Here is a 121,896-nt window from a genome sequence, read left to right as displayed (position 1 = left end):
AACAGATAAGTTTTTCTCAAGTTATTGTGCTAATTTACACACACATCAAAAATTAAATATACATGTATGAATTTGAGCGTGTGGTGTTTTGGCCTCTGGGGACATCAAAACGAAAAAGAAAATTGGTACCAGATCCAGGTCTTCCCACGAGACCTCTGGTAATAATTCGATTCCCCATATGGGAAATTCGATAAAAACATCTCAACAGAATCGTTACTGTAACCATCTATACTCTAAATTTGATTTGCTGTTCGAGCATTATAATAGGCACAATATCATCCATTTGGCAAGTTCATTGGTCTGCCTGACAAAAAAGTTTTTTGTTTCTTTAATAATTCATTTCTAAGAAAGATATAAGTTATGATCAGATCTTTTTGATCAGAAGGCAATAATTGAAAAAACATATTCAAGTCAAATAATAAGAAATTAATCCAAGGATGAATAAAGTAATAAAACAATGATTACAAACCCTTTAAGAAACGCAATGCCTTTTGTATAAAATTCAGTCTGGAAATATTTTAATAGTCAATGGTTCCCGCGGCGGCCGCTAGATAGACTATCGCGAGCGTGCGGCCAAGTCAGGTGACTGAGAGAGAGAGAGAGCGAGACAAAAAATCTGCTTAGAAAGAGAGAGGGATAGAGTAGCTCGGCGGCCGCACGAAGCTCATTTCGGGCTGACTATTCTCCGTAAGCGTTTTGCTTCTTAAAGGGTTTGTATTCATTGTTAATAACCAATGTGAAAACTCAATAATTGAAAACTGGTATGCTTTGTTAATAATAATTTAATATGAAACAAGATACATTACAATAACCATATAACTAAAATATGCATTTACATGGGCATACTGTACAACAAAATGTCAATGTACATTGGGTATTGGACGGAATCTGTTATTGCACATAATAAAGAGTCAAATCATTCTATTTAAACCTATTTTCTTATTGGTAGCAGAAAAGTTGTTTGAAAAAATGACATGTTAAAAAAAAACAATCACTTTAAGACAAGATTTATTTACATTTTCATAGAGCGATTTATTAGTTAAATTTGACTTTATTTTATCATTACAACTAATGCTAATAAGTTAATTGTACAAAAATAGACTTTTAAACAAAGCTCTAATCAATCAATTATATAAAAAATCTCTTGATATAAATCCAGCTATAAAAAAGATGAATGAAATATTGTTTTACAATTACATACTGGTTATATTGCTTTACAATACATTTAACTACAAACCTTTCTTTTATTAGCTAAAAAATATAGATTAAAATATCAAAGAGTGTCATGAATTCAAACCAATAAAATTAAAATTACAAATTAAGTAGTGATGTATCAAACAATATCAAGAGTTTGTTTGCATTTTCTAGTAATTCCAGATCACGTAAACTTGAGTAACATTTTAAGTTTAACACAACTTTAGCTGAGTTAATATTGTATTACACTTGCATAAATTATCTTAATCTTCGTTTATTGTATGTTGAATCATAATTTCAATGGAATTTATCGCATTATAAACTCAGTGCTTGATTTGTGGCGGAACAGCGTTCACACCGCATCTTTACACGGAGGTACCTCTTTCAGAAAGATAAAATATTGGCATCAGGAAACAAAATTCATAAATAAGTTTGACTTTATTGAAATGTTTCTTTTTTTCCTGATACTTAAACACAGGTAAACAATTTTTTGAGAGTGGATATGAGGGTCATAATTCTTGGTAGGTTACAGTCCCGGCACCTTATTTTTAACAAATCAAGCACTGTAAACTTATAATTACCTAATTAATTAACTGGACAAAATAAAAAAAATAAAAACAAAAAAGAAACCTTTTATAAATATCAGTCTTGTAACAAGTTGAAAACGTTTCAACACTTTTATGAAGAAACCCTACTTTGTTACTCATAACTTGCATTTTCAAATATAACATTTTTTTCATAAAAGATAAATGTAAATATTTACATCAAGAACCATAATCCATGAATCATACAGAATATAGTAATCCTTTGTCTTTTTAAAATAATAATGATTCATACTCTATGAATATATTAAAATATAATTCAATATTTCCTAAATATAATTTTAGACAATCGTTCTGACAAGTTTCACTTTTATCTGTGCCAGACTAGAGGGATTTCACAAACATAGCTTTAAAACAGTTTTTGAGTTGGCACCCGTGATTCTTACTTGGGCCTTTGTTTGTTCATGTTGGTAAGCATGAGTGAGATGTAGGAAGTTAGCAGGTCATCCATTTTGTATCCAAGGGACGTTTCACATAACAGCTTCGACCCTCGGACCAGGTTACCGATTGTCATATGGAAATACGTGTTGCCAGACGACCAGTTGGAGATACGAGTAAACGGGTGCGTAACAAGAATGTCCTGCAATTTAAAATGTATTAATAACATTCACAAACAACAAAATTGCTACAGTAAAATGATTAATTATTTATAGTATAATTTAGAGTAGGTAAACAGCGTAAGGAACTACTAATCCATCAAAATAGTTTTTTGTGTCGTCCTGATGCTACTAAAATTTAATAGTACAGATTACTGATGAATTGTACTTTACCAGCCTAAGCCTACTTTGCCAGATATGTTTCACGCACAGGCCTGATCTGTATGTGGACAGGGCAAATGAAAGGTTCAAGCTTCAACCTCGTAAAAATTACTTTTATTGTCTTACAACTCACAACCCAATTCTTGATGAAGTAAATTTTGGTAACAGACTAGTTTGATGTACTAAAATATTAAAAAAATATATATAAAAGCAAAGACATTTTTAACAAAACTTAAAATAAAATGAAGAAAAAACTAAATGTTTACCGGTACTTGTAAATTATTTTGATTTGCTGTTTTTAATATTCCATAAATGAATGGTTGCATTGTAAATCCATATCCAAAAACAAAGCTGGCCAATTTGAGCAAAAATCATAATAGAAAAAATCAAATAATTGAATATGCTATACAAATATTTAAACAAATTTGTTATTCAGACATATAAATAACAAATACTACACTAGTAAGTAAAATACTCAAGAACTGAGAGTAGTATTTCTTTTTAGTTGAACTAGCTAAGGCCAAATACGAATGAGTAACAACGTATTATTGTAGTTTCCCCTGTAATTTTGTAACTGCACTACTACAGAAATACACTATTTAAGCTGTGTTTACACGGAGCCAGTTGTCAGGCAGACTACTGCCTCAGGTAACTTGAAATACACTAGCGGCAGATAACCTGCCCCGTAACTTGCCTGCTCTATTGGCCTCAGGTAAACTCGTAAAGGTAGCTTTACTAAAAAAAATATTCTAAATCATGTTTGACCAGCGTCAATTTTATTCACAGTTTTGTTTTCTAAATTCAATTCACTCTTCCCTACCTTAGTCTGAGGATGGATCAGGCTCACTCCATGTTTGTTGATAGCTATCAAAAGCATCTCAGGGTAGTTTGGTTCTGTCGTCTGCTTCACCTCAAAAAATGCCGAACCAAATGTTGGCCATCGGTAGATTATCTTCAGGAAAGTGATCTTAGCATCTTCAGGGCTCATTCCTGCAAAAGTATATCCAATTTGTGAGGATAATGAGGAGATGTTTAACATAATTTCTGGGTTTTTGTATTAATGAACATGTCTTAGATTATAATCTAAATTAATTTTCAGTGCCCCATTCTACACAAGTACCAAAATTAAAAACCCTTTCCCACGATTATTTGGGCAAATATAAAGAAATTGATAGAACATAAGCATTGTGCTAATTAATCATGTTTTAGGTAAACATTTTTCACATTCAATGTACCAATAAGTGTTACTGAATGAAATTGAGATAAAAGTTATTATTTAATACTGAATTGTAAATTATTGGTTCCATATAACTTTGGAAATTGAGTTTTTTTCCAAATTGAACACCGGCCAAAATGTCCCTCAATCATCACTACCCTGAAAACGTCTCATTTTTGAAAGCCACACAATTTTTTTAAAATCATGACATCTTTTAGAAGACTAAAATTTGAATAAAAATTGAAAACTACTTTCATACTCCACGTTTTACAACAACCTTTGTTTTTCATTACAAATACACTGTTTCACATTTTCTGTAAACAATACATAAAAACCAAATTCTTACCTGCATCTTGGTTGTAAGCTGCAACAATAGCTCGTTTCCAGTCAGCAGAACTTTGCACCTTCAACAAATCACCTGGCACCAGCTCTCTCAGCATTTGTCTGCGGAAATGCAGCTTTTTGTAATTAAAGTCTGATTACTATTAAATATTTATACAACTACTAAAAGACAGTTTAAAGGTCTTGAGAATCTGAATCAGCCTAACCTACTTGGTTTAACTGAAAAGTTGACAGCTCATTCCAGGTTTTTCAAAGTTGTAAATTTACTGTTCATTCATGATTTAAAAGTTGTTATTGTTTGAGCGGGGATCTTAATTCAAAGGCAAGGTAATCAAAACCAGTATACTTACGGAATAGCCTGCAATTCTTGTTTACTCTCTCCAAACCTCACACGATATACAAGTGCAGCTAGACGTGCCGCTTCTTCTTTAGTGCACTTGTGATATCCTGTCAAACAAAATTAGAAATCAGTTAATGAGGCAATAATATACAATCAATTTAAATTAAATAAATACCACAGCTTCAATAAAGGACCTTTGGCATCTTAAAAAAAATAGTTTAATTGATTCTCCAGGAAAACTAAGATAATATTTATCACTCAATAGCCTTCACAGTGTAATTTAATAAATCATTAATTATTGTTTCACATTTAAAAATTACAAAAGCTGAGTAAATGGTTTTAACGATTATCGAACAATCTAAAGGTCGCTGGCTAGATCCTAAGATGCTGATACCATTGTCCAGGTATCGGTGGTATCTAGAATCGACACATTCCTAGTTAGAGTGTTAATAAAATAGAACGGATCATATCCTCTTGCTTGAACAACTCTGTATCAATAATTGTCCAGTGAGAAGTTACTCTCTAGATTGTATTGCATGTACCTCTGAGTAGCTTAGGAAGCTCTTGGTGGAAGTGGAAGATGAGGTCAGAGTTACGATCCTTCCCAGGGACAGTGTTGGTCCAAAGTTTCTTCATGAAGAACACTTGGTAGGTGAACTGAGGTGTGGCTCCTGCAAGGGATATGGTAGTTAAGAAAGATAAACAAACATTATTGTAGTTTTATTTACGTAAAAAATACTACAATATTGAGAGAAGAATATTCACAAAAAACATTATAAAAGTTGCTGATATAATTAATCTTATGTTGGATTTTATGACTTTATGTTGGTAACTTCCTTATATGTGTTGAATTGGATTTGTACTTCCCAAAATTGTAGCTTAAGATGTAATGGGTCTAAATGGTGTTCTTAGTTAAATACATACTTTTAACGTATGAAGTACTTAATGTAAGAAATTTGGAATAATTTGCCACGGCAAAAGTATAAAAGCCTAAATAACAACACAATGCAGTCATAATAAATGAATTGGAAAAACCCATCTAACTAGTGTTGTTCAAAGGTTTATTGCGGACATTTTCCTTCATGATGGTAAAAAACAATACACAACGTTTCAGAATCTATAATCTGATCTCGTCCTCAGGTGAAAAAAAATTAACTAACACATTACAATTAACACACAAAAAGTCCAACCTAAGTTGGAATACACTACAGAGAGTAGCAGCCAAAAAATATGCACTGTATAACAGTGAAGTCATGATAAAACGAAAAAACAACCAATCACAAAACACTATAGTCTATAAAAGGTGTAGAATAAACACTAAAACAGCTCAAACAAAGGAACACCAATCGCACAGTTTGCAATGACTTTACCAATGAGACCAATGAAACGTTGTGTATTGTTTTTTACCATCGTGATTGAAAATGTTCGCAAAAAACCTTTGAACAACATTAACTCACCATCACCAACAATGAACTTCAAACAAAGCATCTAAATAGCTTCAAGCCTATTTGTTAAATGTTTCCTAATTAAAAACTAAAATACAGCATGGATTGGAAAATTAAGAACATATTTTTTTTTACAAAGAGCAAGTAATTGACGTTTAGACCAAAAACTTCAAGAGAAAAACTGACACACTTGAACAGACAAACATATTACTAACCATCTCTTGACGGCCTGGCCTTTTTGATCCAGTCAGTAAGATGGCGGACAAAGTCAAAGAAGAAATCTCCCTCTGGGACTGAGATAACTTTGTCTGCAATCTTGACAAAGAGACTGAAACCTTCACAAGACCTCAATCCTAATCTCTGGGCGATGTTGGCACAGAAGTCCTTAGCTCTTGTTGATGAGTCCACCTCGAAAGCCTTGAAAGGGTAAATTTACTGGTAAGTTGCATAAAAACTTCAATGCCTGTACTAAATTTGTAAGTCTGTCATGTGATCTTAAATGATTAAATAGGTTTACGAGTTCAATTTACAAATAAACTATAGGTAAACATGAATTTTCACATACATTTTCCAAGAAGATTATATGAAAATCAAAACCGTAATTAAATTTAGTTAACATTATTCAATCAGTGATTCAAATGCTTATGCTAATCAGAATTTTATTTTTTATATTTAGGAAAAGTTATCAAATTTACCCTAATTCGTCAAATTTAACCACAAGATTACTTTTCAGGAAAAATCCCACTTTTGAAATAATTCTTTTTTGGTTTTCTCAAAATATATAGATTTTTTGTCATAGTAAATCAACATTTGGTCGGCTATGCCAACACTGGTTTTTTTTAGTATTTCATGTTACTTAATGTGACTGAAAAAAACATAAAACACAGACGTTGAAGCCTCTAACTCTATTTCACTATGACATAAGTATCTGGTTACAGAAGGAGTCAGAAAGAAAAGTAGATAAAGTAGTACAAGGGCCGAGAAGAGAGTCAATCACTGTAATAATGGCAATATGTTTAACCAATCAAAAAACTGGTTAACCTTGTTGAATTGCAGAGCAAAAACTGTATTGTATTTCTTTACAGAATAAGAAACTAATAATGTGTCAAAACTGAAACCTACCTCATCAGTGTCATCAGGGAAGTAGACTTTGTGGAAGATCTGCGTAGTCTTGTGTTGTATTGCCTCCACCTCTACCTGGTGAGGTGGATACTTGCGCTGACCGTTACGCAGTGTCTTCTGCAGCCTCTGCAGCGAGTCTTGCGAGATCGGATGTCTTCTGGTCCTCAGGAACAGGGTCAACTCCTGGGAAGGATAAAGTGTAAAGTCAGCGATAACAACAGAAGTCACCCAGGTCATCAGCTCTGGATGGTTTGTCTTGAGCAAAATTTACTGATCATGGTATCTCGAATAGCATTGGGCTACAAAGTTTAGGCTGTTTGAGGGAAAGTTCTCCCACTACTTTTTCACTGAATATATGTCGCAGCAGATTATCGTTTTGGCAAACCTCAGCTGTTGAGCTATTTTAAAGGGAAACACTTAAAAATGGTTTTCTTTATCGATAGACCACAAATATCCAAATGATGGCCATAAACCAGACGAGGATTGTTTAACACGTTTCCTCCCAGGAGTCAATACTCTATGAATAGTCTCTACCCAGTAGTAAATGTGTACACGGATTATTTACTTTCAAAATGAAATGAATACAAAAAGATGATTGTGGCGTCTTTTACAAGAGAAGTTAACAAGAGGTGTGTTGTGTAGTGGTTACCTTGAGAAGATTCTGACTACAAGCGAACAGTCCGGTAGCCAACCACATCAACTCCCAGCCTCTCTCCTCACTCATGCGGTTGCGATTGTCTGTCAGCTGACGCATCAGCTGGCAGAAGATCTCATCTCGCAAGATCTCCTAAACAACAATCAGAAGTAATTATTAACTACCAATTGTCAAATTCAAATTATAAAAATATTGTACGAGTAAATAATGTATTTCATCCTGGTAATCTTCACTTTATTGGTCCCGATTTGTTAAATTTTGGATGTAGGTGATTCATATACTGAAAAAATACAGTATATCTGTAATGGAATTGTTTTGTGTGTATTTTAGTATAGGTACGACCAGTGGAAGAAAGAATGAGACAGTGCCTGCCAGCTTTTTTAAACTTTCTTAGATATCTATAGTATTTTTTAAATCTGAACTAACTTAATTTCTTTTAGAAGAGATTGCTAAATCAATTTTCAAACAGTGGCGACCTATTAAAGATCTTTGCTTTATACAGTTTTGCTTCATAAGGTCCTTTGACGGAATACGTCTAATCATATAGAGAAAGGTCTATACATTTTTTTTTAGTTTTTAGACATTTAACAATATCTTGATTCTTGCAGGAAAGACTCAGGATACTCAAGTACAAGTTTGAAGTTCAGTTAATAGTAACAGTTAGAACAATGAGTAGAAATGCTAATGACAAACTACTCACATGTTTCAGAGGTCCGTCAAATATCTGGTCCGTGTACTCATTACTGGCTCGACGCTTGGCGGGAAGGTCTCCGCAGTATTTGAGGATCGCAGTGAACGCAAAACATGCCTCCTCAGCCAGTTCTTCCTTCCCTTGCAGCTTGCGGAGTAACGGCTGCTTCATCGGCTCACGGGAGTGTCGCCACAGATCGTCCACCATCCCTCGTCTTACTGAGGTCAGTGTCAGGGCCTTGGACATTGTGCGTTTTGGAGGTAGTCTGTAGACAAATGAAAAAAGAGCAGAGTAGAATTTAATTAAAATTTTTGATCATCCAAAATAAATCTTTACAAATACAATCCCAATGGTTGGAGTTGTGTCGCAAAATATATTATTGTAAAACCAATAACAATAATTGTTAAATAAAAAACCCAAAGTAACAATATAAATTTAAGTTACGTTACAGCAATTGCTGTCTTAAATAGTTCCAATACATAAATTACTTATCAAAGCGCAATATAGATCTTGTAGCTGACTCATCAAACGTTAGTTTGCCTCACTATTTTTCTTATTCTCTGACTAACCACTACACTGGTTCACTGAGTGATTGATCTTATATTTTACAATCAATTAACCGTTTGCGTTTTGACTAGATACCTGAAGTGATCAATTGCGTATTCAGCGAGTGTGTGAGGTTTCTCTCTCGGCTCCGTGCCATTCATGTGAGGAGTGTAAAGTTTACGTCCCTGGTCAGCCCCTTCCAGAGAAAACAATGCCTGCCAACAACAATAACAACTTGTTAAAACAAATATATCATACAAGATTTTACAACACTAACATAAACATCTAACAATTAATAGTACTAAAGACCTTCTATGTTGTTTAACAACACCTACTACTGTATTCTATTTGTTAGAGATTTAAGATAATGAGGTGTGATAATAAAAGAATAAACAAAAAAAAAGAAGAAGAAGAATATAAGTGAAATACAACCATATCAATAATATTTTCACAATAAGAGACAAAAATGTAGATATATGGTAGAGGCTAATAATAATCAGCCCAATTAGTTTATACATATAACTTAACCTGCTTTGACTTTAGGAAAACCATTCTCTGAAATGAGTGAAATAAAACTGATTCATTTAAACAGCTGAGGTAAGCCACCCACCAATATGTCGTTGTGAGGTTTGCTGACTGTGGGCAGGACGTAGACAGTTTCCGCGGGGAAGTCGCCTCTCTCGCCCGTACGTTCACATCGGCCCACGCACCAGCCGCTGTTCATCACTGTCTCGCCCGTGCTGTCGTCCTCCAACACTATTAGGTCACCCTTGCGGAAACTCAGGAATGAAGAACCTTCACCTAAACATCGTATTTGTGTTTACGAAGGCCTTTGTAATCAGGCCAAAGGGTAAGAAGGGTTCAAAATGATATTGTTAACCTTATTGTGTGTTTTCTAACCAGGCAATCATCATGTTTTTGAGCAAGATTTTAAATTGATTTAGTGGAAAATTTCTACTGGAAATTCTGATTATCCTACTTGCAGCAAGGTTGGATAGACAAGCAAATGTTATAAGATATAAATAGATAAAAACCCATTAAAAAAATGCTGAAAATCATGAAATTACTAAATTTTCTCCATTGTTAAACTTATAACCGTCATCACAAATAATATCCACACTGACCTGGAGCCTTGTAGTCCTGCAGGGCAATCACAAAGCTGGACCGTTTCTTCAGTCCCTCCAGGAAGTAGACCACAAGATCCCGGATGTCCTCTGCGTTGGGACTCTGGAATGTGAACTCCTCTCCTCGCACCGTAGACAGGGTGAAAGTCTGGGTAAATACCTTGTTGGTTCTGAAATTTGATGTAAATCATACAAAATTATCTTTAATCAATCAATGGTATTCAAACAACTTCAGATTTATAAAAGTAATATCTAATAAACAATTCTAATAAAATAGAATCTAATAAAATAGAAACTGCAACCCTCTTTTCAATGATTATTGAAGCTGTTTCAATAATTTAATTACTTTGGTGGTTTCAAAATAATTTCAGGAGCAACTAGTAACGGCTCTTAAATTTGAGTGATTTGTAGACTGCTCAAGAACATGGTTTATTATCTTAAGAAAAAGAGTGTATAAGTTATAATAAAATTTACTTGAAAACAAGGCACTAAATGAACTAAAACAATGTTTTAAGGACCTGATGCTGGCACCAAAAGGAAATTGAATGGAGAATAATTTGGATCCTAGTAAGAACTTACTTATGACTAGCAACAGTTGTAATTTCTGGGAAGGAGAGTTCCAGCAGGACCTGTTCTTGGTCATCCACTACATACACTCCGGTCCAGTTCACTGCAATGATCACGTCGTTCTTTGGTAGATTTGGGCCTGCAACCACAATATATGATTAATCCAATTTGCAAATGCCTAATTTAATATGAGTATAAGGGTTGAAATACACCTTAGTCATTTTTACTACTTTTAGATTGAATTTCCTGATGAAGCAATACGTTGCAAATTCTAGCAGTTGTTATGGATTTTAGGATTTATGAAATATGATTTTCAATAACCATTAAATCACCTCTATAGTGGCTAATTCAAAACTAACAGAATATTCCTTACCTGAGTTTCTGTAAGCTTCGTAAAAACGAGAGAACAGTAAAGGCCATTTGAACTTTGCGTATCCGACTACATCTTCTTTGATCCTTAGGGCAGGAATCTTCTCCTTGACGTAATAGCTCTAAACATAGCATGCAACACAATGAAAACATGCAAAACACAACACAGCGATAAAATAACTAAAATATAACAAAACAAAAATATATAACTGATGAAAAAATTGGAAGCAATTAAAGGAATTAGAGAAATACATACTCACCAATATTATAAAACAGATGCTAGTTTAGTAAACAAAAACTGTATGAATTTCAAGCGTACATAATTATTTTAAAAACATCAAATAATAATGTATTTAATATTTATTTACAATACCTTTTTGTAAGCCTGGACTATGAGGGCTGCCCACCGATCTATCGACTTCTCGGCATTTGTTAAACAGTAATCAGGAATGTAGTTGGGTAGAAGGTTCAACAACCTGTCCATGTTCAAGTCAGCTGCAAACTCTATGAAATATTGTTGAGCTGCAATCATCGCCAAATCTTCCTCCTGTAATTGGTTTTTATATTTTAATAAATTGTGTGGTCAATAAATTAGTCAAATGTTTTATAATTTATTTTTCTCTATTGTTTAGGTGAAGTGGTAGAACATTATGGCTATGGTATATGTGTAACTATAGAATAATGTAAATTTAAAGAAGCAAATTTTATCAAACTGTGCTCTCCCACATTGCAAACACAAAGCTATAAGTATAACTGCAATAAGCATTTTTTATACTTATATGCCAACCCCGTACGAAAGATGGGTACTCAGCTAGTTTGTTTCCCCAAGTTATCTTACCTTGTCACACCTATACTCCCCGAACTTGACTCCTCGGACAACTTGTTGGTAGATGAGGTTGGTAGCCACCTGGTCCTCCGTAGGGTCGTGCCATGGAGCAAATATCTCCTTGCGGAAGAACAGCCTCCACGGAGCATTGCGCTCCTGAGCTCCTTGCTCTTTGGCGTATTGTTCACACTGAGAGATGGCGTCCATAACATGGTCTCCTCCGCTGCCAAGTGATGACACCTGTGGACAGACCAAATGGTTGTGACATTTTTTAACTAATTATTTTTTCACTTTTTATTTGTTTTTTGTATTTCTTCACCACTGGAATGTTTTCAAACATATATTTATGAGGTTTTTATAGTATTATTAGTCTAGTCCAATGAAACAAAATTGTATCTTGGTCCAGAGTTGACTCCATTTTGCTTACACGAGCAACTTCAAAATTAGAAAGTTGATTCAACCAACTTGCAGATAAGGGAGTACTTCACTGTGCTTACAAGGGTGGATTACTCTGACCCCTAACTACCTCTGAGACTCTATGTTCTTGCTACTTATAATCAACCTGTGTCTTACCATGGAATACGATAGAAGGTATAAACATAAACTAAGAAAATTATATATTTATCTAAGCTAAAGAAGAAGAATTCAAAATTAAAGGTAAATTTTCAGGGTCTAAATATTTTTAGGATCGCTAGTATATGAACTAGTATTTAACTCATTTGAAAAACATGGATTGTGCGCTCTGTACTGCACAGTAAACCTGTAATGGAGTAGGCCTAAAACATTCTCTTCTCATGTATAATGGAGTAAAGCCTTTTCTTCTCAAGTATAATGGAGTAAAGCCTCCTCTTCTATTGTATAATGGAGTGTAGCCTTCTCAAGCACAGTAAAATTAATAAAACACAATTACATTACCTTGTCAAACAAGGCGATATAGAGGGAGAAGCCGAACTGGTCCTTGAGCCCGATCTTGTCGCTGAGTTGGTTGCAGAGTTCCCTCGCTGTGGTGGCCGAGTCAGCCAGGAGAGTCTTGGTGTTGCCATCCATGAATGTGATTGGCAACATGATGGGCTTCTTGGACTTTGTGGCCTGGAAACAACCATAGATAAGTGATTTTGAAATTAAAATCTTAAAAATACTTTTTAGTAGATGAATATTTATAGGAGATGATTACAGTGGTGAAGTTGTGAATTTTCCAGTTCAGAAACGCTCACCATCGTCTCGGAAAAACAACGAGTTGCCTATTGGGTTCGTAGGATTTTTTTGAAAAAATAGATAAGAAACACTATACTCACAAGTTTCCACCCATTACACCACTGCATGGTCAAAGCATCAAAATCCTAAGACTTTTGTTAAGTGAGTATGTCTTTCAACAATAAATTGAAAATAAGTTTACATATTTTAATTTATAACAAACCACATAAAAGTTGATGACTGCAGGTTATTTACTGCTTTTAGAGGAGTTCTTTTTAAAAGGAAAACCAAGCTGCTGGATAGAATACAGCTTACAGTCCTACATCCTACCTAAGAAAATTAGAGTTCCATAAATTATGAAACTGTCTCCATTTTGATAAAATTGCTGACATGCCATAAAATCATGAAAATATTTACTGGCTAAAATAGTTCTTAGTTCTGAGTAATAGATACACAAATAAAATATCTCAAAACCTTGAAACAAGCCAGATTTTTTCTTAAATCTACTCTCTGAAGAAGTCCAACATGAGGACAAAAGAAAAAATATCAGTGTTTTGTTTAGTGGCTGTTTTTTGTGTACTAAAAGCCCCTGGAACCTAATTTTCTTTAGTTAGCTATAAGCTCAACTTTATCCCTTTTCAAAATAATTCTAGAGATATTGGTGTATCATTAAAGCAGGAAACCCACTGGTCCGACACTCTCCGACACGTCACCTTCCGTCAAGGCTCCGACACCTTCCGACAAAATTACTTTGCATTATTTTAAATGGACTGTAACCCACTAGTCAGACACGACACCTTCCGATCCGACACGTCACGACAACATTGCTCTCTGGGGCATTCTTGTCGGATGTCGGATCCGTCATTTCTCCACTCTGCGTGCACCAGGCCTAGATTTACTGTCTAGCTTTGTGTGTGATCACAATGTGGAACGGATATGGAACATGTGATCAAAAGAGTGTGATGTTTTTGTACAATTATTGGTTACGGAGAAAATTCAAAGAATTTTTATTTTAAAATTCCCATGATGTTCTTATGGAGAATATTATAAAATATTGTAAGTTTGCTTTCTGATGGATATATTTTGATCACATTTGGTAAATTTCTTTATTTTATACTAAGTTATTAATACTTTACTAAAAACCACACTTTTTTACCCTCCCTGTAGCAGAAATCCTAGGTACTCATAAAACCTAATGTTAATTAAATACACTTAATTGAAAATCAATTCAGGTAAATAGAAAATTTGCTTAGTCGACAGGTTTGTTGCGACGGGGGTATTATTGTTTACATTTTTTACTGTACTTTTTGCTAATTTCCCTGTAGTACAGAAAATGTTACCGGAATTATCAAGGTGGGTCTAGGAAGGTCCTTGACCATTGTAATCTCTCATACTAACAGAGATCGTCATAAATGTTATGGACATTTTTCATTATTTGCTCCCTAACTATTGCTTGTGAACAGTATGTGATCACATGTTCCATCGCAACTGACACTGTTAGAGTGGTGGTGTATTTCTCGTCGGAGGCCTACTGTCGGAGCCCGTCGGACCAATGGGTTAATGCCTTAAAATTGCGGAAGGCGTCGGAAGGTGTTGGAGACTTGACGGAAGGTGTCGTGTCGGAGAGCGTCGGACTAGTGGGTTTCCTGCTTTAAGTTACACATCACCACACTGAAATGTAGAAAATAATAAACGACTAAGGATTAATTAACTAAGTGTATAAAATTTGCAGTACCTGAAGTTCTAGCCAACTAGGGGGCTGGTTACGTGTTCCGTTGTTGAATGTACGTTTCAGTCTGTCTTCACAGTAGGGAGCATAGCCTGGTGGACCTTCACGAATGAAGGCACGAAGGTAGTTGACAAACTTCTCAGACGGAGCGAAACACCCCACACATAATGACAGCAGGATCCAACCTCTAGCATGGGACGACTTGGACGGATTGTTGGTCAGTTGTTTGCAGATTTGGCAGTAAATTTCATCCCTGTTGAAAATAATAACAATATTTACTACGTACACTTACAGATATAATATGATGTGAACAAAATGTGATAGTTTTGAAATGCAAATTTACAATTAAACCTGGGAAATAATTTTTTTAAATATCACTGTTCTCCTAATGTTTTGTCCTGAAGAATATAAAGACAATGAAACTTCTAGTTGTGATTCTAGACAGTTACAGATTGCAATACATCACTAACTTCAATTTCAGCTAAAAAAATAAATCAAAGGCATGTTGAATATGTATTTTCTTGTATTCCCAACCTGAGTTCAGCCCGCAGTATTCCGTGGCCGATGATGAAGTGTAGTTTCTCCAGGTTGGACGTAGGTCTAGCCTCAAGCCACGATTGATAGCTGTCCGCCGTGTACTCGTCCTCTTGTAGCTTCCTTCTCACATCATCTCCCAGCTTGGTTTTGCGTTTCAGTGTCAAAGACACCAGTTTATGCCTGATTGAGCGAGGTTTCTGCTTCAGAAAGGTCTCCTGAAACAAAATATTTTGTTAATTTATTGAAGCTGACAAGTCAGAGTATCAAAGTCAATTAATTGAAATCCCTGTAGACTATTATTGTATAGAGACAATAATTATTTTAACTTAAAATTTAGTTTGAAACTGTTTATTCTTGGGTTTTGTGTATTAAAAGAGGTTCATCAAAGTTACTTCTACTGAGTTGTGGAAGAGGATTATTTTATTATTACAAACTGACAAACACATAGGCACGCTAAGTTGTTAATATTTGAAAATAAGACTTGGCTTTTCAAAAGTTTGCTGGCCACAAGTTTGAACTGCTTTTTTGAAAAATTGTAAAGATAGGCTACCACTTGCGAATCCACAAAACCACAAATGAACCAGTATAAAACGGATGAAAATACGACACAAAATTACTCACAGGATCCATCCCCATCATCTGGGCCTCTTGGAACTCCTTGCTGCGGATGAAGTTTCTGCCGAGTGTGGCCGTGACCTTTGACATGACAGAGGTCGTATCTCGCTCCATCGTGTGATACCTCGGCTCCGGGAGGTCGCCACAGAACCTCAGGATTGTCACCCATAGAGCTTGAGCAGCCTGTAGACACAATAGGGTAGGTTCAGTCAATATGACTTGTTTTGATGATAGGATTATATTGCCCACCTTCACTTCTGGGACACTAAGCTTAAGAAGACCCTTTTACACATTACTTCAGGCGTGGCCTATAGGGTCGTGGTATTGTCAAACAGCTGGTAATTTTGGCAGGATTTAATGGTTAAGTGACACTTTCAATTAATTGACTGGTTTTAAGGAAGGTGTAGACTCTAGGTCCAGTATCCAGGCACATCAAACATAACTTATTGTGCATGCCCCACTTGCTCACTAGCTGGGTAAGCCAGCTGAAAGAGCTTTTGCCTTATGTTATCGTCTGATCCATCTCCTTTTGCATGAGACCAAATCAAGAAAGCAATCAAATCTACACCTCCAAAATGAATACTGGAATACACCACTGATATTCTTGTCATGCAATATATATATTGCTATTGTTTACCAGTTGGTCGCCCTGCGTGTGTAGTGGCAGCAGTGGATGCTTCAGCGGCTTGCGGCTGTACTGGTGAGTGATGTTGCCTTGGAAGTAAGTTGCGGCAAACTTCTGGAACTTGAACTCACTCAGATCCTCCTCGTCTTCCGACTGGGTCTGCATCGCCATGATCAACTCATTGGGGTCCTGCTTGTCAGTAGGCAGGTCCTGGAATGAAATTGTCAGTTATAAAATTGTATTGACAACCAAAATATTATTGGAGCTATTGATATTGGAGTCAAATCTCCTCGGAAGAAGTAAAGTAGGCAGGAATAAGATGAAACCTTATAAGGGATTAGGAGAGAGCTAACCTAGTCAAGTGAAGTGGAATAGAATGTTCTAAACTTGTTTGATTGTTCTTTGTAGGTGAGTCTATTATTAGGTATTCAAAATTAAAATAGCTTGAGTAAAGATACCACTTATTTTTTTACAACACATAGACAAGTTGAAATGAGAACATTAAAATCAGCGCAGATTAGGATATATATTGTTGTACTCAATTCAAATCTATACAGGCTTTTCTTCATAACTTCAAAGCACAAGACTGTATATGGAATGCAAACTTAAAGATAAATAAAAATAATAAATTTTTATAATCAGTCAAAGTCCAAGTAACAAATAATTTCAAACTATAAATTTTAAAATATTTTGAAATAAATACTAGAAAGTATTTATAAATTATATGCAATTTTAAAACTAGGAGAATATTTCTTTATATTTTTCATATTCAATTGTACCCTATTCACTTGCTAAAAAATCATCTCATTTGTAGTAGAAAACCAACCTGTTTAGACGACACCATTGGTAAACAAGTTTTTATCCAAACCAACTTGAACAAAACTGAACGCTCTTTCATTTTATTAGATTTTTTCAGTGAAAAAAATACACATGATAATATCTCGTGTAAGAACACAAGTTAAAATAGTAACACTATGAAAATGACACAACACTTTAACAAAGAATTATAACATAATTCATACGGAATATTTTGTAGCCGACTTCATATAGTGAAGGTCCGAGTAACACTGCGAGGTCTGTATGATTAGAAGCTACCAGAGCATGAAATGTATGCAAGGCTACATACAGCACATCTCTAAGAGATGATTAGCTAAATTATTGCCACTGACCATAGCGGAGGGCGTCATGCAAAACCTACACATGCAAATCAAGGTCATAAGAAGCTTAATGAGAGTATTTTTATCAGATTTTAGATGGTATGATACTAAGTGTAATAATAACTTGTTATTTGTAAAAAAGTGTGTTAATAGTTTATTGTTTTTAACACATTCTTCAGTCTAACTTTTTTCAGATAGGCTAGCCAAACCTTCTCTAAGAAAAAAGAAGAAAAAAACTTGATAGTACCGATACCAAAATCTTAAAAAAAAAATGTTAATGTTACAACTATTTTCAAATAAATAGTAAAGTCTTACCTTAGCAATCCTTATTATGGTGGTCCGATATTAATTTCAAACCCGTAGGTTCATCATCAGTCGGAAGTTTAGGTAGACCAAATTTTTGTTATAAAATCCACCCGATGGGTTTCGTAGAAATGTTGACATTTAACACGAAGACACACATTACAGTTGACATAAATAATATTCGTAGTTTAGGGATAAAAACCATGGTTTTATAAAACAGTGGGATAACCTCTCATATAAAACCATGGTTTTTATCCCTAAACTACGAATATTATTTATGTCAACTGTAATGTGTGTCTTCGTGTTAAATGTCAACATTTCTACGAAACCCATCGGGTGGATTTTATAACAAAAATTTGGTCTACCTAAACTTCCGACTGATGATGAACCTACGGGTTTGAAATTAATATCGGACCACCATAATAAGGATTGCTAAGGTAAGACTTTACTATTTATTTGATTATATAAGCAATCCAGAGGCTGAAATGATAGACAACTATTTTATACAGGGTTAGGCAAAAGTCTGGACAAAATTTTTAAATATAAAGCCCCACCAAGTGACACATCATTTTGAAGGCAATCAGTTAAAAATAATATTGGCAAAAACCAGACTGCAGAATATTGGTTTTCCTACTGCAATGCGTTAAAAAGTTAACTAGGGGTGTCCAGACTTAATCTTGCTTGGCCATCTCAAATTTTAAAATGGCTGCCATTTTGGTTAAGGGTGGGATATTAACATCCAGTTCACACCACTTAGTTCCTCTTGATAAACCCTTTAAAATGAAGGGTCACTCAATAGGTGATTACATTTGAATGTTTGGGGTTGCCCCCTAAGTACCCCATTTCGGGGGTTGGGGAAAAGTTGTGACTTTGATGAAAAAGTGTAGTTTTTTTATGTTGTAAACATGTGCCGAGTTCTTACTGAAACACGTTAAAATGTTAACTGGGGGAGTCCAGACTTATGCCTAACTCTGATGTATTTAGAACAGTATTCAGACAGAAAATAACCAGATACTTGGAATTATTTAAACAAATTTAAATATTTGAAGATTTATTAAGTTTTTTCATCACAAGATAAGGTAAATTAAATTTACATTGAATCAAAACCAAATTGTCAAATTGTATAACCTCACACACACAAACACTCACATTGAATACAGATGTTTCCCTGGCTGGTAGAGGTGCCTCGCTGCTAGAATCTGGCAAAAAATCAAACATGGCTTCCACCAGTTTGCTGTCATCTACGGGTTCATCTTGTTTCTTGGCCGCATCATTTATTATATTCTTCTTCATTTCCATCCTCCTCCTTTCTTCTATTTCTATTTCATGTTCTTTTCTCTCCAACTCTTCGAGCCTTTCCTACAAGGAGAAATAAAATAAATACAATATGTCTACAAACTAAATATAACAAAATATATATTTAGAAATTAGTTTGAATAAAAAAAACATAACTGTAATAGTCTAAATGTAATTTTGTTTGATTTTTTTTATAAGAGAAAAATGCATAAGTAGTAAAAACTTCTTAAAAAAAGGAAGATAATGAATTCTAATTATTACTTTCATTAATGTGCTAGTAAGCGATTAAATACAATTTATTAACTTAATAGCTTTGATAGTTAGTTAACATAACATGATCATTGCTCTTCAATTGTCCCTGAGGTGTGTACAAAAGTTATAAGAGTAACAAAGAAAAAAAAGGTTAAATTTATTGTACTTGAGGGTTTGTGTAATAAGTTGTAACCAATTCATCTTTAAATGTTGTTAATTCAGGGTTTTTACCCTGTAATTCTTCTCTGCTATTTCCTTGGCTCTCTTGTTGCCTTGTTGACTGAGCTCTCTCTCTTCAATCTTCTTAAGTTTCAAAGCTTCTAGTTGTGTACGGTACTCAAACTGAAAAGATGACAAAGCAGATAACAACCAAATAGTGATCAGATGAAATTATAAAGCTACATGACCTAAAAAGCCTTAAAAATATGTAAAGCCAAAAGTGCTCAAAATTAATTACTTTAAAGAATAAACTCAAACACTTTACACATCACTAATTAAATTAATGTTGATCTACTTATCGAGTTTTCCTCTGGAATAATTATTATTTTTACTGAAACTTTCTAAAAAATGTTAACGTGGATAGGTTTTACTGTGCCAGAGCATTACAACCAGTACGGTATATCATTTGTATAGTAAGCTATTACTATTTTCATTACCCTAGTTTAAATTTTGTATGTTGACATAACAAGACTGTATGGACAAATAAATTGTTGATGTTTTGTAAAGAAAATTGTGACTTTTAAGGAGCTTAAAGACACTTTTTTAAGCTTTCTATACTATTTTTTCAATGAGAGCGAGCCTGCCAAATAAGTCCTGAAAAAACATTTTGTTTGTCCGCCTTAAAAAAATACCCCTTCCTCAAAATATGAGGCAAATGCACAAGCATACCTTGAGTTTGTTAAACTTGCGCTGAGCGATGATTCTCCTGACATGGCTCTGTATCTTGACTATGGCCCACATCTTTTGTTGGTACATCCGCCGCACTAGGTAGCCCCTAGACCTTGCCTGCAGACCTACAATGTGGCCTCGTAGGTGTCTGAACCTGTAAAGAGTGTGTCAATTAGGATTCGAGTGAGATAGAAAACTCCCCCACTCTTCTTCTAATCTGAACATGTATAAAATGAGCTATACCGGAATTTATTTTTAGATATTCTACAAGCTCGCGCCACTCATCCTTCACTCATATTTGGGTTAAAATACGCACCTAGTGGCATCCCCATCTTAAATAATAATTGTTATAATTGATAAATAAATTGTTAAATAATTGATTTAATTCATTGAGTTGATTGATAACTATACAAAATAACAAAAGCGAAGTGGTGGTGGAGGGGACTAATGTGCATTTGGCTTTCCACTATAAATTATTCTATATAAACAACAGAGATCAACACCTCACACAAGAGTGTTAAATTTCCTCGTAAATGGATTCAACTTATCAAGAATGTCCAATTAGTATGTAAATATTATTCTGTTTGGAGATAAGTATTATTCTAGTAAACTGTCCTTACATTCATTATCTGTTCTTAATGAACAACATTTTTATTTTTAACTTTAGAATTTTGACATAGTTGAAGATTACAAAATAAAAGATACAGCTGAATGGAATGAAAAGCGAGAAGTCTGACCAGTTAAGAGAGTTCTTGAACATCAAACTACAAAAGTCATTCTCAACATACAGGTCATGGCAACCGTCAGTATCTACCTACACAGTTTTGTTTCCATAGAAACAGTGTTTTTTATTATTCAATCATTGAAACAAGAAGTTAGGAGGACAGTAAATGTTTTATAATAAATGAAAAAAGAATGAAATATAAAATCAAAGAAGAAAATGAGAAATGTTCTGGGAGTTCAACACAAAGAATAGTTGAACAACGAAGAGGTGACAAAAACAAAATGAGTTTGTTTTGGAAAAATATTGAAGGATCCTTAGGAGGTGAAGTAAACAAAATGGATGGATAAACCACCTGAAGAAGGATAAGAGAACTTCAAGAAACTATCAAGAACAAGGAATAAAGTGAGCTAATTGAAGACAAAAAGAAGCGAAATCCAAAGAACATCAAGAGTTGCAGAAGAAGATGAAACACCATCAGAAGCAGAAGAACAAGACGTAATTTTTACTTCTAATGTAGTAGGCTATAGTTGGTGATCTCTATATAGTAAGTATCTTGTTATGTAATTGTATAAATTTGACCGAGTGATGTCATTTCACATTCGGAAGGTCTGATTATCGGACCAGCCATTCCGAGGTAAGTTTGTATGGTTTCTTACCTCACTTAAGGCAAATGCCGGAATGGTTCCCTCAAGGGCCATACCCCGCCAGGCAGAATAGAATGGACTGTCCTAATTCTGCTTGGTTCATAAAATTCCCAGTAGGTAAAGGAATTTGAAATACAGTTATAAATTTAAATATTACATATTTTTTGTGTTACTATTATTTGAAGAACTACTTAATTCCTCGGGAAACAACATTATCTTCCTATTTATACCTTTGAATCCTTTGGAGTAAACAAATTACAAAAATACTAATTTGATGATATTTTGTATCAAACATATTATCACTGGACTCATTCCCACATAATAGTCAGCATATCAATATGAACGATCTAGCAAAACACCTGCTCTGATGTGCTTTCAGAATCTATCCCTCCTGTCAATTTATATCGGCAAACAATGCACTATTTGATTAAAGATGGTGATAGATAAGTAGCCTAAGGTTTTTAGATCTGTATCACAGTTAAGTTTTCCTACCCTTATTGACACAACCCACAACCCTCTTCCACTTCCAACCAAATATGACCTATCTGACATCTAGCCAACTTTCAGTTACAATTGAATCAGGAGAAAGCAGTTTCCAAACAGAAACAAATACTTAACTTTTTAGAATAACGACGAGTATAATGACAATTACTGAGTCAAATGAATTTACCTGTGGCTGAGCACTCGTGATCTTATCAAAGCCTGTAGTCTCATGTAGCCCACCCTCATCCTCTGATACCTGCGTCGCTGGGCCCAGCCTAGCCAGTACTTCTGGATGACCATCACAGCTGCTCTCATGCGGAGGTATCTAGCAAATTACAGATACTTTACTTACACATATTTCAATCCAATTATAAATTACTGATAGAGTCAGGAGCCGATACATTGAATAGCTTTTCTAGTAGATACTTTGCAGTATGATTCTTTTGTGGGTCATATATTGAATTCTAAACACAAAAACGAAACATTGATCCTGTTAGAGGAATAATAATGAAAGGATTTGGATGGATTGGACTTTGAGGAGGCCAAATGACACCGACGAGCATGAGATTGGAACCTCCAGGGAAGCTGGAGATGAAGGCTTCAAGTGAACTGAAGAGGATCAGGAAGAAGTTATGACCAAGGTAGAGAAACAGAATGTGACACAGAAAAGAGTGCATTAGAGGTCATTTACAGCCCTTAGTTCACTGGGATGAAAGGAAATTAGTCAAGTAATTATCAATTTAACAACCAATAATGGTTGTGATGGGTCAAAACATCAAAAGGTTTACACTTTGTTCTCTTTTCGAAATCTTTTCCTTCAGCCTTCTGTTAGCTTAGACAAACCATTTAAAATACTTGCCCAGTAAATAGGCCAATTTACTAAAAGATTTGTCCAGATGGTAATGTTGTCATCATCATGTCGAGTTAACATTTCTAACACTGAACAACCTTAGTAGGGATTACAAAATTAGCTGTTAGTGTTGAGTTGACACATTTATGAACCACTATTCCCCTTTGTATCCGAGGACTAGCTAATAATCCGTACCTCCTACGGTAGACCCATCCCCGGATACTGCGCTGTAGGATAATGATGTTCCTGGTTAGGACCCGGTCCCTCTCCTGCTCCAGGAAAAGATCGTGAGCATCCTTCAGGAACACCTTGGTGTTACCCAGCTGGTAGTCTGATCTACCCAGAACTTGAGCACAGATCTTGGCTGTGGCCGAGCGACACTCCGTCTGTAAAATATGTGAGATCATTAAAGGTGTTGAACATCTGCAAGTATTGGTGTAAGAAATGTGTAATCATGGGTTCAATGCAATGATATTTGACGAAGACTATAAAACTCAAAAAAATAACAAGCGTTCAATACCAACCTTGGATCCACCGAATCTAAAAAAAAAAATGAATCAAGATTTGATCAGAAGGATTCTAAAATCTCATCTTTATTTTACACTCGATTACAAGAGATAAGCACAATGTTGCTGCTATTCTAGTGTAAACATTTTTGAAAAACAAATTAACATTCAGATTTTAATGTAAAAAATTTGGGTTTGATTATTAATAGTTGAGTTGAACAACTTAAGATTTTAATTTTCTCGTTGGTGGGTACTAGTTCTGACAACAGGGTAATTTCTAGCAACCACTAGACTTTTTTTTAGGTTTAACAAACTATGTAAAAAGTGGCGATACTCCTAATGAGATTGCAAATATGATCTTTGAATGAATTAGGATCCATGATACACATGATACGGCTTAGATAAGTCGAGTCGTTATTATTGAACTAAATGGATTCTAGAATCATAAACATAGACAGCTCTTCATTCCACTTGATTATAAATAGCATTTAGTTGAAACAATGAATATTTACCTTATGAGCAGGAGGAATTCCTGGTATGAGAAACCTGTATCTCTCCACAAATTCCCGAAAAGTGTGACGGATTGGATATCCTGCTCTCCTGATCCGGATGGTCTCCATCATGCCAGAATACCGTAGTTGACGACAACACAGTCCCCGATCAAACATCTGGTAAGGTAATATTGTTGAGAATTTTTTATTATGAAAACAACTAAGTGACAAAGAACAAATTACACTGTTTGATGTAAGGACTAGTTTTCTCAAATAGTTGTTTGTACCTAGATAGTAGCCTTGAAACACATTGGAGTTTGGATGCAACAGAAAATACAAAAGGATTGTTCTGCAGCTTTTAAAATACTCTGACAGGTAATAATTAGTTACGGTATTTATTATTTCAACCATCCAATGGCAAATAAATCATGTAGTTAAAATGTGACAAGTATGTATGTACTTACTTTAAATTAGCACAACAAAATTAAAATTAGACAAACATAATTTCTAACAAGTTTTTAAATAAATGTATAACTTACCATTGGTTTTTTGAACTCATTAGGCTTGATACATCTGATGAAGAAAGGCTGACAGGAACTGAGAGTTTTCATAAGAGCATCGAGTGACTTCTTGAACTGTGTGGAGAGCGTCGGCGCTCGCTTGCGGGTCTCCGAGCCCATACCAATGTCTTCTGCAAACAACAGCTTGAGGAACTTGTTGTTGGACAGAGTAACCAGCTGTAGCAGGTCTGCACTGAATGTATCTCTGTTCTTCTCCAGGAATCCTGAAACAAGGATGAAGTTGTCGTGATTCAGTGAAAAAATGAATAATAATTTGATTTTTTACTTAAATACCCATAGTTTTAAATTAGATTAACACACTTATATAGCTAAAAACAAGAATGAATCTCTCTTGCCAGGTACATTTTGTTCAGGTTGCTATCATTCTGCTCAGTTTTAAAACACATAAAAATATAGTATTGAGACGTACCTTATGTGGGACATTAATTGTTAGGTTTCATCTGGGCTGATTTAAGCCTTCGAAAAAATGAGAACATTTTAATTGGTTTGAATTAGCTTTTGCTAAGTGATCCAAAATCCTTAAATAGGTTATACCTGTTTTGTTAAACTCTATTTGGAATCTTTATCAAATAAAAATAGTTTTTACTTCCTTCATTTAAAAGTTTGTGAGGTTTTTGAAGACAGCGAGTCACACAATGCCACTCATACACAGACACATGATATGTAAAACACTACAAAACATTTTAGGCTAAATTTAGTGTTAACTTATTTCATTAAATCATCAAGTGTCAGTTTCACACTCGTAACTTGTGGTTTTAGAAACTTGTTCATTACTTTTTTGTATCAACTTCTAATGCTTGGCCGACTTTTAAAGTCTGGACAAGGGTCAGTCCAGTCTTGAGATGTATGAACAAATGAGAGCCTACTGAATATATACAAAAATAAAAGTAAAATGCAAAGGATGTTGCAAGCCTGAAAAGAAGACAATTTCTAAATTACAAACTTATGAAGATTACTGATTAAGCCATTTATGAACATTTCAAATACAGTACCTCTTGTATCATAGAAGACAACTCCAGCAAAGTGGTTAAGTCCAAACGATGTGTTGATGTCAGACTTTGGCTTGAGGTAGTTGCGGTGACTGCCGTGCTGCTTGTGCAGTTTGGCCAACATCGTCTGGTCTGTGCCCTGTTGATACCAACAAACACGTTAAGGCAGAAAAAAATATTAAACATCTAAACACAATATAATTTTACTTTACCATACCACCAGCACCGTTATTGGACATAACCTCCGGTATAGTCCTAAATTAAATTGTAGGACAATACTTAGGGATGAATATATTATTGTCATTAATGAATCAAAAAACAGTTATAAACTATTCTCATTGTAAATGTTGTCTCTTGTTTTTACCAAAGAGCATGATTTTTTCGTTGATCTGACTAATAAAGTATATATTCGTATACAGTAGACTCCCTCTTATCCGGACACCTTTTAACCGGACATCGGTTGAACTACACTAGGCGGAAATGACATCTCTTTAACCGGACAATTTTTATCAGCACATTAGTTTAACCGGACTTGATCGACAGGAAGTAGGCGGTACCAAAACAAATGTTCTCGTGGGAAAGATTTGAGACGAGTGATCGCGTGTCTAAATACAATGCTCTCCTAAATTTAAGTCAAATAATTATTAACAATTAAATACAGTATGCATTTAAACGGTCCGTTTTAACAAGTTTTTGGGGACGTTGGTTTAACCGAAAAAAAAAAAAAAAAAACTGTTACCCGGACTGGCTTCAGTCCCGAGGAGTCCGGATAAGAGGGTGTCTACTGTAATAACAAAAATTAATCTACCTGTTTAACTTGATCTTCCTGTTACATAATTCACAACAATTTTTGAAAATCAAGTTAGGTCCGATTTTTGTAAGCTCATTAATATAGATGTTTTCTTGTGTATTTAACATTTAATTGAAAATCAAAATACAAGACTGCGTCAAAGTACGAGACTGATTTGCTTACCTTAGGAAACTTGCTCTCTTCGTCTATCAGAGCCATGATATTGAGCTGCTTGATTGCTATTAGATCCAAGGCATCTTGGTTGTCCACAAACTCTATGTGTTGCCAGTTTATATTCTCCACATTGTACTCTTCTTGCTCCAGCTTGAAAATGTGTTGAACAAAAAACTGCTGCAGATTCTCATTGGCGTAGTTTATGCAGAATTGTTCAAAACTGAAAACAAGTCGCATTTTTAGTAAATAACATTTTTTCTTCTTTCAAGTAATGATGCAAAATATATAATGCGATGAAAAATAGTTAATAGTCATGGTGTAGTCTGGTATACTCTAGCATTGCAAGGTTCTAACTGCAGATAATTACTGGATGAATTAAAAACACTTGGCACTGTTTGCCGGTAAACCAATTTACAGTCTAAATAATTTATCATAGCATTTGTCAGAGTATAACACTATAAAATGGGTTTGGTTGGAGTGTAAACTGTTACATACTTATAACTTTAAATAAATCTTGTTAATTACACAGATCTTACACAAGTTTAAAGACGTTACAAACAATTTCTGTTATTTTGAAGAAGGCTTAACCAAATAATAAAAAAAATACAATGAAAGAGTCAGGTTTTTTACAATATCAAACATAAAACTGGAGAAATGAGTTTTCTAAGGGCTAAGAATGAGACCATGGAAGAACAAGTAAAAAAGTAAAAGAGGGTAGATAAATGATGTGAGGAGGTAAGCGAAGAAGAAGAGAGGAGTGAACTAAGGAGGAATGGAGGAAGATATGGAGGCTTATTACAAATACATAGAAACATTATTTAAATACGTAGAAGATATGAATGTATACATTACAAATCATTTCCTAAGTTTTATTTCCATGTACGATATAAAAAATATCAATAACAAATTACAAAGTATCCTGGATGATTTAATTGGTTAAGATGGTTCCACCCGCCAGCTGTTTACCACGCAAACATGGTCCTACAAAAAAGAACCTCCTGGCATTATTAATGTATCGAATCGAGTTGAAATAAACTGTAAAATATTCACAAAGATGAACTGGCTGAACTGAAACTTTGTAATTATTGTTTCTTTTACTTATAGTCTTTTTCACAAACGATTTTAACTTCTAAACAATTGTTAAACATCATTTTTTCTCCCCCCCACTGCAAGCTCTGATATGTTAAGAGCACAACAAGCACACAATCATTGGAAACAAATTAGTTTAAGAATGTTGAGAGCTTGTACCGTAGAGGCATGTTCAGGAACATTAGCATGTTTAGGGGCCATCTTGAATTGACCAGGTGGAACTCTCTTAAAACAATGATATTTAATTGATTGCTGGTAAAATGGGGTTTGTTCTGAAGGATAAAAAAAATGTCAATAATTAAAATAAATTTTAGAAAGTAACCTGTTTGTTGTGAAGTTTTCAAAGCCAAAGATGTCCAAGACGCCGATTGCACTACGAGAGATGCCTTTAGGTCTGTAGATGGCGTTGTTGATCTTGCTGACAATGTAGACAAACAGTCTGCCGTAGATACCTTTGACAAACGCATCCCTTACGTCCACCGATTGTTCTCTGGATAATGTTGACACCTAGAAGAAGAATATGATTGGTTTGAGGAGAACACTGGAACACTGAACTACGACATGACAAGTCTAGGGCTAGGGTGAAAAGAAGTGTACAATGAATGACATGGAAGCTATTTACTGACACAGGTACAGCTGATTCTTAGTAAAAGTTTAAACGTGATAAGTTTTTATGTGGCCATAAATGTAAAAGACTTAGCTTAATACCCCAAATTTAAAGCTAGAGCTAATTATTTATGGGTAGTGACAAAGAGAACCCATTATTTGTGTGCAATTATCTGAATTATACTAAATGAAAAATATCTTCTATAGTCTAAGCTCGAAACCCTACTACACTGCTTGAATGAAATTTAAAAAATCATCTTTGCCCCAATACACATGTTAATGTCCCACACAGGGTACAAGCTACAGCAATGACCTCTCGGTCGTCAGCCGGGTTGGCACGCCTAAAACTAAGGTAACAATACTACGGTAATTAAGAAACAAAAGTAAAATGTAAACATCAAAAGTAAACATCATAACTTAACCTGAACAATATAAACATGATTTATAATTGAGAAAATTAAAGGAACCACAAGTTTGTATAAGTGAACAAACGTATCAATTGGTCAATTGGTGTTGAGATACATCAATTGGTTTTTGCTAGTGTTATGATAGTAATTTGGAAGGTTAGGTTTGTAAGAAAAGGCCAGCCAACTTCGTAAATTTTTTTTTATGAATTTTTATAATATCGACCTATTTAGCGATGAAGTGAAATGTGGTTTTAACTTTCTCCTATATTGCAAAGTGAACACAACTTATTTCCTGCTGACCAAGGTTTACCATTTAAATGGAGCAACTCTGTTTTTGAATTTATTATCCAAGAAATCAAGCTGGCATTAGCGTTTTTAGTAAGGTAAATTCTATCACCACTATCGCCACCATGTTCATAGCTGACTGTAGTGTATGGACTTGCGTGCCCGCCCGATACACTCTCCTATCCATGAAGTCACTTTGCTTCTCCACCACCATCAAACATCTTTATTTTACGGTAACCGGATCTGCTCTAAAATCTACATTAATCCCAACCCTCTCATCAAGCATCTTGTAGGTAAAATATACAACTTGATCAGTCACTCCACACTGATGATCTGAACTATAAATAGGCTACATTGTACTGTGATTACTTACCACAGTTTCGCCTGAGGCAAAGATGGTTTTCCTGGTAAGTGCGTCAACCAGAGGTTGCTTGGGAACGGACAACAAGTTGGCCACTCTCAACACATTGCTCATGTCTGGGATCTCCGTTGCATCTAAGTTGTCTGTGACAAACAATAGGAGTCTTAGTTTATTAATACAGGGTGGCGCAGATGGATCGGGTGGTTTTAAAATATTTGTCAAACTGCCAATTTTAAAGGTATTGGATTGAAATAAAGTGTAAAACGTGTAGTTACAATGGAAGTTTATTGAAAAAAAAATTAGTTAAGTTTTTAAAAATTATATCCATCAAATGCCTTCCTTCTCGAGCGACGCATTCTTGGAGTCGGACCTAGAGGTTCCGCATTGCTCGCTCAAGCACATCACCAGGAATTGATGTGATTTCGTTGTGAATTGCAGCCTTCAACTCCTGAAGCAAGGGTCTACATGAACAAACCCTGGACCATTCAGGAGTTGAAGGCTGCAATTTACAACGAAATCACATCAATTCCTGGTGATGTTGTAGCGGACCGCTACAATAGCGCAAGTCACGTGACCACGATGCGCGCGCAGTCGACCCAATGTGCTTGAGCAAGAAATGCGGAACCTCGAAGACCGACTCCAAGAATGCGTCGCTCGAGAAGGAAGGCATTTAATTGATATAATTTTTAAAAACTAACTTAACTAATTTTTTGTCAATAAACTTCCATTGTAACTACACGTTTTACACTTTATTTCAATCCAATACCTTTAAAATTGACAGTTTGACAAGTATTTTAAAACCACCCAATCCATCTGCGCCACCCTGTATTACAGAATATACAATGTATAAATTACATGTACATGTATATACACACTAGGTAAAAACAAGTTTGTTAACAACATAAAAATATGAAAAAAATAGAAGAGGCCGTTTTGACTAGACGCATTTGATATCAATAAATATTTTGACATCTGCTTGGCTTGCAAAAGCATGCCAGGCAATTTTTAGTTGCTACCAATACATTATTGCAACTTTCTTACCTTCTTTGATTTAAATAATCCAAAAACAATGCACATAGCACAGCACTCTATGAAAATCATTGACTTGGGGTAAAGGTGGGTTTTCCCTGAACTGTTTTATTACAAAATCTTTTAATACTTCTATATCACGTAAATAATTAGGCTTGTCTGTAAATTAACGTCTCCAATAAGCTATTGTCGCGGCAGAGCAAGGTTATTCAAATCTGAGACCAGCACCTTGTTTTCTACTTTATATACTTGATCCAAGCTGACTCCCAATTCTATGCCACAGTTAGTCTTCGATGGCCAAAAACGTTGAGTAGAAAAATTGTTACATAACGTTCTTGTCAAGTATGAGGATTTCTGTGTGCTATCGGAGATATCGTCAGTTGACAGATATGAAGTATAGCGTTTGGACGTATAAAATTTGTGCATGGAGTGGAAAGAATTCTGAGGTAGTCATTATAATTTTCAAGATAATTATGCTATTATTCATTGTGTAGGACAGCTGAGTTTGTTCAACTCACTTGTTTGAGATAGTGACCAGAGCTAGAAGGATATAGCTTGTGAATCATAGCGTGACTGCAAACAAGATTTCCAAACTGATAGGGGAGGAGATAGGTGTCTCTTGGAGACTATCGGTGGACTACTGTATACCCTGGTAGCTTCAGACACCATGATCGGTAAGCAAAGTTTCCTCAACTTTAATCACTATCACAACTTAGGTCACATTTTCAACTGGCAATTTATATCAATACGGATTGACTCCCTTCCGACAGAAGGCTAGGAAGTGATTCGATATTCTTTGACATTGCTTTTTGGCTGATATGACGACTAATTGTCGACTGGGGCGAAGTCTATATTAGTGGATAAAGTTCTCAGATTCATAGCTTGCTTCAACACGATAGAAGCACGAAGTAGACATAAAATCACAGGATTATTTCAAACGTACGAGTAAAATACTTAGAATACAAAGTGTTTTACATTTCAAACGCACATCTAGGCAGTTGTACACTCTTACCTATGATAGCAGCCTTGTGTTTGATGTTGCCAATGTGTAGCAGGGACGCCAGCAGTTTCAGTATGTCCCAGATCTCCTGGTCCGAGAACAGCAGCACCTTCATGGCAGACCTGATGTCTGCAAACTCTGCTGCATCGTCCCTACCTTCACATGTGATGCTTCCACCCTGAAACATCACAAAGATGTTAGTAACAAGACCAGGTTTGGACCTGACACTGTCAAAACCTTCTGTGCATCCCATTCCGTAATCCTACTGTTTTGTTTTTGTTCAGCTGGATTCGCGGATTCATGTTAGTAAATAATATTTCAATGTTTCAATGTAATGTCTTGTTTTCAATTATTTCAATGTTTTTTGGACGTGTTTTTTGACAGTCAGATTCCAAAATGAAGCAATAGAGTGTTAAAACTAGTCATCTGTAACAGTAAATATGGAGGATGAACAAGACCAATGTATGTAACCCCATTATAGTTCACTAGCGTCACATTTTCCTCGTCCGGGACTGACGAGAACCTTTTCTAAGAAGGAGTTGGGAATTGTGGGAGAGCCCCTCACGTCGATTTAAGAAAAACTTTAAATTTATCTTATAACTTTTTATTTATAAAATTAAATTTTAAATTATAAAATATTTTTCCAATTCTTATTATAAAATTAAACTGTCATAACCTAACCTAACCAAACAAACTTGCTGATAATAAATATAAAAAAGATATAAGATAAAAATGAAATAGTTCTGTTCAAAAAATTAAACTATATGCCTCAAACAAAAGATGTACAGTTAAAAAGTATTCACATTCTAAGCAAAATCTTTGACAAAAAGTCAGTGTCCCAGGCGGGATTCGAACTGGAGACCTCCAAACACCAGTCCGAGACGCTATCAACTTCGCCACAAACACCGATGGAGTCATATTGTAATGGTGTTCCCTCAAGAAAAGATTGACATCACGTCCCCCACTCCTTCTCGGAGAAGACTCTCCCCACACGCAGATCTACAGTCTTTGTGGGGATTTTTTTCCTTTGTACTTTGCTTTACAGCCACGATTGTAATTTTTGTCATTTGTAATTTTGGAAATAAATATATTCTTATTCTTATTCTTATTCTTATTCTTCTCTAAAGAGGTTCTCATCCGTTCGTGATGAGGAAAACGAGGCGCTATAATTATTAGTTCGGCTTCAGGATGTGACAGAAATCAAATGAAAATCTGCTTTTACACTCTAGGAGAAACAAATTACTACAAAGGGTTGTCCTAGTCGTCACTTAAATATTACAAACATTTATGGATCTTCAGTTTTGTGAACAGTTATGAAAAATGAAATAAAAATAATACTGACCCCTGTTAGATACTTGTAGTGTGATGCATCGCCCAGTTCCAGTTTTTGTTTTTCCTCCTTGTTGAGGCCAGCCAGCATACAGTAGAAGACATGGTAGTTCCTCTCATCTTTAGATTGGCTAACAATCCTTGACTTCTCCAGCAAGTATTGTTCAATCTTGGCTCCCTCTATCACTCCGCCAGAGTTGAAGTGGATGTCTATATACTTGCCAAACCTGGACGAGTTGTCATTCCTTATTGTTTTGGCGTTTCCAAAGGCTGGAAAAACACAAGTATTTTTACTCTTCAGAAGTTAAAATTTCCTAAAGAAAAACTAAAAGAGTGAATCAATATGACTTTAGTTATGTGATGGGAAAAATATGGAGATGTGTCAATTGCTTCCAATCATTCAAAGTCGCTAATATTAGACTGGCTGGGTGGCTGAGTGGTTATAGTGCTCGCTTCAAAAGGTTGCTGGATCAATCCTGAGAAAAGTCTTTTGATTGTTCAAAACTGGACCCAGCGACCCAGCTATCCCTGATCATTGTGCATTAAATTAATGATGATGGCTAATGAAACAGCTGATCTTAGTCAGTAACAAACAAAGCTACACATATCATCTCACTCTATTCTACACTCATTCTTCGCTCTAAGTTGAACTACTCGCCTAGGTGGCGTCCCCATCTCAATTGATGATGAAAATAAATTAAACAACATGCGAATAGCGGATATGAAACACCAGAACAAACAATGTACGGTTGAGATAATGATTATGGAATTATTACTTTGAGTGGCTAAATTGCAGCACTTAAATGCGAGGGCTTCTCATGATCTCCATGTTAAGAATATCAGAAATTCAAAACATTTATTCATGAACAAAAAAATGATTAAACAATCTATTGTTCAAACGTTATGGCTAATAATCCGAGGTGAAGGGTTAAAATTAAATTACATTTCTTTTTCTTATATGAATGCAAGGGGTAGTACTGGCTGGTATTCATTAGCATTTGCCTCAAGCTGCTTGAATGCTCGAATCACTGTGGGATACGATAATTTTTTTTTAAGAAAAGAAACAACACATATTTTTTCTATACATTCACAGCTAATACACTAAGAAACATTGCCTGGGAGTAGGTATTTATATTTGGATGCAAAATTGTAACAGTTATAGCTAGCTATTCATTACCTTCCAATATGGGGTTGGCCTCAAGTATCTGCTGCTCTATCCATGAATGTTTGCCACTGATGGCTGCTAAGTATTGCAATATAAGTTTGGTACTCTCAGTCTTACCAGCGCCACTCTCACCACTGAAATATCAAACAAAATACAAATCAGTAATTGTAATTTGATATTGGTACTGATATATGGCAGCTTCTAAAACCATTGATCAAGAATAATAAGGATACTGTTTAGTTTTTCTTGTCCACAATATATTTTAACACGACCAATTCACAGTCCATTAATCATACTTTTAAATGGAAGGTTTTACGGACCCATTGATGTCACAAAGTGTTACTAGGAATAGTTACAGAGAACCGGCAATGAGAATAAAGAGCTTATGATGGTGGTATATGCCTTGTAGTCTTTCACGATAGGACTAGTTTTGCTATGATGATTGACACACATTACGTAACTGTAAACATGTTCAAAGAGAAAAAAAGATGGATGCTGCAAACAAGCGTGAGCAAAGTAAAGAGAATTCAGGGCCAACTGTAGACTGTAATTAAACCCATTGAAAATTGAAACTGTTAACATTCTTTCTGAACATATTGCAGAACTATGCCATCAACAAAGCTAACTAGGCAGTAATAAACATGATGGATAGCCTCTGGATCATTAAAATTAGCAGAATATGGTTTATGTTACCTTGCCTGAATGATCCTATGTAGTTGTCAAACACGACAGCTGTTTCGTGCTACAATGAGCACATCTTCAAAGTGAAGAAACACAAAATCAAATCATTTCGCCCGCGGTTGAGCACGTCAAAAAACACATAAAGTATATGAAGTATTGTATTATGTGTTTTTGTGTGAACTTCATATACTTTATGTGTTTTTTGACGTGCTCAACCGCGGGCGAAATGATTTGATTTTGTGTTTCCTCACTTTGAAGATGTGCTCATTGTAGCACGAAACAGCTGTCGTGTTTGACAACTACATAGGATCATTCAGGCAAGGTAACATAAACCATATTCTAGTAATAAACATCTCTAAAATGTATATAAATCCATGTGATTCTAGGCACCTGATCACAATGCATTGGTCTTGCCGGAACCTCTTCATATGAGTGTAGCTGTTGTCTCCGATGGCAAATATGTGCGGAGGAAGTTCACCAATCTTTCGGTCTTTGTACAGCTTGATCTGCTCTGCTGTGTAGATCGGCAAAATCTGATATGGGTTCACAGCTACCAGTATCGAGCCAGTGTAAGTCTGAAACAAAATGTTGTGGTTAGTCATCAAGGTTAACATTAACATATTAAAGGTCTCTCTGTATCTATTCCAAATAAAAACCACCTCTGAACTACAGAGATACTGAAGTTGCCAATAATGCTCAGCAGATTTGTGAGTATGGTTTACAAATAGTGACCATAAGATTGATGAGTCAGTCATAAACTTTGAAATCATGCTCAATCGTATAACATGTTTTGCGGGCTCCAATGATTTTAGGATGGATAGTAGGCCTTTCCCTGAAACGGCCATTTGAAGTACTGTACAAGTGTACATGGCTTAAGAACACTCTGAACTGCAAGGTAAATTTGGAATGGAGTACTTACATAGATGAGATTCTCGTTGTATCGGATGAGCAGGTTGCGCAGGATACCGGCCTCGTGTAGGTCGCCCAGAGATATCATGTCCTCCACACCCTGCACCGACGTCGCGTGCATCGCCTTGATACGCCTCTCTGGGGTCAGCCATACCTCCTGTACCAAAAACACTTGTCAAGTCCTAGCAGATGAGCAACACTTCAAGAAAATCCATTGTTTGGTGCTATCGACTGATTTAACCCTTTGTGATCCGAAAGAATATTTTTCGGTTCTTTTAAACATTAGGGTAGTTTTACCTTCCAGAGTCATTTGCACAGCAGCTCGGGTAAATTCCACACATTTAGAAAAAACATTAAACTTTTAACTTTGAACCTAGTTGGATGTGAATTTGTAATAAACAGAAAAAAACATTTTGGAACATTTTTAATTGCCATTTTGAAATTCTAGCTGTTGTGATCTATGATTGGTAGACCCTTCACAATAAGGCAAAAAAAATGTAAGAAAAACAATCATAGAATCTATTTTTTCCTTTTTGGTACTGGTTTATAAAACAGATGATTACAATAAATAAAATTAATTAATTAACAATAGCTTCTAAACATTTTGTCTTTCAATAATAAAATAGGACAAATAACTGCCATTATAGAACGAGTCAATTACGTGAATTTAACAAAATTATGAGTTCACATAAAAAAATAGTCTCCAAACCTAAAGGACCAAAGAAAGGCAAGGTAAAACCATTAAATATTCCAATATTAACAATGAATGACAACAACAAGATATTGATGAAGAAACATTTTGGAGATAAAGCTCATGAACTGTTGAATTGTTTCAACGAGACATCTATAGATGAATTTGAAAGAAAGAAAATAGCGAGTGAAAAGTTTATGAAAGAGGTGAAAAATCTAAAAGAGCGAAATAGACAAGCCCTTATATCAAACAAAACATTTCTCCATGAAGATTCCTACAAAGAAAAACTTGAGGAAAGGCAAAATTACATGGAGGAATACTCAAAACTTCAACAACTTAACACTGAAGATACAAATAAGAAGCCTATTTATATCTACAAAAGGACAATGAGAGATTATAAAACACAGCCAACTATTGCATTTTCCGACAGCCCTTCGAGTGACTGGATAGTCCGAAGACATGTCTTAAACAAATTTGTCGAGGCTGGAAGGAGGGTTTTAATTCATAGAAGACTCATTCGACGATTGGAGATTTTGAAAAACTTGACTAAAAAAGATATTGAGTTTTTAAATCAAGAAAATTAAAATATTAAAGTAGACCATTGTTAATCATCTCATGTCCTCTCAATATTATTGAAAAGCCATTACACTTACACTAAGGCCAATCTGTGGATATTGTATTTTTTGACTGTGTCTAATGTCTATGTTTTTGATCTAATGGAAATAAAACTATTTTTAACCCTACCTATAGTCCTGTAAATTGAGTATGAGCCAGATTTACAAAAACTTAAAAAATTATGCTAAAAACTATTTTTCCTAATTCAAGTTAAAGAATACTTAGGCGCACTGTGCAATATGTAAATTCTCATAGCTTAATTTTATGAGGCACATGTTTCAAAGCATGTTTAAAACCAAATTCGGATTTGTTTGAATGGAAACTTCAGATGCAGATAAATGTAATAAGTTACATTATAATGGATCGGAACAGAGTTGATAAGTGAACGCTGTAGGACTAGTTGAATATGTAATGGAGTAGGTGGTAGTGGTACACTCTAAATGTATGAATAGATTAATGTATGCTCCAACATAGTATGTGTGTGAATAGATTATTGATGATGTGTGAGTTCGGTGGAATAATGGTTTATTAATGGTAAAATTTTAGTTGGTTTGGTTTTATAAATGCACTTTGATATTTGATTTTGTAATATGATAATTAATCATATTGTATTAATTCCTAATTAGAGTAAATATGCTTGTATCATTACATTTGGAATTTACTGTTGATAATGTTCTGCAGTATATTTTTGTTACTTTACCTTTCCGTCGTCGTCTTTGACCTGTATGCGACGGCCCTCCGCAGAGATGACTCTTGCTCCGATGGCTACATCGAACTCTCTGCCCGACACTGGTTCTATCCATATGTAGTCCCCCTGCAACCATTGATGGAATATTAGGGGAGAAATAAAATCAACTTGGCATTCCAAGTTGATTATGAAAGTCATCATTATGAAAGTTCGATTAGTCATCATTTTCAATATGTGAGCTATCCTTACTATAGACGTTTTTACATTTAATTTTCACCAAATAACAAAACACAAAAAAAAAACAATTTCTTGAGTTGATGAAAATACTTTAACATAAGTACCCATTTTAGCAAAAAGCCCATTATTTGAAACTGGCAGAATTGCATTGGCACTCCTCGTTGTACCATGCAGGTAGATACAAATTAATGAAGATGTTTGAGTATTGAATACTTTAGGGTCTACTGTTAAAACTAACTATGCATGCACTATTATCCCGATAAGATTAAAATGTGTATTATATAGGCATGTACAAAACGAACAACGTAAATTTTGGCTCAAACCGTATACAAGCTGACGTTGCTTAAGTAAAGATTTTTAATTATTGTTAAACTAAAAAATAATAATATTACTTTTGGTTAAATCAAGTACATATACAACAATTAATTACACAACTTACTTCATACTGACTAAAACCAACCCATGATTGAAAATAAGGTTACCGGTAACAGTTGAAACTAATTTATCAAAAATAAAAAATAAAACAAAAAAAACATTAGCATGCGACAATAAGTTTTTATTATATTATTTTTTTAAATATAGAGTGGAGCCGATGCTAACATCTTAAATTGGCAATATAAATTGCAATAATTGTAGTATAGCAGGCTTATCTCAATGGAAAAGTGTCTATCTGTGCACAAAAACACTAGACAAAACACTGTGTATGTAGAAACAATAAAATTTTACACTGTAAACCAAAATTAGAATAATAGTATTTTCAACGAAAGGAGATTTAAGTTAAGAAGTTAGATGGTTTTAGTTCGATAGTTGAAAATATAATTTTTCCCTTTCCTAGATAAAAATTTTCAACTAAGAAGTGGTGACTTTGGAAGAGAGAAGTCTTTGGTGTAAATGGGATACATTTTAGAGTTTCTTGAGCCACCATGGAATTTTACCCTCTTAGGTAAGCCTGATATATTTTAAACAATCCTTATATTTTACAAGTTGCCCTTACTGGTTGGTTTGATTAAAGTTAGGTGTATAGTGGTGTATAACATGGATTAACTATTGACTTCAACACAGTCTGTAGGAGTCTATTAAAATAGGCAAAGTTTTTTTTCATTATAAATTTGTCTCCTGCTTTACATAGAATGGAATGTCTTTAATCTTTATCCATCCAGTAAGGTCCAATAAGCTTCATGAAGATGGCATGTTGACAGTAAAGATAAGTTTCCATAGAAACCACTAATTTAATTCATTCAGTGACTTCAATGAATGCAAGATGAAATCATCTGTCTCCCAGTGAAAATTATTTTAGAAAAAGTACTGAAACAATAAAGTTTAGTGTCTGCTCCATTTGAAGTGGAGCAGTTCTGGAAGTTGAAACCACAATGAAAACTTGGCAGGATTCCTCCATTATTATCACTGCTTCACCAGAACTTGCAGAGGACTCCTGGGGAAAATGGAAGGTTATAGAACCATACGAAGACCTGAAGTTCTATTGCTTCCCAAAGCAAGAAGGATCCACATAGTTGAAAGGACTGCTCAGTGTAAAGTGCCAAAAGATCGATGGGAAAATGTTTGAGGAACATGATGAAATGTTCAAGATGAATGCAACTTTGGCTGAAGAGATGGAGGAAGAGTTCTGCAGCAACACTGTGAGCAGATTGAAGACAAGTTGGAAAAGTAGGAAAAGGACAATTCAAAGAAGATGTAACAATTAGGATGAGTTTGGACAGACTTGTTAGTATTAAGTATGTTATATATCTAGTATTTAAGTATTTTAAGTAGTTTTAAATAGCATCTTATGTATATAATAATAAAGTATTTCATGTAGGTAATATTACTCTGACCGAGTGAGGAAGCGTCATGTCAAAGCGTGTGCCTTGGCATCATGCTGCCTCACATTCGGGAGGTCTGATTATCAGACCGACCATTCCGAGGAGAGTTTGTACGGTTTCTTTCCTCACTTAGGCAAATGCCGGAATGGTTCCCTCAAGGGCCGTACCCCGCCAGGCAGAATGGAAGACAGGACATGGTCCTAATTTTGCTTGGTTTATAAAACCCCTAATAGATGTGCTTGTTTATTAAATCAATCTAATAAACCTAGTTTTTTCATTACAATTGCTTTTTATTCGTTGTTTATTAAAATATAGTTAGATAAAATAACATGACTTGCCTTTAAGGGATTATAATTAAAATCCAAAACATAAAATAACTAAAAAGAGTTATATTTGGATATTTCATTTTACCCCTAAAGAAATATTCTGTTATTTTAATCTTGAACTCTTTTAGCCCTATGTATGAAGGGTAATTGGGACCAATTTACTAGTTTGATGTCCCCAGAGGCTAAAAACACTATTCATTCAAATTTTTATAAATACCGTGTGTCACGGAATTCTCTGGAACATTTCATATACAATTGTTAGTTAGGTCGAGACAAACACATTTCGCATTGTAAACATTCTCCGGTGACTAGTTAAACAATAAACCTTTGTAGTCTTAAACACGCTGATCGCAGCAAGTGAAGTTTTGCCAGCTTTTATCACTGTCTCAATGGAAACTGATGAATTTACACTACTGACTCTGTTCCTGTTGTAAAAATGTGTATGACCTTCCCCATAGCCTACTAGATAGAGTAAAAGTAAATTTATGAATATTGTGCTAGGATCAGAATTTAACTAGCTTAATCACAACAGGAACCCAGCGAGGATCTTAATTTACAGATAACACTAGTATTTCTCAAACGTGGTAAGTTAGCAAAATTTAGTGCTATTGTTACACATAGCTTATACAAAATTCATGATTAACATGAGAAAATATAATATCGTTGAATAAATCCCTATCCTTAGAGGAAGAAGCAGACATGAACGAAAAAGTGTTTGAAAAAAGAGTGAATTTACTGAAAGACAACTGAATGCGCTTCAAACCAGTGAAGAAGACTTTGACAAATTTGGCACAAAATCGTTGGAAGAGTTCTAAGATTGGATGAGTTTCATATAAAAAGTCAATACTACTACAATAATACTGACCGAGTATGGGGCCATACTATCTCCAGCGATAGCGAGATTTCTTAGAAAGCCCTACATAGCGATTGGTCATCATTCCAAATTTTCCGGCCCCATACAAAATTCACGTACAATTCCCGGTATTCCCTGTTGGCTAGACACTCAGTGATAGAAATGTAAACAAGTCTATATAAATGCGAAGACGGTGTAGTCAGTGGTCGAGTGGTCAGTAGTTATAATCCGTCTGTCGGTTGTAGCGCCGGTCCTCAGCATGCAAGGTCAGTACCCCCGCAATCAATTCATTATCAGCCCAGCAGCAACTGGTTGTAGTAACCGGACCATCCCTCCGTTAGCGAGGTTATAAATACTGAACAGGTGCTGGCGGTGGAGTTTTCAATGTTTTGGAATGTTGCAGCACGCTTTTAAACATTTAAAAAGGTGTAGCTGACGGGTCGCCGGAATTTTACCCCCTGGGCAAAGCTGACATCATTAGACGTAGTAACCTGAGCGGCCAAAAGTTTGTTCGCGGCCGGAATTTTACCCCCGCGGATTTGGAAGTCTAATGAAAATAGTCAGAGCGTGATTAATTAGATTAGCGATGAAAACCGGAATTTTACCCCCTGTCCATATAACTAGCGTTTAGACAACTGAAGATGTACGGGCCGGATTTTTACCCCCGGAATTTTACCCCCAGATTTTTACCCCCGGAATTTTACCCCCGGAATTTCACCCCCCGGCCGATTTTAAAAATTGAATGATTGATTTTCTTATTTCTGTTTTTAATGAATTGTAAACATTTCATTATTTAGTAGCCTATCTTTATTTATTTTGTAATCTCAACTAAGTAAACAGAATTCGCTGTTTTAATTTGATCATATTAACCAACAGTTGGTTTCCAAGATCGTATCCTGATACTCGAATCTCAAAATTAAAATTAAAAAGCTGTTCGATTAGTTAATGTTACAAATAAATTAAGATAGGCTACTTAATAATAAAATGTTTACTATTAAATTAAAACTGAATAAAGATAATTAATCATTCTCACTAATTTATATATCTGGCCAGGGGTTAAAATTCCGGGGGTAAAATTCCGGGGGTAAAAATCCGGGGGGTAAAATTCTGGGGGTAAAAATCCGGGGGTAAAATTCCGGTTGTAAAAATCCGGGCCGTACATTCTAGGTTTTTATAATTTGATGTGTTCTGATTAAATTCACAACCGTGAAAATATATGTTTAATTCCACGTTTAATCCATCGAGCTGATGTCGCGAAACTCAAAAGTTCGCGGCCGGAATTTTACCCCCTGTTTTGTGACGTCACGTGTGCCCAGGGGGTAAAATTCCAGGGGGATAAAAATCCGCTACCCCTAGCTGACCATGCAGATAAAACTGCAGCTTTAGCTGAGGTTTCGCTGATAGTTTTTGGCGACGAAACAATCGAAAGGTATGGAACTACTTTTGTAATAAATGACGCGGTAAATCCATAGAAAAACAGGAGATTGGTGATAGACCACCGACTCTATTTTGTTTTGCTGTAGAGGACGTAAAGCGTAACCTTCTTAGTCTTTCGGGGTAAAAGGCCAGTAACTTTTTTTTCTTCGCCACAATCCTCAGATCGGGGAGTCGTCAAAATTTCTCCTTCTTCATCTTCTTGGCAGCCTTTTCAGCTAGCCCAGTGTAAGTGTGTTCTTGTATGTATTCCTTTGCTGAGTGATATGGTTTGTTTATAAGGTAGTTTTTTAGTGTCTTTACAAATGTGGTATGATTTGAAATATTTTTAATTTTTTTCTGGAAGAAGATTTATGTATTTAGAATCTGTGTATGTTGGGGTGTTGCTGAATTTTTTTAGTCTGTGTTGTGGCAGGTTTATATTGTTTTTGTGTCTGGTGTTGTCTGAGACTGATGATTCAGGGAGTGAAAAATTCCCTCTCTGTTCAGGTGGTTGATCAGAGGAATTGGGCTACATTCCCGGGCGCATACCATCTCTAAATCAGCTTAGAGTTGTTGAGTTTGGTGGAAATAATAACTACAACACAGTACACTAGTACACATTGACAAGAATAGATGAGAACACTGTAAACATATTGATTGACTAATATCTGAGTCTTCAAGAACCTACATATTAAGGTCGTCGCAATTTGAAAATGATTCTAGTAAATATCTAACCAGAGTCTACAAAAGTATGTATGGGTATAGACATTCAGGAATAAATTCACACCTTGTCATCGATGATTCCAACAACTTGATGACGTTAGATTGTTACACGTGACACGATGAATATAATAGACGATAATGCACAAACGAGTATAAATACTTAAGGATAAAAACTCGTTATACGAACAATATAACACATCAATAGGCCTTTTCCCTTATTAAATACGTGAAGCCTATTGACTTGTGTTAATGGTTTTATTAAATGAATATGTAACAAATTAACTACCAGGAAAGGTTTGATGGTGTGACCTTGTAGGAGCAACGACAAGTAATTTTCACTTCAAATATATTTGAGATGAACGATAATAGTTTTGATTAGGAACATTTTGAGAAGTACAATTACGCTGGCTTAAACTCCTTTGTCATAATTTCAAAACGCCCAATAAAAAATTCCAAACGAATTTAACATCCAATTGTTAATAATGATATTATGAATGAAATATACAAAATACATTCAGGTAAGTTATGTAACATATACTCCACAACTAGCCTACATTATCGTATCGTTAATGGTTTAGTTTACAAAGGCTGAAGTACTGTACTGTACCTGCATACGTTACAATCGAATAGTCTAGCACCCAGTCACAATAGGCTACTACCATGACGGATCATTGGTTAACTCGGTCTTATAGGATCACGGATATAGGAAACCCGTCAACGTCGACGTGGTGTTTGGGGCTTGCAACATGCGTCGAGTCTCAGTCAGTGTACGCTCACCCCATGAGAAACTAATTTTAACCTCTCTTTCGCCAAACTGGACAGAATTGGATTTTATAAAGCTGACACACAGGGTTCCTATATAATTTTCAAAAATAATTTCTACTGTATAACTTTTTCTGAAACTTTATAGTCCAGAAACTAGTCTATATCCCGGTTAATAGAGCATTTTCCTCCATTAGGTTTGAAGGTTAAAATTTAATTATGAAACACACACTGAAATGGAAAATGCGAATTGGAATTAAAATCGTGAAATCAGATGTCACAATTTTCCAATGTTGCGTGGTTAGCAACACTCTATTTTTACTTGTAAGTTAGAAAATTATGAAAGACTGGGCGCTGTCTATTGTGTATCCATAAGGGAATGAAGTGGAAAATAAGCTTGTGTGTACGTAGGCCGACCGATAAAGCATTATTGTATATTTAGGCCCTACTAAGAAGGTAAACTGCAAACAAATCATGGGTAGCTGGATGAGATTGTTCAGGGGACCTTTTGACTTAACAGCTCGCTGCAACAATAAGGCATTTTAGGTTTTAGATTACTGCAAACTTTTTGTATAAGTAAATAGGTAGGCTTTTTTGTTGATTTGAGACATAAAGAATTATGTGAGAGTTCTTATACGTTTACAAAATAATGTTCATTGTTTACCATAAGGATAGCGCACGTTTGAAAACAGTGCAGCAGCGAAACTATTGTAAGATAAGCGGGTTTTTAATCATACATGTATGTAGGTGCGCCAAAACAGTGGAGCGGGGACTATGTTTACATTACGAAGTCATAATTTATCGACCGCCACAAAAGAATGTCACGTAGGACCCACTTATTGGACGTTCAGCGACTGGCGCTAGATAACTGCACTCTGCAACTTCCGGACACAACAATGGACATCCGGAAACGCCGCGCCCGCGACCGGAACTAACCTCCTCTCCCCCCACCACCTCCTACGTCACGCGTCACACTAGCGATACGCTAATTGATAATCACGTGACATGTCCGTCGTGGAGCGACTGTCACATGGCTGACAACTTTGCGTTGGACAATGATAACGTGAAGGAAGTAGGGAAAGTATAGGTGAAATTATACTGATTACCGGCAGCGGACTGATAAGTACTTCAATAACAACCTTAATCTGAGGAAATTTAGCAGGACTTTGTTGACGTCAACTCAAGCTAGAACCACAGCTTATGGTTATTTTAGATGAGATTTGCATGTATTGTTCCGGAGATGCAAAAATGTCAGTCTCTTTTTGACCATGGTAAAAATGAAGGAAACATAAATGTGGTGAAATAATTGTAATGACGATGTTAAAACTTGAACATTTAAAGTAATGTATTGAGTAAGAACTAATGCGTTTTGGAACTACGGAATTAAATGGAAAATATTTCTTTTACGTGTAAAAATTGTCAACAAATGTTTGTAATAAGTATAATAAAAGCCGGTCGAGGTGGTCCTGGTAAGTTTACAGTTTTTTTTTTTAACTATAACCGAATAAAACAGTAAAAAAGTCATTTTAGACGGAAGTCGTGCGTGAGAAGAAAAGAATACTAGTATTCTTTGTAGTAAGGCCATGAATTCTACTTCTTTTTTGAACTAGCGTATGTTATATTATATATATTCTTGTTTAAACTCTAGTACTTAATTTCAGCAAAACATTGAGTTGTCCTAAAAGAGTAGGTAATACCATACATTAAACAGTAGCCATATTATAATCATACCGGTAATTTATAGCATTGATTAAAGAGTTGGTGAAATAGTTTTACATAGTTTAAAAAAAATCCCCTATTCAACAATAACCAGGTTAGGGGCAAGCTGTGTAAAACAAGTCTTATTGAACTATTTCCCTAGGGAAATATTGAATTAGAACGTTTGGGTTAATAATATTCAAACTTTCTCATGTAAGGAACATAACTCAGTAGTGGTATATTGTTGCTGTATGTTTATTGTTTATGAATATAATCTTCATCAAACATAGCCACATATTATTATATAATCGAAACAATAATTGCTTAGTATTCTACAAGCACAGTATAAATGCTAAAAGGTATAACTATGTTCACAGCTTTTCTTACAAAAAATATAAATTGAACCAGTTTAAAATACATTCTGCCTAAATATCACAACAATTCCTAACCAAAATAATAAATGTAATATAAATGATAGCTTACCCGTGTCACGATGACCATGATGACCCCTCAGTGGCGGCCTGCAACAAAAACAAAATATTTGAAATAATGCAACAAATACATCAATGGAAGTAAACTAAGTAAAATTATAAACTTTAGTTTAAATCTAGGTGTTACTTGTCTAAGGACACCTTCGGTGTCTTCTACACCAGTCAACTGTAGGGACTAAGTCTCTTTCAGATCCTTAGTGATCAATCCAGGACAGATAAGGATATGGTTCATTGAGACACATGGCGTAACAGTGGTAAGTAGTTGAATTTGACGGCGACATTAAGATTGATGGTGAATTTCACAGGCTTCATGATGAAATAGCAGTCTGTAACGAAAGTGATTGTCTCTTCATCCATGTTGTGTTGTACGACCACAGCTTTAATCTGTGGCACGAAAGATCTTATCAGAAGTATATGCGTAACCTTCACACAGGTAGACCACTTATCAGTGTTGGTTGTATGCGGGACATGAGACATGACATTTATTAGACATGAGGGTTTGTTTCGTAGACTTTACTTGGTTTACTGCCAGTAGTCTTTTTACCTTTTAAGCCTGAAGTTTTGTTTTTACATCCTAAAATGATGCGCTCTGGTGCAAAAAACACTTTAACGAAACACTCCAACGAAATCAAGCGGTACCGGACACAATCATATTTCAACTTGTCTTCAGCCTATGCTTCAGCATAGACTAACCTACACAAGTTTAATGTCTTCAGCTAGATGATAAATCTCAGCAGGATGATAAATGATCGAATCAGTAGATATAAAAGTTTGGTTCAAACCCCTATCAATGGATAATTGGAGAGTGAAACAATAACTTAAGAGAACTATCATAAACTGCCTTTCAGCGACTTTGTAGCCATTGCTGGTCTATGACGATCACATAAGACCAGTCTATGGTGTAGTCAGCATGATATAGATTACCCAGATAACCACTGCGAGAGAAATTTGCTGATTATTATGTCAACGTTGTGCTACCAGTACCGATAAACGCTATCTATGTAAAACAGCTTTGATTCTGAGAAAACATTAGTTCCACAAAAATTAACTCTTCAACCTTCGATACTAAACAAACTAATTAAAGGATTAGTCTAGTATAGTTTTGTGTAGAAGGGATCAAATTGCAATATTAATTATTTATTGAATCGGGAACTCAATGAGACAACTATTTATTGGTTGAGCACGCTTATACGTTCAACTGGTGTGCTTTATTATACTCCGCGCGCGATAACTTTTCACTTGGGACTTGCACAACTTGGCAACGCTGCAGGGCTCGCTACCCCATCCTATACCTGTCACATATCGAGCCAAAGCGACAAGAAGCGGGCGCTCGCCTCGGCGGTGCGACGTTGCCGATACAAAATTCACACGGAACACCAAAAATCCCAAGTGCAAAGTTATCGCGCGCGGACTATAGCTTAGAGAAGACAGACATATCGAGGTTTTGTTTATTTAACCACATTCCACTTCGGTATGATACAATGAGAGGTTTTTCAGTTACAGCATTTCAAAGAACCGCGATTCATCTTGACAGATTACACGCAACGGCGGATAAGATTAAGGAGGTTAAGCACAATTACTGATAAGAGTCATGATTGTAACAATATCACTTCATCATTGTGAAACACGAAAATAAACCTACTCGAGAGTGCCATGGGGATTAGTGCACACTTGAAATATTTTCAGATGAATATAACATCAACACTTTTCTATAGGCCTATATCTAAATCCATTCTGTATATATTTGCAAGTGTTAATGGATGTTGGGAGACTTAAAAAACATTTGTATGATGTGGTTTTTAGGGAGAAGCGGGAAAATGTGTTTAATTACAGATGGCCAGCCTATAGTAGGGACTCCTACGGAGAAAGACCCCAACCTCTACTCTTCAACCACTAGCCTGGGAATACTGGCGACTGCTTCCCAATAATGACCAACTCCGTCTCTAGCTGTTTATCCTCTGGTTTATTCACTACACAAACTAGACTGCAATCCGTTCTAGTTCGTTCGGAGGATGTAAATTTGAAAGTTAACTAATTGGTAAAAATGCCAATCAAGAATTTATTCCCTAAGTCTAGGGATGTGATTCATGCAAGTATGATATCAATCACCTCACTCCGCCCGTTGGTGGACAAATGGACAAAGTCCTAAGTCAGTCTCAGTCTCAGCTCATGACTGGAACCTCATGAAGAAGAAGAAAACTGATTTTTCTGACAACCAATATGAATATTACCTATAGTTAAGAATATCCAAAATGTTTGTCTACGATGCTGGGTACTCTATCCAAGACAGCCTAGTCACATTCAGATCGGTGGAGCCTGAGAAACTCACAGATGAGCGGTCGTTCGCTTGACGAGCTGAATAATTTACGATGATACAGTGACTTGGCTCGTTAAGCGACTTCGTCAAATGACTCGGTATTTGACAAAACTCGCGAGTCGTGACTGGTCGTTCACAGCAGAGCACTTCTTGGATACGATCGCAGGAATCTACGGAAACAAAACGGTAAAAACAGTAGCCGAGTGGTGTCAACTATTTTCCCAAGCATTTGACGTGTTTTACAAAGATCCAGATGAGTCTCCAGACAAATTCTCTGCATTTATCATCATTATGTTGCTATCTGCGTGGTTAAACATTAGGGTACAATAATTTATCTCCGAAAACCATGAATGTCCAGTATGGGATGGGTGAAATAACTATTTCTTTAGTTGTGGTTTAATTCAAAGTATATCTTAGTCAGGATTTTTTAATTAGTAAAGCCTAATAACCAGGAAGAGATGAGGTATACAAGAATAATACAGTAGTCTATCAAGTGTTATGGTATTGCATAATTGAATAAGTTAAATGATAATTAACAAAACAGTAAAATTGAAATTACACAGCAGGTGCTAATTCATTCCAAATTTGGATTTACCTCGCTGTTTATGTATATGAATATTTTATTATTATCTTTTTATTCACTTCCAATATTTTTAGGTTGACGTCTGTTTGGGCCTTAATAGATATTAGAATAACAAACCTCATAACACGAGATTCGAGTAGTTTATGCACTATTATCTAATATAAATACCAGCCTCCTTAGACCCTGTACCGATTCATGTGTGAAACTTTGGATTATTTTTTTAGTTGCCCATTAGTAATCAAAGTAAAACCATACATAGCTTTCAACATTTAGTCTGAACAAAATTTTCACAAGCTTAAAAGAGTAGAACTTTCAAACGTTAGGAGATGGCGAACTTTGTCAGAAGATTAGAGCGGTTAAAAATAGTTACATCTTGCTTTCCGTTCACCTAGTATATTCCAAAATCAACTACTCTCACTTTAGAATTAAAGATCCAAACTGGACTCGGTAGTTTCTCTTCTATTTTGGGCACCTCAATGTGGTGTTTACGCTAATAATCGAGTGACGTAACTACAGGAGGTTCCCAAATCCATGGTACTTCGCACTACCACTAGCAGGGCCCGCGCTGTGCGGTATGATTGTACAGCAGAGAAGATGCGAGAATGCTGATTGAGGCCAGGGAAGAAATGGACTTTCGCTGCAAATATTCCCTTCCAGCCACGACCGACCGACCGCTTAGTGGACCTCTACGAAATTCACCTTCCATTTTGGTTGAAATCTCTTTTGATGTAATTAGAACTTGCTTGATGTATTGGGTTGAGGCTATTGAAGAGTGCCATTACGGTCTTTTAGAAGAAGAACAACAAAGGTTTATGTTGCCTGTGTTGCTGTTGGAATGCTCTGACGTACTTTAAATAAACTACAACAGTTATTTCGTGTTGCAGAAAATGGAGCACCTCTTTAGGTCTAAATCTGTCTGGAAAATTGGCCTGGAGATTTGCTCTATTTTCCAAATCACGAACGATTTTTTTTAAATTTACACTACAACGGATACACGTAACATTATTGTTTGTGTGTTAATTCAAACGATCCATAGGCTAATCCACCACGGAAAAAATCATCATCAATGATTCACACAAATTCTTAGGTCCAATCTGGTTGAATTTTAACTCTCAATATTTGGGTTGTGTTGGTCATTCCTATAGTTCTACTTCATTCCTATTGTTTTTAATCCGAGTTTTTATTCAAATCATGTTCTTGTTATCCAATGGTAACTTTTGTTGGATAACATGTTTCATAGCCAAATGACAATTGGCATAATTTTATTGGGTAATATACTACTCTTTCATATCAACCATAGAGTTATGCTTCTGTCATACTATTGTACAGGGCGATTCAATCTTTAGTAACAAAAATAAGTTAAAATGTAACCATAGAACAATTGCAAATAGGAAAGACAACTATTGTTACTTGTTGTACGAAATACGGTATGCAAATGCGCGTAAATAAGAAGGTCTGATTCTTTCAGGGAGAGTAGGGATAAACCTACACGGCCATACTTCAGTTACCTCTAGTTAGAGAGGTAACTTGCACAACTGAGGTGCAGCAGCGTGAGAGAATGTGCTGAGGTAAGACTGATCTTATCTATGCATCCTAGCCTGTTCACATCTAAGTAGGTTTTCGAGTTCTTTTAGAGTTAGTTGTATTGTTAAATACAATCAATTTTATGAATGGGATAAAAAGATATACCAGTACTGTGTAATCATTGAAACTTCTATAATTCTGAATTATCGGAAACTTTACACAGTTGCAATTCTAAAATGTCATGGCTACTCGAGTGGTTTCACTGCTTCCTTTCGAATCTAAAGTCTGGATATAGATATTATTTGACATTCTGTTATTAATTATCAAAATAGTACTAAACAAATGGTCGTAGTTGGATGCCATTATTACCATTATCAATTGAGATGGGGGACGCCACGTGTGTGTGTATTTCAACCAAAGAAGAATGAGTTCAGAAACTGAGATGAACGAGAGAGATAATCTGCACAGCCTTGTTACTGACTAATACCAGCTGTTTCATTAGTCAGTATCATTCATTATAACTCCAATGACAAGGAATGCTGGGTCCAGTTTCGAACTTTTTTACCACACTAAGATGTTTTTAGCCGTTTCACAAACGTTTATTGGAGGCCGAAAGCTACGTATTAATGTCTATGCCAGTTGTCATCGTCATTTGGGGACCAAGCAGGTCTTTCACTAGAGCCAAAAATCTGCTATTCGCCTTCTCGACTTCGTCTCTAAGTTAAAAACTGTGGTCACAATTTCTATACATTTCCAGGTAAAATGCATTCAATTAACACGAAAAAGCATCCCCTGCAACAACACCTTGTACACATTTTAAACGCTTAAAAACCAAACAAGGCCACAAAGATCACATAGGACAGTAATGGAATCGTGCTCTGTGCGACATTATAAACTGTAGCAACAATCGGCTTGCAGCCAGACACACTGTAACAATGAAGAATACATTCATAATCACAATGAGGGCTAAGTAGGTCGTCGAGACTGGTGCAGGACCCATTGTAAAGACTGATTGCGTCACTCTCCTGTAGTCCTGCACTGGAACACAATCCTGTGCACGTGTCCTGTTTGGACACTGTTGAAGAGTTTCTCTAGTGTATTTATGGACGAGTTTTACGAGTTCATGTAAAACCAGGTGAGTTTAAGGTGAGTTATAAGGTGATTTTGGTGAGTTTTTTTTTGTAGTAGAAACAGGTAGATTGCCATCACTAAACGATTGCATGATACACTATCACTATATTTTTTGCCAAACGTACCATTTAATAGATACCATGTATTTTATGATTATATACACGTAATTTTTATTTCTCACATTGATAATTATTTATGTTGCTCAGCTCATGGCAAATGATACCCATGTGTACAAATTGCTAGTGATTTCCGAATGTTTCTATTTGCTCTTGATTATAATGATGTGAATAAACTCATTACATATTGATGAATATAATATAAGTCTACTTATGCAAACTATTTCGTATTAGTGTATTAGTGTCTAGTGATTTCTAATTGTAGTACTAGTTCTATTTACGTTGTATTCATTAGTGTCAAGTGACGTTTCTGGATGCGTAATCGTGTCTAGTAATATTGTTTCTCTTTCCTCATGTCTGTTGATGTAACGTGTAATTAATAGCTTTGAGATCCCTATTGGTAATGAGAAGTGATATTTGCATTTAATCCTTTAATTTGAGTTTTAATCCATTATCTTGGTCATGGTCACATAACCATTTTAAGTAGATTATACTGTATAGCCCAATACAAGAATACATTATTCGGTATAAAAATGGTACAGTCTAATGGAATAGTACTTGGCCAATCCTGACACAAACTCGTAAGGAAATCGATTGTCACAATATTTGTTTATGCTTAAGAGGAATTGTGTAAGGATTTAGCTTAACAGATAGGAATAAAACTTAATAATTCCAATTGTTGGTATGAATGAATGTCGATTCAGATCCATATACCTTTGTCAGTACGGTACCGGATATAATTTTTGTTATACTTAAACGATAGCTAAGGCGAATTATAGGCAAATAGCCATATAATTCCACAACCAGAATTTCCTTGGCTGGTAGGCTACCTAGAACTGCCTAGACAAGTGGCTACATTCCCCTGAGAGACAAACGATTAAACAGAAGTTCCAAACCGGTAGAGCCCGCATCATGTGACAAGCACGACTGCATTGCAAGCATCACTTACTAGAGACGCATCCAATAAAAGAGAAATAAAAAGTAAAAATGCAATCTTTCAAGTTCAGGCCAGGATGATCTTTTGGTTGTGCTCTCAGAAGTAATACGTTATGAGATTGCAGTATCTAACAAAAACAACAGCAACCTACCCTTGCAATTGAGTGCTTTTAAACGCACCAGCACTACAGTAGAGGTTATGTTTTCGCTTTATAACCTCTCATAGCCACTGACAGTGATGCAACGACTCATTGCCCCAACCACTAATTAATTGAATTGGCAAACACCTGATTAGTTGAAGTTCGAAGCATTACAATTTTACTTCTTTTCTCTCAATCCATGGACCTCATTGGCCCGTTACTCGTGTTAAGTAAACCAATACGTTAAGTAAGTAAACAATGCTGTGAAGTGAACCTTCCTTAAGTGATCCTTATTAAAAAAATAGGAATGATCAGAATTAGTATGAAAAAAACGGCCGTAGGTAAAACAATTAATTTAAAGTTTACTGATACTAATAATAACTAGTTAACGAACATTATAGTTCAAGACTGTTTAGCTCATTCTGACAAATGATCCTAATTTAAGTAATCAGTCAAGTCATGTCAGCAAAAATACTCATTAAGGAAACTTTACTTTCAAAACAATTTCAAGTTTCGAACAAGTAATCACTTGGGATGTTTAACTGTTTTTCTCCTCTAGTTCCAGGTTTAATTGAGAGAATTACCTACTACTTGGCTTTACTTTCCAAAGATTTTGGATTATTGTATCAGATAACAAATAATCAGAAGCCATTTCAGTTAATCTGTATTGAAATATCGTGTCATTGCGTGAATGGATACATGCAATATCCATGTTGTTTCCATGTTGTATAGGCCTACGTTATATATTTGACGTAGTCAATGGTTGTATTCAGTTTGAACTTTGACCCTACGAATCTATTCACGAATAGATAATATTGTACTCTGTAGTAGAATCAACACAGAATATTCATCCTCAATACTGTAGCATGAAATCTGACCTTTACATACCTAATGTTAGAAGTTCTCTGAATACTACGTGCTGCTTGCCTTTTGTACATAAATCATATGTTTTATTATATTGTTAATACTCTATTTACATTTTTTGTTTACATTTGATCAGTTCTTTGAAAATCCTGTTCATTAAACCATCTCTTGAATTTTTCTTTATTGTATCAATATTACTATCCATCATTAACATTTTTGGTCCTTCGAGTCGGATCAACAGCATATCAACACAGAACTGCTTGGATCTATATCACTGAGATTTTAATTATCAAAAATTATTTTTATGTCTACCAAAATTTGAAAATCTTGCTCATTAAACCATCTCTTGATTTTTTTCTTTTTTTATTGTATCAATATTACTATCTATCATTAACACCAAACCAAGCAGGAAAAATAAACTATACCATGGATTTGTACTCCATCTAATATGTTTTCAGCCAACTTCACAATATTTCCACTACATTTTGAAAGGTGAAAGTAATAATTCTGACAGCGTCTTGCACGTACCATAAGCTGATCTACTTTCTACGGCGTTGGATGGAATTATCGCCACTGATACAAGAAACGAGAGTTTTGCTGAAGGATAATTCTTCCGCGAACAAAGATAGATCTCGGTGTAAAATACTTTCACTTCAAACACTTATCAGGCTAGATACTTGTAATAAATAGAAGGGATTAATATTGGAATTTGAGAGATACGAACGTTGGTCTAATCATTGCTTGAATTGACCCCTACCCTGCTTGATTCCCTCTTAAACTGGTACTAAAGTCTATTTGGTGACATCTTTGACTATTAGTCAATGGTAACACCTAACACATTACTTGCAATAGAGAAGTGGGATGGTTACTGGAAGTTAGGAGATATGAAAATTGGTCTAACTATTGGCTAGAAACCCCCTTTCCCGCTTACATAGGCATTAGATTTGGTAGTTTTAAGAAGTACAGTGGAACTTTATAACATTTAATTGAAACTATAGTAGTGAACCTATTGCTCGAATTCAAGCGATAGCGAATTATTACAGCTAAAGGCGTTATTTTAAAACGAATAGCAGTCATAATTTCCGATGACTTTAAAAGAGTCGACTCAAACATTACGGAAATACTCACGATTTACATAAAAGTTCGATATAATCCACAGTTCTTGTAAGTATCTTAAATATTTCATTTCAACTAAGTAAGTAAAAATGTTTGTAGCACACTTTTGCATTTACAGCAAATTGCAACTAAAATATTAACAGCAATTAAATAATTATTCAGCAGATCATAATGTAACCAAATATGTCCTTCATAAGGATAACATGGGAACTTTAAAAGCCACTGGGGTAGAGGGAATTTATCAAAAATGTAAGGTCAGTTTGCAAATCTTCACACCGATACGAATATTTTGGTTAATAATAAGTGGGGTAAAATCTTAAAACAAAAAAGCCTTATTGTTCACAAAGTTTCATCTAGCGTATTAATAATATATATAAACTATTGCAAGAAGGAGAACATAAATTAAATTATTAAAGAACTAGCAACAGAGCCCGTTGTGGTTAAATACAGCATTCTCTAAAAAGGACATAATATATGCATAGTACAATAATTTTTTTTTTCAATATAAATTGTCTTTAGTAAGTTATAGCTTGATTTATCTATGCAACAGATATACAAATAACCTTCTGTCATGAAGGGAGTACTTATTTGTAAACGCTTCATGATAACCATTTTGCAAAAAGAAAGTAAATTTAATCATTATTAGTTTGTCGCGTGACGAAGTGCATATCACCTAGACAGTGATTATGAATAATTCATGTAATTAATATCACCTAATTGAGCTTGCGAAAATCCATCTGGTTACACATACAAAGAGAAAATAACGACTCTTCGCAGCTCAGACACATAACGGCCGATCGCTTAACTCAGAGCGACAAAAGAAGGTTTAAAGAAGGTTAAACGAATTAGTTCTATGAATAGTTACGGGGCAGAACATCGGAATCGAGATTTGTGAATATCATGGGCGATGTGGAATACTATCCCCGGAAAACCACCCCCCAGGCGAAACGTGACTCGCGAAATCTGCCAACTAACCAAAATGGGAACCGTGTCCGCGACAGGAATAAAACTGTAGGTCCCTTAGTTGCCATTAGCTGTATGGGCTATTAATTAACAGCTGTGTCTAAGGAATGTCAGCCTTAGTCACTAACAAGACTACAAGATCGCGCCACTCATCCTACACTCATCTCCATTCATACTTGGCTTAAAATACCTACTTTGTACGGTCGCCATTTCATAGAACAGTATTAACAGTATTAATACCACCCTCCTAGCAAAATATATTAGCCTATATTAACGTTAACAACATACGTAATAATTATCATTGTAATTTCAATTCGAGTATTTCCGTTTGATGACTGAAAAGGCATGTGGGGAATATCAAACAGAATTTTGAAATGTTACAGCAAGTTTGGTTAGTTAGGTTAGGTTAGTTTAGAACAGTTTGAAAACGAAACTTGAGTGTCCGTGACTGGAAAACCGTCCCCCTGATCTCTGACGTCAACATGACGTAGTAACCTGCTTGGGGGGTAGTTGTCCGGGGCAGCCTTCCGACGACTCATATTGCTTATCAATAATCATTTCATGGCGTTTTGCATCTAATATATCTAAAATGGAGACACAACTAAAATGATTGTTGTTGGTGATTCCTCATTCCTATCATAGCATAATTAAATAATAGCATATTAAAGCATAGTTTTAGAGGGAAATGTTTTCCAACACAGAAGCTCTCACCCATGTGCAGTTTAAATTGGGATCAGAACCACAGGGTAAGAAAATTAAATATTAAGAGCTATTATGACTTAGTAAATCGCCATTGGTGACCAGCAGTATTTGAACCCGTTCCACCTGGATGGATGCCATGTGATCCAACCCCTAGTCGAGCCATGCCTTCTCGTACAACGACAACTGTACTTTAGGGGTTTCATATACAAATTACAGAATTAGAAAATTTTAAGAAACAGTACAAATGATCATTCGAGGAAATCTTACCCAGTATAGGGGGACTAGGGAGGGACGTAGAAAATGAAAAAAAAAATCATAGAGCTATTATCACAGTAAATGTAAGCACGACTATTACCTCTCCGTACGGTATGAAGATTGGAGGTTTGTCCGGTGGTCTATGCCCACACCACCGTTAAGAGTACAGAGTTCCTTGGTCAGTCCATGGTGGTACCATAGAATAAAGCTGTGGTGAAATACAAGTTGTTTCAACTATGGCTCACAAGAGCTACCCAGAGAACATTGATTTAGCAAGCAAGCAGCATTAGATTCTATGCAGAGTATATCCCAGAGTTCATAGTTCTAACGACCAAACTACTCACTAGCCCAACGGTTCACCAATTGTTGGCCAGTTCGTGGTGGAACGCTCAGTGGTGTGAACTGACGTCCAAATAGCTACTACCAGGGAACATTGAGTTATCCAGCAAACATTTGTCTTCATGCGCATTTCTCTGAGTTCTAATGACCACAACACCGGCAAGCGAAAGTGACTATAATATTCGTATTTCCTAGTGTTCTAATGGCCACACCCCCTTCACAAGTTCACAGTCCACCAATCGTTGGCCAGTTCGTGGTGTAGCGCCCAGTGGAACTGACGTCCAAATAGCTACTACCAGGGAACAGTGAGTCCAGTAAACAACAACATTTGACTTCATGCGCATTTCCCTGAGTTCTAATGGCCACACCCCATTCACAGTCCACGGTCCGAAGAGGCTAAGTAGACCAGACGGAGCCAGTAAGGAGTGTGATGGCCTACATGTTACGCGCATCATTCGAGGCCCGTTAGTCGCCACGACACACGTCTCACACAACCCAGGCACTGATCATGCCATCACACCACACGCGAAAACAGTTAGCATACCTAGCTTGTGTGAACTGAGGTACTTCCGTGTTAAATCTTATTGATTTCTACCATTGATGTTATTTCAAGGAGAGCCTCCACTATAATACCACAAAATTCCTCCTGGCTGGACCTAAAATACGCCCCATTCCAACCTAACTTGACCGAACCTAACCTTATTCACATTAGGTAGATTGAATAATAAAGGCACTGCCATTGAATGTATATGATGTGTAATTCTAAAGGTATGTAAAGAAAAGTGTCGAGTACTGAGTTTACAAATGGGATTGGCAACATTATGCAAGTTATTACTTTAAATATTGATATGCAAAAGGTGATTGCTGCATCTACTTATTCATGAATGAACAACCTCACTTACAGCTTTACCCTCTCTTGAAATGTTTCTTTAGGCCTCGGCTGATTTTCAGATGTGATGTTATTTGTTATAACACGTCGTGGCACCCGTAACACAAACATCAATATCAATATACATAAGAGTGTTAATGTGTATGCAGAACATATTAAAAGACTGATAAAGTGGGTGGAGCATGCCTCTAGGTGTCTATACGAAAAACACATCGTGACCGTCATCGTCGCTTCTCCTAACTCCCTCGCAATCACGTACTTCAGCGCTCACCCTACTTTTTCGACATAAAATTAGAACTAAGAATTTCGTTAGTATGCAACCAGTCAAATTGAAAATTGCTGTAGAAAAAAACCCTACATACGATATGTCTTTCAAATGCTACTGCAAAACCAAAGAACTTTAAATCACCAATCTAAGGGTGAACATTTTTGAAGTAGCCAATTCATTAATTACAAGCTGTTGTCAAACCAAACAGTCTAATATTTTTAAAGGATTTGAAACATTCAATTGCTAAAACTGGGCCATCGACAACAGTGCAAAAGCGGTTCTTCAGTGAAAGTATACATGAAAACTTCCTTGTACAGTTTGAGGGTCGCTGGAACAGTTTTGGCTAGTTTATGGGACGAAAGCGTGACGAAGTCCCTGTAACGACCAACATTGTCCACTTAGCAACCACTCGCCCAGCAAACGACTCACTCAGTGCAGTTTACAAGTCCTTTCTGAAGTCTGTTAAAAACTGTTAGTGTTAGCTTTGACTATTAATACTCCAATAGTCAATGGTGTTAGTGGCTGATGTTTAAACTTATAATGTAGTTTGAGTAAAGGAACGAGTAGTTTTGCAGTGAAGAACTCCGCTACAACTTGATAAACTCTTCGTGTCTCCTTTGTATTGGCACAGAGAAACACACTTGATGTACCGGTACAAAGGATACAAATAATAAATTTAGTTCTTCTAGTGCTGTAAGCAATTGAGGTGTCTAGGCTTGACCACCACTTGACCACGTCTAGGCTTGACAATGACACATTAAGTGTGTCGAAACCGGTAGCCATTAAGTATACCAAGGATTAAGTTGGCAACAAGGTATTTAACCTCTAGATTAGTACATTATTTAACCTTAGATTTAGGTGTGTTTTAAAACAAAAAATCTGCGAAACCCTTTGAGAGTAAAACCCGTCAGTGTTACAGTTTAATTATTGGCAACACGAAATCACAACAATGGGAATTACGAATTTAGCTGATATTATGGAGAAACTGTAGAACCAAAATGTTCTTTCTTTATTGTTTAATGAAACAAGGTTAACAAACACATTTAAAGATTTAAGGGTATTTCAAGGAGATTTTTTATCACGATTGGTGAAAATCACAGCTTTCATAAAATCTAACTTAAAGCAAAGGACTTTTGACAAGTGCATGGTGTAATTGGGTATAGGAACTTGCACTTGTAGTGTTTTGGAATTGAACCCGTAATTTAGTGTTGGGTTTCACAAAACATATTCAAAACTACAATAATTATATTGGCTAAGGCCGATTTTCAAGTATAGTCTAGAAAATTATCACTAGACGTTTTGGAAAATTATTAGGAAGTTAGAGAGCTTGATATATTTATGCAATAAAATACACAATTGATAAAACACAAGAGCGAAGACTAAAACCACAGTTTAAACCGGTCATTGACCGAGAGCGCTAAACCGCAACCTGTTGATTTGGTTTCCAAGGGGAGAACACCTAATTGAAGTCAATTGTGGTTTTAGGTGTTGAATGAACACAAAATATGTGTGTATTTAAGTAAATCATTAGAACATGCCTCTTGTTGGATGCCAAATCGCTATGACCACTCAATATGCCATACAGGATCCGTCTCCTGTGAGGTGGGGTTTAAGAAGAATAGTCAAAGGAGGCATTTTGTGATCAGCTGAATTCCCATGACATGTGCAATATCTAATTCATTCATGGACTTCAAACACAGTTGAATATTGTTCTGACAAAACCTTTCTGTTTAAATCTAGTTCGTTTCGTACTCGTAACTAACATCTTCAGATCACGATTAGCATCTACAGTAGTTTCGTAACGAGGTTAGCCAATTAGTGAGGGTCGCCAGCGGCCATGATGTACAGAACACGCCTTTTCCCCTCAATCTCCCCTCTTGCTGTCCTCTTCTGTAGCGATTTCCGCAATTTTCTTCTAACGACATTCCGCAGAGGTGAAGGAAGTTTCGCAGAAGAGGAAGAAGAATTTCGATGTAATTGCCAGAAATATCTCTGAGGACTTGTTAAGTGTCAACTGGAGACAGAATTTTCGTCTTGTGAAAACTCACACAGAAATCATCATCAAAAGGTGACATGAGGTTGAGTATAGTGTTTCATAATTTTGACAGCAAATTTGCATATTCTACAAATTACCCTACCTTGGTTCTACATGTGGCAAACGATTGGAAAAATAGGAATACGCTTGAACAACATCCAACCAGCCAAAGATAGAGTATCTAGCAATGCAAATTCTACATTTGCAATTTAAATGCTAATCTAATCCACGCCTCTAGAGAAAAACCTCGGGCCCCGTATAGCTGTCTCAGTTGTTGGTGTTCGCAAAAGTGATAGTATTGCAGTCTGGAATGTGGCCAAAGGAGCAAGGTGGCCAAACAAGAGGATGTTGTGTCATGGCCATGGAGACCGAGCTGTGTCCAAATGGAGAGTCCGGTCTACCACTTCTAGGAGCATTGACCTGTAACAACCGTCCTCGCCCTTGACTAGGCTCACGGGCCGCGGCTGGCAGTGGCAGTGGTCGTTGGATATGGAGCAGGATATCAGAGGTGAAATGGAATATGGATCAGGGCATCAGACGGATTATTAGAAAGGCTAATGTGGATCAGGACATCAGGAAGATGGGATATAAATGTGACGACAAGCACATAAAAAATGGTCTTTGCTGTGGACTGTTTTGGGGACAAGGGCATCATAAACAACTGTTGAGAGCTCATATAGAGGATAAGGCCGTTAGTCAAAGATTAGTACCAAGAACAATTTATCATGTAGTTCAGGCCATCATGAAAGACTATACAAATTTAATACTATATTTTATAATTTCGGGATGAAGGCATGAGAAAAGGATACTAATGTGGATCGGGGAATCATAAAAAAAATTTGCATTACTATCCAATCAAATTATGTGTAATCCAAATAAACATGAGTTATCCACTGCTGAAATACTATAGAAATAATAACTTAGTAAAAATTTAAATCGCAGGATTATTTATACGGTTGGGCTCTTTTTCTGACACACATTTATACCGCATATATGCAGTACCGAGGATAAGAAATAAACATTTTACTGAGACAGACAACACTTTGTATACGAATAATAAACGTGATTATACGTACTAATCAATGATGATTCATGGGTGGAAGTATAGTGGAGTATCCGTGTTGTGGTATTGACCAAGTTTTATTTGGTCAGAACTAATAATTAACAGCCCAATAAGGAACACTTGGTCCTGAAGACAGAGAGGAGGATTTACGATGCTATGAGTAATTACGAGACAGGAGGTCCTAAGAGAATAGGAAAGAGAACGGAAACAGCCAAATACAATACAGCTGAATGAGAGGTCAAGAAAACGGCGGTCGTTCCCATCTCTCAGTCAAATCTTTAACCCAGATATAGCGGGGAAGGGAGCTGATCTTTGGGCGGCTCGCCGTGGCGGGAGAATGTCCGATGACTTCTGATAGCAAGTGACGAGAGTACTCACTGAGGGAACCACAGTGAATAGGTATCATTACAATGACACAGGAACACAAAACCTTTAACTGAGTATGAATATGTAATGTAGATTGGACTGAGATGGCCTGTGTGTGTATCCTTGTTCCTGAGACCACAGCTTTTTTCAGTAGCCAGAACCATCAAGAGCCTAAATAAAAAAACTATTGGCTATTTGGCCTATTGGCTAGGTCTGGTTTTTCTACGACCCCAAAACCACATTACACACATTTCAAGCACTGAAATTAGTTGAATTTACTTCAGTACTTGTGTACCGCATACAGATCAGATTCCTGCTAAACCCCCAGTAGACTCTATTGACCACAGCTATAACACCATAGGATGTGTATTTTAAGGCGAAGATGGTTGTAGTAGGTGCTAAAAGATGAGACACTGCTTTGTTACTAGATCAGCTAGTTCTTTAGTGGGGACCTTATCAAAAAAGCTCCAGACTTTTCTCTGAATCAAACTGACGGCTCCTGACGATTACTATACCCTGTACTCAGCAAGATACATATGTTGTATGTTAATGACGTCATGATCATTATAGGCTGATCAATATAGATCAGTTGGATGCACGGTTCATAGATGATGTCTATCAAGCTGCATCTAGTTACATTTGGAGCATTCAACTGAATTTGGCATGGCTAAGTCCAGGAATCATACGCCAATCTTATGTGTGAGATGTAGAGGTAATTATAGCGTTTCTTTTATCCCAGCTTCAAATATTAACTTGCCAAAAACGGGTTTCCTTATCTTGATGCTGAAACACTTTGTGTTAGGTTTAAAAATGAGGTGTGCAAGCTCAATTAGCGTAGGTAAAACTCAGGCAAAAAGACACAGAGTAAAGACTACCTATCCTTTAAGGCCAGGGTCACACGAGGCGGATGATCCGCGTGGTCCGACAACACATTGAATCAAAGTTATAACGTAATGATGAGGATTTATGTACAGTATCAACGGTGTAGGGTGTTGTAAAGTCTATTTAAACTCAGGAGTAGGCGGAACCAGTCGACCGTACTAATACCCTCACCCCTTGAGTCTATTGTGCGAGTTCGGGTAGGGGCACGCGTCGTCGGCCTTTGTCGGTGAGTCATTGCTGCTGGTCCCAGTGTCAATATGCAAACTTTTTTAATTGAAAGAAAAACTTAAAACAAAGTATATCACGTGCTGTGTTTTGATCGCCTGATTATTTTGATACCAAATATGAAGGAAATCGGTTAATTTTGGGGAAGGCAAAGTAAATAATTAAATCGTATACGTGTTTTTCAAATAATGTTTAATGGTCATAAAATAATTTTTTTATCGAATGACTTTGATTAAATGATTGATGAGTTTTATAACAACCTCTTAATTACTACTTTACACAATAAATATCACCATACAGTACAGTGGACAGGCAGTTTTTTGTTCATTAAATTCATTATTAAAATATAGACATAAAATTTATACTGTTATCAGTGTGCATTTATTTACACTTGTTCATTAACTTGATATTGACAACAAACTCTATTAAAATTAAATACATCTTAATATTATATATATACAAAAAAAAAAAGAAATAGACATCATTATTGTGTAAAGTAGTAATTAAGCGGTTGTTATCAAACTCATCAATAATTTAATCAAAATAAATTTATTGACATATTTATAACCATTAAACATTACTAGAGATCGCCCGGTGGTCGAAATTCGACCAGTTTAAAAATTTACTTGAAATATATTTTGTTGATATAAACATTTTGTTCTTCCTGATTTGCTAGTTTTTGTTATGACAACAGCTTTCAAAATATAATGATTCAATCAATTACCGTTCTTCCATAAGATTAACATTGAAACTTTGAAGGCCTGTCGGGCGTAGCCCTGAGGGCCGATGTAAATTATAATGGGATTCTGCTTATCTACAGGACACTACCTTTCTAACGGTATGCGCGAATTTCCCCTACGATGCACGCAAGCTGAGAAAAAAGGAGGAAACGATTTGTGCTTGCCTATTAATATATAGATTTGAAAAACACGTATACGATTTAATTATTTACTTTGCCTTCCCCAAAATTAACCGATTTCCTTCATATTTGGTATCAAAATAATCAGGCGATCAAAACACAGCACGTGATATACTTTGTTTTAAGTTTTTCTTTCAATTAAAAAAGTTTGCATATTGACACTGGGACCAGCAGCAATGACTCACCGACAAAGGCCGACGACGCGTGCCCCTACCCGAACTCGCACAATAGACTCAAGGGGTGAGGGTATTAGTACGGTCGACTGGTTCCGCCTACTCCTGGGTTTAAATAGACTTTAGTAACAATGTCATAGCTGCATAAATAAAATGTCGAAACTTCCATAACAGTGAAACGCACGAGCCAAGTAACATGGCTAGACGGCCGTGTTACTATAATCAAACGATCCTAGGAAGTGAAAGCATTGTATGCATAATGCTGAAGTACTTTACCCTAGGAAGCCCTATCTTAACTGGGAGGATATCGTTTCCCCACGACCTAACAATGCATCTCATTGTAGTTAAGACGTTTAAAAGTTTTACTTCAAGTATATTAAAGGCAACTAATTAATGACAACCCACGATTGATAGTTTTTATTAACAATTGGAAGAATCGTAAGAAGTTTTCAAATGAATTGAAATATTGAACATAAATGTTCCAAATGACAATGCCATTACACTACAATAATAAAAAAATCTGCTTGGCAAGATGAGATAGACAAATAGTCAACAATAGCCATTGTCTATAAGCAGCCAATGGTAACACCGATTGATAAACTGCACAGTAGTACCAACCTCACTGGGGTCAATACTAGGACAAGTTAATGTGATACATATTTGTTTTTTTTTTTTACTAAATATGCCAATTAATTAGGTTCAGAAAGTACATTTTACAGAAGAAAGTCCATATGTGTGACTTTTCTCAACTAATAACAAATTAGTCGAGTTTACTTCAGTAGTGTACCGCAGACGGATCCGATTCATGATAAACCCCCAGTAGACTCTATTGACCACAGCTATCCATTGAGAGAAGGTAGGACAAGAAAGTTAGAGGTCACGATGGCGAGGGGTCAGCGGAACTGCCGCGACCTTCTAGCGGGGATCTCACTTTCAGAAACTACAGGGGTCCGTGGTCCCTGGGCCAGACTTCCTCTTCATTATAGCTCTATCGGGTTGTTGCTACACCGGGCGACGTAACATTTGGAGGCTTTCGTAATGATTATGATTACAAAGTCATTTATTGGTGGATACAACAAACGTGTATGAATACAACCAATGTCGCAATTTAATTTATTTGATTCTTTACTCTAGTTACAATACAGTGGTACAGAACAGTGTAGTAGTAGTAGTAATAGTAGTAGGCACGGTGTCAGCATCAACTTTGAGCAATGTTTACAATATATTCCGAAGACTATGTGTTGAAATCATAAAATTATCGTCAAGACGCGAGATGAAGGAAACTTACAAAAGACATTAATACAATTGGTTTTTAACGATTTTTCGCAACGACATCGGTAAGCAGTACTGATAAAACTACAAACAATGTTATTATTCTCTACAAGTACCGAAGGATGAATTTTTTGTCTTCAAACATTATCTGACGATCATTAATTCTTTTTAAATTTCGAATTGAAATTATCCCTAGTTGGATTAAAATAGTTTTGATAGCAATATCAGTTGAAAATCGTTTAAGTTAGGCTAAGTTTAATTTCCCGTTAGACACAACATACAAGGACAACGCCCCCGATTGAACATTGGCAAAGCAGAATATATTTCGTTTTGAGACTAAAATGAATGCAACTGACTTCTCTCTTTCGATTTTCAGATTCATTCAAATCACAAAAAATTATGGTTGGAAGTCAACCAATTCCAGTTGGCAGCAGAATTGATTGCAGACAAAGGCTAAAGGAACTCTACGACAATTCATCCATCAACACTCAAGACTCGTGATGGCTGGTTAATGCTCCTTCTACCAAGAACACATCAAGATGTTGATGGCTGGACCATGAACATTCATTGAATGGGCCTGACCATCCGTGACTGTGGAGGGGACAAAAACGACAGTTTAACCTTACCTTGTTTGTGCCGACAGTTTTCCTACATCCACCGCAGTCTATAAAGCGGCTTTTAATTTGATTTCTACGAGAATTTTTATTGTAATCGTTCGATTAGCTACCGAAAAATGGCCTTACATTATTCTATAAATATGTGACATGGTAATCGACAGAACAACAAAATTTGTTTACCATTACATCCTTAGAAATACGAGAGTGTCCCTGAACGCTAGGAAAATACAAACGGTCAGGGGCACTCCCATATTGCTAAGGGAATAATCTATCAAGGCAACTCAGATTCTTAAAATCACATAGCATACATTCTACTTTACAATATTGAAGTCTTTCTATTCCACTCTTGTCCACGACGTCCAATGATACAAGTCAGTGTCACGACGCAGGGCTAGACCACGGCGTCCAAAATATAAATGTTGAGCTGTCTAACGACATCCAATATAATCTATTTGACTGTTGCACGACGTCCAAATCTCATCATGTCCAAATTGCTGTAACTGCAAGAAACACAGTCTTTCTACAAGCTTTGGACGTTATGGGATTGGTTCTCGTGCAACAGAACACTTAATACTCTTAAAAACGTAAAGCAGTAGCACCCAGCACCACGTCCAAAGCCCTAGTTGCACGACGTCCAATAGATCAGAGCTGTTGCCCGACGTACAGATCTCCTGCATACGGACATTGACTATACACCTCTACAGTAGGTAGATGTGTATAGTCAATTATACGGAACAAGGTTAGATTAGGTTAAGTTAGGTTAGGTTAGGGCAGCTTTGGGTATGCACTACAGACGGTAAACACTTCTCACAGTGTGCAGGCACTCTGGACGTCGCGGGACAGGTGTGCAGGTGCAATTGGCGTTGGCTTTGGACGTGGGGCAACTGCTACTTTTTTAGGATTGTATAGTGAGCTGTTTCCATCGAAGTATATAACTTATATACTTCAATGGCTGTTTCACGACAACCAATTTTATGACGTCCAGAGCATGTAGAAATAGTATGTTTATTGAAGTTACTGTACTTTTAGACTTTGTGAGATTTGGACGTCGTGCAACAGTCAAATATTTTATATTGGACGTCGTGAAACAAACTTCTACACAGCGACACACGCACTTGTAAGTGTACACTTAAAACTAAGTATAAATGCAAGGTGAATGTAGACAGGTGTGGATGATTTGTGTTGGTCAGTTTCTGATTAAAATCAGTAGTAGTTTGTTTTAGCCAAGGCCCTTATTAAAAACCAAAAGACGAAAAATCTAGTAGAGCTCGGACCAAAACTATTAGGAATAGAACTATCCAACCAAGCAGTGTTTAATGTTAAAGTGTTCACACTCGTCTAGGTTGCTGGTTTTGCTGGTCCTGAGTGGAATACAGTTGCAGTTCATGAACGACTTTTCTAACTAACATCAGCATTTCGTCAGATGATAACAATTATAAAGTTTTGACCGTTTCCTCACATAAAAACTTAAATAGTCCCATAGGCTCAATAAAGAACACAAAACAAAATTATCCTCTACAAACCATGTAGAGAATAAGCTTCTCCTAAACACAATCAGAGATAAATGAACCACACAACTATTAACCTTTAGTTTCAATCCTCTTTTAATTAAATCACCCTGCACAGATCTGGCCTTGTACCCGTATATCAGTCGACATTGGCACCCGCGGCCCAGTCCAGCTCATTAATATAGATGGTTAATAACGTTACTACGGTATAGGGGGTGGGGAGACGACATTCCGGGCACAACCTGCCTCATAACTTCAACAAAATTCATGTTATAAACTCAGGCCTCACCCAACTCACGGGTTCCAGTTTGGTAACGGAGGACATACTTGTCCTCGAGACATTATTGCAGAAATGCATGATCTCAGAACTAAGGGAATTGTATGAACAGTTTTACTTCGTATATATTGATATTATCGGTAAACATCTTGTTCCGTACATAATTAGTGGGCAGCAACGTTTCTCCGTTTCCTTTAACCAATGTTTTTCACAGCTATAGTACCTATTTGGGGGAGAGTCTTGTGTTCGAGTGTGATAAGCAAGGCGAACACACTTTGCATTGGCTTGTAAAGTTAGGACAGGGTACGTTAACTGGTGATTTGAAGGAAAATATAAACGCTGCAGATATCTTCAGTTCTAATTTGCATTTCGTGTTCAAATTTATTTTGATAGTTTAAAATGAAGTTTGTTTTGATGGTCTGTTTCATATTGGTTACGATTCAATGTGCTGGTGCGACTAAATTAACGAACCAGCATTGACCTAAAAAATCGTTCACTTGTCTCCACAGTATATGGGACCAAACCCTAAACCCGTACGGTACAACCACTATATGAGAGCTTGCCTAGATAGTAAACGGAAGTGTGGGTATTTATCCTTAATAATTGTCTAAGATTACCGGTACCATCACCCAGGGCTAGAGAAATACATATACATATATGTATATCTCTAGCCCTGACCATCACCTTTGAGTTGGTGCTCAAAGGTTTGAGTGAAAAATAGCTTGTAAAGCTGTTAACTTTTGTAAATTTGGCAACCCTGGTCGAAATAACCAGCTGATGCATCAACAAAGCAACGCACGCAGTGCATGACGGCCTTGAACGGACAGCTGGCGCGGTTGTTGAACGCTATTGCAATGAACATTGAAAACCGCCTGCCTAGCGACTGTCTGTCAGCTGTCTGGGATAACTATAACATGCAAGATAAACATGTGTTATCATTGGAGTTTAGATACCAACATGAAACAATTGGAGCTAAATTTTTATCCAAATATAAAATAGTTGAATGTCAGAAACGTGTTGATTTGTTTGACACGACCTGGACCTGACTTGATCATCGATATTATTCAATGGTTCGTACAGTCACTTGAGTCAGTACTCTACAATCATTTATCTTAAAGACACTTACCTTAATAAGTTAGTTTAATAATCAATAAAATTGTATTTCATAATTAATTGTAGGTACCATCTTATATGTTTAAATAGAATCCATGCCACAAACACTTAACGCAAGTAAATCCGTAATATTCCTCCCCCCCCCCCCCCGAAACGAATTGGTGAATTTCAATAATTAAAGCACCAACCCCACATCGGGACTTGTCAAGACTTGTTTCATATTCGATACCCCTCTATAAAATACTTTGAAACTGCAAAGTTATCATTGGGGTTTAAACGCGGAAAACATTCCCGGACAACATCCTGTTTATCCACCGCGTGACCATTTCGCATCACGGGGCTAAAACGGAGATAAAAGAAAAGACAAAGGCGAGTCTAAAACTAAATTAGTATAATGACAATAATATATAGAGATCGCTTTAATAAAAAGTAAAAGTTCAAGTTCCTCTGACTTAAAATTAAAAAGGACTGTTTTGAAAAGGGGGAAAAATACAGCTTTAACACATCACATAAGTTTAGTTACCAACTGCATATTACCACAGACAAAAGAATTTAAAAATTGGCTATGCTGGTTTGTAATATTACATACAATCTTCAAAAGATTATTAAATAATCACAGTTTTACTTTTTTCTGGCGACTTATTGTTGCTATAGACAATAATGTTGGTAATTAATTTTATGTCCAAACATTGTGCCAATTTAGTTACATAACGAACACCGACCACACCTTACGTTACTACCTAGGCTCCATTGGGTACCATTACTGAATTAATTATCGGCTTAACCTATCAGACAACTGGTGTAATTTTACTTGTTCTGGGTTTAATTTGAGGTAGAGTCAAATATTGTTCTTTATTTCAACTCAACGGGGCATTTTTAATGTATTGCAATCATCAACTTTATGCTCTTTAAAAATCGAGAAAATGAAATTAACATTAACAAATTTATGTTATTTTTAGTTACTTGTTAAAAAATAAGCCTTCTCCTGTGGCACAAAAAATATTAGTTCCTTTAGCCTACCAATAATCCAAAATTATTCAACTTTCAAATTAAAGCGCGATTCACATTTTACTCAATTATACAACTACAACACTAATTAGTTGCAACTAGTTTCATAAGGAAGTCGTTACTGGGTGGCTAATCACCCATTATATTATCCGAGACTCTTTCCTAGTTAGGGATATCTCTTTAGCTCTGGTAAACTGTTTTAAACTTTCTCATTCTAGTAAAATTATTACAACAAATATTTTTAGGTTACCGGTATGTTATGTTCACGTTAGGTAAATTATTTTTTAAATTACGGTACTAAAAAAATAAACACTGTAAAATAAAAATATATTTCATGTTCACGTTCAATACTACGACGAAGGAAGGTACGATTGATTTTAAAAACTTTTGAAAAAAAATATAAGTTATACATTACGCGCATTTATGTTGTTAAAAAGTTTAAACAACTCAAGTAGGTATAGGTATAATAAGGACTATTTTGTGAATTTTTCTACACAAGGTTACTGGAAAGTCGGATTGTATTTGACATAGGACTTGTTATTTTTTGAATTCAAAACAAGCTATACAATCAGTTGTTTTCAACTAACCACTCTACAATCAACCCTGTGATTAAGAATGAGTTAAAAAGTCTTTCGACAGAAGACCTTGATATATAGAATTATTATAATCTCCTCTTGCTATTGAAATGGACAAATTAAAAACCATAATATTAATGTAGGTGGTAGTAGTAGTAATATTTTGACGTCACTTAATGGGTACCTCAAATAAATAATTTTGACAATTTTAAACTATAAAACTTGAGATAGAAATGCGTAATCTGAGGATATCTATGATACATAGGCCTAGTGATAGCGATTGCTTAGCTTGGTCACTGTTAAACTACTTTATCACCTCTCTCATGTATTGCACAACCTTAATGCAACCGGTATTGCATTAATATCGCCCACCCCACGACCAGACATACACACCCTACAACACTCGAAACAAACACAACATTAACACAAAGAAACACCGACTACAAAAAAACAGCAATACACCCATCAGGTACATATCATTACAATTTATTACCGAAAAATACCAGAACATATAAAATCAACAACCACAATCAACAGCTTCACAAAAAAACTCAAAGAATACTTAATAAACAGACCATATTACAAAACCACAGTACATTGAACAGGACACATACCAACACCTCAAAAAATGAGCAACTTCTTCAAGACCCCTCCAAGAAGGGAAGAAATCTGACGACTTCCCGATCCGAAAATTGTGGCGAGGACTACGTGATTAAAAGCGTTGATTAATTATTAAAAACGTGATTTTAATTTTTCATTGGCTTAACTAATTGCACCTGCTATTACAAAATCTTTAAACTGCAAAACAACAGTGGAAATAAAAAAAAAAACTTTTAATGAGAACAATGCTGATTACATCAAGTAACTTGGTTTCAATGAATGTGTGTCAAAGCTGTCAAATAGATTCATTATTCTATTCTTCTTTAAAGCAACCACAGGTAATCAATAGCAGATATTTATTTTATGCAAAATCTGACTTACAAACGTACACCGTATAAAAAATAAAGTTTACAACTCATGCACCAGTCAGATAATGGATTTCCCAGTACATTTTTGTACATAATTTATTTTCTCTCCATGTCAACAGAAAATCTACCATAAAACCAGGTGTTAAGCTTGGAAACTAAAATTCCAACAAGTTCCACCAGATTTGCACTTTGTCTATAGCCAAACATCCGGGTTTCTTGCAGTGAAAACAAAAACAAGTCAACAATTACAAGGAAATTTTATAAGGAGTGCGTGAATCTTCAAAAGGACCACATACTGACATACTGGTTGTGAGGCCTACTTTTTGTCGCTCGACTCCACCGAATTCCTTTCCTTCAGATCTATTGGACTTCACACCACAACTTTGCACAGCAGTTTTACAATTAAAAATGGTATTCATTAGTTTATTTCACGAGTTATAAAAACGTCAAGGAACAATTACATCTAGAGCCATTATTGTCGAAACCCAACGCCGTAATAGGCTTCATTGTGAGTCACTAACACCTGACCCAACTAATTAATCTTGCCTAAGTGAAGGTGTAAGGTGAAAAGCAGACTTACCTGACACGATGAAAGCCAACTATCATAAATGAGGTATATCCATTGGAATAACACACTAATCCAGTATTTGACACTAAAAACACCACGACATTAGAACAATCGCTTCACACCACCGGGCGAACACCTGAACTTGAACTGAATCGTGTCAAAGTACTGCTATCTCACCTGCGATGGCGGCGGTGGCGAAGTGAACGCGCCTGCGACCTGTCGGACAGGTGAGGAACTGGTAGTTCACCTGTCTGCCGCCGAGGTGGCGACACCTTGCAGCGCTTATAACGCATGCGCACACGACGATTGAGCTGTTGAGAAATGAATATGAACTTGATTTTCATTACTTCATTCCATTCTCATTGACACTAGTAGCATCGCTTTTCGTGTATGCAATTTTTTATTGTGAATAGTTGCAGGACTTTTATACTTACAGTCTACTCACTTTACTAAAACTAGACAATGGACGCGGGTGAAAATATCAAAGGTCGGTAAAGAGTAAAGAGAGTTCGGGGACACTCTGTACACAACTTGTTTCCAACAAACTAGAGTAGTAGTAGTAGGGATACTTGGGAAGTAGTGAAATAACAATGTGTATGTTTTACAGTTACACCAGCATCCATAGCATAGCATACCAGCAACAATGGTCGTTAGTCAATAAAACGCGTTTAAAAAAAAAAAAATGCTTGTAAATATATCTCAACGATATATCGATGATATAGCAATTTTACTTTATACCACTACAGTACAATCTAATATATTACTAGCATTACAAATAATATGCTTTGAATAACAAATCAATTAAAGTAGTTTAAGCCTCTGCTTACGATTTTCTTTCTGAGCAATGCAATCTACTCGATAGAGAAAAATAGGCTACATTGATTATAAAAAAACTCTTTTGAAAATAATGTTATCAACCTGCAACTATATTTTAACTTGTTCTTAACCATGTATAATAACATTAGACATAGGGAATTTTTTCTTTCGTGTCGACGCAAATTTGCAAAAGATTAGCATCACCAAGTCTTCACAACCGTACACAGAACATTGACTACGAGTATATTTTGTCTTGGAAACTTCTTTCTTTGTTGTATATCACTGAAGTCAGATCACGTAGTCCCTGTTATGAGGAAAATCAAGTAAAGTGGATTCTTAACAGACTCTGACGCTCAGTCGTTTATCGGTCGTCTTTGAGAACTCAAAGACGCCAATAACTTTGTAGAGTTTAATTTTATAAATTGGACTCACATCTCTCAACCCGTGCTTTGTACAGAGGCATTTGAACAGCGATAGCTAAATGTCCCCAAAAAAAAACTACTATCACTGGTTATAGACAAAATATAATCATAGTCCGAGAATTTCGTCGGAATAGTTAACATTCCTATTTAGCGATTTCATACTTTCCCAGTAGGTGAAGAGTTGGTAAACCAGGTATCTTGTAAACAGTTAATTTAATATACGATTACAAGTATTAAAACAGTTCAGTAGACTATATCTTAGATTTAAGAGCTTACCTATTCAATCTGGAGGTTGAAATTTAGATAATGAAAAATCGAAGCACTTATTAGCAGTGTGATATTATTTTTGTGGTCTTTAAATAAATCAATTATATGTACTCGGCATTGTTAATGATAAACCACTATCATACATTTTCAAAACTCATTTGTATGACGTTATAGTATCAAAGTGTCCGAACCATCTTTAACTGTTGTTCAAAGATTTATTGCGGACATTTTCCATCACGAATGTAAAATACCCCCGCCGCAGCAAACCTGCAGACTAAGCGAATTTCCATTTGACTGATTGGATTTACACTGAAATGTCTACTTAAAAATATAGCATTTATTCCCGATTTAAATAGAATTAGTTTAACAAGTACTTAGGTTTGCTGCATCAGGGAGGGTAAAACTGTTTTTTTTGTAAAATGTTAATATTTAGTAAGGAATAAAAACATTTTCCAAATTTGATCAAAATATGTTCATAAACAAGCAAACTACAACAGTTTACTAATTCTCCATAAGAATAACATGGGAATTTTAAATTTACAATTTTTTGGAAATTTCTCCGTAACCATTAGGCGCATAATAACGCTTCAATATACTAAATTATTTGTTTTTTTAAGCTCTACAAAATGGTTTGGAAATAAATTGCTAAATTTTATGTTTTTTGGGTCAAAAATGGGAAAAACCTATTTTTACCCCATAAAACCCCCCGTAAACACCCGTTCCCATGGTCCGATCATGCTGGATCGCGAACTCGTTCGAATAAACGTAGGTTTACACGTTTGTACCAAATTTCATCAAAATCGGATCATTTTTGCTCGAGTTATCGTGCTGACGGACACACACATATATATATATATATATATATGAATTTGAACGGATGGTGTTTTTGGACTCTAGGGACCTCAAAACGAAAAAAAAATTGGTCCCGCGTCCAGGTCTTACCATGAGTACTACGGTAATAGATTATTCCCTATGGGAAATTCGCTAAAAAAAACAATACACAACGTTTCGGGATTGGAATCTGATCCCGTCCTCAGGTAAACAAAACTTAACTAACACATTACAACTAAAAATACACAAACACCCAACCTAAGTTGGAATACACTACAGAGGGTAGCAGTAAAATATGCACTATATAGCGGTCAAGTCATGATACAACATGCAAATAATAACCAATTACAAAACACTATAATCTATAAAAGGTGTAACGTAATGAACAATGAACTTTAAACAAAGCATCTTTAACTGATGAAAAAATCTTGCCATCTATGATAGTTCAATTTGGCTCACGAATTTATCCTCAATCAGTGGTCCACATACTGACCCATATCCTGCAGTTAATCACATTTCCTTTGTGTGTTGTTTTGATAGATGTACAAGCGTTGTTATAGTACAGATACCTATTTCGCCAACGGCAAACATGGTACCTTTGATGTTAGCTGTACACTGTGTAATGTACTTCTCGTGGCATAGCAAGCATTACAGTTCCAGGCTATATGTTTGAATACAAATATATTAGACAGAACAATTTATACATTTTTAAAATATAATGTTTTGATTTTAAAACCATCACAGAGTAGGTTACGCGCTAGACGTAAATCTTTTATATGAGTTTTCAATTTGTTTTACTATTACCTAATACATCGATTTATTACCAGAATTAAAGTAATATGGTATAAATAGCATAGACATAGTTATATTTTGTGTGGCAGCGTCTAAATGTTTTATATTGGTCAAAAATTAATGTTAGAATTCAACGGACTAGAAGTAAAATATTTTTTATTAAAGAGACTAAGTGAAACAAAATAGATGTGGAATTTTTCATTCGAATAAACTTAGAAAATGTTACTAACAATTTAGCAATTAACTTGCTGAAAAATATGGAGTACGATTTAAATTTTAGATGACTATCAAAACCTATTTGTTCATGGTGTTTGTGAACTTGTATTTTAAACAAAGATATCTTACGTTAAGTTAATTTGTTTAACGACACCAGTTATTTATAACAAGAAATACACTTTTTAGCCATTGTAACACAACAAATGTCACTGAAACTAACAGAAGGAATACGCAATTGCTATTATAATTTATTGTAAGAATCTGTTGAGTAATAAACTTATTAACGTTACTCTAAATTATCCTAATGAGATATCATATAGTGTTGGCTACTCTTATAAAAAAAATGTTTATGAGTATAACCTTTTTTGTGCCAAACGTGCGCGTCTAGTGAAACTTATCTAATTTAAAGAAGAAGTTGGCAAACTCGTTAAATAAAGATAAGTGGAAGTTTCCAAAACTTGGTAAACTGCCTCAGTTGCTGAAAACTAGTTTCACTATTTATAGACTTTAACTCCTTTCTGGCGATATATTATATTGGTAATATGTAGTACTCTTTCTAGCATAGTATTTTTTCACAAATATAAACACAGTAGGTCTATGATAAAAATTAATGTATCTCGTTGATGGAGCCATGTTAAAAATAAAACATGATATATATTATATTATACATAGCTTTATTTTTAGCTGAGAAGTAACCGTGCTCGTATTTAAATCTGAAGGTCGTCGGTTCGATTCCAAGAGAACCAGATTCTATTTGTCATTGACGTCACGACCATACACCAGCAGAAAACAACTTTAATTGTCTTACGTTAATCTGCCATTATAAAACCTCAAATAAGATCATAATCAAGAGTATTTACTTACACTGTAGGGGTTCAACCTGTTCCTAAAAAACGAGCATATGAAATAATAAAATGACGTGGTGCAACATTTTAATGATATATAAAATAAATACAATAGAAAACGTGTACCATTATATTATTAAATTAAGATAAGTTCATTGAGTGCTAGTGAAGGAAACTGTATTTTTGTGTATTCAATCAAATACTAAAAATGTTGCAGGTATACAGAGCGAAAATCATAATTAGACTCAAATAATCATATTTTACTGGTTGCATCAAATATACAATATACGTTAAAGTTAAATAATAATTAGTTATACAAATGTTAGCTAAGTTAGTCAAAGTTTAAGTGACGTAAAAATAATATTCAAGCATGTTCACCCAACATCTAGATGGAGTTTACAACTCCTGTTTACATCACATCACATTTGGAACTTGTTGACTTCGTAACTTTCGTCTACCAAACCCTAGCATCAAGATACATATCAGGTTTAAGGAAAACTTCACAAAAATTGGAGGTAAGGCATTGTACTGCTTTATTCTTCCCTTAGTTGTATTGAATTAAATAATGGTGCAGCACATGAAACAAATAGTAATGCAGTAAAATATTCTACAGCTTTAGACCTCATAAAATCAATAAATTGCATACATCTGTTATTAAATAATTTAACTTTACCATAAGCTGTTGATTTAAATGTTGTTAATATATTACTTTGTTTACATTTTTATTGAATATAACATAGTAAATACAAGTAAATTTATCCAACATGAGCTTATCACCTTCGAATTGTTCAGTTGAGAAAATATTAATTTCCAATGCAGGGAAAGTTTTGTTCCAAAGATATTTTTACACTTGTGTTTTAGTTTTTTGAGTCTCGTAGAAAATCGTGATAAACTTAATCAAGCGTAACTCTAAATGGTTTTAATCTATGCTTTGTAAAAATAATACTCTATTGGGTGCGTATATTTCTTTACAAGTTAAAAGCAAACTATTTTAGTTAATTAGCAAAATGTTATTTATATAAACACTTATGTTTTTATGTACATTGCTATTTTGGAAATAATTTGTATCTTAGATCCTAGTAATTAAATTGTAATTGATTTAGTTACTTGTGGATAAATAAATATTTATTATAATCATTTGCTAGCAAAGCCATTTCTTAATATTTTAGTAATAAAATCGTTAGTCAATAACAAGATTACAATATCGCACGACTAATCCTACACTAATCTCCATTATACTTGGGACCTTCGTATGGTAACCATAATTTTAAGTATTGCAATATTAAAAAATATTAGTTATTATTAGAAAGTATTAAAAAGTATGCACATATAACCATTATTTTACACCAAAAACCTTTATTTCTTTTCTGCAAAGGAATTTTAAAGCAAATAATAAATATAATCAAACAAATCCGACCAGTAGTTAAAGCATGATTGAACTTCTAACAAACAAACAAACAAACAAACAAACAAACAAACACACAAACTTTCACATTTATAATATTAGTAAGATAACCACAAATGAACACTACACATTGTTAAGTATTCAATTATACAACAAACAATTACTTGGATTTTTGATAGTTTTTTAATTTTCAGTTATAATTGAGGGATGAAACTAATCCTTAGTAAACAAGGACTTTACTTTGCTTATTGGGGAAAAAGTAGAACTGTTTATTGTTTGTCAAAACAATTCTTAGCATTGGAAGAGTTTAAAACCGTTTACATTAAAAAAGTTCCAACATTTTAAATATTTAAGTAGTTGTAAATGATTAATTACTCTTTAATTATTTTAAAACACAATGTAGAGGTTCTTTCCAGAAGTTGGAAATTAATAATAATAACATAATGTTCAATGTTTGTTTTCAGTCTGGATTCAAGCAACATTTCATCTAAATTTAAACCCTTCCTTAATTAAAAACGTGACTAATGCATAAATATAATTTTCATTCGTATTTCAGACGTTCTGCGGGAAACACTTATTTAAAATGATTTTTAACGATGTTTAGTTTAGTCTTTAAGACATTTAAATTCAATTTTAATTCCCTTTCTAATATAGTAAGCTTTAATTTAATATATTCTTTTATACACAACAGATACATAAAATCAAATTAATCAACCTTGACCTCCTTTAATATATTTACTATAGATAATAATCTACTTACGGTAGGTAAAACTCGACCGGACGACATTAGGCCTACAAATGACGTGTAAATAGCATGCTAAAACGTCCTATGTTTTTGTATATATGTGGTTCCTGTAAATAGTCGACAAGCATCTCTCGATGTGAAAATTTCTACATACAAAAATGCTGCTGAAGATGAGCCGTATTAGGCTCGAAACATGTACAGCGTATTATCTACAATTGACACATACTGGCATACGTAAGTAGATTATTATCTATAGTAAATAGATACGTCAAAAGCATTATAGTATGACAAGGTTACATTACGAGTTTAATTTAATATAAATAACACCAGTTTGATCCTACAAGTAATTAACCAATACTACTAAAACTCGTATTTCGGGGACTTTATCCTTTTGCTACTTAGAATACTATTTTTAAACTCAATAATGTAAAGTAATAATATCCCGCAACTTTAGAAAAGTATTATAGGAGCCAAATAAAAACCAGATTTAATTTAAAAGAAACCAGCTATTTCGTTTACACTGGATATAATGGGAAGTGTTTTCCCCAAGTTCTTGAAAAAATTGGAACAGCGAATGGACTGAGGGAGAGGCAAAAATCAGTTCCTTTTAAGAAGAATGTAAAGTATTTATTACATTTTGTAAAACAGTTATAAGATAATTATTATTTACACTGCGTTTAAAAATCTTTTCTCAGTATATTTTTTTTAAATTGCATGAAATAGATTTTGTTAACGTTTAAGTGTTTTGTAAACTTTTATTACGAAATTCGTAATGAAAAAAATAACTTGTTGAGCGACAAGGGGTGCATTTAGTACTAATAAAGTTTAACTAAAAAGAACCCATAAGACTGTAGATTCCCAATGATGTAATTGTTCACTAGAATCTCTCTATGTAAAGTCAATATACACAAATTAGTGTTATAAATAATCAATCCGTGTTATAAAAACAAGACTTAATCTGAAAGATAAGAAGGTATTTAAATACAACTAATAATCCACGACTTGGAAAAATAAACATTTTTGTGAAAAGGGTGAGACTGTGACATCACAATTAGTTAATTCGCATAAATAGATTATGTAAATTCAACCATTATAGCTGAGAGTCATGTTCGAGTCTGAACTTAGGGGTGAAGCTTAAATGGTGTAGTTGTAAACCTAGCAATAACGAACACACATGACTTCATAAATAACACAACCCTTTTTATGGTGTGAGTAATGGGTGGTAGTTATTATTTCAAAGCTAACGGTTTGATTTACCAAAACGTATAATGAACTAGCTGCTGTACCCGTGCTTCAACGGGAAGAAAAATCAGTTTCATAATCATTGAAAAAGATTTAGAAGAAAATAATCAATCATAAAGTTTTATGTTATATATTTTATTTCTTTGGATCAGCTGTCTGAAAAGTTGTGAAATTAGCATTTGACAGTTCTGGTTGTTTACATTTAAATGTCAACGCAAATTTAAACATTGTGAATTTTCTCATGATTCTATGGAGACCAATTAATATTAACATATGAAAACATCGCCTCAAACTTTGGTTATCCGAGGGTTGAAGCCCGAGAGGAACTCAGGGAAGTGAATAGACCTATGACATTCCTAGATATTTGGACCATTTTTGGGCTTAATTTTGGCTGTATCGGTTTAATATTTTGGTCATGACACCTGCCCAGACAGACACTCAATTTTATAATATTATAGGTAGATAGATTTAACAGTTCTAAAATCTAATAATCAAAAAGTGTATAGGTCGAAAATAATGACGTGCCGTATGCAATTCTTATTTACTGTTTTTACACATAGATCTGAAATTACAATGTCCATGTCCAATAGCTTGATACAAGTCCGATTCCAATATTTATCTTTCAGTTAGTAATTGAACAAACTGAAAATCTGGACGTTGCAAAATTTGTGATGGAAGGATATAGTTTTCAGTTTGAACCCTTTCCAAAAGTTAGCATAAATTTGTCAAGTTAAACCATTAGGAAAACTGCTGACACTTTCACAATTAATGAATAAACTACGTCTCGTAATCTTAGTCTTATAGAAGATACATCGTTAATGTTGCCATTATTTCTCAACTAAAACATGTAAGTGAATTTAAATGGAAAATAAATCGGAGATAAGTTCTACTTTTACTGTCTCTTATAAAACCAACTTTAGTTGTTTACTTATTAGTTATGATTGTAGCTCAGAATTTTATGCTGCATTTGGAAATATAAGATAAAGCCTCTATGAATTTGTTAAATACACACGATCTCCTAAGAATCAACTCTTTACACTGTTTCTTTTATTACAAATATATGGAAAAGTACCTGGCAATAGATAATATTTACTTAGAGAAATGAGATATCATTGTGAAATTCAAGAGTTCTCATTGAAAGGGATAATTAATTGAATTTTTTATAATTATATATACTTTTATTTCACCACAAAACTGTAATAGTGTTGGAATCTGAATTACATATTTAAATACATCCATCTTAAAGACAAACTTACTTCACCTTGTGGATTAAACATTCATTGGATTATACTAAGTCCCGGTGCTCCCGATGTCATTAAAATTTCAAACAATTGCGTTTGAGCCTGATATGTGTAAAATCCCTTGGCGAATAAGCTTATACAAACTAAGCTTAAGTGGTAATGGGTTTAAAACTGTTAGGTGTAATGTGTTAAATATTGAAATGCTAGTAAGGAGAATTAGTTTATATTTTAGTTTTGTTTTTGATAAATCTTAAATGAACGGGCAAGGAATATAATTTGTCATTGCAGTAACTATTTACTGAAGCAATATACATTTTGTGATTCTATCTTATCAAAAGTAGTTTCCTCTGCTACAACGTAAGCTGAAGGTATACAACAAGTGTTTAATAAATATACTAAGGGACGAAGAGTTGTTTACATAATGAAAACAACAATAATTTATCCGCCTGTAATGATGGAGTAAACGGCATAATCTATGAATAAAATTATCTTTAACTTTATAGGTCTACAGTAATTAGCAGTTTCCTTAAATTGATAATTATATTACTGTCCATACAAAGCTTAAAGTTAACCTTTCCCCCGTAAATTTCCTAATGACATCCCTTAACCATTATCGAAATTAAATATTAATAAAATAAACTACACTATAAAATACCATCCTCTACCACCTTCGTCAATGTCAGAAACAACATTAAGATTTTCTTTTTATAACTAAACAATTTCGTTGTACCAGAATCCCTTAGATTTTTAATAATAAAATCATTTAAATTTGTAGTTCTGCGTTTAGTAAAAATTCCTTTATTAAACGCAGATGTAGTCCTTGGACCAAGAAAAATATTTAATAATGTAATGCCACATTCGAACTTGTTAAAATTGACGCGTTTATTTGATATACAGACGGGGCAGTTCATAGTTATTAATAGAAATTCCTATTTCGAGGTTATCTTTCTTATGAATTGTACTTGTTACTCGTTGCTTCCATAGTTATGTCACTAATTTACTCAACTAGTAATACATTTCTTCGGGATTTATAGAATTAATGTATACAAGGTTTACGTTATTTTGAAAAAAAGAAAACAAACAAAGAACACTGGCTTGTAGTTTATTAACATGTAACTGCACGAAAATAATTACTTCATCGCCTTTAGCGTTGTTTGTACAGAGATAATTGCTTGTTAAGTTGGCAATATAATTAAAATTGAAATGGAACTTTTTAATAACGAACATCATATATTATCAAAAAAGAGATTTAAACTTTGGAAACAAGTCTTATATATTGTCGTTCAAATATTTACAATTAAAGTTCTGTATTGGATTGTTAATTCTACATTATTAATAGAATATGATAGGTACGGATACCATAATAGGCTGTATCAGGAAAGGTTCATTTACCTAAGATCATGCTTCTTTTATAATACATCAAAAAAGTTTTGTTTACTTAAAAAAAAGAAAAACTCTCCTTTTTTATTGTAATAACCATTATTACCATCATTAGTTTGATTAATTGAACGTTTAGCTTACTTATTGATTTTAATATTTACATTTATATGAACACAAGATAATTTAAGCAAATCCAAACTTTAATGTCACTTCCTTCAGCCATTGCAATAATATTAGTAGAATGGCATGCAGACGAAGCATAGGCAAAAATTTACCAAACTTAAGTAATTTGTAACTAGAGCGATTAAATACTAAGTACACTTCTTGCTAACTTTTTATTTGTTTGCACAGTGTTGTTTGACACTCTTGTTGGACACTAAGAGGAAATTACGTTTCAAGGCTCAGTTGTCAATGAAATGGCTGGGGATTTCTCAATTTAACGGAATGAGATACTGGAATTCGAACGACTTTCTAGTTTAAAACCTTTACATTCAAGGAGAATTGAACACACACTAAAAATTATCTCCTTCATCAATAATCATTTGCCAATATCCACTTTGGCTTTTAAATGAGGGGTATATTTAGATATCAAAATAACAGTTGCAAATAGGCATAACTTCTTATATATCACGGTCTTTTTGCTGTCCAACTAACAATCATGTTTGTAAATTAAACTAGTTTTTGGATATATCAGTGTGATTTAGATGCATTGTTTCAAATATGTGATAACACTGTAATGACATTGCATTTGAAACTGTCTCTGTAAATGGTTGAACAATTAATACTGATGTTAGGTAAAAACCAAAAGATCAATTTTCTTTCAAAACTACACCATTATTTAAAAAACTCAATTCAATAGATTATCTACATAACAATAGTAATTCGGTCCCGGGCCTAGGTCTTATCGTGCCACCTACAGTAATAGCTATAGGGAAATTTGCTAAAATAGTACAGTAATTCAGTGTTAATTAAATTTGTAATTTATCTCAAATTGAAGTAAAATATGAATTGTAAATTATAATATACGGTAAATTTACATTTAATACCAGTGTAACTTTTAAAATAAGGCTAAAAGTAGCCTTATTTTAAAAGTTACACTGGCATTAAAGTAAATTTACCGTATATTATAATTCACAATTCATATTTTACTTCAATTTGAGATCAATTACCACTTGGGTTAACACTGGACTACTATTTTTTAACTTTAAGTTGTTATAAAAAGATATAATGTTTGTATGCTTTAACTATTATAATAAAACATCTCATACATGTATTAGCAGATGAGTTTTGCATCATCTTTCACCGTAGCATTTGCTACTTTCCTGGCATTCGTTGATGTAAGTATGACACCAAACATTATAGCCCCATGTTTGATAGTTTTTACTGTCTTATTTTCCAATCTATTTTCAGGTGATATCGATATTTAAATAATTAATTTGATTCTTAGATTTCCTGTCGCATACATTCGAGTTTTGAAACTACTGTATAATGCTTTTCCATTATTAGAATTTTTCATTTTTTCCATCCCTAATAACATTACTATAGTTTTAAGTTTTTCATGGCAGTTTAGTAAAACAAATATTTCAACAAAAAAAGAAAACCCTATTTTTTAGTAACATCACTGCTCAGGGGCTAAACATTAATTTTAATATAACATTTCAAGTTATGGTAATCATAAATTATTTGACCAATTTGTATCTGTATTCAATACTATATAGATATCTTAAACAGTCGTTCAAATGAATATTGTTCTGCTGTCTGTTTAGTTCACAACAATACAAGAGCCCATGGACGGAGGAAGTGACGGACGTAAGGAGTATCCTTGGGGTGTACGTGGTGAACAATGAACAGGAATGAAACTTAGTTGAATAAGAAAGCATATCTATATATTAATAGGCAAGCATGTTTCTTTAAAACATTTTTGCTCAGCTCGTGTGCAACGCAGGGAAAATCTATGCATACTGTTAGAAATCACATTATTAGCCAGTACCGCATGTATGTTTATAGTATGTATTTAAATCAAAGATTGTTTGAAGTGTTCATCCTTTCCACCTTAATAATGTTGTCGTTCGTTGTTCACTAATACCTTTACTGCCATTGAACAAGTCTCTTAATGCTCGTAATTTAAATTAGTTTTACTTCTCTGGTAGTTAAAATATTGGTATTTTTTCTACGATTGTCGTTGAATATATCATATAATCGAATGGTAAATAGGTGGTAAATATTAATCAGAGTGCCTTATCATTTAATGAAAATCAGACCTGTATGACCTGAATGTGTAGTTATGGCTCTTACTTTTGACATAAGTCAATTTACAATTATCTAATTTAAAATTTCTTTCTACGCATAAAGTAAATAATTTATGTTTTTGGCACAATTTAGTTGAGTAATTTAAGGATTTAACGAATGACATGAATAATTAACAATGCGTTAAAATCATTATCTGTTTTTAGTATTGACTATTGTTCGTGAGGGGCATTAAAATAGATGCAATTTTTCTTTTGTCAAAAGTAAAAACCATAACTAATTAATATAATATATTTATGTGGTCTGATTCACATTATTACAATACTTATAACTTTCAACTGTAGCTTTGAGAGTCTTGTTCAATCACAGTAAAGGTAATAGATAGCGACCATATTGAAATTTAACGCTCTATTGTAGCCTTGTTTTACAAAATTAACTAATATTTAAGTAAGTTTACTGTTAAATTATAATTTTTAATGAATATTTTACTTCTTTTTTAAATCAATGACGAAAAGAATGAGCACTAAGCACTACCCTACTATTTGCAATTTGTATTTGTATAAAGACTATGCAATTTATTTAGATGCGCCCTAACTATTATGATACATCCCCTAGTACATCTAGTTAATGTTTGGTCAATTTCAGATGAATTTCGCATCAGCCTTCATCGTGGCACTTGCTTCCTTTATGGCATTCATCGATGTAAGTATGCCACTTACTTGTTAACACTGTATTTGATAATATTTTCTGAATTCTGCTAAATCTTTTTAAGGATGACGTCAATAAATAAAATCTTAAATTGATTCTAAGCATCCATGTCTTTTCAGTAAATTTCTTAAACTACTGTTTTATGCATTCCTACCATTTGGGTTTTGAATGTTAACCACTTTAATGTGTAGCAGTATTCAATCCAGTAATATAGATAGCTTAAACATAATGAAGATAAAGTTAATATTTTTGTTATATCTGTTTAGTTGACGATTGGCAGCCCTGAGCACAAGGAAGGATGTACATGTGGCCAACATAAGGGATGAGCTTGGGTTAACGTGACTAATTATAAATAGAAATAAATCTTTATGAAATAACTAAGCATATTTTCATTAAATCCTTTTGTGTTATCAAATTAACTGATACAGGTATACCTATCTATCTATATAAATAAAATTAGAGTTTTGTCTGTACATTGCTCAGAATCATAAATTTTTTGGTTATTTTTACGTTTTATACATTAAAGAAGCCGAAACAAGTCTCATCTAAATTTCTGTCTGTCTGTCTGTAACACTCAAGATGGCATTTTATGCAATCTTCTCCAGGAAAACGAGAGTACCTATCAAGATCCAAGTCATTTTAATGTATTCACTGGATTGGTGAGAGTGTCTTTAGCCATTAAAATATGGCCTCAATACTTTGTAAATAAAATTACGGACGTTCAAAAATGCAGTTTTGTGCGATCTTTGTCAAGTTTTCGTCCAATTTTTATCACATAATCATCTATGAAATAACGAATAGCTGTTCGGATCAAGATTATTTTTTCTAGCTGTCACTAGTAGTAATATGTTTACAAATGTTGTTTACAAATACCGCAACCATTTCCGATACTTTGTAGATGTAGTCCTTGGACTAAGAAAAAAAGATTAATAATATGATGCCACATTCGAACTTGTTAAATATTGATGCGTTTATATAATATAAAAAGGAAGCAGTTCATAGTCATTTATTGAAATTCCTTATTTCGAGGTTATCTTTCTTATGAATTGTACTTGTTACTCGTGTTGCTTCCATAGTTGTTTCACTAATGCATGACCAATGAGTAGGCAGTCATGTGGTTTAAGTATTTTCAATCATAAACTAATGTTGTAAGAGCTTATTTTGGCACAAGATACTTTTATTTGTCATTGGAGAAATAATTAATCCCTCTAATAAGGAGTAAACTTGAGGCAATAGCCCTGAGCCAAACCGTTTCTTAAAACACTCGTTTAAAATGTAAACATTAAAAAGTGCAGAGGAAATTAAATAAGAAAATTGGAGTTTTAAATTCTAATGTGGAAAATATATCTTACGAGCGTAAACTTTCTTCGGGAATAAATCCCCGAATTGATGTATAAAGTGCTGACGTTATTCTAAAAAAAAACACAAAAAAAACACTGGCTTGCAGTTTATTAACATGCAACTGCACGACAATAATTACTTCATCGCCTTTAGCGATGTTTTGTACAAAGATAATTACTTGTTAAGTTGGCAATATAATTAAAAGTGAAATGGAACTTTTTAATAACAAACATCATATATTATCAAATACTCCCGCCGCAGCAAACCTGCAGACTAAGCGAATTTCCATCTACACATCTGGAATTCCACTAAATTATTCCCTTAAAATTGTCAGATTTATTTCCTATTAAATATATCATTAATATAATGAGTACCGGTACTTAGGTTTGCTGCTACAGGGAAGAAAATAGGGGGTTTTTATTGAAATATTAATAGCTTAGTGTGAAGTAAACAAAATTTCAAAATTTCATTAAGATAAGTCCATAGATAAGCAAGCTACAACACTGTATTTATTCTCCATAAGAATAACATGGTAATTTTAAATTTACACTGTTTTGCGATTTTTCCGTAACCGTTAGGCATGCAACAATGCTTCAATATACTAAATTATTTGTTTTTTGGAGCTCTACAAAATGGTTTAGAAAGAAATTGCAAAATTTTATGTTTTCAGGGTGAAGAATTAGAAAAACCCATTTTTACCCCATAAAACCCCCCATAAACCCCTGTTCCCATAGTCCGATCATGCTGGTTCGCGAACTCGTTCGAATAAATGTAGGTTTACACGTTTATACCAAATTTCATCAAAATCGGATCATTTTTGCTCGAGTTATCGCGCTAACGGACACATATATAAATAAATAAATAAATATATATATATATATATACATATATATATATATACATATATATATATATATATATATATATATGAATTTGAACGGATGGTGTTTTTGGCCTCTGGGGACCTCAAAACGAAAAACTAAATCGGTCCCGGGTCCAGGTCTTACCATGAGACCTACGGTAATAGCTTATTCCCTATATGGGAAATTCGCTAAAAGGAGATTGAAACTTTGGAGACAAGTCTTCTATATTGAAGTTTAAATATTTACAATAAAGTTCTGTTATTGATAGTCAATTCTACAGATACCACAATAGACTGTTTTGGAATAGATTCTTTTTTCGAGATTATGCTTTTTTCATGATAAAAAATTTGTAAAAATAACCCTCCCTTTTTATTGTAATTATTACCATCATTAGATTGATTAAATTTAACGTTTAGCTTACTTATCGATTGTAATATTTATATTTATGTTTATATTTATATGAGCATACGATAATGCAAATATAAACTTTAATGTTACTTCTTCAGCCATTGTGATAATATTAGTCGAATGGCATGCAAACGAAGCATAAGCAAAAATTTACCAAACTTAAGTAATTTGTAATTAAAGCGATTAAATACTAAGTACATGTACACTTCTTGCTAACTCTTTATGTGTTTGCATAGTGTTGTTTAACATTAAGTTGAAGCTCTTATTTTAATTTAAGTACAACGTTTTAGAGTAAAATTGAATGTTCCATTGGACTTTGTGAAAGACGCTTAGAGGAAATTACGTTTCAAGGCTCAGTTGTCAATGAAATGGCTGGGGATTTCTCAATTTAACCTGAATGAGATACTGGAATTCGAACGACTTTCTAGTTTAAAACCTTTACATTCAAGGAGAATTGAACACGCACTAACAATTATCTCCTTTATCAATAATCATCCACCAATATCCACTTTGGATTTTTTCTGTAGGATTAATTTAGATGTCAAAATAACAGTTGCAAATAGGCATAACTTCTTTGTATATCACGGTCTTTTAGCTGTCCAACTAAAAATCACGTTTGCAAATTAAACTAGTTTTTGGATATAGCAAAGTGATTTAGATACATTGTTTCAAATATGTGATACACTGTAGTAACATTAAATTTGACACTGTCTTAATCTCTGTAAATGATTGAACAATACTGTAGTTAGGTAAAAACCAAAAGATCAATTTTCTTTCAAAACTACAACATTATTTTAAATACTTAATTCAATAGATTTTCTACATAACAATAGTAATTCGGTCCCGGGCCTAGGTCTTACCGTGCCACCTACAGTAAAAGCTATAGGGAAATTCGCTAAAATAGTAATTCAGTGTTAATTAAATTTGTAATTAATTTATCTCAAATTGAAGTAAAATATGAATTGCGAATTATAATATACGGTAAATTTACTTTAATACCAGTGTAACTTTTAAAATAAGGCTACTTTTGAACATTAAATTATCCAATGTAAATGATTCTCTGTAAATGATTGAACAATACTGATGTTAGGTAAAAACGATCGATTTTCTTTCAAAACTACACCATTATTTTAAATACTTAATTAAATAGATTTTCTACATAAAAAAAGTAAATCGGTCCCGGGCCTAGGTCTCACCGTGCCACCTACAGTAATAGCTACAGGGAAATTTGCTAAAATAGTAGGTCAGTGTTAATTAAATTCGTAATTTATCTCAATCAAGTATAATCTCGTAATTTATCAAATTGAAGCAAAAAATGAATTGTAAATTAAAATATACGGTAAATTTACTTTAATACCAGTGTAACTTTTAAAATAAGGCTACTTTTGAACATTAAATTAACCAAGTCTCTTAAAGCTCGTAATTGAAATTAGTTTTACTTCTCTGGTAGTTATAATATTAGTATATTTTCCACGATTTTCGTTGAATATATCATGTGATCGAATGGTAAATAGGTGGTAAATATTAATCAGAGTGCCTTATAATTTAATGAAAATCAGACCTGTATGACCTGAATGTGTAGTTATGGCTCTTAATTTTGATAAAAGTCAATATACAATTATCTAATTTTAAAATTCTTTCTACACATATAATAAATAATTTATGTTTTTGGTACAATTTAGTTGAGTAATTTAAGGCTTCAACGAATGACATGAATAATTAACAATGCGTTAAATCAATATCTGTTTTTGGTATTGACTATTGTTTGTGAGTGGCATTAAAATAGATGAAATTCCAATGTCTTTTGTCAAAAGTAAAAACCATAACTAATTAATATTTCGGTCTGATTTACTTTATTACATTTTAAGATAACTTTCAACTGTGATCTTTGAGAGTCTTGTTCAACCACAGTAAAGGTAATAGATAGCAACCATATTGTAATATAATGCTCTATTGTAGCCTTTTTTTTACAAAATTAACTAATATTTAAGTAAGTTTACTGTAACATTATAATTTTTAATGAATACTTAACTTCTTTTTTAAATCAATGACGAATTTAAATAACACTTTGCACCACTATTTGCAATTTGTATTTGTATAAAGACTATGCAATTTATTTAGATGCACATTAACTACTGTATACATCCCCTAGTACGTGTTGTTAATGTTAGGTAAATTTCAGATGAGTTTTGCATCAGCCTTCATCGTGGCACTTGCTTCCTTTATGGCATTCGTCGATGTAAGTATGCAGCTTCAATCTGTAAACACTATATTTGATAATATTTTCTGAATTTTTGCTAAAATATTTGTAAAGACGACGTCAATAAATAAAATCTTAATTGATTCTAGGAATCCATGTCTTTTCAGTCAAGTTCTTAAACTACTGTTTTATGCATTCCTACCATTTGAGTTTTTAATGTTAACCACTTTAATGTGTATCAGTATTCAATCCAGTAATATAGATAGCTTAAACATATTAAGACAAAGTTAATATTTTGTTATATCTGTTTAGTTGACGATTGGCAGCCCTGAGCACAAAGAAGGATGTACATGTGGCCAACATAAGGGATGGCTTAAGTTAACGTGATTAATTATAAATAGAAATAAAACTTTATGAAATAACTAAGCATATTTTCATTAAATCCTTAATGTTTTTAAATTAACTGATACAGGTATATATTGACTAAACGAAGCCGACTGAACTAATCTAATTTAGGGATATTAAGATATATCGCTTAAAAATTAAGCTAAGGACGTACTATAGGCCTAAACATAATGTAGCCCAGAAATAAATTTAAAACATGTTTAACACTTTAGTCACTTAGGTCCACCCAGTGGGTTTGTATATGCTTAAGTTATTTAATGAGCACTGAACAGGGTTTAAGTTATTTTATATTGTAAACGTTTATCTTATATTATTTTTTTATCATTACTTAAAAATAGATTGGAAAATAAGTCAGTAAAAATTATCAATGTTTAGGTTTCATACTTTCATCAACGAATGCCAGGACAGTAGCAAATGCCACAGCGAAAGATGATGCAAAACTCATCGGCCAATACATGTATGAAACGTTTTATTATAATAGTTAGAGAGCACACAAATACATTATATATTTGTATAACTTCTTAAAGTAAAAAAATAGTAGGCCTAAGCCAGTGTTAATCCAACTAGTAATTGATCTCAAATTGATGTAACATATGAATTGTAAATTATAATATACGGCAAATTTACTTAAATACCAGTGAAACTTATAAACGGCTCCAACACAGCAAACCTGCAGATTAAGCGAATTTCCATTTACCTGGCTGAATTTCTACTAAAATATTCCCTTAAAAGTGTCAGATTTATTTCCTATTTAAATAACATTTATTTTAATGAGTACTTAGGTTTGCTGCTACTGGAAGTGTATTGAGGTGTGTTTATTCATTGAAACGTTGATAGCTTAGTATAAAATAAATAAAATGGCAAAATTTGATTAAAATATATCCATAAACATACAAACTACAAGAGTTTATTTATTCTCCATAAGAATAACATGGGTATTTTTAATTATATGTTATTTGGGAAAAACCAATCTTTACCCCAAAAAATCCCCAATAAGCCCCTGTTCCATAGTCCGATAATTCTGGTTCGCGAACCCGCTCAAATAAACGTAGGTTTACACGTTTGTACCAAATTTCATAAAAATCTGACGATTTTTGCTCGAGTTATCACGCTAACTTGCACATATAAATGTATTTAAATACATAATATATATACGTATATGAATTTTAACGAAGGGTGTTTTTGGCCTCTGGGGACCTCAAAACGAAAAAGAAAATCGGTCCCGGGTCCAGGTCTTACCATGAGACCAACGGTAATAGCTTATTCCCTATATGGGAAATTTGCTAAGACAGCTATTCAAATTATTAAAAGGATCAAAAATATTAATGAGAGAAATGTTTACTTAAAAAAAGAAACATTTTAGCACGGTATTTGAGTATTATGATTACGAAAATATACAAAATTATGAGTTATAAAAGAAGATACAATTGAATAGTTTGACATAAACGTAATGATTGACGGTTTAGCCTAATTTAAATGATATTTAAAAATATATCTACTTTACGGTTGGAGTAAAAAGTAATTTAAACAAGATATTTGTGTTCCAGAAAGATTGTTCCCCATTTATCGTGAAATTGATGTAAATTGGTTCAGAGATAATATTTACTAAGTCTCTTTGACCGAAAGCAAATAAACAAAATGAACGTTTGTAAAAGGAGCCGGTTGGAAATAAACATTTTAACTGAACCGAAACACAAATAACTCATGGTTTGATATCCTTCTTTTTAAGAGGTTTTTTAACTGGCATTTACATTCAATTTAGTTTTTAATATAGAGAGATGTAAATACCTACAAAATAAATAAGCATTTGGCAATGTGGGTGGTTTCGTGCTGAATTTACTGACGCGTTTCTTTAAAATAGGCGTTGTGAGAATTTACCGGGCGAGTATAGATAGTTAGTCTCATTCGAGTATCGTAAACGCATTTTGGACGAGTGGCGTACGATATTTTTCATCAAACTGCTATAAACTAACCATAAAAATTTCATAATCCGTCATGTTCTCGCCGACTTACAGACACTTCTAATAACTTCTCTGAGAGGCTGTGATCTCGAATAAAAGCTCACTGCTATGTTTAAGCTAATGTGATTTCATTATTATAATGAAGTTTAGGATACAGTGTTGTCAAGTCGATAATAATTTATGCCTGCGAAACACATGAGATTTCCAACAAATAAAGATAATTTTATTTTAGTTTCCGTTAAAATTTATTGCTAAACAGTAATGTGTAATTACATGCCATTTAATTAAACAGCCCGCAAACAGGTCTTTTCCTGGACTAAATACATGCGAGGGAATTTCATTAAAACTGAGTACAGTGTTAGCAAAACGGGAGTGCCGATGGAGACCAGGTCAAGTCCCTTCAAACACACGCACCCCCACAGGTCTCCATCGGCACTCCCGTTTTGCTAACACTATAGCGTAGTGGATAAATTTTATCTACCGTGAATGAATGGAATTTAAGAGGCCTAGAAGTTATTTCAATAAATAAATGATGTGACAATAACAGTTTACTAAAGCAGGGTTGGAGTTTTATTTGATTTTGGAGAATAGTGCAATAAAAGTTCTAGAATGTGTGAACCGAAGCACAAAAACCACGTTATTATTCTGAACTGCTGGCGTTTAATGTTTATGTTTTGAAGTCATAACTTTGGTCTTGTTTGTTTTAAGCTGAATAAAATTAGGCATGGCCAACGTTAAAACATAAATTTGATATTTGTATATCTACCTATATTCCAACAAGATTTTCGTACTTGTTATAGTTTGTATAATCCAACCAACAACAATACTATCCTCCCAATAATGAACCCCTGTCCCCTGAACCCCTGTGTGTTATCATCCCTGTCATACATCCGATATTTTTATTTCCCATGCAAAATTAAGGTATTACAAGAGTATGCAATTGTATTTATAACTGGGATTTTTTTAACAAAGTGTTTACTGTATCGGGGTTCAGTTTTAAACCTGGATAAATCTTACAAATGAATTCCTTTTAAGCTCAATGTAGCTCAATGTTTTTATCAATGTGAGACCGAAGCATGGATCAAGAGCTTACAGTATATCCTTCATGAATAAAGTGCGTCTGAATGCAGTCCATTGAATCACTGCTCACAGAGGCTTTGACATATCCAGTCTCGCTAACACTCATTTACTTATTTTCCCTTCGTGCTATACGCATCATTAATGTTTGTGACACATTTGTCATATTTACATTTTCTTATCTATGTGATTTAAATATCAACATCTATCAATTTAGCAATCACACAAGCAAAAACACCGTGTATAGACATAGAGAAGGTACAGAGGAAACTTGCGTATATACATATATACATACATATATATATACACACATATATATATACATATATACATATAGACACCAGCAACTAGTGCTGTACAGGAAACAGATAGAGAAAGAGGTACGTCACCCATTAAACTGTCAACCTTACAATTAATTGACAAATGTGCTAATAACACAATAAGCTCCAAATAGTTTTACGTTTATTTCAATCTTAACTTACTACGCAAATAAAAAAAAAAACTCATTGGTATTGAACTCAATTTATTTGTTTCCACTGCACTCACATAAGGTTTAATACTGAGAAATGTTTGTGTTTGTAACAAATTAATTGTTAGTGTTTAAAATATATTTTTAAACAGTAACATTCTAATTTTAAATTTAAATGATTATGTACAATATAACTTTTACTTTGGTAGTTTCTACACTAATTTAAATTTTACAGGTAACATAAAACTGAGTAAGCTTCATTCAGATAAAACTGCTTTTAAGGTTCAGTGGTCAGCAAAATGTCTTGGGATTCTCCGTTACACCTTGACAAGATCCTTGAATACCAATTGACTTTATATAATTCCTTTACTTAAGACTTTTCTTTACATTCAGGGAACATTAAAAGTGCATTAAAACTTAATATTTTAAAGTTTTTAGGTTAGGACTGAGGACTTTAAATTATTTCATGAAAACTCCATTACTTTGTGTACAAGTGTTTCTAAAAAAAAACTTAGTTCTATTATAGTTTAATTTGATACACGGATTTATTCAAATACATAAACATTGACCTAAAAATTGGACAATATCCTGCAGCTGATTACTTTAACTTTATTTGTTGTTTTGAAAGATGTACAGACGTTGTTATAGTACAGAGACCTGTTCAGCCAACGGCAAATCTGTTACCTTTGATGTTAGATTTACACAGAGCAATATACATCTAGTGATCATAGCAAGTATTACAGTTCCAGGCTATATGTTTGAATATAAATATGCTATTTTAGATACAACGGATTAATTTTAGTTTAAATGAAATGCTTAGATTAAATCACTATCAAACACCATTCGTTTACCTACAGTAAATATTTTTAGTGAGAAATATTTTTGGTTTATTATTACATTATTATATTGATTTACATTATATACAAAAGTAAAGTCTAAGTATTAATTATAAATACCATTACGTTCATTAAATGAATGATGAAAATAAAGACATATTGATCAGTTAATAACGTAGTATCTATAAACAACGGAAAAGGATTATTACGGACATTTTCCATCACGATGGTAAAAAAATACACAATGTTTCGGGATCTGGAATCTGATCCCGTCCTCACGTAAACAAAACTTAACTAACACATTACAACTGACAACACATAAAAAGCCCAACCTATGTTGGAATACAGTACAGAGAGTAGCAGTCAAAAAAATATGCACTGTATAGCAGTCAAGTCATGATACAACATGCGAAAAATAATCAATCACAAAACACTATAAAAGGTAAACAGCTCACACAAAGGAACTCTAGTCGCACAGTTCGCCTTTGCACTAATTTGCACTAATCGCACCAAACCTATGAAATGTTTTGCACATAAATGGACTGCTACTCTCTGTAGTGTATTCCAACTTAGGTTGGGCTTTTTGTGTGTTGTTAGTTGTAATGTGATAGTTAAGTTTTTTTCACCTGTGGACGAGATCAGATTCCAGATCCCGAAACGTTGTGTATTGTTTTTTTACCATCGTGATGGAAAATGTCCGCAATAAACATTTGAACAACATCACCAACAATGAACTTCAAACAAAGCACGGACAAGGAGTAGTAAATTCTTACTATGCGCATTCGAAAAAACTAAAGAAACAGCAATGAATTTTGCGAAGGGAAAATATAAAGATTTGGTAGCCTACTAAGAAAAGACTGTATATCTACCATACATTAAAATGTCGCGAAAGGAAATCCCTAGAATTTATAAATTTTACAAAGAATTTCCTTGCAAGAGTCATGTAGAGCATTTGTGAACCTCTTTAATTGTTTCATGAATCGAACACTTGCATAGAAGAAGAGTGCACGAATTTCATAAGCCATATATAGCAATAAATAAAACAAAAGCTTAGAAAACTCAATACAAGAGCCAGCAGTAATGAAATGAAAAAAAAAACAAAAAATAAAAGAATGAAAAGCTGTTTGCCTTATTATCCATCTAAATAATCGTTTTAGGAATATTACCATAGCTTCAATAAAAACTAATTTAAAAAAGATTCCCTACTACATTTCACAGGCGATGTACATTTTAAAGGATGAATTATACAAATGGAATATTGTTTGTAGAAAAGCTTACGTCTAGTGAACGTTCCTATAGATTGAAGAAGCAAAATAAAACAGGTAAACTCGTTAAATAAAGAAAAGTGAACTTTTCCTAAACTGCCTTAGTTGCTGAATAGTAGTTTCACTATTTATAGTCTTGAACTTTTTACAGATAATACATTATGTCAGCAATACATGTTCTCTATAGTTTAGGCCATTTTAATATAATGCTTAACGCAATTGGTTTGTTTGATATGTGATAAAACATCATATCACTATAAAGTACATAAGTATCTCTTAAATCTATTTATAAATTTAAAGTGTATTTTAAGATAGTAGTTTTAACAAGTTTGAATATTGGTTTGTTTTTTTGTCTAATAATCAAGTCTGAAACATGTTACCGAACTGTCAGATCACATTTTTTTCAAAGTCAAACTCAATTTGAACATTTGAGGGATAGAATGTTGTAATCGACAATGGATTTGAGTTGTTGTGAAAGGAAAAAAACAAACCGATCATGCTTGGACTTATACAAACAAAATGTGATAACATTTTCACCGTATAATTACTTAGCTAAATTAATTTTAAAATTAGACAGAAACCTCAGGTCTTTAACTAAATGCTTGGGTTTTAATTCGCGTTTCATTTTAATAAAAATAAAACCGAAGCTTTTTTCCGAAGCTAAACTATGTAACGATAGAATATTACTACAGATATAAAAGTAAATTGTTCATACATTTCAGACTCAAACTTTAGTTAGCTATATCTACTGTCGGCTAAGTATTAATATCTGATCTAACTAAAATAATATTCAGTCAGCATGTCGTGACCCAAAATCTAAGATGGAGTTTACAACTCATGTTTACACCACATCACATTTGGAACTTGCTGACTTCAGAACTTTCCTCTACCAAATCCTTGCCTCGCGATATATCACGTTTGGTGTTTGTGTTTGAAGAAAACTTCATAAACCTTAGAGATAAGGCTCTTTATCGCTTTGTTCGCCCCATAAGTAAGTTTTGTAGTTGTGGTTTAATTAATGGTGTTGTGCACGAAACAGTTAGCAATGCAATAAAAATTCAGACCTTACAAAAATCAATTATTATCCTACGATTATTAAAAAACAATGTTATTTAACTGCACTATGAAAACGGTTAATCTAAGAATTGATAATCCTTAAGCTGTTTCCACATTGATTTATAATCCACCGTATAGTCCTATTATAAACTTACTTAAGTAAAGTAAGTTTATCCATCATAACTAATAGCCTTCAAATTGTTCACTTTAGTAATGGACATGTTTTAATGCAGAGAAAATTTCATATTATAGATATTTTCACACTCTTATGCCTTGTTGAAAAGAATTATAAACTCGCTTAAGTGTGACATTCAATGGTTTTTTAGCACTTTGAAAAAAATAATACTGTTCATGGAGAAAAAGGGAAATTTTGCAATATGTTAACATTTGGAATGGTTTCCTAATAAATTATTCTGTTAAATATAAGATAATTCAATTACTCCATATTATTAAATAAGACAGTAAATTTGTAAACATATAATTTGGACTCGTTATGACGTACTTAATTAAAAACATTCATAACGGTGTGGTTAACAAGTTGCATTAAATGACTATTAGTGCATTGGAAATTGTTAATAATCTTAGTGCTTAGGCCTATACGTTTTTATGTAAAATATGCATACACGACTTTCAATTTACACAACAAACCTTTATTCCTTTTATTATTTAAAATTAGCCTACATAAATTGTTTCGCATGTGCATTTTAAAAGTAAACTAATAGTGTTTTTTTACATAACAACATCTACAAAGTAGACATTATGAAACTATTCATTCTAAATCTAACCATAACTTGAAGAATCCAATTAGTTTTTTTGTTGAGTAGTGAAAGAGGAACGAAGTAGATTTTACTTGTAAACAAAAAAGTAACTTAGCGTATTGGAAAAATACTGAAACTGTTTATTCGTTGTCACAACAATCCTTAGTAGCAATAGAATTTTGAGTAGATTTTTTTACTATCAATGTCAAATGATTCATATTTAACTAGCAGTAAATTTGTAATACTCAATAAATATTGTAAAACACAAAGCCCAGAATATCTGTTAAAAGATTGTATGTATTATTTAAAGTTTAAAACGAACGGGTTTTTTTATTTTGTCTTTGTTGAGCCGATTATTAATAATAACTTACAAATGTTTATACCAAAGCTGGAAGTAAATTATTTCTACCCAATGTTCCATAATTTTGTCCCCCTCCACTTTCAAGAAACATTTTATTTAAATCCAGACCCTTCTTTCAATAAAAACAGGATTGATGTTAAAACATAATTATCAGTAATTAAAATGTTCTATATTGGAAAACCATTTATTTAAAATGTCTTTAGTAAATTAAAATTCAATATTAACTCCCATCAAACTAAAAATCATTGATATTATATGTTGTCTTTTATATATAGAATATACATCAACTACAAAAGGATAATGTATGTTAAATTAACAGTTTTAACGATTAAGTGTTAAATAAGGGTAGATTGATCCGTCAAACAGTATTCAATATCCGTTGAATATTGAGTACCAATAAATATTGAATCTATATTCAATAGAATTTTTAATATTGAATAAGTCCAAGTCATGGGTACTCGATATTATCATTTTGTTACTTAGAACACCTAATTCATAACTCATAAAATGTAGAGTTCTAATATCTCTAGAATTTATAAATACAATACGTGGTACAATCCAAATAAAAATCCAAGCCATAAAAAGAAAGTTTGCTATCTCGTTTTTGCACGATAAAGTGGGAACTGTTTTCACCAAGTTCGGCAAGAAAATTGAAATAGAGAATGGACTTAACATGGAAATGGAAAATGGCTTAACGAAGAGGCCCAAAACAGTTTTTATTAAGAAGTGAACAAAACAACTGTCTTTTATATAACTATATTTTAATTATTACAAATTTTAAGAGTTATTTGATATTAAATTTTTAATAAGGGGTTTCCAAATTTAATCTGAAGAATCTTTTATAAAAAAAAAACTTACTGTTTGATTAGAGGTGCATTTTACTAAATTTATGATTGCTGAGAGAGAAGGTCATGTCTACCTTCATGCGGTACTAACGAAGTGTAAATAAAGGTAACAAACAAAAAGGTTTTTTTTTAACAATTATGTCATTGTTTTATAGAATCTCTACTACTAAATTACAATAAGTTTTATAGATCTTTGTAAGTAATTAGTCTTTCCTATATAACAAAACTGAGTGTTTTCAGAGATAGTTGTACATTTAACTTATATACATAAACAGTTACCTATAAAAATTTATACGTTTGAGACATTAGGCAAGACTGTGCTTTGTGATATGGAAATTAGCTTATTTACATAACTAGTTTATGAGCTAGCTACACATATTAGAGGTGAGCTAAAGCATTCAATAGCTGTAAATATAGCAATAACGAAAACGTTGTTTCCATAAATGAAACAGCACATTTTAAACCTTGAACGTGTGATAATTAGTTGTTACTTAACAGTTTAATGTTTTTAACCAACACTATTTAGTTAAATAAACAGTTAATTATTGAAACAACGAAACAAATGTATAATTCCACAATTATGACGGGTGAAAACTGCTTATTTTCGGTATAATATCCACAGATAAGAGCTGAAATGTCAATGTTTTATAACGTGAAACAAATCCGAATCTCAAAGTTAGCGTTTAGTAAGTAGTTTTAAACAAACAGAAAATCTTGACGTTGCACAATTTTGATGGAAAGATACAGTTCCAGTTTTAACCCTATCCAAAAGTTAGCATAACTTTGTATTAGTTAAACCTTTAGACGAACTGCTGACATTTTGATAAAGCTTTTAACTAAAAGTTTTATGATTGTCAGTTAAGCTAACTTCTAATATTTAATCTTACATCTTTCAAATTTAATATTATTTATTAAGGCAAATATGTCAGTGTATTTAAATTAAAAGTAAATTGTAAGAGATTTGTACTTTTATTGTTTCTTGTAAAGCCAGCCTTCGTATACTGATTGTGGCGTAGAATTTTATCCCGTACATGAAATGTAAGGATCCAAAGAATACAAAAAAGCTCTTACGTTTCCAATCCTTCCACTGTGCGATTTGAGAGATTTTCCATGCACATACAGAGGTAAAGTATACTAGGCACTACATACACAATATTTACTTAGAGAACAAATACCATTATGGAATTCAAAAGTTTTAAGTGGAAGTGACAAATAAATTCAATTTTTATAGTTAAATCTTGAACGCGATTATCTATCCTACAACAAAACCTTAATAGTATTCGCGCCTTAATTACATATTTAAATACATCTATCCTAAAGACAAACTTATTTAACCTTTTAGATCAAACATTCATTTAATTGCACTAAGCTCTGGTGTTCACGATCACATTTAAATTTCGTAGCTCGAGCCCGTCATGTGCCAATCTCTTGGTAAATAAATTTATTAAAAAACAAACGTGATGGATATAAAATATTAAAAATAATAATAAAGATAATTCTGTTTAATTTTTGTCATCAATACATCATAAATAAATAGACCAGGCACATGATTCATAATTACAATAACAATTAGAAAAATCTTCATTCTATTGATGTATTTTTCATCATGGTTTTGTTCAGTATCAAGGCCAATAAAATGTGTTAAAACCTTATGACCATTTAAACGTATACACATCCCTATATCCAAACATGTTGTTGTATCTAAAATCATGCTTCATTTTGCAATCACCTTGAAATATTGTTATTGACATTCTTAAGGGAAACTATTATTTTTTACCACAATGGTACCGTCAACCACATATCTACTTGTTAGAACATTTTGCTTATTTAAATGAAGGACACATAAATGGAGTTTAAGAAAAGATTTACGATCTTTGTAAAATGTACCTGGGTAATATTAGTTAAATACTAAATACATTGTAGCTTTTTGTGAACCTAATTTTTTTGCAGTGGTGTACGTTGTGTTATAGTTCTTAAATAAATGAGTTAAATTTTCTACAGTTAATTTCAATATTTACTATACTTCGTGAATTTTGCTAAGTGAAAACTGAATTTCAAGCCTCAGTGCTCAGATAAATGGCTAGGGATATCCTCAATTAACCTGAATGAGATATTTGAATTCAAATGACTTCCCAGTTTAAAAGTTTTCACTTTAAAAGACCGTGGAAGCCGCCTTAACATTACCATAAGCTTACAATACTAAGGATGTTAACCTTTTTAAGGAGCTGTCATTTAAATTCTAAATAATAGCTAGAAAGAGTTTAAACTTCTTTATTATACGATCTTAGATCTCCAATGATTCATTAGGGAAATTAATTTTAGGACATAACAATATGATTTATTTCAAATTTATAACATACCTAGTTAACGTTTAATTTTGTACTACTTTTCTTTCCATACGCACTATATGAAACTATAATTTTAAATATTAAATTTTTTCATATTAAAAAGGGTTTGATGATTTGGTCTACAAGCTATAAATGATATATATTAATTTCAAAGGTGACTTAACGATGTAGGCCAAATACTAGTAATATTATGCATGACGGGATGGGAGATAGTGCTATGGTGGAGTGGTACCTTAAAGGTAAAGAACAATCTTGAAATTCACCGTACTCAAAGAGAATGCTCGACTTTTATAGGCAGAAAAGCCACAAGGCATACCGTATGTAAAAAAATCCAATACAAGAACAGAAATGATTTTAATGGATTAGAGAAATATTTAAATTATTTCTATTATCCTCAAGACAATCGATGTAAAATGTCTAGTTTTCAAAAATATAAAACACAACTATTATTTTAATCACTATAAAGGATTGATCAATTTATTACAATTTCATTTGGTTGGGAACAATATTCAACAACATTTACAGTTAGATTATTTTTATAATGTTTTCAAAATGTACTGTTAACCGCAAAGTTTCATATTTCCCGTTTATGATGCATTAATTAAAATATTCGGAGCGTAATATGAATATAAATAAATGGCCTCAGATACAATATTTACTAAATCTGTTTGATCCAAGCAAATAAAAACTGAAGCGTTTCAAAGAGGAGCTTGTTGGAATGAAAACTTTATAAGAGTTCTTTTAATTGATGTTTACATTCAATTTACTTGTTCATATACGTATACGTAAATACAGTTAAAATAAATAATATGGCAATAAGAGTAGTTTTGGGCTAAGCTAACAGAAGTGATACGATTATTTTAAATATATTTCTGAGAGAATTTAACCGCAAAAATAATACAGTACTTCAAAATTCTTCATCTGATGCAACGGATGAATATTGTTTTGGTAAGCAAAGATACAAGATAACAAATTCTATGTTATAGAAGCATTTTTCGAAAAATGGCAAAATAACTTCAAATTTACTATACTTCCCAATAAATTTAATACTACAATTTGTTGTTTAGAAGATTAATTTTGCCTCTGTGTGATTTGGTACAATATGTCTTTCTATAGATACAGTAACAATCGTAAATGAAACCCTTTTGAATATGAGTTGAACATATTTCATAAATACGTTGTATCAAAGGTAAATTGAGACAAGTTTGAAATATTATATAAATTTGGAGTATTGTACAAAATTTAGATAATGTGTGAACCAAAGCGCAGAATACAGGACAACATAGGGAACAGCTGGTGTTCTGTGTTCATGTTTTTAAGTCATAACTTGTCTCTTGATTGTTTGGAGCTGAACAGAATTGAGTGTTACCTATGAAAACCCACAAATTTGACATTTATAAATACGTGTTCAAGCTTTTACATGTATTGTTGCAGTGGTTTAAAATTATATATTCCTTTCTATTACTCTATTAATTAATTCTTTATTATGATATCCCAGTCACACATACAAATTAGCCGTACATTGTTATATTTTGTGCAGAACATTGGCTCAACTAGTTAATTTGTATTAAAAATATTAATTAGCATGAGGTGTTTATAGGATTGTCAAGATCATACATGCTGATTATTCTTCTTGACTTACATTCACATTAGACTAGCTCAAATGACGTGTAAATGGCTTTGGAAATCCATTTATAAAAATATGTGTGAGAGTGTCACTAATCAATCGTATGAATTTGACTCTAACGTAGGGGACTGCGGTGGTCATACTCATACCAGAAAACCTCTGTAATGTACATTTAAATGTCTATACCCCGAAGTGCGCGTGATTGGCTTTTAAAATAAATTGTGCCCATTTTTTGACCGGGTTTTGTAGATCATGGATAAATCTACGTATTTGGCTCTAATTTTAAGCGCATTGGTCGGTTTGACTGGCAATGGTTTTCATTGGATAAAAAAAAATTGGACTGGGACCGTGGCGTCGTCCTGTTATCCAGCTACTTGGAGGTAATTGTGAATATTTTTAGACATGATCTGTGGATGCGATACTCCCTGGTGTGGATTGACGTCCGCACTAGTGAGTACTACGACTATCCTCATTTTGCAGGTGTTATGACATAGCCGAGGAATGGAGACCCCGACCTGCAGCCGTCCTGGATGATCCACCGTAACAGTCACCACGCCCCGACACACACCGGGTACGTCGAGCCAAGCTCCGGCCCATTGCATACCAGGTCAAGCTAGTTTTTAAAACCTGCTAGTAATTTTACGCACAGCAAGTCAGTCAGAAATTCAGTAGACCTATGTCAGTTATTCAACAAACACGGCTAAGTCTTGTTTCAGATACTCCAAGATTCATTCCGGCAGCAGAGACGTGTCATCTCGCTGTGATCGCCCTCCCACATAAGTGAGTGGAGGGGGGAGGTGCTTTTAGTGGGTATACCAGAACTGGTGAGTCCCACACTACCCTCAAGGACTGAGGGTGTGCCTAATGCATTTTACACCTCCCTAACAAAAAAAAAAAAATCATAGCATGTAAAGAGAGACACAACCCTTTCACGCCGAGTCACGGACATTACCCGGGCTTCTTAGCGAGCCCTTCCCCACCAGGTCGGCGCATTTGGCCCGGGCCATGTGACCGACCCGTCAGCACCGGGCAACTTGTATAGCCCTGTCCCACCGGGCCACGGATATTGGCCCGGTTCATTTAGCACACCCGGGCCACCCTGGCTTGGGTACAGTGCCTGGCCCATGTGACCGGCCCGTCGCCACCAGGCATCAGCCCGGACACAGCCCGATGTGCCCGATGAGGACGGGGTCGGTACAACGACCCGGGCCATTTCGCCAACACGTCTGCACGACTTGTATCTCCCTGTCGTACCGGGCCACCACCATTGGCCCAGGTCACTTAAGCTACCCTTTCCAGCCAGGCTGGTGCATTTGCCCCACGGGGAAGGGCTTGCTATAACGCCAATCCCGCTACGTACGTATTCCTATACATACTGTATAACCCGATCATGACCACCCGGGCCTACAGTGCCGGGCCCAGGTACGGCCGTATTGTTACTCGTACGATTGAATGCTCCTAACTTACATTATATTGCAGTAACATATCAATACACCTAACCTATAGTTATTCAGTTATATGTGTCCAAACACGATCTTTCGAGTAAAGATAGCAACAATACGATTCTTAAAGATTTTAATGTCAGTGATATAAATGAATATTTGGTAAAAATGGGATCATTTTATGATGTGGACAAAGATATATAATGAATACGTACAGAAAGACGACCCATAATGATAGTTTAAAATATATTAAATTTAAAGCTGTGTCAGAATATGAAGTAAATTCCGCTATCCTTTCTCTTGGTGTTAAGGCCTATTCATTTCCTGTTTCCCATTTTTATTTGTTATGACTTTACTAATAAATCTTTCTCTTGTTAATTTGAAATAACAACTTCACCAATATTTCTGAATTTTTAATTTTTATGAGGCTTTTCGCCAGCTATGCTGGCATCATCAGACACATCACAAAACTCAAGTTGTTATTTCAAATTAATTACTTATTAATTAGTTACCAATATTACCAGTTCTTCTTGAAGATCTTTCTCTTGTTGTTGTGGCATATTCTTCTTTTCCTTTTTCCATTTCTAGGTGTTGATGACTTACTCTTTTCAGTGTTTCCTTCTCTAGATGATCTTATTTCTGAAGCCCTTCTCTGTTAAATCAAAACTCTCCCTCCTCTACCGTTTTCATTTTATCTTTTCAAACTGCAGTTTTACTTAAAACTAGGGTGTTCCAAATCCGGGTTTTTACTTTTTCTTGGAATTGTCCAATGTGGGTATTTTTCAAATTCTGGTTGTCAAATCAGGTTGTCGAATTCTGGTTGTCAAATCAGGTTGTCAAATTCTGGTTGTCAAATCAGGTTGTCGAATTTTGGTTGTCAAAATCAGGTATAAGTCAAGTTCAGCCAGTTTGCCTCCAGGTTATGTACAACTGCTTCCAGGTCTGCAGTTTTCCTGACTGAATCACACTACAGTACGTTCAAAACTTGTATGTCATGCTGCAGCAAAATCGGCCATTTTCAATACGCCTTGCAGGTCTGAAATAGTTTTTTTTCTCCTTATGTCATCTTTTAAAGCGCATGTTCCAAAACTTATTCAAACTTACTTATTCAAATGTTAGTTTACGTTGTTTCCAGTTGACTTATATATTAAATATTCCATATGTTGAACGAATAAGATATTTCTGTGTAGTAAATGCTTTAATTAATCAAACAATCATCAAGGCTGGCTCATAGGGCCTGTGAATTGTGGTAAATTGTCTCCTCTGTTTAAAAATAATGTGTCCAGTTATCGTTTCCAACATGAACGATTTGGTTAGGATCATAAATCTCATGACCAAATCATCAATGTGTGCATCAAAGTATGCCACAAGTGGTAGGAGAGCGTGGTTTTCCATCTCTTTTAATCTTATTTTACTTTCTGTTTCCTCTTCTTAGTTGTTATGACTTGTATTCTTCTTTCTTATTACATTCTCTTGGTGTTCTGACTTATTCTACTACCTTTTCTAGTTGTTATGACTTCCGCTTTCTTTTTCTATTCTCTTGGTGTTTTGTCTTATTCTACTTTTTGCCTTCCCCAGTTGTTATGACTGTATTGATTATCCTTTCTCTTGGTGTTATGGCCTATTCATTTCCTGTTTCCCTTTTTTAGTTGTAATGACTTTACTCATAAACCTTTCCCTTGTTGTTGTGGCATATTCTTATTTTCCTTTTTCCATTTCTAGGTGTTGATGACTTACTCTTTTCAGTGTTTCCTTCTCTAGATGATCTTATTTCTGAAGCCCTTCTCTGTTAAATCAAAACTCTCCCTCCTCTACCGTTTATCATTCCACCTTTTCAAACTGCAGTTTTACTTAAAACTAGGATGTTCCAAATCCGGGTTTTTACTTTTTCTTGGAATTGTCCAATGTGGGTCTCAATGTGGGGGATTCAATGTGGGGGGATTTTCAAATTCTGGTTGTCAAATCAGGTTGTCGAATTCAGGTTGTCAAATCAGGTTTTCAAATTCTGGTTGTCAAATCAGGTTGTCGATTTCTGGTTGTCAAATCAGGTTGTCGAATTCCGGTTGTCAAATCAGGTTGTCGAATTTTGGTTGTCAAAATCAGGTATAAGTCAAGTTCAGCCAGTTTGCCTCCAGGTTATGTACAACTGCTTCCAGCTTCCAGGTCTGCAGTTTTCCTGACTGAATCACACTACAGTACGTCCAAAACTTGTATGTCATGCTGCAGCAAAATCGGTCATTTTCAATACGCCTTGCAGGTCTGAAGTAGTTATTTATCTCCTTATGTCATCTTTTAAAACACACGTTCCAAAACTCATTCAAACTTACTTATTCAAATGTTAATTCACGTTAGTTGACTTGTATATTAAATATTCCATATGTTGAACGATTAAGATATTTCTGTGTTGTAAATGCTTTAATTAATCAAACAATCATCAAAGCTGGCTCTTAGGGCCTGTGAATTAATTGCGGTAAATTGTATCCTCTGTTTAAAATAATGTGTCGAGTTATCGCTTCCAACATGAACGATTTGGTTAGGATAATAAACCACATGACCAAATCATCAATGTGTGCATCAAAGTATGCCACAAGTGGTAGCAGAGCCAAAGCGTTCGATGCAATTTTGTAGACAAACCACAATTTTAGCAGGTCCGAAGTCATTAAAAATGTTTTAAAATTAAATTTGCCTACACGTGTTGTGCGATCTGGTGTCGGTGGCTGGCGTGATTCTACACGATTCGATGAGTCATGCTAATACAGCAGAGGCTATAGGCGAATGGGAACTTCACATAAAAATGACAACAATTGTGGCCCTTATGTCAATAGACGATTCCCACAAACTGTAAATTTCTGTCTATTGCAGGTTTGACTAAAATAAAGAAGCAAGTTTTTCTTAACACCCTGTATAATGTGTTAACGTAAACACTTCTCTAAATGTCTCTTACTTTATCATTTGTATGTTTATTCTTTTAAAGGTAATACTTAGATTTCCTAGAATATTTCACTCTGATCGAAATTGTTGAGTAGTTATTTAGGCCCGACGATTTCAAACTTTTCGCCATTGCTACTGGCTTGTAAGTTGTAATATTACATAGTTAAAAATAGTAAATTTTGTGGTTTATCAATTTGTGTATTCAGGCAAAAAAAAAAAAAAATAGATCAGTGTAAGACAGTAAATGAATAATACTTGATTGCTAGCATTGAATATTTAATTCTAGTGAGATCTCAGAGAATTGTAAGATCTAAGTAATTGTACCATTTCACACAGAGAAAAAAAAACAATCTTCTAAACAACAAATGCTGCAGTATTAAATTTATTGAGTAGTTTAGCCCTAGTAAATTTGAAGTTATTTTGCCAGTTCCCTAAAAACACTTTGATTACACAGGATTTGTTATCTTTTATCTTTGCTAATCAAAATCTGCTGCAGCTTAATAGTTTAGTTGAAGAATTTCAAAACATTGTATTATTTTTACGGTTAAGGTCTCAGAAATATATTTAGAATAATCATAACGCTTCTGTTAGTTAAGCACAAAACTACTCTTATTACCATATTATTTATTTTGTCTATATTTACGTACACGTATATGAAGAAATAAATTGAATGTAAACATCAATTAAAAGAACTCTTACAAAGAAGAATCTCGATCCTGTTATAATATTTACTCCAACAAGCTCCTCTTACAAACGCTGCGGTTTTTTATTTGCTTTGGTCAAACAGATTTAGTAAATATTATATCTGAGCCCATTTATATTCATATTACGCTACGAATATTTTATTTAGAGCATCATAAACGAGAAAGATGAAACATTGCGGTTCACAGTACATTCTGCAGTATTATCACTAAGATGAAATCCATTGGTGATTTGACGGGATTTGAACCCCGGACCTCGAGGACCAAAGTCTCGCGCTCTAACCACTACACCAACTCGCTCCACTCTGGTAAAATGGTATTACATTCTACCATTTAACATTATTTTTATATCTTAATTAATATATTAACTCGGAAAATCTATAATAAATTGATTACCTGCTAACTGGAAACTGAGTTAAAACTTATATCTCTTGTAAGCGTAAGCAAATTATTGCTGCTGGAGTAAACATTTCTTAATTGATTCATAGTTAATAACGGACTTGTAATAAACTCAGTGTGATTCCTACACAACATGCAGCAAGGCTTAAACAAACACCCAGACAATTATTCATGTTCCCTTTGTTGTTTTTACGACCAAGTCCCAGCCCATTTCACTGACTTAACTTTACTCATGCACAAGGAATACAACCCTAGTTCACTGGTTGTTTAGTAACACGGAGACAAAATTCTATATTGTTTGGTCAAAAATAATTTTCATCTTTAATGTTATAGATTTAAGTTAAATTTTTTTTACGACTTATGCAAAAATATCATTGAAGAGATTTATTGCCATGCAAGGATTATCTGAAGAGAGCTTCCGAAGTTAACAAGACTAAAAATTCACTGTTGAATCTGGACCTGCAAACTAAGCGAATTTTAAGTTCCGTTTTCGAGTCTGTGTTAACACAGGTAAAAAATAGATTTTAATAATAGACTACGTATAATATAAATAATGTGGGGCAGAATACATATGTCAATATTTTTCTAAAAGGCAAAACAAAATTTAGAATCTGCAAAATATAACACAAAAGAGCTAATAAAAAAAAAATATTCATTATTCATGAAATGTGTTCAAGTATAACAAAAATTTACCTATTATTTATACTTCTTGATAACAACGCATCTACATTAGTCCGTTTTCTTAATAAAGATAATACAGGAGTAAACTTGCGCAATATTTTACAAATCACAGATGTATATTGTTAAGTTGATATCAAACACAATCACAAACAAGGAGATAAATCATTATGCAAGCATTTGCTGAAGAGAAGCTCTTACTTCAGCAAGATCCAAATAACATGTGATGTCAACAGAAGCTGTAAACTTTATGCTAGATGTCGGGGGGTGGGGGGGGGGTATAAAACTGAATATGGATCTACCAAGTTAAAAGCAATTAAAATACAAACGAATGATTAATATAAATAATAATAGGAACGATGTTTCCTACTTTTTTTTACAGTTTAGCTGTTGGATCTTTTAAAAAAATTTTACTAATAAGCTTTTTTATGTCAAATATTGAACAACTATAGATGATGAAATGGCACCAGTAGACCTAAAGCAAAAAGAATTGTAAATTTTCATATTAAATTGAAAATATAGATGGACTTAGACTTATCATGTTACTTTGTTACAAAAATGTCCTAAGCTTTAAGCAAGAAAATATATCACCCCAAAAAGTTCTAAGAACTACTTTCAGCAACTGAGGCAGTTTTACAAGTTGTATGGGAAACTCATCTGTATTTAACGAGTTCGCTAACTTCTACAACACGGAGCTCTACATGATTCACTGAATGTATATAAACGTTTACACAACTACATGTTTATCAGATGTAGTAATTCAACATATACCTAGTGCCCCATCCATTGCCTAGCGCGTTGCTAGTGGAACATGGTGTTCCATTGTGTGAGCTGTTTATACTACACCTTTTATAGACTATAGTTTTTTTGTGATTGGTTATTATTTGCATGTTGTATCATGACTTGACTGCAATGCAGTGCATATTTTTTGACTGCTACTCTCTGTAGGGTATTCGAACTCAGGTTGGGAGTTTGTGTATTGTTAGTGGTTAAGTTAATTAAGTTTTTTCACCTGAGGACGGGATCAGATTCCAGATCCCGAAATGTTGTGTATTGTGTTTTAACATCTTGATGGAAAATGTCTGCAGTATACCTTTGAACAGCATATACCTGGTGAATATAAGAACATATTACACAACTAATAATGGCAGTAGAATACTCACTACCAGTCTTACCATTCAATTACTAAAGTTGTGGAGATATGTTTGCACTAGTTGCTGTCTGATATTTTTGTACTTAGGAATTACTTCTAGTTATAAGTACAGCTTTGATATTTCAAACAATATAATTTTATATGAATATACTAATTAAAGAAATTTAGTTTTATAGTAACCTCCAAATAAACTCCAAATAAGTAATAATTTTTCAAAAAAGTCGTTTGCTTTAAGGATATATATTGTACACAATATAGTGCAATAATAAATCAAAGGTTGCACCCTACGAACTCTGTCTTTCCAATCTCGCATCAAATTAAAGCGGTTGACAAATGTTCTACATAACTCTTCGAAAGGAATGCTTTGCCAAATTTACTACAGACAAAGAATTGGTCCAACATATTCGTTTGCTAAGAGCCTTACAGTATTAAAGCCGTTTTAGTATTTTCTGTTACAATATGTTTTATAGAATACTTAACACGTTTTTCGTACTGTGGTTGTTATTAAATTACTACAATAGCTCGTTAATTTAATACTTCACTTTGCTTAACTTTAACACTTTCTTATGAAATGACGACCATACCAAGGTATTTTAAGCCAAGTATGAATGGAGATGAATGTGGGATGAGTGGTGGATCTTGTAGTCTTGTTAGTGACTAAAGCCGACATGTTTCTTAGACACAGCTGTCAATGTATAGCCCATACAGACAATGGCAACTAAGGGACCTACAATATACAGTGGAATCCAAACCCCATTTTAGCCTTGTAATTAACAAAATGGTATAATTATCAGGACAGTACTGCGGATAGTCATGATACACACTAGTGTGGACGTTAATCCACACCAGGGAGTATCTATACAAAGGTAAAAATGTCGCCGGAATTGTCATATGACAAGCTAGAATTTGTCACTCATTTTAAACATCTTATATTTTTGTATATACGTTGGAGATCTCAAATGTTTACTCTTTACATTGTTTTGTGGCATTTTAAAATTAGGGTAAGAGCAATGTGGCTATATGTGTTACAAAAAGATTTAACTGTCTTTACTATGAAATGTGTACTAAAAGAAGTTAGCTTTTCCTATTATTGACAATCTAGTAGTTAAAACATACCTTAAAATTTGTATGTAAATAACGATACTGATACAATATAGTATAATATTATTATGGCAAACAAATTGTCAAAGGTAACAAAAACTGTATAGTTTTCAAATGAAAACATAAATGTACAGTTAATGACTATTTATTTGACTAAACTATTCCTAACCATAGTTAATGTTTTAAAGCTTATCTCATAAAAGGTTATTGTGATTGTTCAAGGAATTACTTGGCGGTACGAGCGAACAGCATTTATACAGCGTACGTGCCCTAACACTTCTTGTCAGTGAAATTTTATTACGACCCTTATTTCAACAATCAGTGTGACTCTTCCATTAATTTAAGAATTGTTCACTAGAAATAACCCTGTAATTTCCGTGAATTTAATCTTTAGCAATGTTAATCAACTACGTCAATTGCCTATTAAAACGACATTAGTAAAATACTATTAGTTTAATAGTGGTGTGATATTCAATATATAAATTTTGTATTATATAAATGTTTAAGTAAGGAATGCTATTAATTGTACAATGAGGTAGAGTACAAAGAAGGTTTCTTTGCAATATGGTTACCCATAGGGGTTTAGAGTAAGTCTTTTATACCGCAGGGACTTAGAACACACGCAGGGGGTTTTATACGCAGGGGGTTCATTTATCGAAGTAGGGATATCATTTGTAACCTCCATTCGTGGTTTTTCAGTTCCATTGGATTGATTTTATAAATGTAAACAATATTTCTTTACGATTTGAGTTTAAGCTAATTTGGTAAGTTATGTCGATGGCATTACAGTCTGTTATCTGTATTTCTGCAGTCCCTTTTCATTCGTATTTCTCAACCCTCCTCTACAACCTGCTGTCACCTTGTTGAAATCACAGTTATCTTTCGACATTCCATTATATTACGTTGTTAATTTTGTTTATCGACTCTTCATTATTCCCTTATTGACCAATCCAGCTTTTAATGTAGTTGATTTTAAAACATCCAACCACCCCTTCTTTCCGATGCTAGACAGGCTCTACCACGTTCAGAGTCGAAGAGCCTTGCGATTTGCTTCCGCCTTCCACACGGTCTCCGAGCCTGCAGTTATCTTCCATCTCGCGAAGGAGTGACAAGCGATCTATCGCTGGAGACCTGAATTAGACAGAGGGACTGCTGCCAGAGAATAACATGACCGCAGCTTCACCCGTTGGCAGCGCGAATTTGAGCCAAGTCTCGGGGACGTTGGACCATCAGGCTCATTCCTAGCATCCGACCATGGGTGGAACGGAAGCATGGTGAGGTTAGGTATTAAGTGACCCAGGTTTTGTAAGTCATGGGTACTTGCGGACAATTTTGCAAAGAATTGGGAAGGCCACCAGCCCAGACTGTCTGCGTGGTCACAGCATTGCAGACATGGCCGAGCACACTTTCTTCTTTTGCGACAGGTAACATGTCCGCCAAGCCTCCTGATCTCTGAGATCAGCGTCGACATCACTCCCGACTACATCATTGGAACTATACTCCAGGAGGAGGGAACCTGAAATTATGTAAAGCAGTTCACCGAGGCCATACTTCAGGCTAAGAAGGGAAACCCTAGTGGCATAGTTTAAAAGGAAAAGAAAGAATTAATGTGCTAAACAGTTCCAGGCTAGTGTCCTAGGAGATGAAGGTGTTTTTGTAGCCGGTGACCAAGGACATTACCCCGGCACTACTGAGAGACCATTGAGTATCTCAGTGTGCGTAAATTCAATTTTAAATCCTCCCAACAAAAACTATCCCTTATCTTCCAGGTTTATTTATCAAACATGATATGTAAAAAATGATCGTTTGATCGTAAAATTCTCCTGAATATTTTTTTTATTATACTTAAAATCACAATTATCTTGTAACACATAGGGTTATCACCACTTTGTAAGTTGTAATGAAATTCTTTTAACTATGAATAATGATGTAGAAGGGGTTTTCCCAAAATGACTTTTACCATGAAAGAATCTTGTTTTTATACGTACAAACCTACATCGCCAAGTAAAAATGTATTCAGTGACAATTCAGGTTGCTTTGTTTATTAATTTACTTTCAATTTTATATCGTTGAGCCCGATTATTTATTAGCTATAGCTACTAGAGTCTGTATATCAAATAAAGTAATTTCCCCTCCCATAAACGTAAGTTAAATAAAGAGCTAAACTAAAAAAAAAAACATATTATAGATTTTGGCAAGGTGTGATCCTGCCAGCTACCTGTTGCCAAATAATTTGTCACCAATGTCTTCGCCAAACTTTGTAAACATTATGTTCAGAGGACTAAACTGAGTTAATGATCAGTGACATAGCTACTATATCTTGATGCAGAACCTAAATTTGTGTTAAATTAAAAACTAATCTAATATTAGTTGATCTACAATTTTTACAAACCAAATATATTTGCCTTAAGGTTAAATGTTAGTCAAACACAAAAGAATATATAAGTAAAATGTTATTATAGCAAACAAGGTATTATATACTTCATGATAATTAAGCTACTTTATGTTATGAGTACATTATGTATATTATGTTGTTTAAGCAATGGAAAGACATATTATGTTTAAACTATTCCCTTATTTGGTACTAGCGATATTTTTGAATTTGGTATCACTTTGGTTACATTTTTTAATTTAATTTTTCCAAAATAATTTTTTTTTAATTTTTTTAAAATAATGTTTTTGATGCTGCGAAATAACCAGTGGTGTATTGTGTGAATTTGAAGTAGACAATGGGGTCATGGTAAGAAAACTTAGCCAAGATAAAATCTTTATCCGATGTTGGAAATTATATTCCAAAAGTAATAAAGGTTTGAAGTAGTAACCCAAGATAAATAAGAAACTTTAAAATCCAATCCATATCCTACATTACAGTTCCGGTTAGTCTCATCCTGATGCTTTTAGTTGGTCTTATGATGGCCGAGATATATTATCTTCAATGTAATTGGTATATTGTAAATATTGAAGTGTTGTTTTATCGAATGCATGTTATTATTTAGTCTATTATTATTTTTTAAATTCTAATAACTTATAATATCTTAGTAAGTTCAAAATTTACTAATATATTTTATACTAATAGGTAATCTTGATTCTTTCAAACATTTTTTTCTCAGCTCGTGTGCATCAGAGGGAAAACCTATGCATACTGTTAGACATATATTTTTCTTAAGATGTGCAGAATTCTTTTAAAAATAAAAATGGTCTCAACAATAACAATAACAATAATGGTCACAAAGAAATAAATTTGAAAGAAAAAAACATTTACATGGGCCTATGGGTTGCCATGCTGAGGACGAAATAACAACAAAATATAAATAGAAATAAAAAAAAAAAATTACAATCCCATGTTTATTTACAGCGTGGGTGAAAATAGATGAGTCTGTACATTACATATTTTTGGTCGAGTTTTCTACCAATGGACGACCACTAGTCATTATAAAAACATGATAAATTATTAATACTGTATGGCATATAGAAAACTACTATATTCTTAACTACAATTTTTCACCTCGATTATTCATAGTGTTATAAAACGTTATAAAAATAATAGAACATTAAACTGTGAAAATTTATCTTCATCCAACGTGTTGAAGAATAAATGTAGAGATTTGTGTGTTTAATAAATTGAAACGAATGAATTTGTTGACAGAATATGAACAAACCGTATAACCTTAAACTAAAGACTATGTACGTGTTATAATACTTCGGTTGATATTATTCAATTTTTTTTAAAGTGTTAATTATTGTACATAAGCTCAGCATTGATGTGCTCGTATGTGTGCAATCAAAATCTCATCAGCACTGCATTACCGAGGGCTTGAGTCAGGTTGGACTTTATACTATCAGTAGTTTTTTTGACGAGTAGTAAACAGCCATTGTTTCCTTTAATCCAATGTAGGTTAATATGAGAATATAGTTGGACGAACTAAACAAAACTTTAAATTAAACTTTAATTTAGTTAATTTTCTAGTAGATTACTTATAAAATGAACTGTATGCTACTTTTGTCTATGGTAAAAAAATCATGTAATGCAACGTGTTAATTTCCTATGGTTACACAATGTGATTAGAAAGCAGAAACAACTCAACAAGATGTTAATATTTTATGGAATAAGAATATTTAAAGTAGTAAAAAAAATTATTTATACATGTAATACCAGTGATGAGCATAAAAAATTCCAAAGACATCTTAAAAATAAATATGGCCATTTTAGTAAAGTCTGGATAACTATTTGAAAAATCAACAGTTAATTAGGTTTATTTACCGGCTTTAAATTAGTTTTAATGAATAATAATCCTTTGCACTTCTTAACAATCAAAAGAGTTTGCATTATTATATTTTTACCAAAATATTCTTGATGCTTGTAGGTTACTACATTTTGTATTTGATCTAAAATAGAACCAGATTTATGTTCTATGTTAAAAGTAAGTTTCATTTCCTTGCCAAAGTTTTATCCAAAGACAAAAATAGTCACGTTCACAGGAAATGTTCGAAAATAGTCCCTTATTCATCTTACGCCAAACAAAATATTATACAGTACTTTTAAAATAACTAGATTTGAGCTGATTCACATCACAGTTTTTAACTTTAATATATTGATTAAGAAAACAAATGATTGTCTAAACCACGCACAATCATGAATATTGTTTTTAATTATAATACAACTGTAGAACATTCCTAATTTCCTTTTAAACACCATTCTTTAAAGGAATACAATTTATTACAAGACTAGTTTTTTTTATTTCTACGTTTTACGTTTTTATGTTTTTTATGAAAAATATCAACACACTCTGCTTATTCATATTATTGATAAACAATCTGATATAACATTGTAGTAGTGTAATGACATGGTAATAACCGAAAATATACTTGAAATGAAACAAATGCCGTATTCGTCATTACCACAAACCGATATTTTTACCACTCTCCAATACTATTTCAATACAGTTACAGTTTTTCTGCCACCTAAAACTACCACATAATTTGAAATGTGTTTAGAGAACTCATAGGCGTTTGTGGTTACGTCATAATTCAAATTCTCCTTTGAATATCAACAAGGTACAAATCTACAATTTATAATAATTACTGACCGAGTTGATGTCACTTGCATTATTGAGTGTTCCTTTAACAAACGGAAAAACGTTATTGCCTAAGGATTCGAAAATTTAAAAATATCATTATCTTTATATTAAATGTTTTATTTATAAATAAAATTTAAAACTAATAGGTTTTAATGTAAAAAAAAAAAACTTTGTGAGATGACTATTAGTAGTTATTAATAAACCTAAATCAAACTAGCCTGTTTCACAGGGGTATATTTGAATATCTATAACAAAAATAAGTCAAAGATATATATAATTTGAAACATCATGGATTCTAATTCCAGCCATTATATAATTGAACAAGCAAATAATAAATACTGTGGCAATTTTGTCGTACAGAAGAATCACACTAACTTGTCTTATTTGAATTCATTGTATACATGTTTCATTGTGTATACTAGTACAACATATAAGTTAATGTTTGAGGTTGTTAAGGCTGTACAGCCAAAAGAAGCTCCAACCGTGATGATTTGTCAAACAATATCTATTTATGAACAAATATTAGCTGCGAATGTTGTTTTGGATCCCGCAATACGTCTGTTAAGCAAAACCTCTTCGAAAACATGGTTGTTATTGGTTTATTTTAGCAGAAATAACATGTTGTGTGAAGGTATGCCATATACTTTATGGCATAAGAAAAATAAACTTTTGTTAAAACAATGTCTACTTTTTCATTTTGTTGGTAGTTATTAGTGCACTTTTATTTATTAAAGTGTGTCTAAGTTCGTCTTAGTAGTAGTGTAGGAGTGGTGTGGGTGTGTTGTGTAGTGTGGATTTTTATTTTTAAACCTCTACTTACCTGTTGTCAGTGCCTTTAACATACAGGGTGACCACAAAAGAAAAATAATGGAAGCATTTTAATGGCAAATACTTATACCAAATAAGAGACTAGGTTTGATGTTTTATATGTGTATTTCAATCTAAAGTTCTCAAGTTTTATTAGAAACTTAGTGTAACTCGATATGAGCACCATTAGTGGCTCGCCATAAATCTTTATGATGTATCTATATGTAAATCTATATGATAATGCAGATGGTATGATGGTTCAGTACTCATTTTAACTTCAGGTCTGCCAATAAGTCAAAAGCAAGAAGTTTGGTCCTATAGGTTAAAAAATCCTCTTTGATACAGAACTGCCTTCACTAAAGGATACACAACAGTTTGTTTATTAGTTTGCTTAAAAGGGAAACTTTCAATGTCTTATTCCATTTTCTACAGCGAATTTTAGTTGTTGAAGGTGCAGATGTAAAGACTTCTTCTTAATTAATTAATTTAAAAAATGTGTAAACGTTTGAGTTATACTTTATTCTTACATAGGATGTCGTTATTACATTAATCACTTAACTAATGGTTTGGATATGTACGCACAAAAGTTAAGTTTAGTTTGATGCAGACAAACAGTTGTTAAACCTTGCTGGGGCGGAAAGTTAAGTGCTGTTGGTGCTGTAAAATCAGGCTGGTTAATATTAATGAAGTTCAACGTTGTTGTTGCCACTTACCGCCAGATATCGTTGTGCCCCTTCATGTAAGTGCAATGTGCTTGAATCAGCCAATTCAAGGACATTCTATATTCGATGTGATTCATTTTATGAAATCCGTTCAATGGAGTTTATTACAAAACTTAAAAAGTTAACTAAGGGTTAATACATTGAACTTGAAAAATTCTTTCCCCATTTTCACACATTCTCTTCATAAAGTTATGACCGATTTGAAGATTTTGCTCACTTTTAGTATTCATTATACATTTTCATGGATAGGCGTTCACGGTCGTCACTTATATATGTACAGTCTAGGTCTTCGGGGTTCGACCACCACCCGTGTCAGTTGAGTTCTGTGTTAAGGTGATAATGCTCGCTCGCCCTGAAGATGGCTGACTGTTATGTGGCCGAAACGTCGGTAGTTTATGTACATAGTGGCGAACCCAGAAGGCCAAGACTATACATTATAAATTAGTTTTTTCAACATATTAGCCCTTTACTCATGTAGTATTATCCTTTTGTTCATGTAGTATTCTTTTCCTCGCAAGGCAATATCAACATCGCAATGTGAAGTAGGCTGTGCCCACATATGATATACACAATTAGCCCACATGAAAGTTTCAACATCCTAGTAAATTGCTTGGAAATCATAATTTTTAAATTAACCCAAGATAAAAAAAACATTGTTTGTATTCCTCCAGGCCTTTTGAAAACAAAACAGACCTTAGAATAACAAAAAATAAATTTCACTACTTGAGGGTGGTTGGGTTTATTTTTTAGATGTGAACTAACTACTTTTCTACTGATATTTAACTTATCTATTAGTATATATTTTGAGCTTACTGTACATCTTTACACACATCAAGTTTAATATTAACGTTTGGTGGAAAGGGAATTCCTCGAGGGATTGACGCATAGCAGACGCATCTGAGTACCAATAAAAGTTTGATGATTTGGGAAATATCGAGGCTTAGGAAATACCGAATGAACATTTCCTCATAATTCCTAAGTAAATTAGTATTAGCATTAGTAAATCTTTTTAAGATTATTTTAAAATTGGGTTAGGTTATTAGTTTGTTATGTTTATAATAAATTAACAGTATGCATAGTTCGTTTATTTATGTGTTTGTATTTATTCTTAAACTATTGTTTGGTTTAAATATAAACGTGTTAAAGTTTTTTGTCTCCATTGATTATTAACTACTCCGAAAACTACTTTTTTAGTTTAGGGTTTACTGAATCTAGCCTTAAATCACCAAATAAGGGGAGGGAGCTGGCGTAGTGGTTACAGCGCGGGACTTCAGTCCCTGAGGTCCCGGGTTCCATCCCCGTCAAGTCACCAATAGATTTTATGTGATAATGCCGCAACCCCTAGGTCTAGCCTGAAGTAATGTGAAAAACAATCCCAGGCTCGTGCCTAGCGTCTTAGGACAAAAAATCACTAAATTAATTATTTAAGCAGAGGAAAGGTAAGAATAATTGTTTTAGTTTAGGTCTGACCCCTTTCTGATAGGCTTATACCTTTTTCGGAAATCGTTTATCCCTTGGGATATTCAAAGGCAATCGTATGTCAAATTTATACCACAGTAAAAATATAAAAACACTTTTTTATTTAATATTTTGTCATCTTTTTTACTCTTGTACTTTTTTTGGGTGTAAATTAAAATATTACCCACTATTTATAAATTATATATTTTAATATGAAGAAAAATTACTTGTCTTGATTTTTCTACCACTATTTAAAGGTTATTTTGGGCAAGTTGCATCAAAGTATACACGTTCTCAAAGCTAATCTATGGGCTTTGTAATTTCCTATCTTGTTCCGAGAGAAACTTCGCGGGCTTTATGACAGCGTCTCTCTAAGCAAGGCAGAACTTATTTGACATTTCTGTCATAACCAGAACTCTCTTAGAAGGTGAACGTTAGTGAAAAGAGCATCAGCGAACAAGATTGCTCAAGAAGTTTTTTTAAAGATATATTAAAATGTATAACAATGAAAAAGTTAGATACACCAACACCAAAATGCATGGTTGTTGAATTTATCTGCTCTTTAAATTTAAAACTCTATATCCTACAAAAATTATCTCCTAATATTTTAGTACACATTAGAGTAAAATTCATTTATCTTATCAACTGTCCAAATATAAAATTTATCCTTACTCGAAAATGTATGTGACTATTCTTATGTGCATTTAGAATGTTATGGATATTAATAAACAAATACATATAGTGTGTTTATTTAGATAAGAATAATAAATGAAAAAAAACAATTCACAATAACTTTTATTTTACATCTTCATGTAAAACTAGCTGAACTTATCATCGTAAACTAAAAGTGGTGAGTTTAAAGTATTGTAACGTGGGTACAGCAGCTTTTCTGATGATTAACGAATAAAGGAATTAATTTTAAAAATAAGTTGGAGACGAACCACACCTTAAACTGTCTTTATAGCTTTGAAACTTTAAAAAGTTTTCTTCTAAAATGGAAGTGAGTAGTTGAAATTGAGCTTTTTTATTAAAGGGTGAAGGGCACTTGTATTCCAGAAGTTTGAACTAATTACATATAATTTTATTCGTAATTTAGGGATTTTGTTCATTACTTTTAAATTTTAACAGTAACCATAAAGTCAAATTAAGTCAATCATCCTGGACACAAAAGAAAACATAGTGATTTGAAAAAGGGAAAATTCCGAGTAATATATAACTCGTCAAAAACCTTAAGTTGGCCATACAGATAGCCATGGGAATAGGTTTCTTGATCATACACAACATATCAATGGGGGAAAGTCAGTAGTAAAATATTAAGTTTCATGAACCTTATCCAAATAATAACCAGAACCACTTAAATATAATTTTGGTGACAGCGAGATAGTGTTATTTAAAAGAACGTCGTAAAATATTTTTAGCGAATTTCCCATATAGGGAATAAGCTATTACCGTAGTACTCATGGTAAGACCTGGACGCGGGACCGATTTTTTTTTCGTTTTGAGGTCCCTAGAGGCCAAAAACACCGTCCGTTCAAATTCATATATATATATATATATGTGTCCGTCAGCACGATAACTCGAGCAAAAATGATCCGATTTTGATGAAATTTGGTCCGTTTATTCGAACGAGTTCGCGGTCCAGCATGATCGGACCATGGGAACGGGGGTTTACGGGGGGTTTTATGGGGTAAAAATAGGTTTTTCCCATTTTTGACCCAAAAAACATAAAATTAAGCAATTTCTTTCCAAACCATTTTGTAGAGCTTAAAAAACAAATAATTTAGTATATTGAAGCGTTACCATGCGCCTAATGGTTACGGAGAAAATTCCAAAAAATTGTAAATTTAAAATTCCCATGTTATTTTTATGGAGAATAAGTAAACTGTTGTAGTTTGCTTGTTTGTGAACATATTTTGATCAAATTTGGAAAATGTTTTTATTTCTTACCAACTATTCACATTTTACAAAAAAACAGTTTTACCCTCCCTGATGCAGCAAACCTAAGTACTTGTTAAACTAATTCTATTTAAATAAAAAATAAATGTTATATTTAAGGAGACATTTCAGTGTAAATCCAATCAGTCAAATGGAAATTCGCTTAGTCTGCAGGTTTGCTGCGGCGGGGGTATTTTACCAATCTTGATGACAAGTTTACCCAATATTAAATATGAAAAACGATTAAAGCATAGTCTGCTAAAATACCTCTTAATTCCTGAATAATCTATCTTATTAAAAAAGTAGCTTTTATAAAATTACAGTGTTTTTATGTTATAAAATATTTTTCGGTATGTACGTTACTAGAGACATATTTCATAGCAAGCAAAGTATTTAATCTAAAGGCCCTAACTGATTTTTTTTGCTTATAATGGAGAAATGGGAATAATATTAAACTTATTTTGTATTATATAACTGAGAAGCACATGTTATGTATAGTACAAACTGATGTTCCAATTAATAGTTTTAAAGCCTTGTACTACAGGATTAATTTTCTCGCTAAACAACAATCTGTGTCAAGTGACGGTATAATATTTGTAAATTATATTCGTCCTCATTTCCATATCAAAGAGTCTCAACATTAACTAATGCTTCAAAGGTATTGAATATCTAGGTTGTGGTTTCTTGTAACTATGAGAAGGTATTCATTAGTTGCTTGTTGGAATTGTCTTTGGCTCCTGAATATGCTTGAAATGCCCTATTGGCCATAAAAAATATGTAAGCCAATAAGGTAAATCTATAAATACATAAAAAATAAATATATCATCAGGGTAATTGTTAACAATAATAACAGCATGTTTCAGAATGTATTACTATATCAACAAAATTTATTTTCCAAGTAAAAAAAAAAATATTTATATATATAGCCTATATTTAGTAGCCTATAATTTTTTTAAGTAATTAACATTAGAGATGATTTTATTTTAATAAAGGTTT

The 121,896-nt window shown here is 33.9% G+C and overlaps 1 protein-coding gene and 2 long non-coding RNA genes across 3 annotated transcripts; 2 read left to right on the top strand and 1 right to left on the bottom strand.

Moving 5' to 3' along the window:
• Nucleotides 1-967: 967 nt before the first annotated feature.
• On the bottom strand, nucleotides 968-71,646 carry LOC129001344 (myosin-VIIa). Its single transcript, XM_054428624.1, has 40 exons — nucleotides 71,531-71,646; nucleotides 45,799-45,836; nucleotides 37,493-37,606; nucleotides 35,497-35,643; nucleotides 34,968-35,152; nucleotides 33,909-34,030; nucleotides 32,745-33,001; nucleotides 31,415-31,580; nucleotides 29,386-29,516; nucleotides 28,037-28,221; nucleotides 26,635-26,845; nucleotides 25,665-25,800; nucleotides 24,631-24,875; nucleotides 24,113-24,268; nucleotides 23,290-23,480; nucleotides 22,432-22,569; nucleotides 20,394-20,547; nucleotides 19,737-19,847; nucleotides 19,107-19,316; nucleotides 16,510-16,707; nucleotides 15,879-16,055; nucleotides 15,255-15,472; nucleotides 14,727-14,973; nucleotides 12,713-12,886; nucleotides 11,810-12,037; nucleotides 11,345-11,518; nucleotides 10,976-11,093; nucleotides 10,615-10,741; nucleotides 10,036-10,205; nucleotides 9,522-9,712; nucleotides 9,008-9,126; nucleotides 8,375-8,630; nucleotides 7,669-7,806; nucleotides 7,020-7,202; nucleotides 6,113-6,314; nucleotides 4,995-5,123; nucleotides 4,463-4,559; nucleotides 4,117-4,214; nucleotides 3,375-3,544; nucleotides 968-2,376 (listed from the first exon to the last, which is right to left on the bottom strand). The coding sequence occupies exons 2-40, from the start codon at nucleotides 45,814-45,816 to the stop codon at nucleotides 2,179-2,181; spliced, it is 6,489 nt and encodes a 2,162-aa protein (XP_054284599.1). The 5' UTR covers nucleotides 45,817-45,836; nucleotides 71,531-71,646; the 3' UTR covers nucleotides 968-2,178.
• A 12,918-nt stretch (nucleotides 71,647-84,564) lies between these two features.
• On the top strand, nucleotides 84,565-85,052 carry LOC129001374 (uncharacterized). The gene is made up of 2 exons (XR_008491444.1): nucleotides 84,565-84,669; nucleotides 84,942-85,052. It is a non-coding gene; the product is annotated as an uncharacterized LOC129001374 (long non-coding RNA).
• Nucleotides 85,053-89,117: 4,065 nt separating this feature from the next.
• Nucleotides 89,118-89,909, top strand: LOC129001373 (uncharacterized). Its single transcript, XR_008491443.1, has 3 exons — nucleotides 89,118-89,203; nucleotides 89,470-89,526; nucleotides 89,800-89,909. It is a non-coding gene; the product is annotated as an uncharacterized LOC129001373 (long non-coding RNA).
• The last annotated feature ends 31,987 nt before the right edge of the window (nucleotides 89,910-121,896 follow it).

The sequence above is a fragment of the Macrosteles quadrilineatus genome, unplaced genomic scaffold, assembly GCF_028750875.1.
Source record: "Macrosteles quadrilineatus isolate MER2022 unplaced genomic scaffold, UCM_ALF_1.0 Scaffold_8__2_contigs__length_117827958, whole genome shotgun sequence".
NCBI classification, from domain to species: Eukaryota; Metazoa; Arthropoda; class Insecta; order Hemiptera; family Cicadellidae; genus Macrosteles; species Macrosteles quadrilineatus.
The sequence above is the reverse complement of the archived record's forward strand: the minus strand, read 5'-3'. Positions and strand labels throughout refer to the sequence as shown.

What these genes read in the sequence shown, in the direction of transcription:
- LOC129001344 (XM_054428624.1), bottom strand. An exon ending in TTGCCTCAGGCGAAACTGTG is followed by an intron (nt 28,222 to 29,385) that starts GTAAGTAATCAC and finishes TTCTTCTTCTAG; the next exon opens with GTGTCAACATTATCCAGAGA. An exon ending in TACGCAATTGATCACTTCAG is followed by an intron (nt 8,631 to 9,007) that starts GTATCTAGTCAA and finishes ATTTGTCTACAG; the next exon opens with ACTACCTCCAAAACGCACAA.